At 46.0% G+C, this 144,179-nt stretch overlaps 2 long non-coding RNA genes across 2 annotated transcripts; both read left to right on the top strand.

Annotated features, from left to right (window-relative positions):
- The first annotated feature begins 58,443 nt into the window (after positions 1-58,443).
- LOC134943732 (uncharacterized) lies at positions 58,444-136,405 on the top strand. Its single transcript, XR_010181711.1, has 5 exons — positions 58,444-58,502; positions 60,922-61,010; positions 82,509-82,653; positions 134,728-135,335; positions 136,319-136,405. It is a non-coding gene; the product is annotated as an uncharacterized LOC134943732 (long non-coding RNA).
- Positions 86,357-87,553, top strand: LOC134943731 (uncharacterized). Its single transcript, XR_010181710.1, has 3 exons — positions 86,357-86,604; positions 86,702-87,073; positions 87,155-87,553. It is a non-coding gene; the product is annotated as an uncharacterized LOC134943731 (long non-coding RNA).
- Positions 136,406-144,179: the final 7,774 nt, after the last annotated feature.

Raw genomic sequence — 144,179 nt, 5'->3', positions numbered from 1 at the left:
TTTAGTTGTGCCCAGTCTCCTGCGGAGCCGCTAATCCCCCATGGTCCTTACGGAGTCCCAGCATCCACTTAGGACGTTAGAGAAAGGGGGACTATGCCTGCCGTAATGTGTAAAAACAAAAGGGGACTCTGCCTGCCTAATGTGTAAAAAAAGGGGGACTCTACCTGCCGTTATGTGTAAAAAGGGGACTCTGCCTGCCGTTATATGTAAAAAGGGGGACTCTACCTGGCTTAATGTTTGATAGGGGCTCTACCTGGCATAATATGTGACAGGGGCTCTACCTGGCATAATGTGTAAAAGAGGCTTTACCTGGTGTAATGTGTGTAAGTGGCGCTACTGTGCAGCGTAATTTGAATTCTGTACAGCGTAATATGAATTGCTATTATTTTTTGGCCACTCCCCTTCCCCATGAAGCCACGCCCCTATATTTTTGTTGCGCACCGTAGGCACGTACTGGCCCTGTTTTGTATATGGGAGGGATGGGACGCCGATGCTGTTTCTTGCACACATCGCTAAAATGTCTAGTTACGGCACTGCATGTAATATACATATGTTTAGAAGTACTGAGTGCACTATTACTTCTGTCTAGAGATGAGCGGGTTCGGTTCCTCGGAATCCGAACCCGCCCGAACTTCAGGTTTTTTTACACGGGGCCGAGCGACTCGGATCTTCCCGCCTTGCTCGGTTAACCCGAGCGCGCCCGAACGTCATCATCCCGCTGTCGGATTCTCGCGAGGCTCGTATTCTATCGCGAGACTCGGATTCTATATAAGGAGCCGCGCGTCGCCGCCATTTTCACACGTGCATTGAGATTGATAGGGAGAGGACGTGGCTGGCGTCCTCTCCGTTTAGACTAGAGTACTAGAGAGAGACACAAATTTTGGGGAGCATATTATTAGGAGGAGTACTACTTGCTGCTGATAGTGTGACCAGTGACCACCAGTTTAATTAATCCGTTCTCTGCCTGAAAAAAAACGATACACAGTGTGACACAGTCACATACCATATCTGTGCTCAGCCCAGTGTGCTGCATCATATGTAATACTGTATATCATTATCTGACTGTGCTGAGTGCTCACACAGCTTAATTGTGGGGGAGACTGGGGAGCAGTTATAGCAGGAGTACATATTTTAAGTACAGTGCACACTTTTGCTGCCAGAGTGCCACTGCCAGTGTGACTGACCAGTGACCACTAGTATTGTGATTGTCTGCTGACCACCAGTATATTGTCATTGTCTGCCTGAAAAAGTTAAACACTCGTCGTGTGGTGTTTTTTTTATAAACGCATTCTGCAGACAGTGTCCAGCAGGTCCGTCATTACATAATATATACCTGTCCGGCTGCAGTACTAGTGTGATATATATATATTTTAATTTTATCTAATTATCATCCAGTCTATATTAGCAGCAGACACAGTACGGTAGTCCACGGCTGTAGCTACCTCTGTGTCGGCAGTCGCTCGTCCATCCATAATTGTATACCACCTACCCGTGGTTTTTTTTTTTTCTATCTTCTTGATACTAGTAGCTTACTTTAGGAGTCTGCAGTGCTGAGTCTGACAGACAGTGTCCAGCAGGTCCGTCATTACATAATATATACCTGTCCGGCTGCAGTACTAGTGTGATATATATATATATATTTTAATTTTATCTCATTATCATCCAGTCTATATTAGCAGCAGACACAGTACGGTAGTCCACGGCTGTAGCTACCTCTGTGTCGGCAGTCGCTCGTCCATCCATAATTGTATACCACCTACCCGTGGTTTTTTTTTTTTCTATCTTCTTGATACTATACTAGTAGCTTACTTTAGGAGTCTGCAGTGCTGACAGACAGTGTCCAGCAGGTCCGTCATTACATAATATATACCTGTCCGGCTGCAGTACTAGTGTGATATATATATATATTTTAATTTTATCTCATTATCATCCAGTCTATATTAGCAGCAGACACAGTACGGTAGTCCACGGCTGTAGCTACCTCTGTGTCGGCAGTCGCTCGTCCATCCATAATTGTATACCACCTACCCGTGGTTTTTTTTTTTTCTATCTTCTTGATACTAGTAGCTTACTTTAGGAGTCTGCAGTGCTGAGTCTGACAGACAGTGTCCAGCAGGTCCGTCATTACATAATATATACCTGTCCGGCTGCAGTACTAGTGTGATATATATATATATATATATATATATATATTTTAATTTTATCTCATTATCATCCAGTCTATATTAGCAGCAGACACAGTACGGTAGTCCACGGCTGTAGCTACCTCTGTGTCGGCAGTCGCTCGTCCATCCATAATTGTATACCACCTACCCATGTTTTTTTTTTTTATATCTTCTTGATACTAGTAGCTTACTTTAGGAGTCCGCAGTGCTGACAGACAGTGTCCAGCAGGTCCGTCATTACATAATATATACCTGTCCGGCTGCAGTACTAGTGTGATATATATATATATATATATATATATATATATTTTAATTTTATCTCATTATCATCCAGTCTATATTAGCAGCAGACACAGTACGGTAGTCCACGGCTGTAGCTACCTCTGTGTCGGCAGTCGCTCGTCATCCATAAGTATACTAGTATCCATCCATCTCCATTGTTTACCTGAGGTGCCTTTTAGTTGTGCCTATTAAAATATGGAGAACAAAAATGTTGAGGTTCCAAAAATAGGGAAAGATCAAGATCGACTTCCACCTCGTGCTGAAGCTGCTGCCACTAGTCATGGCCGAGACGATGAAATTCCAGCAACGTCGTCTGCCAAGGCCGATGCCCAATGTCATAGTACAGAGCATGTAAAATCCAAAACACCAAATATCAGTAAAAAAAGGACTCAAAAATCTAAAATAAAATTGTCGGAGGAGAAGCGTAAACTTGCCAATATGCCATTTACCACACGGAGTGGCAAGGAACGGCTGAGGCCCTAGCCTATGTTCATGGCTAGTGGTTCAGCTTCAGATGAGGATGGAAGCACTCAGCCTCTCGCTAGAAAAATGAAAAGACTCAAGCTGGCAAAAGCACAGCAAAGAACTGTGCGTTCTTCGAAATCCCAAATCCACAAGGAGAGTCCAATTGTGTCGGTTGCGATGCCTGACCTTCCCAACACTGGACGTGAAGAGCATGCGCCTTCCACCATTTGCACGCCCCCTGCAAGTGCTGGAAGGAGCACCCGCAGTCCAGTTCCTGATAGTCAGATTGAAGATGTCAGTGTTGAAGTACACCAGGATGAGGAGGATATGGGTGTTGCTGGCGCTGGGGAGGAAATTGACAAGGAGGATTCTGATGGTGAGGTGGTTTGTTTAAGTCAGGCACCCGGGGAGACACCTGTTGTCCGTGGGAGGAATATGGCCATTGACATGCCTGGTGAAAATACCAAAAAAATCAGCTCTTCGGTGTGGAAGTATTTCAACAGAAATGCGGACAACATTTGTCAAGCCGTGTGTTGCCTTTGTCAAGCTGTAATAAGTAGGGGTAAGGACGTTAACCACCTCGGAACATCCTCCCTTATACGTCACCTGCAGCGCATTCATAATAAGTCAGTGACAAGTTCAAAAACTTTGGGCGACAGCGGAAGCAGTCCACTGACCAGTAAATCCCTTCCTCTTGTAACCAAGCTCACGCAAACCACCCCACCAACTCCCTCAGTGTCAATTTCCTCCTTCCCCAGGAATGCCAATAGTCCTGCAGGCCATGTCACTGGCAATTCTGACGAGTCCTCTCCTGCCTGGGATTCCTCCGATGCATCCTTGCGTGTAACGCCTACTGCTGCTGGCGCTGCTGTTGTTGCTGCTGGGAGTCGATGGTCATCCCAGAGGGGAAGTTGTAAGCCCACTTTTACTACTTCCACCAAGCAATTGACTGTCCAACAGTCCTTTGCGAGGAAGATGAAATATCACAGCAGTCATCCTGTTGCAAAGCGGATAACTGAGGCCTTGACAACTATGTTGGTGTTAGACGTGCGTCCGGTATCCGCCGTTAGTTCACAGGGAACTAGACAATTTCTTGAGGTAGTGTGCCCCCGTTACCAAATACCATCTAGGTTCCACTTCTCTAAGCAGGCGATACCGAGAATGTACACGGACGTCAGAAAAAGACTCACCAGTGTCCTAAAAAATGCAGTTTTACCCAATGTCCACTTAACCACGGACATGTGGACAAGTGGAGCAGGGCAGGGTCAGGACTATATGACTGTGACAGCCCACTGGGTAGATGTATGGACTCCCGCCGCAAGAACAGCAGCGGCGGCACCAGTAGCAGCATCTCGCAAACGCCAACTCTTTCCTAGGCAGGCTACGCTTTGTATCACCGGTTTCCAGAATACGCACACAGCTGAAAACCTCTTACGGCAACTGAGGAAGATCATCGCGGAATGGCTTACCCCAATTGGACTCTCCTGTGGATTTGTGGCATCGGACAACGCCAGCAATATTGTGTGTGCATTAAATATGGGCAAATTCCAGCACGTCCCATGTTTTGCACATACCTTGAATTTGGTGGTGCAGAATTATTTAAAAAACGAGAGGGGCGTGCAAGAGATGCTGTCGGTGGCCAGAAGAATTGCGGGACACTTTCGGCGTACAGGCACCACGTACAGAAGACTGGAGCACCACCAAAAACGCCTGAACCTGCCCTGCCATCATCTGAAGCAAGAAGTGGTAACGAGGTGGAATTCAACCCTATATATGCTTCAGAGGTTGGAGGAGCAGCAAAAGGCCATTCAAGCCTATACAATTGAGCACGATATAGGAGGTGGAATGCACCTGTCTCAAGCGCAGTGGAGAATGATTTCAACGTTGTGCAAGGTTCTGCAACCTTTTGAACTTGCCACACGTGAAGTCAGTTCAGACACTGCCAGCCTGAGTCAGGTCATTCCCCTCATCAGGCTTTTGCAGAAGAAGCTGGAGACATTGAAGGAGGAGCTAACACAGAGCGATTCCGCTAGGCATGTGGGACTTGTGGATGGAGCCCTTAATTCGCTTAACAAGGATTCACGGGTGGTCAATCTGTTGAAATCAGAGCACTACATTTTGGCCACCGTGCTCGATCCTAGATTTAAAACCTACCTTGGATCTCTCTTTCCGACACACACAAGTCTGCTGGGGTTCAAAGACCTGCTGGTGAGAAAATTGTCAAGTCAAGCGGAACGCGACCTGTCAACATCTCCTCCTTCACATTCTCCCGCAACTGGGGGTGCGAGGAAAAGGCTCAGAATTCCGAGCCCACCCGCTGGCGGTGATGCAGGGCAGTCTGGAGCGACTGCTGATGCTGACATCTGGTCCGGACTGAAGGACCTGACAACGATTACGGACATGTCGTCTACTGTCACTGCATATGATTCTCTCCCCATTGAAAGAATGGTGGAGGATTATATGAGTGACCGCATCCAAGTAGGCACGTCAGACAGTCCGTACTTATACTGGCAGGAAAAAGAGGCAATTTGGAGGCCCTTGCACAAACTGGCTTTATTCTACCTAAGTTGCCCTCCCACAAGTGTGTACTCCGAAAGAGTGCCGCTCACCTTGTCAGCAATCGGCGTACGAGGTTACTTCCAGAAAATGTGGAGAAGATGATGTTCATTAAAATGAATTATAATCAATTCCTCTGTGGAGACATTGACCAGCAGCAATTGCCTCCACAAAGTACACAGGGAGCTGAGATGGTGGATTCCAGTGGGGACGAATTGATAATCTGTGAGGAGGGGGATGTACACGGTGATATATCGGAGGATGATGATGAGGTGGACATCTTGCCTCTGTAGAGCCAGTTTGTGCAAGGAGAGATTAATTGCTTCTTTTTTGGTGGGGGTCCAAACCAACCCGTCATTTCAGTCACAGTCGTGTGGCAGACCCTGTCACTGAAATGATGGGTTGGTTAAAGTGTGCATGTCCTGTTTATACAACATAAGGGTGGGTGGGAGGGCCCAAGGACAATTCCATCTTGCACCTCTTTTTTCTTTCATTTTTCTTTGCGTCATGTGCTGTTTGGGGAGTATTTTTTTTGAAGGGCCATCCTGCGTGACACTGCAGTGCCACTCCTAGATGGGCCAGGTGTTTGTGTCGGCCACTAGGGTCGCTTATCTTACTCACACAGCTACCTCATTGCGCCTCTTTTTTTCTTTGCGTCATGTGCTGTTTGGGGAGTGTTTTTTGGAAGGGCCATCCTGCGTGACACTGCAGTGCCACTCCTAGATGGGCCAGGTGTTTGTGTCGGCCACTAGGGTCGCTTATCTTACTCACACAGCTACCTCATTGCGCCTCTTTTTTTCTTTGCGTCATGTGCTGTTTGGGGAGTGTTTTTTGGAAGGGCCATCCTGCGTGACACTGCAGTGCCACTCCTAGATGGGCCAGGTGTTTGTGTCGGCCACTAGGGTCGCTTATCTTACTCACACAGCTACCTCATTGCGCCTCTTTTTTTCTTTGCGTCATGTGCTGTTTGGGGAGTGTTTTTTGGAAGGGCCATCCTGCGTGACACTGCAGTGCCACTCCTAGATGGGCCAGGTGTTTGTGTCGGCCACTAGGGTCGCTTAGCTTACTCACACAGCTACCTCATTGCGCCTCTTTTTTTCTTTGCGTCATGTGCTGTTTGGGGAGTGTTTTTTGGAAGGGCCATCCTGCGTGACACTGCAGTGCCACTCCTAGATGGGCCAGGTGTTTGTGTCGGCCACTAGGGTCGCTTAGCTTAGTCATCCAGCGACCTCGGTGCAAATTTTAGGACTAAAAATAATATTGTGAGGTGTGAGGTGTTCAGAATAGACTGAAAATGAGTGGAAATTATGATTTTGAGGTTAATAATACTTTGGGATCAAAATGACCCCCAAATTCTATGATTTAAGCTGTTTTTTAGTGTTTTTTGAAAAAAACACCCGAATCCAAAACACACCCGAATCCAACAAAAAAAATTCGGTGAGGTTTTGCCAAAACGCGGTCGAACCCAAAACACGGCCGCGGAACCGAACCCAAAACCAAAACCCGAAAAAATTTCAAGTGCACATCTCTACTTCTGTCCTCTGTTTATTTGTAACAGTGAGTTTTTAAATATTATGGAAGTCATTGCAAGCTTTATTGTGGTGTTTGCTTTCTGCATGATTTCACAGAGCAGCATATGAGTCCAATTGTATAACAGAGAAAACTATTGACATCATTGCCGCTGATTCTGAGTCACGCGGATGCAGACAGTGAGTTTTTGCATGCAGCGCATGGGTAGATAGATAGATAGATAGATAGATAGATAGATAGATAGATAGATAGATAGATGGAGCATTGCCAACTTCAATTTAGAGAGAGGTGTAATTCCCCATGAGGAATTAATGCTTTAAACAAGTACTTTTTATTTTGGACTGGAGGAAAATGGAGTTAAGGTGGGGGATGTATTTTATGGAGCTGTAAACTTATACACCTACTAGCGTTTGCCCGTGACTTCACTCGTAGTGCCAGCTAATATTGTGATGTATATTTTCTATTGTACACAGTGATCACAAAAAATTCTTTGCAAACTCTGGGGCTGATGTATTAATCAGCTCCAACGTGCAAATTAACAGTTAGGAGCTGACTGGCTCGTGCGTTTATCACCTTGCACTTATCACTGCTTTATCACTTCCTTATGCCATCTCCAGGCTTAATACATCTGCCCCAATATTTGCAGTATTTCCTTCAGGGATTAACACAAAAAGATGCGTTTGGCTACTAACTCATGAGCAAGCCACATAGAGCTGCCCCTGGGAGAAGCAGCTGGTACTAAGATCTACTCCTGCAGCCCCTGCGACTTGTTGATTTCATAGTGAAGCAGACGCCTACAGGAAACTGCAGGCACTTGAATTGAAATGGAAAATTGTTGGTAATAAGGGGTATACTGTATGTGGTATAAAGACAGTCTCACCTGCGCCACATCCCTTTAGAATCTCTGCAACAGTTAGGTTCCTCTGCAGAGCAGTCACTTTAAGTCAGGTTCCGCTGCATAACTTGGGCGGAGTCAAATTCCACAGAAGCATGATTGAAACACCAACTCTCAGTGCGCCAAGTGTCTGGTTCTTCCTTTATTGCTCCTCTCCCTGATGTCACATCGAGATCATACATCCCTCAGTTTCTTTCTAGGTCATTAAGTTATACAATAGTGAAAACACAATCCCAAGTCATGCAGTAGTTTTTATATGATGCCTGAATGAACAGACGGACTGACAAAAATTATGATTTTTTTTTTGTCTCCATAGTTCACAAACAGTCCCTAAAAGTATATTTCTCAAAAACAAATTGCTATGTACAGACACAATCTTTACAGTTTTATTATATGAATAGATATACAACCAAAAAATTATGTTTTCAATATTAGTCGGCCTGTCGCTTTGTGGTGCTGTTGCTATGTGGTCGAATACCTTAATTTTTCAATACTAAATAAATGCAAGATTTTGCAGCTTCACCTCAAGAGACGTGGAAGATATTCACGTGCAAACAAACAAACAAACAAACAAACAAACCGATTATATATGTATACACTGCTCAAAAAAAATTAGATTTTAAACCTACCGGTTAATCTTTTTCTCCTAGTCCGTAGAGGATGCTGGGGACTCCGTAAGGACCATTGGGATAGACGGGCTCCGCAGGAAACATGGGCACTAAGAAAGAACTTTAGGTATGGGTGTGCACTGGCTCCTCCCTCTATGCCCCTCCTCCAGACCTCAGTTAGAGAAACTGTGCCCAGAGGAGACGGACAGTACGAGGAAAGGATTTTAGTTAATCTAAGGGCAAGATTCATACCAGCCCACACCATCCACACCATATAACTTGGGATATACGAACCAGTTAACAGTATGAAACAACACAGCAGCAGTCCGAGACTGATCTTAACTGTAACACAACCCTTATGTAAGCAAAAACTATATACAAGTCTTGCAGAAGTAGTCAGCACTTGGGACGGGCGCCCAGCATCCTCTACGGACTAGGAGAAAAAGATTTACCGGTAGGTTTAAAATCTTATTTTCTCTTACGTCCTAGAGGATGCTGGGGACTCAGTAAGGACCATGGGGTTTATACCAAAGCTCCCAAATGGGCGGGAGAGTGCGGATGACTCTGCAGCACCGATTGAGCAAACATGAGGTCCTCCTCAGCCAGGGTATCAAACTTGTAGAACTTTGCAAAAGTGTTTGAACCCGACCAAGTAGCAGCTCAGCACAGCTGTAATGCCGAGACCCCTCGGGCAGCCGCCCAAGAAGAGACCACTTTCCTGGTGGAACGGGCCTTTATTGATTTTGGTAACGGCAATCCAGCCGTAGAATGAGCCTACTGAATCGTGTTACAGATCCAGCGAGCAATAGTCTGCTTGGAAGCAGGAGCGCCAACCTTGTTGGCTGCATACAGGATAAACAGTGCTTCTGTTTTCCTGACCCAAGCCGTTCTGGCCACGTAAATTTTCAAAGCCCTCACCACATCAAGGGACTCGGAATCATCCAAGTCTCGCGTAGCCACAGGCACCACAATAGGTTGGTTCATATAAAAAGACGAAACCACCTTAGGCAAGAATTGAGGACGGGTCCGCAATTCCGCTCTATCCATATGGAAAACTAAATAGGGGCTTTTATGAGACAAAGCCGCCAACTCCAACACTCGCCTAGCCGAAGCCAAGGCTAACAACATGACCACTTCCAAGTGAGATATTTTAACTCCACCGTTTTAAGTGGTTCAAACTAGTGATGAGCGGGTTCGGTTCCTCGGAAACCGAACCCCCCCGAACTTCACCCATTTTACACGGGTCCGAGGCATACTAGGATTCTCCCGTATGGCTCGGTTAACCCGAGCGCGCCCGAACGTCATCATCCCGCTGTCAGATTCTCACGATATTCGGATTCTATATAAGCAGCCGCGCGTCGCCGCCATTTTCACTCGTGCATTGGAAATGTTAGGGAGAGGACGTGGCTGGCGTCCTCCTCTCCGTTTATTAATCTTGAATTCTTGATGCAAAAATATTTGTGCTTATTGCTTAATTGTGGGGACTGGGGAGCAGCTGTATTATATAGGAGGAGTACAGTGCAGAGTTTTGCTGACAGTGACCACCAGTATACAGTACGTTGTCTGCCTGAAAAACACTCCATATCTGTGCTCAGTGTGCTGCATATATCTGTGCTCACACTGCTTAATTGTGGGGACTGGGGAGCAGCTGTATTATATAGGAGGAGTACAGTGCAGAGTTTTGCTGACAGTGACCACCAGTATACGTTGTCTGCCTGAAAAACACTCCATATCTGTGCTCAGTGTGCTGCATATATCTGTGCTCACACTGCTTAATTGTGGGGACTACCAGTATATTATATAGGAGGAGTACAGTGCAGAGTTTTGCTGACAGTGACCACCAGTATACGTTGTCTGCCTGAAAAACACTCCATATCTGTGCTCAGTGTGCTGCATATATCTGTGCTCACACTGCTTTATTGTGGGGACTGGGGACCACCAGTATATTATATAGGAGGAGTACAGTGCAGAGTTATGCTGACAGTGACCACCAGTATACGTTGTCTGCCTGAAAAACGCTCCATATCTGTGCTCAGTGTGCTGCATATATCTGTGCTCACACTGCTTTATTGTGGGGACTGGGGACCAGCAGTGTTATATAGGAGGAGTCAGGGCCAGATTATCAATGGGGCGGATGGAGCTGCAGCTCCAGGCCCCCCATCAAAATAGGCCCACAGGATCTATTGCGCTGCTGCTGCTACAGCAGCAGCCTGCAATGATCACTCGAGGCCCCCCCTTCCCTCCGACAAAAGGCTGTAACCCCCCTTCCCTCCCTGTACCATCAGCAGCACAAATGCCTCCGCACAACAACTTCATGGCCTTACACATTGCGGCGCAGTGGAAGGCTTCACTAGCCCTCCCTGCGCTGCACACGCAATGACGCGGCGCCTCCTCTAAGCCGCCTGATGTCGCAAATGTGCTGCCCCGCACCGGGAAGCACTGGTGGGTTTGACGATAAAACGCTCCGTGAAGGCGGCCGGGACCTGGCAGGCTGACTGATTCTCTTGAGGGGAGATGTCAGCCCTGCTGACTGCTGCACAGCTTTTGTAATAACGGAGGCACTGACAAACCATATATGTATATATACCATATATGTATATACATGTATGTATATATATATATATAATGTGTGTGTATATATATATATATATATATACACACACATATATGTACAGTGTGTATATATATATATATATATGTATATATATACATACACACACACAAACACACACATACACACACACGCGCGCACACACACACTGGTCGAAGTGGGCCGGTATGTAGTGTGCAGGCCATAGGTGTGCGCACAGGCATCCCCGCCAATTAATGTCCCTTCCTGCTGCCAATTAATGTCATCCCCCCTAAAGGCGCCCTGTCAGGTCTCGTTCTTGAGAAGACGGAGGAGCAGGACACGGCAGGAGCTCTAGTCACACTTGCTCCCGCTATCTGTCTTAGCGCCGCGGCTCCTGTGTGAGGCTGCTGCCACCGTCCGCGGAGGGAGCGACAGCGGCTGGGAATTATGGGGAGCAGTGTCCACGAATGGAATGACAGCGGCCGGGACCCGGGAGCTACGGGGAGCAGGTGACATTCTTGTTTAACTTAGCGAGCAAGAGCGAGTACCTTTCACTACCATCCTGCCTCCCCCCCTGTCCGCACCACTGCTCCTATCCTGTTTCGCACCACTGCTCCTATCCTGTTTCGCACCACTGCTCCCATCCTGCCCCGCACCACTCCTCCCATCCTGCCCCCCTGCTCCGCACCACTGCTCCCATCCTGCCCCCACCACTCCTCCCATCCTGCCCCCCTGCTCCGCACCACTGCTCCCATCCTGCCCCGCACCACTGTTCCTATCCTGCCCCCTCTGCTCCGCACCTCCTTGCACCCCCGCTGCCCTCTGCCTCTGCTACACCGCCACCACCCTCAGCCGCCCCGACACCACCCTCAGTCCTCTGCACCTCCGCCCATGCCAACCGCAGCCTCCTCATCCACCGCACAGCAGACCACAGCATCCTCAGCACCGGCGCTGTTAAATAGGTAATCTTACCCTGCTGCCTTTCTTTCTCCCTAGTCCCTACTGTATATCCTTGCTGTCCCTCTCTCTGTCACTCTTCCTATCCCTATGTCCCTGCTGTCACTTTCCCTGTCTCTCGGTCTCACTCCCTGTCCCTACGTCCCTGCTGTCACTTTCCCTGTCTCTCTGTCACTCTCCCTGTCCCTGCTGTCACTTTCCCTGTCACTCTCCCTGTCCCTATGTCCCTACTGTCACTCTCCCTGTCCCTATGTCCCTGCTGTCACTCTCCCTGAATTGTGTCTCATTCCATGCGGCATAATGTGAATTTTGGCTCATAATGTGTACTATAATGTGAATTTTGGTTCATACCATGTACTATAATGTGAATTTTGGCTCATACCGTGTGCTATAATGTGAATGTCAGCTCATACCGTGTGCTGTAATGTGATTTTCGGCTCTTTCTATGTCTATAATGTAGATTTCTGCTCATTCCGTGGGCTGTAATGTGAATTTTGGCTCATTCTGTATGCTATAATGTCAATTTCGGCTCATACCGTGTGCTATAATGTGAATTTCGGCTCATTCTGTGTGCTATAATGTGAGTATCGGCTTATACCGTGTGGTATAATGTGAATTTCGGCTCATACTGTGTGGTATAATTGTGAAAGGGGCATTAGTACTAGATAGTATAAGGGGTCCTACTATTGTGGTGCATAATATGTATAAGGGGTATATGGTGTGGTACATTACACTTAAGAACACGCCCCCTTGAAGATCAAGTGTCTGAGTGTTTTGTCAAATATGCAGTGCCGATGTTTAAAGTCACTGCATGGGGCATTGAAATGGCACGGCAACTTAGGACTTCCAAACATGTGATTTTAAGATCTCGATGTTTCGGTGTACTAGAGCCCTGTCTTCAGTACATACTGTACATGTGTGTGTATATATACAGTATGTGTGTGTGTATGTATGTGTATGTATGTTTGTATATATATATATATATATATATATATATATTGTAAATGAGTAAATCTGTGCGCTTGTCCAAATTATGCGAAGTACCTTACTGTAAAAGTACAATCTAAAGACACAAGTAAATTTGGTCAAATGACCAGTCCAATAAATGAGTTCTTCCAAAACTCGTGTTAGGTTTAATTGCCAAACAGTCCACACTTTCCCCGTTTTAACGGGTGGCTGCTCAGTTCTTCAAAAAGTGCCACTAGGTATGCGTAGCCCAAAAGGGAATCTGAAAACAGAGGAAGAAACAACAGAGCGCCTATAGTGTAGTATCCTTTAAAACAGTTTGTCACACGCTAGAATAATATTGCGTACCGGATTACGGCTTGACACAATGCCTATCGATCCCCTGGTCTTTTAGTCCACGTCTCTGTCGGAATCTCCCTGGATCTGCTGTCTAAGTGGACAACAGGTTCTGGCTGTCCTTTAACAATTCCATGATGACATCAATTGTGGCAAAGACAGTAGTAATTGAATGCCCAGAAAGCATTAGGTGTGGGTTCAGCACTCACATCCATAAAGTATTCCAGAACCTGTTGTCCACTTAGACAGCAGATCCAGGGAGATTCCGACAGAGACGTGGACTAAAAGACCAGGGGATCAATAGGCATTGTGTCAAGCCGTAATCCGGTACGCAATATTATTCTTGCGTGTGACAAACTGTTTTAAAGGATACTATACTATAGGCGCTCTGTTGTTTCTTCCTCTATTTTCATATATATATATATATATATATATATTATACACACACACACACACACACACGCACACGCACACATACACACACACACACACACACACTCCATTCAGTGTCCCACGGCCGCCGCTGCAGCATCCTGGGACTGCAGGGAAGGGACCCGGCAGATGAAACTCAGTGCAGCAGGTAATGGCATCCCCAATTTGCCGCAGCTCATGCTGGCTTATCGGGGCTAATAGGACACCCCCAGGCAATATCATTACCCATGATAATGTGCCGCAGGTGATTGAATTTCTCCCATAGTGAGGGGCTTCCAATTGTTTCTTGCATGCCCATAAGTAATGGCAGCCCAACAGAGCTATTCAATTGTAATGCATATGGAAATGAGTTCTGCGGTTGCCTATTGCTTATCACGCCCAAAAGCACTGGGTTTAACGGCGTAAAGTATCTAAACCTGTCTAAACTATTGGGCATGCTGCCGAAACAACAGTTTGGACGCTCCAACAATTGTTTGCAGATTTCTGCTCGCCACCTCAAAATGCTGCAGTCACCTCAGAAATCATGCAGTCATGGCAAGAAAATTTAATAATTCCATTGGGCGCCTATTACTTTTACTTTTTTCTCTCTCTCTCTCTCTCTCGCTAGATAGATAGATAGATAGATAGATTTTTCTATTTTTCCAACACACACACACACACACACACACACACACACACACACACACACACACACACACACACACACACACACACACACACGTATGTAAATACAGCACTGGTCACGCACCCATATCAGCAACCATCACAACCCCATACCCCCTGCTGAAGCACACAATAGGCCCTTCAAAAATTTCAGCTCCAGGCCCATGAGGACCTTAATCTGGCACTGGGAGGAGTACAGTGCAGAGTTTTGCTGACAGTGACCACCAGTATACGTTGTCTGCCTGAAAAACACTCCATATCTGTGCTCAGTGTGCTGCATATATCTGTGCTCACACTGCTTTATTGTGGGGACTGGGGACCACCAGTATATTATATAGGAGGAGTACAGTGCAGAGTTTTGCTGACCAGTGACCACCAGTATACGTTGTCTGCCTGAAAAACACTCCATATCTGTGCTCAGTGTGCTGCATATATCTGTGCTCACACTGCTTTATTGTGGTGACTGGGGACCAGCAGTATTATATAGGAGGAGTACAGTGCAGAGTTTTGCTGACAGAGACCACCAGTATATATAGCAGTACGGTACGGAAGGCCACTGCTCTACCTACTTCTGTGTCGTCAAGTATACTATCCATCTAGATTCTATACCTGTGGTGCATTTTAGTTTTGCAGTTTGCTGACAGTGACCACCAGTATATATAGCAGTACGGTACGGAAGGCCACTGCTCTACCTACCTCTGTGTCGTCAAGTATACTATCCATCTAGATTCTATACCTGTGGTGCATTTAGTTTTGCAGTTTGCTGACAGTGACCACCAGTATATATAGCAGTACGGTACGGAAGGCCACTGCTCTACCTACCTCTGTGTCGTCAAGTATACTATCCATCCATACCTGTGGTGCATTTCAGTTGTGCGCAGTATATATAGTAGTAGGCCATTGCTATTGATACTGGCATATAATTCCACACATTAAAAAATGGAGAACAAAAATGTGGAGGTTAAAATAGGTAAAGATCAAGATCCACTTCCACCTCGTGCTGAAGCTGCTGCCACTAGTCATGGCCGAGACGATGAAATGCCATCAACGTCGTCTGCCAAGGCCGATGCCCAATGTCATAGTAGAGAGCATGTAAAATCCAAAAAACAAAAGTTCAGTAAAATGACCCAAAAATCAAAATTATAAGTGTCTGATGAGAAGCGTAAACTTGCCAATATGCCATTTACGACACGGAGTGGCAAGGAACGGCTGAGGCCCTGGCCTATGTTCATGGCTAGTGGTTCAGCTTCACATGAGGATGGAAGCACTCATCCTCTCGCTAGAAAAATAAAAAGACTTAAGCTGGCAAAAGCACAGCAAAGAACTGTGCGTTCTTCTAAATCACAAATCCCCAAGGAGAGTCCAATTGTGTCGGTTGCGATGCCTGACCTTCCCAACACTGGACGGGAAGAGCTTGCGCCTTCCACCATTTGCACGCCCCCTGCAAGTGCTGGAAGGAGCACCCGCAGTCCAGTTCCTGATAGTCAAATTGAAGATGTCACTGTTGAAGTACACCAGGATGAGGATATGGGTGTTGCTGGCGCTGGGGAGGAAATTGACAAGGAGGATTCTGATGGTGAGGTGGTTTGTTTAAGTCAGGCACCCGGGGAGACACCTGTTGTCCATGGGACGAATATGGCCATTGACATGCCTGGTCAAAATACAAAAAAAATCACCTCTTCGGTGTGGAATTATTTCAACACAAATGCGGACAACAGGTGTCAAGCCGTGTGTTGCCTTTGTCAAGCTGTAATAAGTAGGGGTAAGGACGTTAACCACCTAGGAACATCCTCCCTTATACGTCACCTGGTCCGCATTCATCAGAAGTCAGTGACAAGTTCAAAAACTTTGGATGACAGCGGAAGCAGTCCACTGACCACTAAATCCCTTCCTCTTGTAACCAAGCTCCTGCAAACCACACCACCAACTCCCTCAGTGTCAATTTCCACCTTACACAGGAAAGCCAATAGTCCTGCAGGCCATGTCACTGGCAAGTCTGATGAGTCCTCTCCTGCCTGGGATTCCTCCGATGCATCCTTGAGTGTAACGCCTACTGCTGCTGGCGCTGCTGTTGTTGCTGCTGGGAGTCGATCGTCATCCCAGAAGGGAAGTCGGAAGACCACTTGTACTACTTCCAGTAAGCAATTGACTGTCCAACAGTCCTTTGCGAGGAAGATGAAATATCACAGCAGTCATCCTGCTGCAAAGCGGATAACTGAGGTCTTGTCAGCCTGGGTGGTGAGAAACGTGGTTCCGGTATCCACCGTTAATTCACAGGCAACTAGAGACTTGTTTGAGGTACTGTGTCCCCGGTACCAAATACCATCTAGGTTCCATTTCTCTAGGCAGGCGATACCGAAAATGTACACAGACCTCAGAAAAAGACTCACCAGTGTCCTAAAAAATGCAGTTTTACCCAATGTCCACTTAACCACGGACATGTGGACAAGTGGAGCAGGGCAGACTCAGGACTATATGACTGTGACAGCCCACTGGGTAGATGTATTGCCTCCCGCAGCAAGAACAGCGGCGGCGGCACCAGTAGCAGCATCTCGCAAACGCCAACTAGTTCCTAGGCAGGCTACGCTTTGTATCACTGCTTTCCTTAAGAGGCACACAGCTGACAACCTCTTACGGAAACTTAGGAACATCATCGCAGAATGGCTTACCCCAATTGGACTCTCCTGGGGATTTGTAAAACAGAGCGATTCCGCAAGGCATGTGGGACTTGTGGATGGAGCCCTTAATTCGCTTGACCAGGATTCACGGGTGGTCAATCATTTTAGCCACCGTGCTCGATCCTAGATTTAAAACCTACGTTGTATCTCTCTTTCCGGCAGACACAAGTCTGCAGAGGTTCAAAGACCTGCTGGTGATAAAATTGTCAAGTCAAGCGGAACGTGACCCGTCAACAGCTCCTCCTTCACATTCTCCCGCAACTGGGGGTGCAAGGAAAAGGCTAAGAATTCCGAGCCCACCCGCTGGCGGTGATGCAGGGCAGTCTGGAGTGAGAGCTGACATCTGGTCCAGACTGAAGGACCTGCCAACGATTACTGACATGTCGTCTACTGTCACTGCATATGATTCTGTCACCATTGAAAGAATGGTGAAGGATTATATGAGTGACCACATCCAAGTAGGCACGTCAGACAGTCCGTACGTATACTGGCAGGAAAAAGAGGCAATTTGGAGGCCCTTGCACAAACTGGCTTTATTCTACCTAAGTTGCCCTCCCTCCAGTGTGTACTCCGAAAGAGTGTTTAGTGCAGCCGCTCACCTTGTCAGCAATCGGCGTACGAGGTTACTTCCAGAAACTGTGGAGAAGATGATGTTCATCAAAATGAATTATAATCAATTCCTCTGTGGAAAGATTCACCAGCAATTGCCTCCAGAAAGTACACAGGGACCTGAGATGGTGGATTCCAGTGGGGACGAATTAATAATCTGTGAGGAGGGGGATGTACACAGTGAAAGGGGTGAGGAATCGGAGGATGATGATGAGGTGGACATCTTGCCTCTGTAGAGCCAGTTTGTGCAAGGAGAGATTGATTGCTTCTTTTTTGGTGGGGGCCCAAACCAACCAGTCATTTCAGTCACAGTCGTGTGGCAGACCCTGTCGCTGAAATTATGGGTTCGTTAAAGTGTGCATGTCCTGTTTATACAACATAAGGGTGGGTGGGAGGGCCCAAGGACAATTCCATCTTGCACCTCTTTTTTCTTTCATTTTTCTTTGCATCATGTGCTGTTTGGGGACAATTTTTTTGAAGTGCCATCCTGCCTGACACTGCAGTGCCACTCCTAGATGGGCCAGGTGTTTGTGTCGGCCACTTGTGTCGCTTAGCTTAGTCACACAGCGACCTTGGTGCGCCTCTTTTTTTCTTTGCATCATGTGCTGTTTGGGGACAATTTTTTTGAAGTGCCATCCTGCCTGACACTGCAGTGCCACTCCTAGATGGGCCAGGTGTTTGTGTCGGCCACTTGTGTCGCTTAGCTAAGCCATCCAGCGACCTCGGTGCAAATTTTAGGACTAAAAATAATATTGTGAGGTGTGAGGTGTTCAGAATAGACTGAAAATGAGTGGAAATTATGGTTATTGAGGTTAATAAAACTATGGGATCAAAATGACCCCCAAATTCTATGATTTAAGCTGTTTTTGAGAGTTTTTTGTAAAAAATACCCGAAACCAAAACACACCCGAATCCGACAAAAAAATTTCAGGGAGGTTTTGCCAAAACGCGTCCGAATCCAAAACACGGCCGCGGAACCGAATCCAAAACCAAAAAACAAAACCCGAAAAATGTCCGGTGCACATCACTAGTTCAAACCAGTATGACTTAAGGAAACTCACCACGTTCAGGTCCCAAGTAGCCACTGGAGGTACAAAAGGAGGCTGAATATGCAGCACTCCCTTCACAAAAGTCTGTACTTCTGGGAGAGAATCCAATTCCTTCTGAAGGAAAATGGATAGGGCCGAAATCTGAACCTTAATGGAGCCTAATTTTAGGCCCAAATTCACTCCAGTTTGTAGGAAGTGAAGAAAACGGCCCAGATGGAATTCTTCCGTAGGAGCATTCCTGGCCTCACACCAAGAAACATACTTCCACCATATACGGTGATAATGTTTAGCTGTCACGTCCTTCCTAGCCTTTATCAGAGTAGGAATGACCTCATCCGGAATGCCCTTTTCCGCTAGGGGTTGGCGTTCAACCGCCATGCCGTCAAACGCAGCCGCGGTAAGTCTTGGAACAGACAGGGCCCCTGTTGTAACAGGTCCTGTCTTAGAGGAAGAGGCCACGGATCTCCTGTGAGCATTTCCTGCAGATCCGGATACCAGGCCCTTCGTGGCCAATCTGGAGCAATGAGAATTGTCTGTACTCCTCTTTTTCTAATTATTCTCCCCTTGGGGATGAGAGGAAGAGGAGGAAACACATAGACCGACTGAAACACCCACGGTGTCATGAGGGCGTCCACTGCCACCGCCTGAGGGTCTCTTGACCTGGCGCAATACCTCTGTATTTTTTTGTTGAGGCGGGACGCCATCATGTCTATCTGGGGCAGTCCCCACTGACTTGCAATCTGTGTGAAGACTTCCTGATGAAGTCCCCACTCTCCCGGATGTAAATCGTGTCTGCTGAGGAAGTCTGCTTCCCAGTTGTCCACTCCCGGAATGAACACTGCTGACAGTGCGCCTACATGATTTTCCGCCCAGCAAAGAATCCTGGCGGCTTCCGCCATTGCCACTCTGCTCCTTGTGCCACCTTGGCGGTTTACATGAGCCACTGCGGTGATGTTGTCTGACTGGATCAGATCCGGTAGGTCGTGAAGCAAAGTCTCCACTTGATGAAGGGCGTTGTATATGGCCCTCAGCTCCAGGACATTGATGTGAAGACAAGTCTCTTGACTTGACCAAAGACCTTGGAAGCTTCTTCCCTATGTGACTGCTCCCCAACCTCGGAGGCTCACGTCCGTGGTTACCAGAATCCGGTCCTGAATGGCGAACCTGCGACCCTCTAGAAGGTGAGCACTCTGTAGCCACCACAGGAGAGACACCCTGGCCCTGGGGGACAGGTTGATCAACTGATGAATCTGTAGATGTGACCCGGACCACTTGTCCAGTAGGTCCCATTGGAAAGTCCTCGCATGGAACCTGCCGAAGGGAATGGCCTCGTAAGATGCCACCATCTTTCCCTGGACTCGAGTGCAGTGATGCACTGACACCTGTTTTGGCTTCAATAGGTCCCTGACCAGAGTCATGAGTTCCTGGGCCTTTTCTATCGGAAGATAAACCTTTTTCTGGTCTGTATACAGAATCATGCCTAAGAAGGACAAACGAGTCGTAGGAACTAACTGTGACTTCGGGATATTGAGAATCCAGCCGTGTTGCTGTAACACCTTCAGTGAAAGTGACACGCTGTTCAACAACTGCTCCCGTGATCTCGCTTTTATGAGGAGATCGTCCAAGTACGGGATAATTGTGACACCCTGCTTGCGCAGAAGCACCATCATTTCCGCCATTACCTTGGTGAAAATCCTCGGGGCCGTAGAAAGCCCAAACGGCAACGTCTGAAATTGGTAATGACAATCCTGTACCGCAAATCTCAGGTACGCTGGATGAGGTGGATATATGGGAACATGAAGGTATGCATCCTTTATGTCCAGGGATACCATAAAATCCCCCCCTTCTAGGCTGGCGATGACCGCTCTGAGCGATTCCATCTTGAACTTGAACCTCTTCAAGTATAGGTTCAAGGATTTTAAATTTATACTGGGTCTGACCGAACCGTCCGGTTTCGGGACTACAAATATGGTGGAGTAATACCCCCTCCCTTGTTGAAGCAGGGGAACTTTGACCACCACCTGTTGAAGACACAATTTGTGAATTGCATTTAAAACTATCTCCCTTTCTGGGGGAGAGGCTGGTAGGGGCGATTTGAAAAACCGGCGAGGAGGCACCTCTTCGAATTCCAGCTTGTAACCCTGGGAAACAATTTCTATTGCCCAGGGATCCACCTGTGAGTGAACCCAGATGTGGCTGAAAAGTCAAAGACGTGCCCCAACTGGGGCGGACTCCCTCAGCGTAGCCCCAGCGTCATGCAGTGGATTTTGTAGAGGCCGGGGAGGACTTCTGCTCCTGGGAACTAGCTGTGGTTGGCAGCTTTTTCCCTCTGCCCTTACCTCTGGCAAAAACGGATGATCCTCGTACTCTCTTGTTTTTATTTGACCGAAAGGACTGCATTTGATAATGTGGCGCTTTCTTTGGCTGTGAGGAAATATAAGGCAAAAAATTTGATTCACCTGCCGTAGCAGTGGAGACCAGGTCCGAGAGACCTTCCCCAAACAATTCCTCACCCCTGTAAGGTAAAACCTCCATATGCCTCTTTGAGACGGCATCACCTGTCCATTGGCGGGTCCATAGGACTCGTCTAGCAGAAATCGAAATAGCGTTGACTCTAGAACCCAGTAGGCCAATGTCTCTTTGAGCATCCCTCATATATAAGACAGCATCTTTAATATGACCCAGGGTCAATAAAATGGTATCCTTATCCAGGGTATCCAATTCCGCCGATAAGGTATCTGTCCACGCTGCTACATCGCTACAAACCCAAGCCGACGCTATCGCCGGTCTGAGTAAGGTGCCAGAGTGTGTATAAATGGACCTTAAGGTAGCCTCCTGCTTGCGATCAGCAGGATCCCTGAAGGTAGCCGTATCTTGGGATGGCAGTGCTACCTTTTTGGATAAGCGTGTCAACGCTTTGTCTACCCTTGGGGAGGATTCCCACCGTATCCTGTCCTTAGACGGGAAAGGATACGCCATAAGAATCCTTTTGGGAATCTGCAGTTTCTTGTCTGGCGATTCCCAAGCCTTTTCAAATAACCCGTTCAGCTCATGAGAAGGGGTAAAGATTACCTAAGGTTTCTTTCTCTTATGTCCTAGAGGATGCTGGGAACTCCGTAAGGACCATGGGGATAGACGGGCTCCGCAGGAGACATGGGCACTTAAAGAAAGACTTTAGGTCTGGGTGTGCACTGGTTCCACCCTCTATGCCCCTCCTCCAGACCTCAGTTTACTACTGTGCCCAGAGGAGACTGGGTGCATTTCAGGGAGCTCTCCTGAGTTTCCTGACAGAAAGTATATTTGTTAGGTTTTTATTTTCAGGGAGCCTGCTGGCAACAGACTCCCTGCATTGAGGGACTGAGGGGAGAGAAGCAGACCTACTTCTGTGAGTTGAAAGGCTCTGCTTCTTAGGCTACTGGACACCATTAGCTCCAGAGGGATCGGTACGCAGGTCTCACCCTCGCCGTCCGTCCCAGAGCCGCGCCGCCGTCCTCCTCGCAGAGCCGGAAGATAGAAGCTGGGTGAGTATGAGAAGAAAAGACTTCAGAGGCGGCAGAAGACTTCATGATCTTCACTGAGGTAACACACAGCAGTAACGCTGTGCGCCATTGCTCCCATACACCTCACACACGGCAGTCACTGTAAGGGTGCAGGGCGCAGGGGGGGCGCCCTGGGCAGCATATGAACCTCTCTTTGGCAAAAATATATATGTATACAGCTGGCCACGCCACTGTCTATATATATAAGAGCCCCCGCCAATTTTTAGTGTATTTGAGCGGGACAGAAGCCCGCCGCCGAGGGGGCGGGGCTTCTCCCTCAGCACTCACCAGCGCCATTTTCTCCACAGCACAGCTGAGAGGAAGCTCCCCGGACTCTCCCCTGCTTATACCACAGTGAAAGAGGGTTTTAAAGAAGAGAGGGGGCACATATTTAGGCGCATATATACATATATACACAGCGCTACTGGGTAAACATATATTTATTGTGTTTTTCCTGGGTCATATAGCGCTGGGGTGTGTGCTGGCATACTCTCTCTCTCTGTCTCTCCAAAGGGCCTTGTGGGGAAACTGTCTTCAGATTAGAGGATTCCCTGAGTATGTGGTGTGTCGGTACGCGTGTGTCGACATGTCTGAGGTAGAAGGCTCTCCTAGAGATGACGGGGAGCAAATGAATGTGGTGTCTCCGTCGACAACGCCGACACCTGCCTGGATGGATATGTGGAATGTTTTAAGTGCTAATGTAAATTTATTGCACAAAAGATTAGAGGTACAGCCAGGGAGTCAACCCATGTCTGTCCCTATGTCGCAGGGACCTTTGGGGTCTCAAAAGCGCCCACTATCCCAAATAATAGACACAGATACCGACACGGATTCTGACTCCAGTGTCGATTACGATGATGCAAAATTACAGCCAAAATTGGCTAAATGTATTCGATATATGATTATTGCAATAAAAGATGTTTTGCATATCACAGAGGAACCCCCTGTCCCTGACACGGGGGTACACATGTATAAGGGAAAGAAACCTGAGGTAACCTTTCCCCCTCACATGAGTTGAACGAATTATGTGAAGAAGCTTGGGAATCTCCAGACAAAAAACTGCAGATTCCCAAAAGGATTCTTATGGCGTAATCTTTCCCGCCAACGGACAGGATACGGTGGGAATCCTCCCCTAGGGTGGACAAAGCATTGACACGCTTATCCAAAAAGGTAGCGCTGCCATCCCAAGATACGGCTACCCTCAGGGATCCTGCTGACTGCAAGCAGGAGGTTACCTTGAAGTCAATTTACACACATTCTGTTACCTTACTCAGACCGGCAATTGCGTCGGCCTGAGTTTGTAGCGCTGTAGCAGCATGGACAGATACCTTATCAGCGGAAATTGAGACCCTAGATAAGGATACCATTTTATTGACCCTAGGGCATATAAAAGATGCTGTCTTATATATAAGAGATGCTCAAAGACGCTATGTCAATTTCTGTTAGACGAGTCCTATGGACCCGGCAATGGACAGGTGATGCCGACTCAAAGAGGCATATGGAGGTTTTACCTTACAGGGGTGAGGAATTGTTTGGGGAAGGTCTCTCGGACCTGGTCTCCACAGCTACAGCTGGTAAATCTAATTTTTTGCCTTATATTCCCTCACAGCCTAAGAAAGCACCACATTACCAAATGCAGTCCTTTCGATCACAAAGAAACAAGAAAGTATGAGGTGCGTCCTTTCTTGCCAGAGGTAAGGGCAGAGGGAAAAAGCTGCACAACACAGCTAGTTCCCAGGAACAGAAGTCCTCCCCGATCTCTGCAAAATCCACCGCATGACGCTGGGGCTCCGTTAAAGGAGTCCGCCCCAGTGGGGGCACGTCTTCGAATTTTCAGCCACATCTGGGTTCACTCGCAGGTGGATCCCTGGGCAATAAAAATTGTTTCTCAGGGTTACAAGCTGGAATTCAAAGAGGTGCCTCTTCGCCGGTTTTTCAAATCGGCCCTGCCAGCTTCTCCCCAGGAAGGGGAGATAGTGTTAAATGCAATTCACAAATTGTATCTTCACCAGGTGGTGGTCAAGGTTCCCCTGCTTTAACAAGGAAGGGGATATTACTCAACATTGTTTGTAGTCCCGAAACCGGACGGTTCGGTCAGACCCATATTAAATTTAAAATCCCTGAACCTATAATTGAAAAGGTTCAAGTTCAAGATGGAATCGCTAAGAGCGGTCATCGCCAGCCTGGAAGGGGGGGTATTTTATGGTATCTCTGGACATAAAGGATGCATACCTTCATGTTCCCATTTATCCACCTCATCAGGCGTACCTGTGATTTGCGGTACAGGATTGTCATTACCAATTTCAGACGTTGCCGTTTGGGCTTTCCACGGCCCCGAGGATTTTCACCAAGGTAATGGCGGAAATGATGGTGCTCCTGCGCAAGCAAGGTGTCACAATGATCCCGTACTTGGACGATCTCCTCATAAAAGCGAGATCAAGAGAGCAGTTACTGAACAGCGTATCACTTTCACTGAAGGTGTTATAGCAACACGGCTGGATTCTCAATATCCCGAAGTCGCAATTGGTTCCTACGACTCGTCTGACTTTCTTGGGCATGATTCTGGATACAGACCAGAAAAGGGTTTATCTTCCGATAGAAAAAGCTCAGGAACTCATGACTCTAGTCAGGAACCTATTGAAACCAAAACAGGTGTCAGTGCATCACTGCACTCGAGTCCTGGGAAAGATGGTGGCATCATATGAGGCCATTCCCTTCGGCAGACTCCATGCGAGGACTTTCCAGTGGGACCTACTGGACAAGTGGTCCGGGTCACATCTACAGATTCATCAGATTATCTCCCTGTTCCCCAGGGCCAGGGTATCTCTCCTGTGGTGGCTGCAGAGTGCTCATCTTCTAAAAGGCCGCAGGTTCGGCATTCAGGACTGGATCCTGGTGACCACGGACGCGAGCCTCCGAGGTTGGGGAGCAGTCACACAGGGAAGAAACTTCCAAGGTCTTTGGTCAAGTCAAGAGACTTGTCTTCACATCAACATCCTGGAACTGAGGGCCATATACAACGCCCTACGTCAAGCGGAGACCTTACTGCGCGACCAACCAGTTCTGATCCAGTCAGACAACATTACCGCAGTGGCTCATGTAAACCGCCAAGGCGGCACAAGGAGCAGAGTGGCAATGGCGGAAGCCACCAGAATTCTTTGCTGGGCGGAAATTCATGTAAGCCCACTGGCAGCAGTGTTCATTCCGGGAGTGGACAACTGGGAAGCAGACTTCCTCAGCAGACACGACCTGCATCCAGGAGAGTGGGGACTTCATCCGGAAGTCTTCGCACAGATTGCAAGTCAGTGGGGACTACCCCAGATAGACATGATGGCGTCCCGCCTCAACAAAAAGCTACAGAGGTATTGCGCAAGATCAAAAGATCCTCAGGCGATAGCTGTAGATGCCCTAGTGACACCATGGGTGTTCCAGTCGGTCTATGTATTTCCTCCTCTTCTTCTCATACCCAGTGTGTTTAAAAATAATAAGAAAGAGAGGAGTGAGAACAATTCTCATTGTTCCAGATTGGCCACGAAGGACTTGGTATCCGGATCTGCAGGAAATGCTCACAGAAGATCCGTGGCCTCTTCCTCTAAGACAGGACCTGTTGCAACAGGGGCCCTGTCGGTTCCAAGACTTACCGTGGCTGCGTTTGACGGCATGGCGGTTGAACGTCGGATCCTAGCGGAAAAAGGCATTCCGGATGAGGTAATTCCTACACTGATAAAGGTTAGGAAGGACTTGACTACTAAACATTGGCCCTCATTCCGAGTTGATCGGTCGCAAGGCGAATTTAGCAGAGTTACACACGCTAAGCCGCCGCCTACTGGGAGTGAATCTTAGCTTCTTAAAATTGCGACCGATGTATTCGCAATATTGCGATTACTAACTACTTAGCAGTTTCTGAGTAGCTTCAGACTTACTCTGCCTGTGCGATCAGTTCAGTGCTTGTCGTTCCTGTTTGACGTCACAAACACACCCAGCGTTCGCCCAGGCACTCCCACCGTTTCTCCGGCCACTCCTGCGTTTTTTCCGGAAACGGTAGCGTTTTCAGCCACACGCCCCTGAAACGCCGTGTTTCCGCCCAGTAACACCCATTTCCTGTCAATCACATTATGATCGCCGGAGCGATGAAAAAGCCGTGAGTAAAATTACTTTCTACATAGCAAAGTTACTTGGCGCAGTCGCAGTGCGAACATTGCGCATGCGTACTAAGCGGATTTTCATTGCGATGCGATGAAAAATACCGAGCGAACAACTCGGAATGAGGGCCATTATCACCGTATATGGGCCCTCATTCCGAGTTGTTCGCTCGGTATTTTTCATCGCATCGCAATGAAAATCCGCTTAGTACGCATGCGCAATGTTCGCACTGCGACTGCGCCAAGTAACTTTGCTATGTAGAAAGTAATTTTACTCACGGCTTTTTCATCGCTCCGGCGATCGTAATGTGATTGACAGGAAATGGGTGTTACTGGGCGGAAACACGGCGTTTCAGGGGCGTGTGGCTGAAAACGCTACCGTTTCCGGAAAAAACGCAGGAGTGGCCGGAGAAACGGTGGGAGTGCCTGGGCGAACGCTGGGTGTGTTTGTGACGTCAAACAGGAACGACAAGCACTGAACTGATCGCACAGGCAGAGTAAGTCTGAAGCTACTCAGAAACTGCTAAGTAGTTAGTAATCGCAATATTGCGAATACATCGGTCGCAATTTTAAGAAGCTAAGATTCACTCCCAGTAGGCGGCGGCTTAGCGTGTGTAACTCTGCTAAATTCGCCTTGCGACCGATCAACTCGGAATGAGGGCCATGGCGAAAATATGTTTCTTGGTGTGAGGCCAGGAATGCTCCTACGGAAGAATTCCATCGGGGCCGTTTACTTCACTTCCTACAAACTGGAGTGAATTTGGGCCTAAAATTAGGCTCCATTAAGGTTCAAATTTCGGCCTTATCCATTTTCTTTCAAAAAGAATTGGCTTCTCTCCCAGAAGTACAGACTTTTGTGAAGGGAGTGCTGCATATTCAGCCTCCTTTTGTACCTCCGGAGGCGCCTTGGGACCTTAATGTGGTGTTGAGTTTCCTTAAGTCGCATTGGTTTGAACCACTTAAAACGGTGGAGTTAAAATATCTCACTTGGAAGGTGGTCATGTTATTAGTGTCACGATCCGGGTATCTGGACGCCATTACTTGCCGTTTAGGTGTTTTCTGAGACTGGCCCAGCGTTCCAAATCCGGATCTCATCTGTGTCAACACTCTGCACATCCCTCCTGTCATTCTGAGACACTACCACAGCGTCGCCATGTTTGAATCCAACATGGCGTCTCCCGTCCTCCGCGGCCTCCGCCGCCGTTACTGTGTTATTGCTGCAGGTTCTCAGAATCATGTATCATGCCTGCCGTGGCCTCTGCTGCCCTCCAAGTGTCTCAGCATATAACTGTCATCTGGCGTCTCCTGTCCTCCGCGGCCGGCGCCGCCATTATCATTATGTTTGCACATTTCATTTCAAACCAGTTTTCCCTCCAGGTTCCAGCATGGGCGCAGCCATGTTGGATTTGATCACATGCTCCAATTCCTCCAATCCACCGTCTCTGGAATCTGCATAATTGCCCAGCCAATGCCTGCATAGCAGCAGGTATAAGTATCCTGTGTCTGGGCCAGATAGAGGTCAGTGCTTTGAATGTCATACCTTGTTCCAGTCTCTCTCTCCTGTGGCTTGTTTCTCCAGGTTCCAGTTCCTGTCTCCAGCATCCACAAAGAGACCCGCACCTGCTTTCCATCTTGCAGTGCAGCCTGACTCTACAGCCTTCCGTGGCTGTCCAGTTTCCAGCTATCTACTATCTGCTTTCAAGCAGCCAGCTTTCTACTGATTCCAGCTTCTACCAAACACCGGTGCTGATCCAGCGGATCCTATCTTACCAGCAGTATCCACTACCACCGGTAACCATCTTTCAGCTATTCTGTTTCTACGCTCCCTAGCATCTCACATCATTCACTCTGTGTTTTATCACCTGGCTGATTCCATTCAGCATCCACTCTGCATTTCATCACCTGGCTGATTCCACTCAGTATCCACTCCGTGTCTTACCACCTGGCTGGTTCCATCCAGCTGATACAGCAGCATACTCAAGTTACAGATTCACCTGCTACAACTACTGGCATGTTCCTCGGCTATTTCTACAACTACAACCAGGCCTGGTAAGGTGATTCCATCAAAGGACTTTTACATCTGTTCTAAACCTACCAGTGCTCTGAGAAACCTTCTATGGTTATGTATTCCAGGAACTGTGTTATTTGCCACTGTCTTTGCTAAACTTGAATACTGCTTGTTATCACACGGAGTCTGTTAATAAACTTTTATTTTGAATTTTAAACTGGTTGTCATGGTCACACCTTCGGGTAATCATTCTGCACTTACATGTCCAGGGGTCTGATTAAACCTCCCAGGTTTAATTTCAACTCAGCCCCTACAACTGAGGCTTCCTCCCGTCAGCCTAAACCCTCAGTTGTGACAGTAAGCACTGACCATATGAATCCAGCCGGAGACCAGGATCAAGCGGCTAAACCTATGCAAGAACTGGCAGCCAGACTCGAACATCAGGAGGCTGCACAAGGTCACATCATCCGCTGTCTCCAGGATCTCTCTACTCGGCTGGATGGGATTCAGACGACCCTCCGTGGACCTGGCACGTCTGGTGCGTCCACCACAGTGACTCCAGCTATAACCCCACCCACCTTGCCCATTTCCATACCACGTCTTCATCTTCCAACGCCAGCAAAATTTGACGGATCTCCAAGGTTCTGCAGGGGATTTCTCAACCAATGCGAAATCCATTTTGAGCTTCAATCTGGCAACTTCCCCAGTGACCGTACCAAAGTTGCTTATATTATTTCTCTCCTCAGTGGCTCAGCCCTTGATTGGGCATCACCGTTATGGGAGAAGTCTGATCCCCTGCTGTCCTCCTATACTGACTTTGTAGCATCATTCAGGCGCATCTTCGACGAGCCGGGCCAGGTTTCCTCTGCTTCATCTGAGATTCTCCGTCTACGCCAGGGAACACGTACTGTGGGACAGTATCTTATACAGTTCAAAATCCTGGCATCTGAACTGGCCTGGAACGACGAGGCCCTGTATGCTGCATTCTGGCATGGCTTGTCAGAATGCATTAAAGAGGAGTTAGCTACCAGAGACTTGCCTTCTAAGTTGGATGAGCTAATTTCACTATGCACGAAGGTTGATCTACGGTTCAGAGAGAGAGCAACCGAGCGAGGAAGATCATCCGTTCCTAAATCTTCTGCTCCTCCTCCTCGTCAACCATCTCCATCCAAGGATGAGCCTATGCAAATTGGTCGTTCCCGTCTATCTCCCGCTGAGCGCCGAAGACGCCTCTCCGAGTCTCTATGTCTCTACTGTGCAGCTCCGTCGCACACTATCAACGCCTGTCCCAAACGTTCGGGACTCCAGATCCTAGCTCGCCAAGGAGAGGGCCGGCTAGGAGTAAAGATTTCCTCTCCATCTCCTCATGATTGTAACCTCCCAGTGTCGCTCCAAATTGCTCAACGTTACAGGAACGTCATTGCCCTCCTTGATTCCGGAGCAGCTGGGAATTTCATAACCGAAGCTTATGTTAAACGGTGGTCCCTACCCACCGAGAGACTGTCCTCGTCCATCTCTTTGACTGCCGTGGATGGCAGCAAGATTTTTGACGCAGTCATTTCCTTAAGGACTCTTCCAGTTCGTCTGAGAGTGGGAGTTCTTCATTCTGAGTATATTTCTTTTCTAGTGATTCCAAGAGCCACACATCCAGTGGTTTTAGGCCTTCCATGGCTCCGTCTCCACAACCCATCAATTGACTGGACGACTATGCAAATACTGGCATGGGGTCCCTCCTGTGCTGAGACTTGTTTAGCCAAAGTTCTTCCTGTTTGTTCTTCCTTCCCCAGGTCATCTGATGTTCCACCTCCTCCATATCAAGACTACACGGACGTGTTCAGTAAAGCCTCTGCTGATATCCTTCCTCCTCATAGAGAATGGGATTGCCCAATCGACCTCATTCCAGGGAAGGTTCCACCGCGAGGCCGAACTTATCCGTTGTCTCTGCCTGAGACACATTCCATGGAAGAGTACATCAAAGAGAACCTGGCAAAGGTTTTCATCCGACCATCTTCTTCTCCAGCCGGCGCAGGCTTCTTCTTCGTTAAGAAGAAAGACGGTGGTCTGCGTCCGTGTATCGACTACAGAGGTCTGAACGACATTACCGTTAAGAACCGATACCCTTTACCCCTGATTACAGAACTCTTCGATAGAGTTAGTGGTGCAACCATTTTTACAAAGCTGGACTTGAGGGGTGCCTACAATCTCATCCGGATCCGTGAGGGTGACGAGTGGAAGACCGCCTTTAACACCCGTGACGGACATTATGAGTACCTCGTCATGCCCTTCGGATTGAGCAACGCTCCAGCAGTCTTCCAGCACTTCGTGAATGAGATCTTCAGGGACATCTTATACCGCCATGTCGTGGTTTATCTAGATGACATCCTCATCTTTGCTAATAATCTAGAAGATCATCGTTTCTGGGTAAAGGAGGTTCTTTCCCATCTCCGTGTCAACCACCTCTATTGTAAATTGGAGAAGTGTATGTTTGAAGTTAAAACCATTCCGTTTCTAGGTTACATTGTGTCCGGTTCCGGACTAGAGATGGATCCTGAGAAACTCCAAGCAATCCAGAATTGGCCTATACCCTTAACCCTCAAAGGGATCCAGAGGTTCTTAGGGTTCGCCAATTATTATAGAAAGTTTATACGAGACTTTTCCACCATTGTGGCGCCTATCACTGCATTAACCAAGAAAGGTGCTAATCCGTCCAAGTGGTCCGAAGAAGCTACGCAGGCCTTTCACCTTCTGAAGGAACGGTTCATCTCTGCACCAGTTCTGAAACAGCCTGACACCGACTCTCCTTTTATCTTAGAGGTAGATGCCTCCTCCGTTGGAGTAGGAGCGGTGTTAACCCAGAGGGCCAAAGATGGACATCTACATCCTTGCAGTTTCTTCTCCCGGAAGTTCTCCCCAGCTGAGCGCAACTATGCCATTGGCGATCAGGAGTTGCTAGCCATCAAGTTCGCTCTGGAGGAGTGGAGATACCTGTTGGAGGGAGCTTCTCATTCAATCACCATACTTACCGACCACAAAAATCTTTTATATCTCAAAGGCGCACAATGTCTGAACCCTCGTCAGGCCAGATGGGCACTTTTCTTCTCTAGGTTTGACTTTAAACTCCAGTTCTGTCCGGATTCTCAGAATCGTAAGGCCGATGCCCTTTCCCGCTCATGGGAGCAAGAAAATGAGTCCGAGTCTGCAGACAAGCATCCTATTATTAATCCGTTGGCATTCTCCACGGTAGGGATGGACTCTACGCCCCCGCCAGGGAAAAGTTTTGTTAAGCCAGTTCTAAGGAAGAAGCTCATGCATTGGGCCCACGCTTCCCGCTTTGCTGGACATACAGGCATTCAGAAAACCCTGGAGTTTATCTCTAGGTCCTACTGGTGGCCAACTCTGAAGAAGGACGTTATGGAATTTATTGCCTCCTGCCCAAAGTGTGCCCAACACAAAGTCTCCCGCCAGTCGCCTGCGGGGCAACTGGTTCCCTTATCTGTTCCCCGTCAACCATGGACCCATTTGTCGATGGACTTTGTTACCGATCTACCTATCTGCAACAAGTTTAATACCATCTGGGTGGTAGTTGACCGGTTCACCAAGATGGCACATTTTATCCCTCTCACCGGTCTTCCGTCAGCTTCCAAGTTGGCTCAAGTGTTTATACAAGAGATCTTCTGACTTCACGGTCTTCCTGAAGAGATTATCTCGGATCGTGGAGTACAATTTGTAGCCAAATTTTGGCGAAGTTTGTGTCAAGTCCTCCAAGTCAAGTTAAAGTTTTCCACAGCTTACCATCCTCAGACCAATGGTCAAACCGAGAGGGTGAATCAGGACTTCCTCCGTATATATGTGTCTTCCTCTCAAGATGACTGGGTTCAACTCCTTCCTTGGGCCGAGTTCAGCCACAACAATCAATACCATTCCTCATCTTCTTCGACACCATTCTCCATTAATTATGGATTCCACCCTAAAGTCCCAGAATTTCATCCGCTTCCCGCAACTTCTGTTCCAGCAGTGGATGTTACCTTGCGTCAGTTTTCAAATAACTGGAAGAACGTCCGCGCAGCCCTGCTTAAAGCCTCATCCAGGTATAAGAAGTTTGCCGATAGGAAGCGTAGAGCGGTTCCTGCTCTCAAGGTGGGTGATCGTGTGTGGTTGTCCACGAAGAATTTGAGGTTGAGAGTTCCCAGCATGAAATTTGCACCTCGCTACATCGGTCCCTTCAAGATTGAACAAGTCATCAATCCTGTTGCCTACAGATTACAGTTACCACCCTTCTTGAAAATACCCAGGACATTTCATGTTTCCTTGTTGAAACCGCTGATCCTGAATCGGTTTCATTCCGCACTTCCTCCAGCTCCCAAAGTTCAGACTCAACGGGGAGTCGAGTACGAGGTGGCCAAGATTTTGGACTCACGTTTCCGTTACGGTCAGTTACAGTATCTCATTGACTGGAAGGGCTATGGTCCTGAAAAACGCTCTTGGACCAATGCCTCAGACGTCAATGCTCCTGCCTTGGTCCGAAATTTCCACTCAAAGTTTCCTTTAAAGCCTAAGAAGTGTCCTGGGGCCACTCCTAAAGGGGGGGTGCTGTCACGATCCGGGTATCTGGACGCCATTACTTGCCGTTTAGGTGTCTTCTGAGACTGGCCCAGCGTTCCAAATCTGGATCTCATCTGTGTCAACACTCTGCACATCCCTCCTGTCATTCTGAGACACTACCACAGCGGCGCCATGTTTGAATCCAACATGGCGTCTCGCGGCCTCCGCTACTGTGTTATTGCTGCAGGTTCTCAGAATCATGTATCATGCCTGCCGCGGCCTCTGCTGCCCTCCAAGTGTCTCAGCATATAACTGTCATCTGGCGTCTCCTGTCCTCCGCGGCCGGCGCCGCCATTATCATTATGTTTGCACATTTCATTTCAAACCAGTTTTCCCTCCAGGTTCCAGCATGGGCGCAGCCATGTTGGATTTGATCACATGCTCCAATTCCTCCAATCCACCGTCTCTGGAATCTGCATAATTGCCCAGCCAATGCCTGCATAGCAGCAGGTATAAGTATCCTGTGTCTGGGCCAGATAGAGGTCAGTGCTTTGAATGTCATACCTTGTTCCAGTCTCTCTCTCCTGTGGCTTGTTTCTCCAGGTTCCAGTTCCTGTCTCCAGCATCCACAAAGAGACCCGCACCTGCTTTCCATCTTGCAGTGCAGCCTGACTCTACAGCCTTCCGTGGCTGTCCAGTTTCCAGCTATCTACTATCTGCTTCCAAGCAGCCAGCTTTCTACTGATTCCAGCTTCTACCAAACACCGGTGCTGATCCAGCGGATCCTATCTTACCAGCAGTATCCACTACCACCGGTAACCATCTTTCAGCTATTCTGTTTCTACGCTCCCTAGTATCTCACATCATTCACTCTGTGTTTTATCACCTGGCTGATTCCATTCAGCATCCACTCTGCATTTCATCACCTGGCTGATTCCACTCAGCATCCACTCCGTGTCTTACCACCTGGCTGGTTTCATCCAGCTGATACAGCAGCATACTCAAGTTACAGATTCACCTGCTACAACTACTGGCATGTTCCTCGGCTATTTCTACAACTACAACCAGGCCTGGTAAGGTGATTCCATCAAAGGACTTTTACATCTGTTCTAAACCTACCAGTGCTCTGAGAAACCTTCTATGGTTATGTATTCCAGGAACTGTGTTATTTGCCACTGTCTTTGCTAAACTTGAATACTGCTTGTTATCAAACGGAGTGTGTTAATAAACTTTTATTTTGAATTTTAAACTGGTTGTCATGGTCACACCTTCGGGTAATCATTCTGCACTTACATGTCCAGGGGTCTGATTAAACCTCCCAGGTTTAATTTCAACTCAGCCCCTACAACTGAGGCTTCCTCCCGTCAGCCTAAACCCTCAGTTGTGACAATTAGCCTTGGCTTCGGCTAGGCGAGTGTCGGAATTGGCGGCTTTGTCTCATAAAAGCCCCTATCTGGTTTTCCATATGGATAGAGCGGAATTGCGGACTCGTCCTCAATTCTTGCCTAAGGTGGTGTCATCTTTTCATATGAACCAACCTATTGTGGTGCCTGACGCTACACTTGACTTGGAGGTCCCTTGATGTGGTCAGGGCTTTGAAAATTTACGTGGCCAGAACGGCTAGAGTCAGAAAAACAGAAGCACTGTTTTGTTTTGTATGCAGCCAACAAGGTTGGTGCCCTGCTTCAAAGCAGACTATTGCTCACTGGATCTGTAACACGATTCAGCAGGCACATTCTACGGCAGGATTGCCGTTACCAATATCGGTCAAGGCCCATTCCACTAGGAAGGTGGTCTCGTCTTGGGCGGCTGCCCAAGGGGTCTCGGCACTACAGCTGTGCCGAGCTGCTACTTGGTCGGGTTCAACACCTTTGCAAAGTTCTATAAGTTTGAGACCCTGGCTGAGGAGGACCTCCTGTTTTCTCAGTCGGTGCTGCAGAGTCATCCGCACTCTCCCGCCCGTTTGGGAGCTTTGGTATAATCCCCATGGTCCTTACGGAGTTCTCAGCATCCTCTAGGACGTAAGAGAAAATAAGATTTTAAACCTACCGGTAAATCTTTTTCTCGTAGTCCGTAGAGGATGCTCGGCGCCCGTCCCAAGTGCGGACTAATTCTGCAAGACTTGTATATAGTTTTGCTTACATAAGGGTTATGTTCTAGTTTTCATCGGTCTTGGACTGATGCTATGTTGTTTTCATACTGTTAACTGGTTAGTATATCACAAGTTATACGGTGTGATTGGTGTGGCTGGTACGAATCTTGCCCTTGGATTAACAAAAATCCTTTCCTCGTACTGTCCGCCTCCTCTGGGCACAGTTTCTCTAACTGAGGTCTGGAGGAGCGGCATAGAGGGAGGAGCCAGTGCACACCCAGACCTAAAGTCTTTCTTAAAGTGCCCATGTCTCCTGCGGAGCCCGTCTATCCCCATGGTCCTTACGGAGTTCCCAGCATCCTCTACGGACTACGAGAAAAAGATTTACCGGTAGGTTTAAAATCTTATTTTTCCTTATACATGTGTACCCTCGTGTCAGGGACAGGGGGTTCCTCTGTGAAATGCAAAACATCCTTTATTGCAATAATCATATATTGAATACTTTTAGCCAATTTTGGCTGTAACTTTGCATCATCGTAGTCGACACTGGAGTCAGAATCCGTGTCGGTATTAGTGTCTACTATTTGGGATAGTGGGCGCTTTTGAGACCCCGAGACTCTGCATAATTCCTGGACTCAGCTTTGTCCAACCTTTTGTGCAATAAATTCACATTAGCACTTAAAACATTCCACATATCCACCCAGTCAGGTGTCGGTGTTGCCGACGAAGACACCACATTCATTTGCTCCACCTCCTCGCTAGGAAAGCCTTCTACCTCAGACATGCTGACACACGCGTACCGACACACCACACACTCAGGGAAACCTCTTATCTGAAGACAGTTCCCCCACAAGGTCCTTTGGAGAGACAGAGAGAGTATGCCAGCACACACCCAGCGCCAATGACCCAGGAAAAAACACAAAATGTTTACCCAGATAGCGTTGTTTTATCTATTTTGCGCCAAATTATGTGCCCCCCCCCTTCTTAAAAACCCTCTTTCACCGTGGTAAGCAGGAGAGAGTCCGGGGAGCTTCCTCTCAGCAGTGTGCTGTGGAGAAAATGGCGCTGGTGAGTGCTGAGGAACAAGCTCCGCCCCCTCAGCGGCGGGCTTTGGTCCCGCTGAAAATTTTCAAAAACTGGCGGGGGGGTCTCATATATGCAGTGCAGAGCCTTTATAATACTCTTATAGCCAGATTTGGAGGTCCTTATTGCTGCCCAGGGTGCCCCCCCTGCGCCCTGCACCCTTACAGTGACTGCCGTGTGTGTGCTGTGTGGGAGCAATGGCACACAGCATTACCGCTTTGCGTTACCTTTCTGAAGAGCTGAAGTCTTCTGCCGCCTCTGAAGTCTTCTTTCTTCACATACTCACCCGGCTTCTTTCTTCCGACTCTGAAAGGAGGACGGCGGCGCGGCTCTGGGACGAACGTCGAGGGTGAGACCTGCGTTCCATTCCCTCTGGAGCTAATGGTGTCCAGTAGCCTAAGAAACAGAGCCTAACATTAAAGTAGGTCTGGTTCTCTCCCCTCAGTCCCTCGATGCAGGGAGTCTGTTGCCAGCAGGCTCCCTGAAAATAAAAAACCTAACAAAATACTTTATTTTCAGGAAACTCAGGAGAGCTCCCTGTAATGCACCCAGTCTCCTCTGGGCACAGTAATAAACTGAGGTCTGGAGGAGGGGCATAGAGGGAGGAGCCAGTGCACACCCATACCTAAAGTTCTTTCTTAGTGCCCATGTCTCCTGTGGAGCCCGTCTATCCCGATGGTCCTTACGGAGTTCCCAACATCCTCTAGGACGTAAGAGAAATAAGGGGAACACTTAAACAACACAATGTAACTCCAAGTCAATCACACTTCTGTGAAATCAAACTGTCCACTTAGGAAGCAACACTGATTGACAATCAATTACACATGCTGTTGTGCAAATGGTATAGACAACAGGTTGAAATTATAGGCAATTAGCAAGAAACCCCCAATAAAGGAGTTGTTCTGCAGGTGGTAACCACAGACCACTTCTCAGCTCCTATGCTTTCTGGCTGATGTTTTGGTCACTTTTGAAAGCTGGCGGTGCTTTCACTCTAGTGGTAGCATGAGACGGAGTCTACAACCCACACAAGTGGCTCAGGTAGTGCAGCTCATCCAGGATGGCACATCAATGCGAACTGTGGCAAGAAGGTTTGCTGTGTCTGTCAGCGTAGTGTCCAGAGCATGGCGGCGCCACCAGGAGACAGGCCAGTACATCAGAAGATGTGGAGGAGGCCGTAGGAGGGCAACAACCCAGCAGCAGGACCGCTACCTCCGCCTTTGTGCAAGGAGGAACAGGAGGAGCACTGCCGGAGCCCTGCAAAATGACCTCCAGCAAGCCACAAATGTGCATGTGTCTACTCAAACGATCAGAAAAAGACTCCATGAGGGTGGTATGAGGGCCCGACGTCCACAGGTGGGGGTTGTGCTTACAGCCCAACACCATGCAGGACGTTTGGCATTTGCCAGAGAACACCAAGATTGGCAAATTCTCCATTGGCGCCCTGTGCTCTTCACAGATGAAAGCAGGTTCTCACTGAGCACGTGACAGACGTGACAGAGTCTGGAGACGCCAAGGAGAACGTTCTGCTGCCTGCAACATCCTCCAGCATGACCGGTTTGGCAGTGGGTCAGTAATGGTGTGGGGTGGCATTTATTTGGGGGGGGCCGCACAGCCCTCCATGTGCTCGCAAGAGGTAGCCTGACTGCCATTAGGTACCGAGATGAGATCCTCAGACCCCTTGTGAGACCATATGCTGGTGCGGTTGGCCCTGGATTCCTCCTAATGCAAGACAATGCTAGACCTCATGTGGCTGGAGTGTGTCAGCAGTTCCTGCAAGACAAAGGCATTGATGCAATGGACTGGCCCGCCCGTTCCCCAGACCAGAATCCAATTGAGCACATCTGGGACATCATGTCTTGCTCCATCCACCAACGCCACATTGCACCAGAGACTGTCCAGGAGTTGGCGGATGCTTTAGTCCAGGTCTGGGAGGAGATCCCTCAGGAGACCATCCGCCACCTCATCAAGAGCATGCCCAGGCGTTGTAGGGAGGTCATACAGGCACGTGGAGGCCACACACACTACTGAGCCTAATAATCAATCATAAAACGACTATACTACCACGCACAGCTACTGGTACCCCACTACAGACGAATACTCAATGAAATGATATAGGTCACAATTAAAGAAAACTATTTAAATTAAGCTGCTCATTTAGGCCCATGGGGGCAATAGTGTTCAGTTTATGAATCCAAGTGGATTCCAATTGAAGTAACTTGCGTTCCCTGTCACCGCCTCTGATGTTGATGGGAACCTGAGGCTGGCACTCAATCTCCGGTGTTTGTATGTGCCCGGGTGCCCTCCTGAAAACGCCTTGCAGCGAATTATCAATAGCTTGTGGATGGCGGCACTCCAAGGACTTCAAAGTTGCAGTAAGTATAGGTGACACACACCATGAGTAGCTGTTAACGTTTCAGTTTATTAACTAAACTTTCGTCAGAACAATAAGCAAAAGGAACAGATCTTACCTTTATAGAATAACACCCTGTGTATCTAGCGATGTGCGTCTCGTGAAGGGCGCCCAGCCGGTGACGTCACAGTCCTGCGACATGCGCCTTACAGCGCTATGTCCGGTCAGGCTGTAACTATAACTACATTATAAACAAGTGAGAAATCTATCACCAAGAGAAAGAGTCCTGGAATGTGCACAAACACCGGAGATTGAGTGCCAGCCTCATTGCGTTTATCTACAGTACAGGGAAGAGCATTGGGATTTTGGTTTCCCTTTATCCCTGCACAGCAAGGCACCTATACATTTAACTTTCATCTTGTGAACTACTGGTGTGGAGTTTACACGTTTTTCACCTGCACGGTGATTTTCACTTCTTCACAACATTGAACTTGTCCTGGCACGCTATGACACAGGATCCCACTGGCTATCGGAATATTGCTCTCCCGGCTGGAGAGATACTCAGTTTCTCAGATGCAGAGGCTCAGGACATTTATTTTAAAGAAAATCTACAGTCATCACTTGGTGAGGATTCATGTGAACAGCTTTACTATACCATCCTCAAACTGAAAAAGAAAGAACTGGATTTTTTCATGCATGGAGTCACCCTAACAGATTATCATCGCAATAAACTTATACCCAGGGGATTTAGAATTAAAAATATCCCCACCATTGGGAAATGTAATCAGGACTTCTGCAGGAGATGGGTGGCCATCCTCAATAAATGTAGTTTCGATTTGATATTACTAGTTATTGAGGAAGCTACCAGGGAACTTAACTTGATTAAGAATAATATTGCCACCTTTGAAGCCACACATCTTGAGACCCTTAAAACCGATAAGGACACTGACTGGATTTCCAAGCTCTCTGAACAAGTTGATTCACACTGCAGAGCGCTGGTGAAGTACAAAAAGGATAAGTTATCCACTGTACAACGTGACTATCAGGAGGGTCGAGTTTATTCCTGGGTACAAAATCCAGCTGGCCCCAGGAACACCAGATTCAGGGAAAGACAGAGAAATAGACGCCTGTTTGAAACGGATACTTCCAGTGGAGAGGGTACTTCCTCGTATGAAACGGATGTATTTGCCCCACCAATACAGGCAAACCCCCTTTAGGCGTTCTCACCCGCGCTCAGCGCGGGCCCCCGAAAGCAGCCGCACGAGGCGCGGCGGCCAGTGGAGGAGGGACTTCCAAAAAAACATCAAAATAAAAAAAATAGATACAGTTTTTAATCTCTCTGACCGGACCCTCACCTGTAGTGAATTTCCTGTTTTGAATAAAGGACTTTCCTTTGTGCCCACGGGCCACTTTAATGAAATGCAGTGGAAAGTAGATTCTTATCGATTTGCACGTAGGCTACGCATTAAAGAACATTTTGATAAAGCTTCTTCCCCCATACCAGCCCCTACTTCAGAAGCCCTGCTTAAGATCAAACCTAAATCTAGATTTGATCCATTTTCCAATAATATTTCCATCAAATGTTTTACCAAAACCCTGGATCAGACAACGTTGACACATGCAAGGAATTCTCCACGTACTCGACAGAATATCAGATTGGAAGAGAAACAAGCAATCAAGAACTTATGTACATATACCGATATAGTGATCATACCGGCGGATAAGGGGGGTGGTGTAGCAGTACTCAACCTTCAGGACTACAAATCTGAAATTTACTCACAACTGGCAGACGAATTGGTTTATCGTAACCTACCTTCAGACCCCACTGCGCAATATAAACTAGAGCTGGATAACATCTTGTTAAGCGCTTGCCAGAATAACATAATCTCAGATACAACCCTCGACTGCTTACAGCAATCACATCCTGTACCCCCGATACTATACACCATCCCCAAATTACACAAAAGTGTCACTCAACCTCCAGGCAGGCCCATCATTGCGGCCAGAAATTCACTGTATTACAAAATATCACAATACCTTGATATATATCTTCAACCTATTGTACAAAAGCAACAAATGTATCTTAAGGATACCACCACGTTCTTGCAAAAACTTAAACAGTTTACTTCATTACCTCCAGATTGCATTTTATGTACCTTAGATGTAATCTCGCGATATACCAACATTCCTCATGATGAGGGTCTCCTAGCCACAAGGAACCTCTTACTTAATGATCCTGAATATGCTGGTCCCGAAATATCATTTTTCATCACACTTTTGGAGTTAACCTTGAAACAAAATGATTTCCTTTTTGATGGAAAATGGTTCCTGCAGCTACGGGGGTGTGCGATGGGGTCCTGTGTGGCCCCCACCTTCGCTAATACCTTCATGTTCATGAAAGAACAACAACTTTTACTCACAGAGGGCTCCTTTTCTCAAGGGATCATTTGGATCACTAGGTACATAGATGATCTGTTTCTCTTTTGGCGTGGATCAGCAGAAGCCCTTTCACAAGCAATTCAGCAGGTCAACTCAAGGGACGATCACATTAAATTCACCTTTACGATCAGTTCTGAATGCGTCAACTATTTAGATGTTCAGATTACGCTCAAAGATGGAGTTCTTCGGACCAATTTGTACCAAAAACCTACAGACCGAAATACTTACCTACACGCATCCAGTCAACATCCGCCGGCACGCATCAGAGGATTGCCATTCTCACAATTCCTCCGTGCCTGTCGTATTTCTGACACTCACTCCAAAGCTGTTGAGGCCATTGATGACATGATTTTACTCTTTTTAGAAAGAGGTTATAGACTTACAGATCTTTTGAATTCCAAACGCAAGGCACTGGCCATCCCCAGAGACTTGAATTGCTCAATTCAGTTGCCAACAGAAAGGACATTAAAGATAAAGTACCTTTTGTGCAACAATATCATCCCCACAGTCAGCACAACATGCGCATGGCCAAACAACTATGGCCAATAGTCACCTTGGACCCTGATCTTAAAGGGTTCAAAGATCTGAAAATTATGCCCAGTTACACCAGGGGGAGAAGCCTGAAAAACGTTCTGGTGAAAAACGATATTACTGGACGAACCACTACTACTAAGACTCATTTCTTAACAAAAAAACCCGGCTGTTACCGATGCACTGGCTGCATTACATGCAGCTATCTTGAAACCGGACCATTCTTTACACACCCTCAGTCTGGCAAGCGGATTCCCATCAGATATGTGCTGACTTGTTCCAGTCAGTATGTGGTTTATTACATACGCTGCCCTTGTGGCCTATTCTACATAGGTAAGACCATCTGCACCTTCAAAGAACGAATGGCGAATCACAGACTATCTATACGTCAAGCACTGGAGGGCACGGACTCTGAGCAGCCGGTGGCTAGACATTTCAAACTTCAAAACCACAGTTTAGCGACTTTGCACTACAAAATTATTGATCAGGTTCCCATCAACATCAGAGGCGGTGACAGGGGACGCAAGTTACTTCAATTGGAATCCACTTGGATTCATAAACTGAACATTATTGCCCCCATGGGCCTAAATGAGCAGCTTAATTTAAATTGTTTTCTTTAATTGTGACCTATATCATTTCATTGAGTATTCGTCTGTAGTGGCGTACCAGTAGCTGTGCGTGGTAGTATAGTCGTTTTATGATTGAATATTACATACTGCGCTTCCGCTCATGCATTTTGTGTGTAGCCGACACAGTGCCACTGCTTAAGTGCTGGTGGTCTGTATGTTTTATTTTCAGTGACATACAGTTTGGTTTCCTGACTTTCCTCACCATCTGCACTAACCCTGTGGCGCTGTCTAGGCCTATCTATTATTCTACAGTGTTAGATTTGTGCATATTCCAGGACTCTTTCTCTTGGTGATGGATTTCTCACTTGTTTATAATGTAGTTATAGTTACAGCCTGACCGGACATAGCGCTGTAAGGCGCACGTCGCAGGACTGTGACGTCACCGGCTGGGCGCCCTGCACGAGACGCACATCGCTAGACACACAGGGTGTTATTCTATAAAGGTAAGATCTGTTCCTTTTGCTTATTGTTCTGACGAAAGTTTAGTTAATAAACTGAAACGTTAACAGCTACTCATGGTGTGTGTCACCTATACTTACTGCAACTTTGAAGTCCTTGGAGTGCCGCCATCCACAAGCTATTGATAATTCCCTGCAAGGCGTTTTCAGGAGGGCACCCGGGCACATACAAACACCGGAGATTGAGTGCCAGCCTCATTGCGTTTATATATATATATATATATATATATATATAAAAAATAGGTTGGTTTGTTTGTTTGTATATATATATATATATATATATATATATATATATATATATAAATAAATACTTGTTATGAATGATGGGGCTAATTCAGGTTGGATCGCACAAGTGATAATCGGGAAACTAAGTATGCGCAGGACCCATTCTGCACATATGCAGAACAGCTCCCGCCATCGCATCTCAGTAATGTGAAAGTCTCCCCTTGATTAACAGGCAGAGGCGTTGTCAAGGAAAAAAAAGAGGGGGCGGGGGTGGCTAGCATTGCTAAAAATAAGAATTTACTTACCGATAATTCTATTTCTCGTAGTCCGTAGTGGATGCTGGGGACTCCGTCAGGACCATGCTGGGGACTCCGTCAGGACCATGGGGAATAGCGGCTCCGCAGGAGACAGGGCACAAAAAGTAAGCTTTTAGGATCACATGGTGTGTACTGGCTCCTCCCCCTATGACCCTCCTCCAAGCCTCAGTTAGGTACTGTGCCCGGACGAGCGTACACAATAAGGAAGGATTTTGAACCCCGGGTAAGACTCATACCAGCCACACCAATCACACCGTATAACTTGTGATCTGAACCCAGTTAACAGTATGACAAACGTAGGAGCCTCTGAACAGACGGCTCACAACAAATAACAACCCGATTTTTTTGTAACAATAACTATGTACAAGTATTGCAGACAATCCGCACTTGGGATGGGCGCCCAGCATCCACTACGGACTACGAGAAATAGAATTATCGGTAAGTAAATTCTTATTTTCTCTAACGTCCTAAGTGGATGCTGGGGACTCCGTCAGGACCATGGGGATTATACCAAAGCTCCCAAACGGGCGGGAGAGTGCGGATGACTCTGCAGCACCGAATGAGAGAACTCAAGGTCCTCCTCAGCCAGGGTATCAAATTTGTAGAATTTTGCAAACGTGTTTGCCCCTGACCAAGTAGCAGCTCGGCAGAGTTGTAATGCCGAGACTCCCCGGGCAGCCGCCCAGGATGAGCCCACTTTCCTTGTGGAATGGGCCTTGACAGATTTAGGTTGTGGCAAGCCTGCCACAGAATGTGCAAGTTGAATTGTGCTACAAATCCAACGAGCAATCGTCTGCTTAGAAGCAGGAGCACCCATCTTGTTGGGTGCATACAATATAAGCAGTGAGTCAGACTTTCTGACTCCAGCCGTTCTTGAAATATATATTTTCAATGCCCGGACCACGTCCAACAACTTGGAATCCTCCAACTCGTTAGTAGCCGCAGGCACCACAATAGGCTGGTTCAGGTGAAACGCTGACACCACCTTAGGCAGAAAATGAGGACGCGTCCGCAGTTCTGCCCTGTCCGTATGGAAAATCAGATATGGGCTCTTATATGATAGAGCCGCCAATTCTGATACTCTCCTGGCTGAAGCCAGGGCCAGTAGCATGGTTACTTTCCATGTAAGATACTTCATCTCCACCGATTTGAGCGGCTCAAACCAATGGGATTTTAGAAAATCCAAGACTACATTAAGATCCCACGGTGCCACTGGGGGCACAACCGGGGGCTGTATATGTAGTACTCCTTTTACAAAAGTCTGGACTTCAGGAACTGAAGCCAATTCTTTCTGGAAGAAAATCGACAGGGCCGAAATTTGAACCTTAATGGACCCCAATTTGAGGCCCATAGACAATCCTGTTTGCAGGAAATGTAGGAATCGACCCAGTTGAAATTCCTCCGTGGGGGCCTTCCTGGCCTCACACCACGCAACATATTTCCTCCAAATGCGGTGATAATGTTGTGCAGTCACCTCCTTCCTGGCCTTTACCAGTGTAGGAATGACCTCTTCCGGAATGCCTTTTTCCTTTAGAATTCGGCGTTCAACCGCCATGCCGTCAAACGCAGCCGCGGTAAGTCTTGGAATAGACACGGTCCCTGCTGTAGCAGGTCCCGTCTTAGAGGTAGAGGCCACGGATCCTCCGTGAGCATCTCTTGAAGTTCCGGGTACCAAGTTCTTCTTGGCCAATCCGGAGCCACTAGTATCGTTCTTACTCCCTTTTGCCGTATAATTCTCAGTACTTTTGGTATGAGAGGCAGAGGAGGGAACACATACACTGACTGGAACACCCACGGTGTTACCAGAGCGTCCACAGCTATTGCCTGAGGATCTCTTGACCTGGCGCAATACCTGTCCAGTTTTTTGTTGAGGCGGGACGCCATCATATCCACCATTGGTTTTTCCCAACGGTTCACAATCATGTGGAAGACTTCTGGATGAAGTCCCCACTCTCCCGGGTGTAGATCGTGTCTGCTGAGGAAGTCTGCTTCCCAGTTGTCCACTCCCGGAATGAATACTGCTGACAGTGCTATCACATGATCTTCCGCCCAGCGAAGAATCCTTGCAGCTTCTGCCATTGCTGTCCTGCTTCTTGTGCCGCCCTGTCTGTTTACGTGGGCGACTGCCGTGATGTTGTCCGACTGGATCAACACCGGCTGACCCTGAAGCAGGGGTTTTGCCAGACTTAGAGCATTGTAAATCGCTCTTAGCTCCAGTATATTTATGTGAAGAGACATCTCCAGGCTTGACCATACTCCCTGGAAGTTTCTTCCTTGTGTGACCGCTCCCCAGCCTCTCAGACTGGCATCCGTGGTCACCAGGACCCAGTCCTGTATGCCGAATCTGCGGCCCTCTAACAGATGAGCACTCTGCAACCACCACAGAAGAGACACCCTTGTCCGTGGCGATAAGGTTATCCGCTGATGCATCTGCAGATGCGATCCGGACCATTTGTCCAGCAGATCCCACTGAAAAGTTCGTGCGTGGAATCTGCCGAATGGAATCGCTTCGTAAGAAGCCACCATCTTTCCCAGGACTCTTGTGCATTGATGCACAGACACTGTCCCTGGTTTTAGGAGGTTCCTGACAAGTTCGGATAACTCCCTGGCTTTCTCCTCCGGAAGAAACACCTTTTTCTGAACCGTGTCCAGAATCATTCCCAGGAACAGCAGACGTGTCGTCGGGGTCAACTGAGATTTTGGAAAATTCAGAATCCACCCGTGTTGTTGCAGCACTAGTTGGGTTAGTGCTACTCTGTCTTCCAGCTGTTCTCTGGATCTTGCCCTTATCAGGAGATCGTCCAAGTAAGGGATAATTAATACGCCTCTTCTTCGTAGAAGGATCATCATTTCGGCCATTACCTTGGTAAAGACCCGAGGTGCCGTGGACAATCCAAACGGCAGCGTCTGAAACTGATAATGACAGTTTTGCACCACGAACCTGAGGTACCCTTGATGTGAAGGGCAAATTGGGACATGCAGGTAAGCGTCCTTTATGTCCAGGGACACCATAAAGTCCCCTTCTTCCAGATTCGCTATCACTGCTCTGAGTGACTCCATCTTGAACTTGAATTTTTGTATGTACAGGTTCAAAGATTTGAGATTTAGAATAGGTCTTACCGAGCCGTCCGGCTTCGGTACCACAAATAGCGTGGAGTAATACCCCTTTCCCTGTTGTAGGAGGGGTACCTTGACTATCACCTGCTGAGCAAACAGCTTGTGAATGGCTTCCAACCATCGCCCTGTCCGAGGGAGACGTTGGCAAAGCAGACTTTAGGAACCGGCGAGGGGGAGACTTCTCGAATTCCAACCTGTAACCCTGAGATACTACCTGTAGAATCCAGGGGTCCACCTGTGAGCAAGCCCACTGTGCGCTGAAATTCTTGAGTCGACCCCCCACCGTTCCTGAGTCCGCTTGTAAGGCCCCAGCGTCATGCTGAGGGCTTTGCAGAACCCTGGGAGGGCTTCTGTTCCTGGGCAGGGGCTGCTTGCTGCCCTCTCTTACCCCTTCCTCTGCCCCGAGGCAGATATGACTGTCCTTTTGTCCGCTTGTTCTTATAGGAACGAAAGGACTGCGGCTGAAAAGACGGTGTCTTTTTCTGTTGGGAGGGGGTCTAAGGTAAAAAAGTGGATTTTCCGGCAGTTGCCGTAGCCACCAGATCCGATAGACCGACGCCAAATAATTCCTCCCCTTTATACGGCAATACTTCCATATGTCGTTTGGAATCCGCATCACCTGACCACTGTCGCGTCCATAAACTCCTTCTGGCAGATATGGACATCGCATTTACTCTCGATGCCAGAGTGCAAATATCTCTCTGCGCATCTCGCATATAAAGGAAAGCATCCTTTAATTGCTCTATAGTCAATAAAATACTGTCCCTATCCAGGGTATCAATATTTTCAGTCAGGGAATCCAACCAGACGACCCCAGCACTGCACATCCAGGCTGAGGCGATGGCTGGTCGCAGTATAACACCAGTATGAGTGTATATAATTTTCAGGGTAGTTTCCAGCCTCCTATCAGCTGGATCCTTGAGGGCGGCCGTATCAGGAGACGGTAACGCCACTTGTTTCGATAAGCGTGTGAGCGCCTTATCCACCCTAGGGGGTGTTTCCCAGCGCGCCCTAACCTCTGGCAGGAAAGGGTATAATGCTAATAACTTTTTTGAAATTAGCATTTTTCTATCTGGGTTAACCCACGCTTCATCACATACATCATTTAATTCCTCTGATTCAGGAAAAACTACAGGTAGTTTTTTCACCCCCCACATAATACCCCTTTTTGTGGTACTTGTAGTATCAGAGATATGCAAAGCCTCCTTCATTGCCGTGATCATATAACGTGTGGCCCTACTTGAAAATACGTTTGTTTCATCACCGTCGACACTAGATTCAGTGTCTGTGTCTGGGTCTGTGTCGACCGACTGAGGTAAAGGGCGCTTTACAGCCCCTGACGGTGTCTGAGACGCCTGGGCAGGTACTAACTGGTTTGCCGGCCGTCTCATGTCGTCAACTGATTTTTGTAATGTGCTGACATTATCACGTAATTCCATAAACAAAGCCATCCATTCCGGTGTCGACTCCCTGGGGGGTGACATCACCATTATCGGCAATTGCTCTGCCTCCACGCCAACATCGTCCTCATACATGTCGACACACACGTACCGACACACAGCAGACACACAGGGAATGCTCTTATCGAAGACAGGACCCCACTAGCCCTTTGGGGAGACAGAGGGAGAGTTTGCCAGCACACACCCAAGCGCTATAATATATATGGGAACAACCCTATATAAGTGTTGTTCCTTATAGCCGCTTAAATATATAAAAATATCGCCAAAATATGCCCCCCCTCTCTGTTTTACCCTGTTTCTGTAGTGCAGTGCAGGGGAGAGTCCTGGGAGCCTTCCTCACAGCGGAGCTGAGCAGGAAAATGGCGGTGTGCTGAGGAGAATAAGCCCCGCCCCCTATTCCGGCGGGCTTTTCTCCCGGAGTTTTAGACATTTGGCATGGGTTAAATACATACATATAGCCTTAATGGCTATATGTGATGTATTCTTTTGCCATAAAAGGTATTATATATTGCTGCCCAGGGCGCCCCCAGCAGCGCCCTGCACCCTCCGTGACCGTCTGGTGTGAAGTGTGTGACAACAATGGCGCACAGCTGCAGTGCTGTGCGCTACCTTCATGAAGACTGAAGAGCCTTCTGCCGCCTGTTTCCGGACCTTCAATCTTCAGCATCTGTAAGGGGGGTCGGAGGCGCGGCTCCAGGACGAACCCCAGGGTGAGACCTGTGTTCCGACTCCCTCTGGAGCTAATGGTGTCCAGTAGCCTAAGAATCCAATCCATCCTGCACGCAGGTGAGTTGAAATTCTCTCCCCTAAGTCCCTCGATGCAGTGAGCCTGTTGCCAGCAGGACTCACTGAAAATAAAAAACCTAAAAAACTTTTTCTAAGCAGCTCTTTAGGAGAGCCACCTAGATTGCACCCTGATCGGACGGGCACAAAAACCTAACTGAGGCTTGGAGGAGGGTCATAGGGGGAGGAGCCAGTACACACCATGTGATCCTAAAAGCTTACTTTTTGTGCCCTGTCTCCTGCGGAGCCGCTATTCCCCATGGTCCTGACGGAGTCCCCAGCATGGTCCTGACGGAGTCCCCAGCATCCACTTAGGACGTTAGAGAAAACGGGGGAGTGTTGCCCCCATTTTCCAGGAATGGCGAGACCAAGGACTGCGTCATGTACACAGTTTCCTTGGCAGCCGTCCTGTGACAAGTAGTGTGAGATAAGCTCAGGCTTACTCAGTTTTCTGTCGCAGATGATGTTCATTCTGGACTAGGATTGCATCGCAATATTGCAATGCATGAAGTTTAGCACCTCCTACTGCATTTGCATTGGCAAGGAATGCATTTTAAAAGCTGCTGCGAGCAATAGCAATACATGCTGAAGTAGGCCCGATGAGTTCAGTTCGAATTACCGGCTGCGGGATGCCGGCCGGCAGTATACCAACAGCTAGGCATACTGGCCACCAGTATGGCGGCAGCGGGGCGAGCACTAGAAAGCCCCTTGCAGGCTCGCTGCGGTTGACAGGTTATATTCTCCCGCTATGAGTTTCGTGGACACCCACAGAGGGAGAATAGCCTGTGGTGCTGGTATTGCGGCAGCGACATTTCACTGCTAGTCAGGATTCCGTTGTCGGCATTGTGACCGCCCGGATCCCAACCAACGGTATTTTAACCGCTTCCCGGCCCGATATATTAAGATAGTGTTTTTTTATTAAACAAACCCCCCCCCCCCCCCCCCCCATCCTGCTTTGTAAAGATGGAGGCTTTTTTCCCAACTTTTGACATCCACTACAGTATATGACATATAGGGGGCAATGTAGAAGCCTGGACTTGTAAGCATTGACGATATATCGGCAAGCCTGTTCGATATTTTAAAGTGGCAATTGTTTAAAAGGCAAAACCAACCTGGTTTTATCTTTTACATAACTGCCACATTAAAACATTGGGCAGACTCATCAGGATGTCAACGATACCCGGAAGTCACAGGCTTTTACATTTCCTCAGAATTGTAAGTAAACAACTGGACCTCTTCACTTAGCCAGACCCTGAGAGTGTTCTATGTACAGTAACACTGGATGTTAATCAGGACATGTATTTATTATTTATTTATTACCAGCTATTTATATAGTGCACACATATTCAGCAAAGCTTTACCGAGAGAATACTTGGCCATTCACATCAGTCTCTGTCCCAGTGGAGCTTACAATCTATTTTCCCTACCACATGTACACACACACACGCATTCACGCTAGAATTAATTTTTGTTGGGAGCCAATTAACCTAACAGTATATTTTTGGAGGAAACCCACGCTAGCAGAGGGAGAATATACAAACTCCACACAGTTAGGGCCTTTATGTGCATCGAACCCATGACCTTAGTGCTGTTGAGACAGTAATGCTAACCATTACACCATCCATGCTGCCCACGTACATGACTTAAGTGCCTGGCTGGCTCCTTGAGTAGTTTCCTTAGTGTTCCTGTTTCTTGGCTTAGCTTTGTACAACCGATCATCTATTAATCTTGCTTAGCCCCCATATAAATATATATGTTGCTAACTGTATTTAGTCTGAAAGTTACCCTCCAGCCTTTTTTACCTCTTTTTCCTTGTTAAACTGGGTACACATTAGAAGATTTTTTAAATGGTTTACCCGATTCCTTCGGATCAGAACAACAAACTGTTGAAATCGTCCAATGTTTACCCAATATGTAGCTGACGATGTGTGCTCCCCCGGGTCATCAGCGACATCGCCCGTCGGACCTGCATGCAGCTCAATCTAGCAATATTGCTAATCACCCGCCCTCGCTCCATCGTTGCTGATTCCCCCGCCGGGTCCCGTCGTCCACGATGTCGTGCTTGGTACACATTGTCTAATGTGTACATAGCTTTACACTCTGCTACTATGTCCCCCCTTCATTCATTCTATCTCTCCCACCTTGTTTGTCCTTTTCTATGTTCTGCAAATATATACTGTAGTCTACTTATATTTACAATAGCTCACCAGTTTTCCCTGGTTCTGTTGTATTCCGTTCCCTTGTCCTATGTATTTAAAGCTTTTCTATATCTTTTCAAACCCATTCATGTACTGTAACCCCCACTCCCTCCCCCCCCATGCCCCTTATAACATGCTTGTCCTCTACTTGTCCATGTTAGTCCTCTCATCCTTTATTTTATATTCCACTTATACCTGCTTTTCTCTGCTTGCTTTTCCTTTACTCCAACTGATACCTCTTAGAGTGTTTCTTACTTTATTTTATTTATTAACATTCATTTATAAAGCGCCAGCATACTCCGCAGTGCTTTCCAATTGGGAACAAAAGCAGTAATAAAATAAGACTGATGGGTACTGGAGATTTACTAAAGCTTCTAAAACAGACAAATTAAGGTGTTGTCCATAGCAACCTATCAGGTTCTAGCCATTGGCGTTTCTATAATGGGTTCAGTGTGTGCGGGGTGGGCCCCCCCCCGGACCTGGGGGCCCGTTTACCTCGCACACACTGTGCCTCGCCTTGCTTAATACTTACCTCTCTGAAGTCCCCCGTTGAAGCCATCCCTTTTCGGCAGCGCAATAGAGTTTGAACACTAAGGGGAACAAACTCTACTGCGCCTGCTGAAAACCCTAGATTGGCACGGTGGCCATTTTTCTGGAGTTTCACGCATGCGCATTAGCAAAATCTTTGTGAAAATGGCCGCCGCGCCATGTTCCCGGAGGTTTGCGCATGCGCAATAGAGTCTGGTCTCAGACTCTATTGCCGCTGCCGCGGAGAAGGATGGCACCACTGGGGTACTCCGGAGAGGTAAGTATTAAATGCTGTGCATCAGTCAGAGAGGAGGGGGCCCCTGAAGCAGAAGGCTGCACACGGGCCTCCTCCTCTCTTAAAACGCCCCTGGTTCTAGCTATCGCTTTCCTGTTTTAGAAACTTTAGTAAAACTACCCTTGAATATACGAAGGTCCTGCGCACATTCTAGAAGCTTTCTTTGTCTTAAACTTTCCTTGGGCGAAAGGTGTAATGATGCACTATGTCAGCGGTGTCACAAGGGGTGCAGGCTGCACCTGGGTGTCACCAAAGTGCCAACTCCTGCTCAGGGACATGAGCTGGGTGTAATATTACATTCAGCACCTGTCTCATGTCACTGCACACAGACTGGCCGCCAGGGGAAGCCGCATCTCCAGGACCCCCGCAGTGATGAAAACAGGGGCCATGCCCTATACCCACGAGGCCATGCCCTATACCCACGAGGCCACGCCCTTTTTTGCTAGTGCACAAACAGCATGTCTACCTTAGGTAGGGACTCCGCTGCTCTGTGGCTCAAGATGTTGCCTTCATTCTCCTTGGTCTTGTGACTGCCTGGCTCTGTCCACTCAGTCAGCTGTAAAACTGCTCTCATCTCCAACTGAATATGTTACTTAAGAAGAACATACACAAATAGCAACTCAAATGTCAATCCTTCAGGGTGCTTCAGTAATCAGAGGTGCAGCGATGATCGAATGATATAGAGACTTAGGGGTCCATTTACTAAGCTTCGGAGATAGAAAAAGTGAACAGAGATAAAGTACCAACAAATCATCTACTAACTACCACGTTAAGTGCTATCATTATGCCCATTATGTTACGTGCACTTATAGCACTTCTCCCCCATAAATTAAAGAGAAGTGTATTAAACGCAGAGCCGGCCCTAACCAATATGATGCCATAGGCAAGATTTTGGCTGGTGCCCCCTAGCACTGCCGCTAGTTTCACCTCCGACCCTGCACCCTTTTCCCAGCATCATCACCCCTCACCCACAATAGTCCTCATTTTGGTGTTCTTACCCCCTATATTTTAAAAAGGAACAGTGCGCACATTCGGCGCACAGTCCAAAAAGGGATGTGTTCTTGCTGGGAAGGGGCATGGCCACACAATAGTACCCCCAATTCAAATTACGTCACACAGTAGTGCAACTTTATTCACATTTTATCATGCGATAGTGTACCTAATTCACTTTACATCACACAATACTACCACTTTACCTTATAAACGTTACTTCTGACAGTAGTGCCTCTTATTCACATTACATCACACTGAATTGCTCCTTATTAACATTACACAACACCATATTGCTCTTTATTCACATTAGACCACACAGTAGTGCCCTTTTTATACGTTACGCCACACAGTAGAGCACCTTATACACATAATGCCACACATTAGTAATGCATTTATACACATAATACCACACAGTAATGCCCCTTACACATATGACACACATTGTTAATGTCCTTATAAACATAATGCACCTTACACATTACGCCAACCTTTATTGATACCCTTATACACATAATGTCCCTTACACATATGCCGCACATTATTAATGCCCTTATACACATAATGACACACATAATGTCCCTTTCACATATGCTACATATTATTAGTGCACTTTTACACATAATTACACATAATGCCCCTTACACATATGCCGAACACTACTGCACAACCAACCCACCCACACACAGCACTCACATGGCCACTAGCATTGTGACCTCTGCCACTGCTTGAATACAGATGTTTCCTCATGCATCTTCCCTCAATACGCAATGCAGCAGGAGATGCTTGGCATGAGTCGCTGGCAGCTCTGTTAATGTTGGGCGTCTTTTTTATGAAAATGCGTCTTATTTGCATTACTATGTGGCTAGGATGCACAAGCAGCTTTGCTGCTTAAAATTATATGCGGCATGCCTATATTCTGTGTGTGACTGTGACTATATCTGCATATGAAATGCTACATTACAGTAATTTCCAGGAATACATTGTAACGTAGCATTTTGTATGCAGATACAGCCGCAGTCACGCACAGAATATATGCATGCCGCATATCATTTTAATCAGCAGAAAACTGCTTGTGTCCCTATGAATGCCAAATGCTGTGGCATTTGCCTAATTTGCCTATGCCTAAGGCCGGCTCTGGTCAAACGACATTGGCGCTATGCACCCCTATCATTATCGGTGCTGCTATCTTTAAGATGTGTGCGGCAATGTATGACCAGTGAGTGGCACTGACCATTCCTACACCTGCAGCAATCGATTTTTACAGCTGCAGTTGTTATTACCCATTCACCACAGCAGTGACAGCACCAGTGGCGTCACCGGGTGTGGGGACACCCGGTGCGCGCTCATGGCGAAAAGGGGGCGTGGTCGACAACAAAGGGGTGTGGCCCCACGGGGTCATCACTCTGGGGGCGTGCCCAGCATCTCCGGAGATGTTGGGCTGTACTGAGCTGCCCCCGGAGACTGTCTACCAGCACTGTCGGCTCCTCTTCTATGACAGGAGCCAGGTGCTGTAGCAGACTTTCACACTGCAGCGCTCGGCTCCTGTTATTGCGGAGGAGCCCACAGTGTAATGTCACCCCTTCTAGGCGTCACACCCAGGTGCGGGCTGCACCCCCTGCACCCGGCTTGTGATGCCACTGGACAGCACTGTCCCTGGCTGCAGCGGCTGCCTGCTCTGGGCGGCACTTGCGATCTCCTGAGACTTGCAAGATCTCACACATGCCCAGTGAGCTGGCCGGGAGGAGAGACACAGAGCATCAGTACTAGGCTGTTGCGCTTTAGGGGGGCCCAGCAGGGATTGTCGAAAGAGGGAGTTGTCACTCTTCCACTTCGGCAAATGAGATGTTCATACATCTCGTAGCTACTGCTTCCTGCTTCGCTTCTTTACCGAGCCCCTCCAAGACTTAGTACATAGACCCCTTAATACAGTGGTTCTGTTAAATGTTTTCTAAAGACCAATGGGCCAAGGAAGCCATGAGGCAGAATTGGAATGACTGCAGTTAGTGTAGAAAGTTTATTGCTCCCCTCACCCCTTCACTGCATGGTACAAATAGGGGTGTCTCTTCCATGTTGCAATTTGGGAAGGGGCACCCTGGGCCCCACCACAGTTTGCTGATGAGATGTTGATGTTTAGTGAAGACAACATATTAGGCGAAACCTTGCTCACTCCCATGTACTTTAATAGAAGCATTGTACTAAGGTGTACTTGAGAGGGTAAAATGATGATGATGATTGATTTTGTGAACTCACAGTGTGATCACCTGGTCCCCAATGACCCTGTGGAAGAGTTAGCCCAACCTTCTACACAGAGATGGCAGGTGCTATAACAGAGAGCTACAAAGTGGACTACAAGCAAACATATCTAAAATAGCATAATGGGCACATACTGTCTATGACCGTTGTACAACTAGCTTAACTGCCTATGGGGCAGATGGGGTGGTATTCAGGATGCCGGCTTTTGGGATCCCGGCGCTCTGTATAGACAGCTAGGAGCTAATTGGCTGGTTCTTTATCACTCTCCAAGGCTTAGTACATATGCCCCATGTCTGTCCATATTTGGTCCAAATCATTTTACCCATTTACTAATAGTACCAATATACTCTTTAGTGCTGCATACAATAGCAAGAAAAATGAAACAAGTTTAAAATGCTATTCATAAGAGCTTACAATCTAAAAGATAAAAGAACAGCCTAGTTGCAGCCTATCCCATTTTTTTCCCTACAAACTAGAAATGTATTTTCCCAAATAACCTTTTAAGACAAACAGATAAGTACAAGGCTTGTAATGTGTTTTTGTGAGTAATGCATGATAAAAAAAAGCTTATTTTCCACTAAATTCGCAGCAGCCTGACATTTTGTAACCTCGCAGAACTATGTTCCAGCTCTCTTGGAGACCTTGTAGCATCACCATACCTTTATTTATGACAGCGAAATGATTGCCATGGCAACACACTATGTAGCTGCTAGATTATAAATTCCCAGCAATAGAACGCATTCAGCATGGGCAGACTGCACATCAAGTAAAACCTTCTGGCAAATTTAGAACACAGGAATAATAAAAGCTAAGCATTATTACACAGACTGACTAATCAATAAATGCATGATGACCCAGGAGCATCTGACTTCAATACTGTTGCACTGCCCGCAGCAAAATATTTAAATTGTCTAAGATACAGTACATGCAGGCTAATTTACATATTTGTTTTATAATTATACTTTGAGCTTCATAATACGATTTTTCATTTACTAGAATTTTGTAGATCATCCGTAATTATAATCAGCGACAGCTCCTACCTACTTGTAGGAGGGGGGCTGTCGCTACCCCTATGTCCCGAAAGGAAAGACAAGGAAACAGCCAGGTCCCGGCAACCTGCGCAATGGATCTGGCAGGTGCTGGGACCAGCACATGCGCACAAGCTGTAGTGCGACTGTGTAAAACACTGGCTTCTATGGACTGCATTGGTTGCAGCCCATAGAAGCCAGCTACGGCTGCACGAAAGGTAGGGAGTGGCTTTCTACTTGAAGAATACTGTCTGCTAATCACAGCCCGATCTGGCAATCCCAGAGGGAGAAAACACCTCCCAATGGTACTGCCTGTAGTGTCTGTTACTGAAAGGTAGAACCAGTGCTGGATTAAAGGAGGGGCGATAGAGGCGGTCGTCCCCGGGGCCCTCACACAATAGGGTCCCCCAAACTCCGAATCGGACCCGGGATCCAATTGCTTTGCTGCCCGCTGCTGGCACTATTAAAAACCTCTCCCTATTTGGTTGCGGTGCTGAGGCGCGCACAAATCAGTCTCGCGGGAAGTCAAATTCCGCAAGTCACTCACTTCACTGAGCCACCCGCAGCCAGCTGTGTGGTCACAGTATACCAGCGGTATGCAGACGGAGCTGCTGAATCAGGCGCCGGTTCTGTGGTGGCGGCTTGGTGTTTCCGGGTTCTCCAATCTCTCCTGTGAGTAGACTGCCCTTTAGTCAGTCATTAGGTGGTGAGTGAGTTGCTAACGGATTTGCAGCTGTCCGCTGACTGAGGGACATTTCCGCACGGCGTACACATGCGATCGCACACTTGCACGGGGCAAATTTACACTCCCCTTGGGCGGCGACTATCTGAACACAGGACAACAAAATTAGCAGCACAGCGATCAGGTCTGAATCGGGCCCTAAGTCTGCAGTGCTAGCCACTAAATAAATGAAGACAGCATATGGATATAACAGTTTAATGCTAAAAGAACCCACTGGCATTTCACATGGGGTGTAAACAGGGCTATTTTAATGTATAGGCACACTGGGCAGATACCCAGGGTCACACGATTCTAGGAACCTTTGTGCAGGGGCAGCCTGAGCCAGAGAGCATCTGCCTCCCTAGCTGGTGCCTCCGGAGCTTCTTGGGAGGCAGGTAGAGAATGCTGCCTAGCCAGCATTCTAAATCTCCCTACATATGTTACATCTGCCCCACCTGCAGTGCTACATGGTTTGCTAAGAAACCTGAATAAGGCACTCTGAGTGAAGCAGTCTCCCCTGCCTGCAGGGGAATTAGCGATTGCACTGATCATGCTCTCCACCCTGGATCTGTCCCTGGGTGAAAGATGCACGGTGCCCCCCTGTGCGGATCAGCATCGCTCAGCAGCGCATATACAATACATTTTTCATGTTTCTTTACAGGGGGATTGGCCACCCCTTTGTGATTAGGCCACACCCCCTGTATTACCAGGGCCGGACAGCCCTGCCCACCAATATTTATCTGGTCTGCAGTCATGTCTGTGCATACCCTTTTTGAGTCATATGGTGGAATTAATGTGAGCACCCCCATTAATGATGATGATGTCAGTAGCCAGCACTAGCAAAGTACTCTTGTGATTGGCTGTTTCCTGGTGTAATGACTAACTCCTAACTAGCAATATACCTCTGCAGTAGCTCACTAGGAATAGAATAGTAACCGGATGCTAGGTCGACATGGATAAGGTCAACAGTCAGGAGGTCGACAACTAAAGGTCGACACAGGAAAAGGTCGACATTACTTTTTTTAAAGTGTTTAATTTTTTTTAAAGTTTTCATACTTTACGAACCACGTGGGCTACGATTGGGAATAGTAACCTGTGCCGAGCGCATCGGTAGCGTAGTGAGGCACATTGCCCGAAGCTTACGGAGTAAATAAAACAAAAAACCCTAAAAATCTCATGTCGCCCTTTTCCTGTGTTGACCTTTTCCATTCGACTTTTTGCCACGTTGACTTTTTTGGGTGTCGATCTTGTGCCTGTGTAACAGGTAAGTACTGTGGGAATGTGGTTGTAGGGGCAGGAGTCGGTGGACGTACCTGGATTCTTCACCCAGAATCACCTCCTGAACCGGATCTCACTGCTGGAACCCTAGGCAGAGGGATAAGGAACCCCCACCCGAGATGACCCAACACAATAGTCACCACACGTCAGGACGGTGACAGAAAGATTTATTACTCAGGATCAGAATGATCACCGCTGTGCAATTAATTAGTTAAGAGGCAAAGCAATTCAAGTAATACAAACTTGAACATACAGTAGTATTGCAAATATCAGTATGAAATTTCCTTGCATAGGTGTAAGACCACAATATACTGTTCACTTTTACACTAAAATATTAATCACGTGAAGTGACTCTAAACATCCTATGGGTAGCAGTTTAACCCTTCTCAAGATGCAAGTTACTCTAACCAATGCCTATACATAGATAAAAGTTCAAGTTCAGAAGCAGTAGGACTTAAAGTTCAGAAGCGTAAAAGATATATTAATTGCAGGCTCAACGTTAGCATTTCAAGTTAGTTGCTGGCAGTCAGTAACTGAGGCACAGTATGAAGAGTACTGTTCCATGCAAAGCGGATGGGGTATGCAAGTACTCAACTAAATTCAGTCAGTACGTGATAACGTATCCAAACAGACAGGTTAGTGAGTTGGTTGCATGCAGCAAGCATAGGACTCTGGCAAGTCACAGTGGGAGCTGGCTAACAAATTCATGCAGTCTCCAACTTTAAAGCAGGTAGGTGTGAAACATGCAGGCACTCAGGTGATTGCAGATGAGTAGGTCAGAGGACCGATAACATACAGGCAGCAGCAGGGTTCAATGAGAATGCAATTAAAGATCAGTTTTCAGTCAAAGCCGTAAAAATGTAAGCACAGCTGGCAGTTGCAGGCTATATTAGTAGCTGAGGCTCTGAATAGCTAGAGTGTGTTCTCAATACAGTTCAGCGTCACATGAAAAGTGCAGATAGATTGCAGGCAAGGTATAATAAAGATGGCTGATACAAGCTGTGGAGTGCCTAAAATACACAAGGGGTCCGCTCTTTCCTGTCACCCCGTTCACTAAGGCAGTTTAAAGTTTCTTTTGCTACCTGGCGCCTGCCTTTCCTGAGGTAAATTATATCCAAAAAGGGCTGTGCTGGTCATTAACTGGACTCCCCTGTTGAAAGATACACTATTTAATACTGTCCAGTACTCTTAATAGCTGTGTCTGTCAAGTAAAAGGAAGAGCCTCTCTCCCTCTCTCTCACCTGATCCCTATTCAGCTGTATATGCGGAGCTGGGTGACTCTGGGTTTCTAACTGATGGCATTAGCTGGAGTGTCTGTGCATCAGAGGTAGGTACCTGCTATCAGTGGCCTCACCCACTCCCCTCTATCACCTGAGACCTTTCCCGGCAGCTTCTCTCAGTACTGGGCAGGCTGGTGTCACTGCAGCGGCTGGCGGCTCTCACAGCGGTCTCCTGAGCGGCAGCTCCGCTCTCCACAGCGTGTCTCCTCATAGCAGTCTCCTCAGCGGCAGCTCCACTCTCCACATCGTGTCTCCTCTCACACACTGGTGCAAACCCCGCCTCCTCTTTTTCCCGCTCTTCCACAAAACTCCATCAGCCTTCTCACTCCCTCCTCCATTATAAGTAAGTCCAAGGGTCCTAGTGCCCGTCTGCTCACTGGTCCTGCTGGTGTCTCCCAGGCAACAGCAGAAGGGAGTGTTAACCCCTTCACTATTAACAGGATGAGTAGTAATAGAAGCTCAGCAAGGTGAAAATTAGGGGACCTTACTCATGTCTTATCCAGTCCGACAGTTGCCTGCAATGCATACCCTTTGTAGTACAAATTAAGGGGGTCCAGTTCAGAGTGTCACACCTGTCGACCTTTTAGGGTCGACCTAGTCACTGTCGACCATTACCAGGGCGACTTAGACAGCCATACCCGAATAGAATATAGAGGTAAAATCAGAACACTAGAAAGAAAGCCAAACAACTACTAAACACAGTATGGATGTATAATAAAAGGTATATACCAGTGGTTCACAAACTGTGCACGATGGCACCCTGGGGTGCCTCGGATCACTTGCAGGAGTGCCTTGGACTGGTGGTCCAGGACCAATTCAAATCCTTTATAATTAATGTAATAGGCAAAACCAGTGCTGGTGGCTGCCAATCATAAACTATGTGGACAACAGAAGCAAATTTTGCATGTCATCACATAACTGAACCTAAGGATGACATATAAACACAATTTGCCTCATTTAATATTTCTTTCTAAATTTCTCAATAAGAAACCTTTGGCCCAGGGGTGCGGTGAAAAAAAATATGACTCTCTAGGGCACCGTGATTCAAAAAAGTTTGGGAACCACTGGTCTATACAATACATTTCTTTTACTTGGTGCACTTTATCATAAAGCATATTTTACTGTATTGATTAAACTTCACTCAATGCACTGTTTACTAAGCCTGCACATTCAATGGCCATACCATTAATCGATTTAAAAGTAGGGTGGGGGAAATGAAGCTGAATGGGAAAACACCTGAGTATTAGGATCTTGTCAAAGTGATTCATCATCTGACTTTTACCACAATAGTCACAGAAAATGTGTCAAGGTTTTCATAGAAATCTAACGCTGCGAATGCGGTCTCTTTTATGTGGTTTGTTTGTAGACAGACCTTTACAATACTACTTTATTTTTTAAACAAACAGATACATCCTGTTTTGCTTACCTTTAAGGACATTCACATCTCTGTATAATGGTTTGTACAGAGACGCACTGGGGAAAATTAACTATGTTGGGATAAGCTTATTTTATACAGGCAAGAACACTTTCTAGGATTGTCCTAAGAAAATGGACAATGGGGCACCAATTAGTTAGCGGCCCCTAGACAAAATCTATACAATGGCTACCCTAACACTACTTACCTTCAGTATCAGAGAAGCCTCGATATTGGCGTGAAGGCTTACCATATATTTGCAAATATATGTAATTAAGATTTCTGAATTATCTACTACAGTACCATGTAGTTTTTTTTAAATCTTATTGCTAATGCCCCTTGGTGTGCTGGGTAAAGTCTGTTTTCTGTATCTTTCTAGTTCAGAATAACCCCTCCCTTTCAGCACCTGAGGGGTACTATTAATTTGATTGAGCAGCTTTCATTTTTTACTTCAGTTTAGAGAGGTATACTGTAGATGGGAACTGCTTTTGGAGAGGATGCTGGTTCCTGTATTGCCATTTTGAGGACCTAGGGGTGACTCCTGGTAAGCTCGCTCTCAGTTTTTAGATATATTTTTGTATATGCTTTTATCATGTAGCCTTACAGTAGAAAATTATATGGCCTAGAGTGTCTGATGTTTAAATATATGACTCAAGATAAATATTAGATGTTCAGAAAAAGCAGCACAGTTTCTAGGATCTGTAGTCCCTAAGGGGAATGTTGAAGAAAAAAAAGCAATTTAATTTATAAATTACTACCAGCATTTAATTCATTTGATCTTATACTGTATAGAAATGGGTTTCTGAACCCAATATTTTGGTAACAAATTCTTCGTCACCCTGCTTATGTTATAAAATGGCACAAATGATCTACTGTAGTCTGTCACCCACAGCTACCAATCAGATAGAAATCTAACCTGCATCGGACTGGTCAAAGTGACAATCTTTACTACTGTAAAAGTAACAGTGCTTTTTACACAAGCAACCATAACCCTTATCATTGACATCTTTTAAAAATATATTTTATACCCATTTTTCAAATCTTCTTCTTATACGTAACCGGACAATAAATATATACATACACAATAACAAATGCCTAGCCACTCCATTGATTAGAAGTCCTTAATGAGAACCAGACTGTCTGTTACTTCCCCCCGTTACTATTATGTGGTGCCACGGATGTAACTAGGGGGGTTATTCAGATTTGATCACTGCTTTGCGTTTTTGCACAGCAGGCGATCAGATCCGATCCGCGCATGCATATGCACCGCAATGCGCAGGCGTGATGGGCGGCTGCAAAATGGATCGCTGGTCATCGACGGGTTTGTGCGAAGGATCCATTCGCAAGGAGATTGACAGAAAGAGGGCGTTTGTGGGTAGCAAGTGACTGTTTTCAGAGAGTGTCTGGAAAAACCAGGCGTGTCCAAGCGTTTGAAGGGAGGGTGTCTTATGTCAAATCCGGCCACTCCGAACAGGCTGATGTGATCGCAGCGGTCGAGTAAGTCCTGGGCTGCGCAGAGACTGCATAAAATCAGTTTGTGCAGCTCTGCTACACATGCGTTCGCACACTTGCATAGCAAAAATACACTCCCCCTGTAGGCGGGGACTATCTGAATGCAGGGCTGCAAAAATCGCTTGCTAGCGATCAGATATGAATTACCCCTTAAGTGTGCAGTCCCCTTAGCAAAATTTGTAAAAGTCCCACAATGCTTTTAGAAAGAAGGAAAGATGTCCTTACCTGGCATCTTCAGTTATATAGCTATTATAGCGTCATACACGGTCTTGTCTCCGTTCACCCACGCTACTTCTGATTGGCAAACATCAGTCTTTGTGAGGGGGAAAAGGCACAGTTGGGGATGCGCTGGTTGCACAGTAAGAGATGGATAGGGTGGCTCAGACACACACATGGGGAGGGTGAGCAGAAGCAAGGATACATGGTTGGTGGCTCAGTGGCAAACATAGAGAAGGAGGTTGGTTTAGGGGAAAACATGGGAAGGTTTGTTCAGAAGAGCACATGGGCAGTGGAGTCAATGGTACACATTGGGCGGGATGCATCAAGTATAGCATTTTTGCATGCGATGCATCCCGATCCCACCACTCATCATAAGCACAGCAGCATTTAGTAATGTTGTATGCTTAAAAAATCTCAAAGGACAGCTCTCCTGATAAGAGTTGTCCTATGCGATAACAAGGATTCCCGGGCTTATGACACCGTAGTCCTTCTGTGCATGGTTTGGATGACGTGCGCACCAAAGGGGGCACTGGGAGGCATCTGATTGGCTCTCCCACAGTGCACATTGTGAAAAGAAGCCTATAGGCTTCTATTAAGCCATAGGTTCTCAAACTCTGTCCTCAAGATGCCACACAGTGCATGTTTTACAGGTCTCCTCACAGAATCACAAGTAAAATAATGAGTATCACCTGTGGATCTTTTAAAATGTGTCAAAGAGTAATGACTACACCTGTGCTCCTGCTAGGTGACCTGGAAAATGAGAACTGTGTGGGGTCCTGAGGACCGAGTTTGAGAACCACTGTATTAGGCAATGCCATCTACAGATGGCATTACTTACTGGGTCCAAGCTCTGGAATGTATCGCATGCTAGAGCTTGGTACATATGAGAAATGCAACCAAACCTCTGAAGATGGCATTTTTGGATGTTTGACCGCATTTTTACTTTTGATTCATGGAGAGGTGGGTTTAGAGGCTCACTTGAGGAGCGGTGTCAGCAGCACACATGTGGAGGTTGGTGCAGTTTCACACATGGATAGCAATTCTTCAGCACATATGGGTAGGTGGGTCAGAGGCATAGTTTGGTGGTGGTGGTGGGCAGGTCAGAGGCACACATGGGAAGGTTCGGTGTGCCTCTATTACTGTGCAAGCAGGGGGAGTAGGAGAATAAAGGAAGACAGTATGGGCTAAGGACACGTGTGAATAGAATAAGTCCAGCAGTAGAGGTGGAAAGTTATGCCTCCTATGAGAGGGGGGCCAGGGGAAAATAACTTCCATGCCCCCATATGGTATATATAAAATGGTTCTGTAGGCTCTACTAAACACTGTGACAGTATCAATGTGTTAGTCAGGGGGTCTGCAGCGCTGATAGTCCCAGCAGCAAATTGCTTCTTAGTCACAGGCAGACATCTGCCTGTGACTAAGGGGGAGATTTCTCAAAGCTTGAAGAGAGATAAAGTGGAGAAGTTGCTTATTGCTACTAATCAGTTTCTAATTGCTATTTTACAGACTGCTAGAAAAAGGACATGCGCTTATTGGTTGCTACTGAACAACTTGTCCACTTTATCTGTCTCCAAGTTTTGTAAATCTCCTTCATTGACGTATGTGATTATCTGTAGTCCTGATCACTCCTCCCATATCTCAAACTCCTCAGTCCTCCAGTCCACACATGGACGGTGTTGCACTGTTGATAGTACTGCGTTTGGTGCCCCCCAAGCCATGGCATCCTAAGCTGCAGCCTGGGCCTGGTGACTCTGATCCATCTGCCATCTAGGCCTCCACTTTGTACTTATGAACCTAAAAGCCCAAGTTTGGTTTCACTGCAAATATGAAACCTCAGATGAACAGAACTGGATTCTCCAAAGAGGATGGACCAACATCACTGGGCTTCAATCCTCAAATGTTGATGCGGGGATCACTATTTATTGCCAGCTGTGATGACTGTTTCACACAATGCACCCTGACTATAATACACTGCTTTGTAGAGTTCTAGACAGACCATCTGTAGATGAAATTGTCTGCTTGAAACTTGTGCAGCTGGTTGATCTTCAACTGCTTGCATACATTGCCTTGCATGGTTATCGTTATCCTGGAGTATGTGCTTCCATCCATTGTTGTGGTTGCTGATGATGTTTTTCCTTCATTGTCCTATGCTGTCATCACTTTACACACCGTCGCTCACAGAACATTAGCAGGTTGAGATGCTTTAGGGCCTAATTCAGCACACATCTCTCCGTCCGCTCAGCACAGCGCGATGTGTGCTGAGTGTGTGTGTGTGTGTGTGTGTGGGGGGGGGGGGGGCGCGGGGGATGCTTGGACTTTAAGAACGGATCTCTCCGTGTGTACCACCCTTTGGATTTGGGTGGGTTATTTTGTTTCTGTGCAGGGTAAACACTGTCTGCTTTATTTTTACACTGCAATTTAGATTTCAGTTTGAACACACCCCACCCAAATCTAACACTCTCTGCACATGTTATACCCCCCCCCCCTCCCCCGTGCAGCGCACATGGTTTTGCCCATTTGCTAACAAATTTGCTGCTGTGATCACATCTGAATTATGCCCATAGGAGGGTCATTCTGAGTTGATCGCACGCTGCAACTTTTTGCAGCCTGTGCGATCAGATAGACGCCGCCTATGGGGGAGTGTATTTTAGCTTAGCAAGTGTGCGAAAGCATGTGCAGGGGAGCTGGGCAAAAAAAAATTGTGTAGTTTCTGAGTAGTTCTCAACTTACTCAGCCACTGTGATCACTTCAGCCTGTCAGGTCCCGGAATTGACGTCAGCGACCCGTCCTGCAAACGCCTGAACACGCCTACGTTTTCCTCACAACTCCCAGAAAATGGTCAGTTGCCACCCAGGAACGCCTTCCTGATGTCAATCTTCTTGTGTTTGCCACTTCGAACACTTTTCTTGTTGATCTCGTCGCTCCCTGGTGACGCCCATCACCAGGCAACAACGCACCTGTGCATTGGCGCCCGCACGCATGCGCAGTTCAGACCCGTTCGCATGGCTGCGAAAAAAAGTCCCCATAGTTACTTAGAAATGCTCCCACCCTCCGCACCCAATCACCATTGCACTAAACACTCCTCTTGTAGTCATACAAGCCATATTTATGGGCACCCAGGACAGTCCAGCAATGTTATATAGGCTCCTGCCAGGCCTATGTAGAAGCCCTGGCTTTCAGTATGCTTGGTATCCCCCAATTACACAGATGTTTCTATTTGTTTGTCCACTGCCTGTACACACTATTTAACCAGCTGGAGTAAGTATAGTATAAGTGAAAGTAATATTTTTTATAAACTCCTTTAAATGATACCTGTAGAAACAGCTGAGTTCTGGTGTCATCACTTCAGATTTCATTACGAAAACTTGTTTAGTATAAGGGGGTCAATTTACTAAGGTGGGAGTTATTTAGAACTGGTGCTGGTGCTCATCGCAACCAATCATATTCTACTTAACATTTATCTAGCTGCTTCTAGAAGATAATAGATATAATCTGATTAGTTGCAGGGGGCAGCATCACCAGTTGTAAAAAAACTTCCACCTTAGTAAATTTGCCCCTAAGTCTTAACCTTATTAGGCATATTGAAAGTCACCTTGGAGATATGTGACCTGCCAACTCCTTTTCATGACAACAGAAATTGTTTTAATATTTAGGTGATAGTTTCCCTAAAGAAATAATAGAATTGTCTTTGTTTTAAAGAAGAATAGCCTTATTTTCTCTATCGTCCTAAGTGGATGCTGGGGTTCCTGAAAGGACCATGGGGAATAGCGGCTCCGCAGGAGACAGGGCACAAAAAAGTAAAGCTTTACTAGGTCAGGTGGTGTGCACTGGCTCCTCCCCCTATGACCCTCCTCCAGACTCCAGTTAGATTTTGTGCCCGAACGAGAAGGGTGCAATCTAGGTGGCTCTCCTAAAGAGCTGCTTAGAGAAAGTTTAGTTTAGGTTTTTTTCTTTACAGTGAGTCCTGCTGGCAACAGGATCACTGCAACGTGGGACTTAGGGGGAAAGTAGTAAACTCACCTGCATGCAGAGTGGATTTGCTGCTTGGCTACTGGACACCATTAGCTCCAGAGGGATCGAACACAGGCCCAGCCGTGGAGTCCGGTCCCGGAGCCGCGCCGCCGACCCCCTTGCAGATGCTGAAGCGTGAAGAGGTCCGGAAACCGGCGGCTGAAGACTCCTCAGTCTTCATAAGGTAGCGCACAGCACTGCAGCTGTGCGCCATTTTCCTCTCAGCACACTTCACTGGGCAGTCACTGAGGGTGCAGAGCGCTGGGGGGGGGCGCTCTGAGAGGCAAATATAAACCTTATACAAGGCTAAAAATACCTCACATATAGCCCATAGGGGCTATATGGAGATATTTAACCCCTGCCTGACTGGAAAAATAGCGGGAGAAGAACCCGCCGAAAAAGGGGCGGGGCCTATCTCCTCAGCACACGGCGCCATTTTCTGTCACAGCTCCGCTGGTCAGAACGGCTCCCAGGTCTCTCCCCTGCACTGCACTACAGAAACAGGGTAAAACAGAGAGGGGGGGCACATTAATGGCTATATATATATATATTAAAGCAGCTATAAGGGAGCACTTAATATAAGGATATCCCTTGTATATATAGCGCTTTGTGGTGTGTGCTGGCAGACTCTCCCTCTGTCTCCCCAAAAGGGCTAGTGGGTCCTGTCTTCATTAGAGCATTCCCTGTGAGTTTGCGGTGTGTGTCGGTACGTGGTGTCGACATGTATGAGGACGATATTGGTGTGGAGGCGGAGCAATTGCCAAATATGCAGATGTCACCCCCCAGGGGGTCGACACCAGAATGGATGCCTTTATTTGTGGAATTACGTGATGGTTTATCTTCCCTTAAACAGTCAGTTGAGGACATGAGGCGGCCGGACAATCAATTAATGCCTGTCCAGGCGCCTCAAACACCGTCAGGGGCTGTAAAACGCCCTTTGCCTCAGTCGGTCGACACAGACCCAGACACGGGCACTGATTCCAGTGACGACGGTAGAAATTCAAACGTATTTTCCAGTAGGGCCACACGTTATATGATTTTGGCAATGAAGGAGACGTTACATTTAGCTGATACTACAGATACCGTAAAACAGGGTATTATGTATGGTGTGAAAAAACTACAAACAGTTTTTCCTGAATCAGAAGAATTAAATGACGTGTGTGATGAAGCGTGGGTTGCTCCTGATAAAAAGTTGATAATTTCAAAAAAGTTATTGGCATTATACCCTTTCCCGCCAGAGGTTAGGGCGCGCTGGGAAACACCCCCTAAGGTGGACAAGGCGCTCACACGCTTATCCAAACAAGTGGCGTTACCCTCTCCTGAGACGGCCGCACTTAAGGATCCATCAGATAGAAAGATGGAAGTTATTCAAAAGAATATATACACACATGCAGGTGTTATACTACGACCAGCTATAGCAACTGCCTGGATGTGCAGTGCTGGAGTAGTTTGGTCAGAATCCCTGATTGAAAATATTGATACCCTAGATAGGGACAATGTTTTACTGTCGTTAGAACAAATAAAGGATGCATTTATCTATATGCGTGATGCACAGAGGGATATTTGCACACTGGCATCTCGGGTGAGTGCTATGTCCATTTCAGCCAGAAGAGCCTTATGGACACGACAGTGGACAGGCGATGCGGATTCAAAACGTCACATGGAGGTTTTGCCGTATAAAGGGGAGGAGTTATTTGGAGTTGGTCTATCAGACTTGGTGGCCACGGCTACTGCCGGGAAATCCACTTTTTTACCTCAAGTCACTCCCCAACAGAGAAAGGCACCGACCTTTCAACCGCAGCCTTTTCGCTCCTACAAAAATAAGAGAGCAAAGGGCTTGTCGTACCTGCCACGAGGCAGAGGAAGAGGGAAGAGACACCAACAGGCAGCTCCTTCCCAGGAACAGAAGCCCTCCCCGGCTCCTGCAAAAACCTCAGCATGACGCTGGGGCCTCTCAAGCGGACTCGGGGACAGTGGGGGGCCGTCTCAAAAATTACAGCGCGCAGTGGGCTCACTCGCAGGTAGACCCCTGGATCCTGCAGATAATATCTCAGGGGTACAGGTTGGAATTAGAGACGGATCCTCCTCATCGTTTCCTGAAGTCTGCCTTACCAACCGTCTCTTCCGAAAGGGAGAGGGTGTTGGAAGCCATTCACAAGCTGTACGCTCAGCAGGTGATAGTCAAAGTACCCCTATTACAACAAGGAAAGGGGTATTATTCCACTCTATTTGTGGTACCGAAGCCGGATGGCTCGGTAAGGCCTATTCTAAATCTGAAGTCCTTGAACCTCTACATAAAAAAGTTCAAGTTCAAGATGGAGTCACTCAGAGCAGTGATAGCGAACCTGGAAGAAGGGGACTTTATGGTATCCTTGGACATCAAGGATGCGTATCTACACGTTCCGATTTACCCCGCACACCAGGGGTACCTCAGGTTCATTGTTCAAAACTGTCACTATCAGTTTCAGACGCTGCCGTTCGGATTGTCCACGGCGCCTCGGGTCTTTACCAAGGTAATGGCCGAGATGATGATTCTTCTTCGAAGAAAAGGCGTATTAGTTATCCCATACTTGGACGATCTCCTAATAAGGGCAAGGTCCAGAGAACAGCTGGAGACAGCTTTAGCACTATCTCAAGAGGTGCTAAGACAACACGGGTGGATTCTGAATATTCCAAAATCCCATTTAATCCCGACAACTCGTCTGCTGTTCCTAGGAATGATTCTGGACACGGTTCAGAAAAAGGTTTTCCTTCCAGAGGAAAAAGCCAAGGAGTTATCCGATCTGGTCAGGAACCTCCTAAAACCAGGAAAAGTGTCAGTACATCAATGCACAAGAGTCCTGGGAAAAATGGTGGCTTCTTACGAAGCAATTCCATTCGGCAGATTCCATGCAAGAATATTCCAAAGGGATCTGTTGGACAAATGGTCAGGGTCGCATCTGCAGATGCACCTGCGAATAACCCTGTCACCAAAGACAAGGGTGTCACTTCTGTGGTGGTTGCAGAAGGCTCACCTATTAGAAGGCCGCAGATTCGGCATTCAGGATTGGATCCTGGTGACCACGGACGCCAGCCTGAGAGGCTGGGGAGCAGTCACACAAGGAAGAAACTTCCAGGGAGTATGGACGAGTCTGGAAAAGTCTCTTCACATAAACATTCTGGAACTAAGAGCAATCTACAATGCTCTAAGCCAGGCGGAACTTCTCCTGCAAGGAAAGCCGGTGTTGATTCAGTCGGACAACATCACGGCGGTCGCCCATGTAAACAGGCAGGGCGGCACAAGAAGCAGGAGTGCAATAGCAGAAGCTGCCAAGATTCTTCGCTGGGCGGAGAATCACGTGATAGCACTGTCAGCAGTGTTCATCCCGGGCGTGGACAACTGGGAAGCAGACTTCCTCAGCAGACACGATCTTCATCCGGGAGAGTGGGGTCTACATCCAGAAGTCTTCAACATGTTAATAGACCGTTGGGAAAGACCAATTGTAGACATGATGGCGTCTCGCCTCAACAAGAAACTGGACAAATATTGCGCCAGGTCAAGAGATCCACAGGCAATAGCTGTGGACGCACTGGTAACTCCTTGGGTGTACCAGTCAGTGTATGTGTTTCCTCCTCTGCCGCTCATACCAAAGGTATTGAAGATCATACGGCAAAGAAGAGTAAGAACAATACTAGTGGTTCCGGATTGGCCGAGAAGGACTTGGTATCCGGAACTTCAAGAGATGCTCACGGACGAACCGTGGCCTCTACCTCTGAGAAGGGACCTGCTACAGCAGGGTCCCTGTCTTTTTCAAGACTTACCGCGGCTGCGTTTGACGGCATGGCGGTTGAACGCCAGATCCTAAAAGGGAAAGGCATTCCAGAAGAAGTCATTCCTACCTTGATTAAGGCACGGAAGGAAGTCACCGTGAAACATTATCACCGCATTTGGCGAAAATATGTAGCGTGGTGCGAGGATCGGAGGGTTCCGACGGAGGAATTCCAACTGGGTCGTTTCCTACATTTCCTGCAATCAGGATTATCTATGGGTCTCAAATTGGGATCCATTAAGGTTCAAATTTCGGCCCTGTCAATATTCTTCCAAAAAGAATTGGCCTCTGTCCCTGAGGTCCAGACTTTTGTCAAGGGAGTACTGCATATACAGCCTCCTGTGGTGCCTCCGGTGGCACCGTGGGATCTAAATGTAGTTTTAGATTTCCTCAAATCCCATTGGTTTGAACCATTGAAAAAGGTGGATTTGAAATATCTCACATTGAAAGTGACTATGTTACTAGCCCTGGCCTCTGCCAGGAGAGTATCTGAATTGGCGGCTTTATCTTATAAAAGTCCTTATCTAATCTTCCATTCGGATAGGGCAGAACTGCGGACTCGTCCGCATTTTCTCCCTAAAGTGGTATCATCATTTCATCTGAACCAACCTATTGTGGTGCCTGCGGCCACTAGCGACTTGGAGGACTCCAAGTTGTTGGACGTTGTCAGAGCCTTAAAAATATACATTGCAAGGACGGCTGGAGTCAGAAAATCTGACTCGCTGTTTATATTGTATGCACCCAACAAGTTGGGCGCACCTGCTTCTAAGCAGTCGATTGCTCGTTGGATTTGTAACACAATTCAACTTGCACATTCTGTGGCAGGCCTGCCACAGCCTAAAACTGTAAAAGCCCACTCCACAAGGAAGGTGGGCTCATCTTGGGCGGCTGCCCGAGGGGTCTCGGCATTACAACTCTGCCGAGCAGCTACGTGGTCGGGGGAGAACACGTTTGTAAATTTTACAAATTTGATACCCTGGCAAAGGAGGACCTGGAGTTCTCTCATTCGGTGCTGCAGAGTCATCCGCACTCTCCCGCCCGTTTGGGAGCTTTGGTATAATCCCCATGGTCCTTTCAGGAACCCCAGCATCCACTTAGGACGATAGAGAAAATAAGAATTTACTTACCGATAATTCTATTTCTCGGAGTCCGTAGTGGATGCTGGGCGCCCATCCCAAGTGCGGATTATCTGCAATACTTGTACATAGTTATTGTTAACTAATTCGGGTTATTGTTAAGGAGCCATCTTTAAGAGGCCCTTTCTGTTGTCATACTGTTAACTGGGTTTAGATCACAAGTTGTACGGTGTGATTGGTGTGGCTGGTATGAGTCTTACCCGGGATTCAAAATGCCTCCCTTATTGTGTGTGCTCGTCCGGGCACAGTACCTAACTGGAGTCTGGAGGAGGGTCATAGGGGGAGGAGCCAGTGCACACCACCTGACCTAGTAAAGCTTTACTTTTTTGTGCCCTGTCTCCTGCGGAGCCGCTATTCCCCATGGTCCTTTCAGGAACCCCAGCATCCACTACGGACTCCGAGAAATAGAATTATCGGTAAGTAAATTCTTATTTTGTATAACTGCTGCAGTTACATTAAGTCTTCTCTGCATTCCAAGCAAACGCGTTGGAAGTAATTTCAGTGTTTTGATTTCATCATCTCAACATTTCCTTCCTATATTAAGCATCAATGATTTTGTCTTGTTAGATTTCTGAAGAATTGTAAGCATTCGTCTTTCTGAGGCCATTCAATATTATTGTAACACACCTGCTTTTATTGTGTCATTATATATGCTATGTTTGCAGATACAAGGAAACCAGGAGAGTAGTGATTGATTTGTGTCAAAATGTAACATCATTATCTCTCACTGTTCGGAGACAAACCCCTTTCAAGGCTTTTTTTTTTTTCTTGTTCTATTTTGTGATGTTTCCTTACCACGTTTCTCTGGAAACACACTTCCTATTATTTTACAGCAGCCTGTGAGATCTACGGGATCCAGTCTTTAGGTCGACTGCACTTAGGTCGACACTCATTAGGTCAACCACTATTGGTCGACAGTCTATAGGTCGACATGGTCACTCGGTCGACATGGACAGGGTCGGATGGAAAAAGGTTGACATTAGTTTTTCATATCTTTTCATTTTTTAAAACTTTTTCATACTTTACTATCCACGTGGACTACGATTGGGTATAGTAGCCTGTGCCAAGCGCAGTGAGTCACCTTGCCCAAAGCATGGCGAACGAAGTGAGCCATGCAAGGGGATACGGTGCACTAATTGGGGTCCCGGTCACTTTACGAAGAAAACAGCGCCAAAATAAATGTAAAAAACTCAAGTTGACCCTTTTCCATGTCGACCTTGTTCACGTCAACCTAATGATTGTGCCGACCTATTTCAGGTGTCGACCTACTCACTGTTGACCAATAGTGGTCGATCTAATGACTGTCGACCTAGTTACTGTCAACCCTATCATCAACACCCGAGATCTACAGTACTTCTTAGGTGATTGTGATATGTAAGAAAATAAAACAGAAGTGGAACCACATAATACACTGAACTGAGGATTTGGCTATGAAAACCCCTGCAGATCACTGACGTGATAGGAGATCTTATTCTCTATAGCTGTTTGGGGGGTTCCATCTTCACTAAGAATGAAACGTAAATCCCCAAGCTATCTAGCTTAGGACCCCATTATACAATATTTGGTGTTAGAATTGAGGGACAGTTTCTTTTAGGATGTTTTGTTTATTATTATGCAGTGGAACAATGTTTATATTTAAAAACAAAAACAAAGGAATTTGACCCATTTAGTAACTTTTTGTACTACTTTCTACGGAAAAATAAACTTATATTAAAAATATTTCTAACCTATCTACTTTTGGTCTGAACCTTTTGGCTTTCAAGAGGGTATGCAAGCACTTTTGCTAATATAATAATATACATTCTTTGTATGTTATTATTGATTCTTTTAACTGTAGTTGTGTTCTAAGCCCCCAGTTCTCATTTTCTAATATAGCGTTTAGGTGTAAAATTTGCATCGAGCCATAGCAACCAATTAGATGTTTGCTTTGCTTGTCTAACATCAACTATACAGATAAAGCTAATTGCTGATTGGTTGCTGAGGTTCAGTGGAATTTTGCACATAAATGGGATTTTAGTAAATGAGTCCTTTCATTACACTAATTACAAGCTGCTTTAAAATAGACTGCAGAGGAGCAATATATAAAGCAAATAAAGATTAGGTCATGTAAAATGATTCTTGCCTGAACTGTTTCTTAGCTAGTCTTTAACTACTATCAGAGAAGTATAGCGGAAGTGAGGACAATCAGAGTAGTATAGCGGAAGAGAGGACAGTCAGAGTAGTATAGCGTAAGAGAGGACAATCAGAGTAGTATAGCAGAAGAGAGGACAGTCAGAGTAGATAGCGGAAGAGAGGACAGTCAGAGTAGTATAGCGGAAGAGAGGACAGTCAGAGTAGTATAACGGAAAAGAGGACAGCCAGAGTAGTATAGCAGAAGAGAGGACAGTCAGAGTAGTAGAACGGAAGAGAGGACAGCCAGAGTAGTATAGAGGACAGTCAGAATAGTATAGCGGAAGAGAGGACAGTCAGAGTAGTATAGCGGAAGAGAGTACAGTCAAAGTAGTATACAGGAAGAGAGGACAGCCAGAGTAGTATAGCGGAATAGAGGACAGCCAGAGTAGTATAGCGGAATAGAGGACAGTCAGAATAGTATAGTGGAAGAGAGGACAGTCAGAGTAGACAGTGGAAGAGAGGACAGTCAGAGTAGATAGCGGAAGAGAGGACAATCAGAGTAGATAGCGGAAGAGAGGACAGTCAGAGTAGTATAGTGAAAGAGAGGACAGTCAGAGTAGTATAGCGGAAGAGAGGACAGTCAGAGTAGTATAGCGGAAGAGAGGGCAGTCAGAGTAGTATAACGGAAGAGAGGACAGCCAGAGTAGTATAGCGGAATAGAGGACAGTCAGAATAGTATAGCGGAAGAGAGGACAGTCAGAGTAGTATAACGGAAGAGAGGACAGCCATAGTAGTATAGCGGAAGAGAGGACAGTCAGAGTAGTATAACGGTAGAGAGGACAGCCAGAGTAGTATAGAGGACAGTCAGAATAGTATAGCGGAAGAGAGGACAGTCAGAGTAGTATAGCGGAAGAGAGGACAGTCAGAGTAGTATAACGGAAGAGAGGACAGCCAGAGTAGTATAGGGGAAGAGAGGACAGTCAGAGTAGTATAGCGGACAGTCAGAATAGTATAGCGGAAGAGAGGACAGTCAGAGTAGTATAGCGGAAGAGAGGACAGTCAGAGTAGTATAGTGGAAGAGAGGACAGCCAGAGTAGTATAGCGGAAGAGAGGACAGCCAGAGTAGTATAGCGGAAGAGAGGACAGTCAGAGTAGTATAACGGAAAAGAGGACAGCCAGAGTAGTATAGCAGAAGAGAGGACAGTCAGAGTAGTAGAACGGAAGAGAGGACAGCCAGAGTAGTATAACGGTAGAGAGGACAGCCAGAGTAGTATAGAGGACAGTCAGAATAGTATAGCGGCAGAGAGGACAGTCAGAGTAGTATAGCGGAAGAGAGGACAGTCAGAGTAGTATAGCGGAAGAGAGGACAGTCAGAGTAGTATAGCGGAAGAGAGGACAGTCAGAGTAGATAGCGGAAGAGAGGACAATCAGAGTAGGTTAGTGGCAGAGAGGACAGTCAGAGTAGTATAGCGGAAGAGAGGACAGTCATAATAGTATAGGGAAATAGAGGACAGTCAGAGTAGTATAGCAGAAGAGAGGACAGTCAGAGTAGATATCGGAAGAGAGGGCAGTCAGAGTAGTATAGCGGAATAGAGGACAGTCAGAGTAGATAGCGGAAGAGAAGACAGTCAGAGTAGATAGCGGAATAGAGGACAGTCAGAGTAGATAGCGGATGAGAGGACAGTCAGAGTAGATAGCGGAAGAGAGGACAATCAGAGTAGGTTAGTGGCAGAGAGGAAAGTCAGAGTAGTATAGCGGAAGAGAGGACAGTCATAATAGTATAGGAAAATAGATGACAGTCAGAGAAGTATAGCAGAAGAGAGGACAGTCAGAGTAGATAGCGGAAGAGAGGACAATCAGAGTAGTATAGCGGAAGAGAGGACAATCAGAGTAGTATAGCGGAAGAGAGGACAATCAGAGTAGTATAGCGGAAGAGAGGATAGTTAAAGTAATATAGCAGAAGAGAGGACAGTCAGAGTAGATAGCAGAAGAGAGGACAATCGGAGTAGTATAGCAGAAGAGAGGACAGTCAGAGTAGTATAGCGGAAGAGAGGACAGTCAGAGTAGTATAACGGAAGAGTGGACAGCCAGAGTAGTATAGCGGAATAGAGGACAATCAGAGTAGTATAGCGGAAGAGAGGACAGTCAGAGTAGTATAGTGTAAGAGAGGAAAGTCAGAGTAGTATAGCGGAATAGAGGACAATCAGAGTAGTATAGCGGAAGAGAAGACAGTCAGAGTAGACAGTGGAAGAGAGGACAGTCAGAGTAGATAGCGGAAGAGTGGACAATAAGAGTAGATAGCGGAAGAGAGGACAGTCAGAGAAGTATAGTGTAAGAGAGGAAAGTCAGAGTAGTATAGCGGAAGAGAGGACAGTCAGAGTAGTATAGCGGAAGAGAGGGCAGTCAGAGTAGTATAGCGGAATAGAGGACAGTCAGAGTAGATAGCGGAAGAGAAGACAGTCAGGGTAGATAGCGGAAGAGAGGACAGTAAGAGTAGATAGCGGAAGAGAGTACAGTAAGAGTAGTATAGCGGAAGAGAGGGCAGTCAGAGTAGTAAAGCGGAAGAGAGGACAGTCAGAGTAGTATAGCGGAAGAGAGGACAGTCAGAGTAGTATAACGGAAAAGAGGACAGCCAGAGTAGTATAGCGGAAGAGAGGAAAGTCAGAGTAGTAGAACGGAAGAGAGGACAGCCAGAGTAGTATAGAGGACAGTCAGAATAGTATAGCGGAAGAGAGGACAGTCAGAGTAGTACAGAGGACAGTCAGAATAGTATAGCGGAAGAGAGGACAGTCAGAGTAGTATAGCGGAAGAGAGGACAGTCAGAGTAGTATAACGGTAGAGAGGACAGCCAGAGTAGTATAGAGGACAGTCAGAATAGTATAGCGGCAGAGAGGACAGTCAGAGTAGTATAGCGGAAGAGAGTACAGTCAAAGTAGTATACAGGAAGAGAGGACAGCCAGAGTAGTATAGCGGAATAGAGGACAGCCAGAGTAGTATAGCGGAATAGAGGACAGTCAGAATAGTCTAGTGGAAGAGAGGACAGTCAGAGTAGACAGTGGAAGAGAGGACAGTCAGAGTAGATAGCGGAAGAGAGGACAATCAGAGTAGATAGCGGAAGAGAGGACAGTCAGAGTAGTATAGTGAAAGAGAGGACAGTCAGAGTAGTATAACGGAAGAGAGGACAGCCAGAGTAGTATAGCGGAATAGAGGACAGTCAGAATAGTATAGCGGAAGAGAGGACAGTCAGAGTAGTATAACGGAAGAGAGGACAGCCATAGTAGTATAGCGGAAGAGAGGACAGTCAGAGTAGTATAACGGTAGAGAGGACAGCCAGAGTAGTATAGAGGACAGTCAGAATAGTATAGCGGAAGAGAGGACAGTCAGAGTAGTATAGCGGAAGAGAGGACAGTCAGAGTAGTATAACGGAAGAGAGGACAGCCAGAGTAGTATAGGGGAAGAGAGGACAGTCAGAGTAGTATAGAGGACAGTCAGAGTAGTATAGCGGAAGAGAGGACAGTCAGAGTAGTATAGCGGAAGAGAGGACAGTCAGAGTAGTATAGTGGAAGAGAGGACAGCCAGAGTAGTATAGCGGAAGAGAGGACAGTCAGAGTAGTATAGCGGAAGAGAGGACAGTCAGAGTAGTATAGCGGAAGAGAGGACAGTCAGAGTAGATAGCGGAAGAGAGGACAATCATAGTAGGTTAGTGGCAGAGAGGACAGTCAGAGTAGTATAGCGGAAGAGAGGACAGTCATAATAGTATATGGAAATAGAGGACAGTCAGAGTAGTATAGCAGAAGAGAGGACAGTCAGAGTAGATAGCGGAAGAGAGGGCAGTCAGAGTAGTATAGCGGAATAGAGGACAGTCAGAGTAGATAGCGGAAGAGAAGACAGTCAGAGTAGATAGCGGAATAGAGGACAGTCAGAGTAGATAGCGGATGAGAGGACAGTCAGAGTAGATAGCGGAAGAGAGGACAATCAGAGTAGGTTAGTGGCAGAGAGGAAAGTCAGAGTAGTATAGCGGAAGAGAGGATAGTCATAATAGTATAGGAAAATAGAGGACAGTCAGAGAAGTATAGCAGAAGAGAGGACAGTCAGAGTAGATAGCGGAAGAGAGGACAATCAGAGTAGTATAGCGGAAGAGAGGACAATCAGAGTAGTATAGCGGAAGAGAGGACAGTTAGAGTAATATAGCAGAAGAGAGGACAGTCAGAGTAGATAGTGGAAGAGAGGACAATCGGAGTAGTATAGCGGAAGAGAGGACAGTCAGAGTAGTACAGCGGAAGAGAGGACAGTCAGAGTAGTATAGCGGAAGAGAGGACAGTCAGAGTAGTATAACGGAAGAGTGGACAGCCAGAGTAGTATAGCAGAATAGAGGACAATCAGAGTAGTATAGCGGAAGAGAGGACAGTCAGAGTAGTATAGCGGAAGAGAGGACCATCAGAGTAGTATAGCGGAAGAGAGGACAATCAGAGTAGTATAGCGGAATAGAAGACAGTCAGAGTAGTATAGCGGAAGAGAGGACAGTCAGAGTAGACAGTGGAAGAGAGGACAGTCAGAGTAGATAGCGGAAGAGAGGACAATAAGAGTAGATAGCGGAAGAGAGGACAGTCAGAGTAGTATAGTGTAAGAGAGGAAAGTCAGAGTAGTATAGCGGAATAGAGGACAATCAGAGTAGTATAGCGGAAGAGAAGACAGTCAGAGTAGTATAGCGGAAGAGAGGACAGTCAGAGTAGACAGTGGAAGAGAGGACAGTCAGAGTAGATAGCGGAAGAGTGGACAATAAGAGTAGATAGCGGAAGAGAGGACAGTCAGAGTAGTATAGTGTAAGAGAGGAAAGTCAGAGTAGTATAACGGAAGAGAGGACAGTCAGAGTAGTATAGTGTAAGAGAGGAAAGTCAGAGTAGTATAGCGGAATAGAGGACAATCAGAGTAGTATAGCGGAAGAGAGGACAGTCAGAGTAGTATAGCGGAAGAGAGGACAATCAGAGTAGTATAGCGGAAGAGAGGACAATCAGAGTAGTATAGCGGAAGAGAAGACAGTCAGAGTAGTATAGCGGAAGAGAGGACAATAAGAGTAGATAGCGGAAGAGAGGACAGTCAGAGTAGTATAGTGTAAGAGAGGAAAGTCAGAGTAGTATAGCGGAATAGAGGACAATCAGAGTAGTATAGCGGAAGAGAAGACAGTCAGAGTAGTATAGCGGAAGAGAGGACAGTCAGAGTAGACAGTGGAAGAGAGGACAGTCAGAGTAGATAGCGGAAGAGAGGACAATAAGAGTAGATAGCGGAAGAGAGGACAGTCAGAGTAGTATAGTGTAAGAGAGGAAAGTCAGAGTAGTATAGCGGAAGAGAGGACAGTCAGAGTAGTATAGCGGAAGAGAGGGCAGTCAGAGTAGTATAGCGGAATAGAGGACAGTCAGAGTAGATAGCGGAAGAGAAGACAGTCAGGGTAGATAGCGGAAGAGAGGACAGTAAGAGTAGATAGCGGAAGAGAGTACAGTCAGAGTAGTATAGCGGAAGAGAGGGCAGTCAGAGTAGTATAGCGGAAGAGAGGACAGTCAGAGTAGTATAGCGGAAGAGAAGACAGTCAGAGTAGTATAGCGGAAGAGAGGACAGTAAGAGTAGATAGCGGAAGAGAGTACAGTCAGAGTAGTATAGCGGAAGAGAGGACAGCCAGAGTAGTATAGCGGAAGAGATGACAGTCAGAGTAGTATAGCGGAAGAGAGGACAGTCAGAGTAGTATAGCGGAAGAGATGACAGTCAGAGTAGTATAGCGGAAGAGAGGACAGCCAGAGTAGTATAGCGGAAGAGATGACAGTCAGAGTAGTATAGCGGAAGAGAGGGCAGTCAGAGTAGTATAGCGGAATAGAGGACAGTCAGAGTAGATAGCGGAAGAGAAGACAGTCAGGGTAGATAGCGGAAGAGAGGACAGTAGGAGTAGATAGCGGAAGAGAGTACAGTCAGAGTAGTATAGCGGAAGAGAGGGCAGTCAGAGTAGTATAGCGGAAGAGAGGACAGTCAGAGTAGTATAGCGGAAGAGAAGACAGTCAGAGTAGTATAGCGGAAGAGAGGACAGTAAGAGTAGATAGCGGAAGAGAGTACAGTCAGAGTAGTATAGCGGAAGAGAGTACAGTCAGAGTAGTATAGCGGAAGAGATGACAGTCAGAGTAGTATAGCGGAAGAGAGGACAGTCAGAGTAGTATAGCGGAACAGATGACAGTCAGAGTCCTCTTCTTCAAAGAGCTAAAAAGTAAAATTTCTGTAAACAGTGAATCCATATCTGGGTTGAAGCTATCTGCTTTCTCCTGCAGGAAATTTGAGGTCTAGCCCCATTAATCTGACTGGTCATCACCAACAGTAGGTATTCCTTACAAACTGTTTCTTAAGAGAAATTTTTCTCTTTAACTGTTTCATCTGTTTACATCCATGTAATTTACATATTAGGTAAGTTTTCCTTTATGCCCCTTTATGGGAACACTGCCATGAGAATGACAATGTTTTCAACCAAATTCTCAGAGATAGATTTGCTAAAAGACATTCTTTGTATGATCAATATTTTTAGCAATATTTTTGTGAGTTTTTTTAATCTGCATGATTAATTGATGTGTTATCCAAAAAACTGACGAGTGCTGTTATTAATTGTGTTATAGTCACAAAAACAATATGAGTATTAATACAAATGCCTATACCACAACTTTAATATTAAAAAAACAGTATTAAAGGAATAATATCTCAAGTAAAAACCACAGGAAAATTGTCGTTTACAAAGCACCACATTCCAGTACAATCACATTTAAAACTCTTTGTATGGTAAATATAATTAAGTGCAGTTTGAAAAACCGCCAGAAATATGACGTAGCTATGGTGGCATGATTACTAAAACCGCATGTGGCTTGAGCTACAGGATACATTTATCCTCAATATGCCATAAGATGCCTGGCAGGACTGAGGTGCAAGGTCCTGCGTAAATCTGCTAGCGTCAGGCATCTTTCTTTTTTTTTTTTTGCCAAAAATGCAGTTTAATTGCAACGCAACGAGACTAGGATGCACCAGGAGACTGTGTTCATTTGATATGCGACACTTGCATACTATATCTGTGTACAACTGAGTCTGCATACGAAGCACAGTGGAACTTGGCATGGAAAAAAGACATAGCGGTACAAATAAGATGCATTTTTGGTAAAAAAGACGCCTGGCACTAGCAGAGTCTCAAAGGACCTGGCTGCCAAGGGGGGCTGTTTGGCACAACTGCAGCAATGATACATCCATTCACAACGTAAGAAAAGTCACAATACACTTACTAATTAACAGGGCAATCATTATTTATTAAGTGGGCAAGATAAATTAATAATTATCATATGGGGCAAAATTATTTGAAAAATATAGTAGGAGGGTCAAATTAGTGCATAATTATAATATGAGGACAATACAATTTATAAATAATATTTAAGGGGATAATGTTATTTAACAATTATCTTATGGAGCAATGTATTCTGGATTGTGATTGGGAGCAATATAAATGTATTAACAATGTGGGCCAACTCTTACTTTTTTATGGGCAGCATGGTGGCGCTTGCTTTGCTGCCACACAGCACTGAGGTTGTGAGTTTGAGTCCAACCAGAGACATACTGCATTGTATCTACAGTATATGGTGTTTGCTAATTCTTCCATGTTTAGGTGTCTTTACTCTGCGTGCTCTAGTATCTTCCCACAATCCAAAAACTTACTGGTAGTAGAATGTATTAAAAAAAATATATATATATTAAAGTACTTAGATTAAATGAACATGAAGTAGGTATGATATAATATAACAATTACTAGTTCATATATAACATTGTGATAACAATGAACAAATAGTTAGCTATCATGAATCAAATAAAGTGACATATAGTTCAGAATATCTCATATTGGTAAAGGCAGCATAAATCAGAGTCGTTAATATGTAACAAATGACAGAGTGATAGTTCCAGATTTGATTTTTAAATATGACTCCCTTTAAGGAATACTGTCAGGTGGTAATACTTATATATGAATTCTCATATGTTGGAATAACAATAATTTCATTACTAGAAATGTTTCTGATCTCCCAGATCAGCAATAACTAGGTATTAGTACCTGAAATTGAGATGTGCATTACAAGCCTTGAGGCTAAATCCAGAACACCTTGTGTACCTATAGGGTCAATTCCTCACGTATGTCAGAGAAAGACTTGGAGTCATGAGGCAATTCCATGGGCAAAGTAACAAAGGTTGATTTAGGGCTCATGGCACTCCTAGGCACAACAGTAATTGCCTCCCCCCTCTACATGGGCAGTCTGGGCATCTCCTATCCATATTATACTTCACTCAAGATGGCATATGTAGTTACTGGTAGATTTCAAACTGATAGTACTAAAACAAGCATTCAAGTGCTGTCCATCAACACATGCTTAGTGGGAAATTCACCACTGCAAAGAATCCCCCTAGCCCTCCCAGCAGAACCTTATCACAACACTTCCACAAATTCCTAACTCTATTCCCCCTCCCTTCCACAGCCTAACCCTAGGCCAACTGGCGGAACCTAATCCTAACACTTTTCCCTAACGCCTTAACCTAACCCCCCCGCCTTCTCACAGCCTAACCATAGCCACCCAACAAAGCCTAACCCTCCCATTTGCAGCCTAACCCTCCAAGTAGCTCCTAACCATCGGCATCAAGTAACTGTCAGCATTTCACACAGCGACATTTCAAATGTAGACATTGTGGTGTTGACCTTTTGAACATCAACATGGTTACTGTCAGCCATTCTTCTCAATGTGGGCATAACAGGATGCAGTCTCAGTGAGGGTCATTGAAGCAAAAGCTGCACTGAAGGAATAGAACACTAACACCATGTTGTGAGGCATCTGCAGATATGAGAACTGGGAGGTGAACATTAACATATTGGAGTTTTACAGAAGAGCATAGACTTGCGATGAGACAGAGCAGTATCATGGCAATTCAGACAACACCAACCACTCAGTGCCATTATTGTATGTAGGAGCTGTCAGAATGGGCCATTGACCTCCCTGTATTCTGGATTTTTTTTTTGAGAAGTAATCGGTCATACCGGAAAAATGCTACAGACCCAAATTGTCCATGGGGGTAGGCATTTGAGGGACAACCAGCATCTTGGTAGGGTCTGGCTCAACACCCTGGTAGGTGACCAACCATTCACTCTGAAATGGCACTTGTCAATTTAATGTTAATCTCATGAATTATTTGCAGGACTTTATTGAAGCGCATATCGTGTTCATCTCTGGTGTGGCCCCAAATCAGGATATCATCTACAATGAGATCAGGGTATCCCTCAAGGAGATGCTCCAAGCAACACTGGAATACCTTACTGCCAGTACATATACCTTATGGAATTGTAAGTAAAGCATATCTACCCACAGGTGTCATGAATGATTCCTTATCCAGGATAATCTGCCAGAATCCACATTTGACATCCAGAGTTGGGCATTTTTTTGCATTGGGCATATCACCACTGGTGTAATAACTCCTAATGGAATCATGCTAGCTACAGTAGCTCCACTATCCCAATATCCACCATGGCAAGTGTCATGGAGTGCTGGGCACATCCACAGAATGATGAAAATGCAGTCGGCCCGTGAGCCCCGCCCCTTCCAGTGAGGCCACAATCTCTTTTCAGGTTGCATGCCGGGTCACTGCACCAGGTGTTAGGAACTCCAGTGACGCCTCTGTCTAGGAACACACACTGTGGAGAAGCAGATTCATCCAGACGTATGTGATAGGTGTCCAGTAGTTCCCAATACTTTACATACAAATCTGCAAAGTTCCTTTAATTTGGAACGTCATTTTGAATGACATGCACTTTAACACTTGATTCCTATTAAATGAACTATGTGAGAATGCTTGATAAGTGTCTTTGGGGTTGATGTGACAGAGAATGTGCTGTGACATGAGGTTACTTTTGGTGTCAGTGTAATTTTTTATTTTGATGGTATTATTGGGCTCCTTGACTGTTATGGTTGTAGAAATGTCACCCTTTTCCATGCTAAGGTCAATACTTTTCACTGTGAAAACTGGAGTCTGGCATAGCTTCCATGATATTAACCCTGTGCAGTGGACTGCTGGAGCGTGTAGTATGAGGCTGCCTGTCTTAGGCATGGACAGGCTTCAGCATGCAAAGTGACTCACTTTGACTCAAACGTTGCAGAGTTTATTGAGTACAGGACATTTGTGACACTCATAGGAACGGTGGCCACCACAATTCATACAGTAGTGCCGAGATGGGGGAAGCGTGTACTGCTTACCTGGGGATAGGCTTGTTGGAGGTCAGTTACTGATGGGTACAATGCCCCGCTCTGTAGTGCCAGAATATGGTCTTAATGGGCCTGGAGCTGAAATTTTTGAAGGGCCTATTGTGTGCTTCCGAGTGGGGTGTGTGTGGGGCTATGGATATGGGTGCGTGACCAGTGCTGTGTATATATACATATGCGTGTGTGTATGCGTGTTTTAAAAATAGAAAATCTATCTATATATCTATCTCTCTGCATTTATCTTTCTATCTAGCAAGATAGAGAGAAAGGAGAGGGTAACTGAGGGGAATTTTTGGGTGCCCATAAGCAATGGGTGCTTGGCAGAACTATTCAATTGTATTGCCATGACTGCATGATTTCTGTGAAAATTTGGCTGTTGGAGCGCCCAAACTGCTGTTTTGGCAGCATGCCCAATAGTTTAAACTGGATTAACCTCTTTACGCAGTTAAACCAACTGCTTTTGAGTGATAAGCAATAGGCGCACGCATAACTCACTGCCATTTGCATTACAATTGAATAGTTCTGTCGATCTGCCATTACTTATGGGCATGCAAGAAGCAATTGGATTCCCCTTACTATGTCAAAGGACACAGTATGCCTCATCCAAAATATATATGTAAGTGTGTGTGTGTGTATATATATATATATATATATATATATACAGTGGGGATTGAAAGTTTGGGCACCCCAGGCAAAAATCTGTTTAATGTGCAAAAAGAAGCCAAGGAAAGATGGAAAAATCTCCAAAAGGCATCAAATTACAGATTAGACATTCTTATAACATGTCAAAAAAAGTTTGATTTTATTTCCATCATTTACACTTTCAAAAGATCAGAAAACAAAAAATGGCATCTGCAAAAGTTTGGGCACCCTGCAGAGTTAATACCTTGTACTGCCCCCTTTGGACAGCTGAGACCTGGCAGTTTCATGGATTGTTCTCAATCATTGGGGTAAATTTACTAAGATTCATATTGTTACCGATTTGGAGAGAATCATCACGAATGACATCGAAAGTGTAAAACTGCAACTTTTTGAATTGATTACGCCTAATTTACTAAGCTGTCGTAATTGTATTTTTAGTGTTGTCCGATGTCGATGTCATTCGTGTTTTTTTGATGTGTAATGCGGCCGATTTTGTTGTTTTGCGGCTGTGTTCTTAGTGTTTTTTTTACGACTGCGTCACATGTCTGTTACGGCAGTGTTTTTCCGTTTCCGGCCGCGTTTTTTTGCTAAGTTTCGTTTTTGTCACTCGTCCGTGATTGGTTGTATTCGTGATGGAGGAGTGTTTGTGCACATTACTATAAAAACGCCCCAAACCGTCCGCACCTCGTGGGTTTAGCTAGTGGAGAGGAGAGAGGAAGGTGTATTAGGAGTTGGTGAGTTTGGAGGAGTTTTTGGTGGATTTGGAGCGGAGTTTTGCGATTGTTGAGTGCTGTACTGTGTGTGTAAGTAGTCTTGTCATACTTGTTGTGTAGTTTTTTCGAAGTTTGTCTACTTTTTTGTCATTGTTTTTTTTTTTCAAGTCTATTGTCATTGTTTGTGAGTGAGTGTGTGTGTGTTGTGTGTGTGGTGTGTAGTGGTAGTGGAGGAGTGTGTTTTCTGTTTTTTTTTCTCAGTGTTTTGTGTAGTTTGTGGGGATTATTTGGTATATGCAATTGCGGTCGAATTCCAGAAAAAGTCGAATTCCGGAACGAATTCGCCTCAAAAAAACAATTCGCCTATGCAGTACAGTACTTTATCGCAAAAAAACGGACATTCAAAATTCGACTTTTGGCAATTCGACTTTTTTCGCATTCGACTTTTCTGCAATGGTATAGATGCTGCAATTCGCCCAAAGCATATTCAATTCAAGTTTGTAAATTCGCCTGCAGTGCTTTTCGACCGCAAATTCGCCTATTTTAGTCCGCCTCAGTTGACTGGCGGGATCTAAAAAAAATTTTTTAGTACATGTTTTTTTTGGATATTTGAGGATTGCTAGTAGCATATCTATTTATATTTGAAAGGATTATCTACTTGGTTTGTCTTTTTTTGCTTCACAAGTATTATTTAATTGATTTTTTAAAGGAATATTTTTTTCTTCAATCTCCTGAGGGAAATTTACCCATGATTCCACAGTTTTTCCCAGGATACACTTCTGCAAAGCCCCTCCTATCTCCTCACTCCCAGGTTTGAGACTACAGGGAGAAGGAGCCATTTTACAGTCAGCTCTGTGGAATCGTTTTTTTAGGAAAATTCCTGCGTTTTAAAACACATTCCTATTTTTGTACTGACTACAATGATGGAGCCTTTTTCTGACCAGATTGTGATGTTCATGCTGGCTGCAAGCATGATGGAGGAAGAAAGTGCTGATGAACATCAGGATCCAGGTCAGCAAATGTCTGCATTGGGTGAGCCAGTATTGCGGGTTTCATTTCCACGTCCACGCCAGTATCGCACTAGGCGTGAACTGGAGGATCTCAGCGAGTTCGAGGTGATACAAAATTATCGCTTATCGACTCGCGACATATATTCGCTGTACGCTCTGTTGGAGGCCGACTTGGAACCTCGGGCACGGACAAATCGTGCAATCAGCGGTTTTCAGAAACTGCTGGGGACGTTACATTTTTTGGCGTCAGGCACATTCCAGCCTACACTGTCTCAAACATGCGGTTTTTCACAGTCGACACTGTCGCGCTGTATAACCCAGGTCATTAGGGCTTTCCGCAAATTGACGATCCAGTACATCACATTTCCAGAGACGGACAGCGAATGTCGTGAGATCAAATTAGGCTTTTTCAACAAATACAAATTTCCCAATGTGCTGGGCGCGATTGACTGTACCCACGTGCAGATCAGACCGCCACGGAATTCAGAGGAATGTTTTCGGAACCGAAAACAGTTCCATTCCCTGAACGTGCAGGCGGTCTGTGATGTAAACATGAGATTTTTGAACATTTTTGTGGGATTTCCTGGATCATCTCACGACTCCTTCATCCTAAGCCAGTCATCGCTGTTTGACAAGTTTGAAACAGGAAACATGCCTGGTGGCTGGCTGTTAGGTATGTATTTTCATTTTTTTATTTTTTTATTATTTTATTATTATTTTTTTTTATTATTTTTTACAAGTACCTAACATTTTTTTTATATTTTCTATAGGCGATGCGGGTTATCCAAACAAACCGTGGCTGTTGACCCCATTGTCTAATCCTGTTGGTAGAGCAGAAAAACGTTACCAAGAGACACACATTGCATCGAGGGGAGTAATTGAGCGTGCCTTCGGTGTACTTAAAAGCCGGTTTCGATGTTTAGACACTTCCGGCGGTGCTCTTTTGTACTCACCGTCGAAGGTTTGCGGCATGGTAAATGCATGTTGTATTTTACACAACATATGTGTCGCAAACCGTTTGCCGGTGACTCTTCGTCGCAGTGCTTTCCGACGCGGGAACCGGTCTTCTGCTCTACCGGTGGGTATGGACGAAGGAGAGGATTCCCGGCGGACATTGATCCAAAATTATTTTGCAGTTGCCTGTGAGTATACTGACATTTGTATTATCGTGTAAACTGACATTGGAATATTTTTAAAAAAACCTCTTCATTTATGTATTTCAGAGTTTTACATCCTGTTGATGTATATCCCCAGGCCATGGCCCTCATTCCGAGTTGTTCGCTCGGTATTTTTCATCGCATCGCAGTGAAAATCCGCTTAGTACGCATGCGCAATGTTCGCACTGCGACTGCGCCAAGTAACTTTACTATGATGAAAGTATTTTTACTCACGGCTTTATCTTCGCTCCGGCGATCGTAATGTGATTGACAGGAAATGGGTGTTACTGGGCGGAAACACGGCGTTTCAGGGGCGTGTGGCTGAAAACGCTACCGTTTCCGGAAAAAACGCAGGAGTGGCCGGGGAAACGGTGGGAGTGCCTGGGCGAACGCTGGGTGTGTTTGTGACGTTAACCAGGAACGACAAGCACTGAAATGATCGCACAGGCAGAGTAAGTCTGGAGCTACTCTGAAACTGCTAAGTAGTTAGTAATCGCAATATTGCGAATACATCGGTCGCAATTTTAAGAAGCTAAGATTCACTCCCAGTAGGCGGCGGCTTAGCGTGTGTAACTCTGCTAAAATCGCCTTGCGACCGATCAACTCGGAATGAGGGCCCATGTTTGTACAGTTCGTTACCCCGTTTTATCCTGTTGTTGGGTTCCCGCAAATATTTGATCCTTTTATCCAACTCTACCATGGGTGAATCTACTGGTGATGTGGACCTGACCCTCCGCCATGTAGCAGACAACCCCCCCTCAGGTGAGATGTATTGCCCAAAACTCCCTTGTCCAAAATCACCCCGGCATGTCCAAAGTGCAGCCCTCCGGCATTTGCAAGACTGCACATCCAAGCATTCCCTGAAACAGCAATGCTAGGGAATGTTTGGATGTGTAGTGATGCAAGTGCAGGAGGGTTGCATTTGGGCCGCTGCAACCCGCTTGTGTTGTGTGGACTGTTGTATGTACCTCTTTTTCCAGCCCCAGGGTGACACTATCACCCATATCTGGATGCTCAAACTTTTCTCTTCCACAGGTCCTGCGATGTATCTTCCCAAGTGGCGTGGATGTGAGGAGACACGACATTTCACCTGATGTTCCATGGGTGACCCTACTGGTGATGTGGACCTGACCCTCCGCCATGTAGCAGACAACCCCCCCTCGGGTGAGATGTATTGCCCAAAACTCCCTTGTCCAAAATCACCCCGGCATGTCCAAAGTGCAGCCCTCCGGCATTTGCAAGACTGCACATCCAAGCATTCCCTGAAACAGCAATGCTAGGGAATGTTTGGATGTGTAGTGATGCAAGTGCAGGAGGGTTGCATTTGGGCCGCTGCAACCCGCTTGTGTTGTGTGGACTGTTGTATGGACCTCTTTTTCCAGCCCCAGGGTGACACTATCACCCATATCTGGATGCTCAAACTTTTCTCTTCCACAGGTCCTGCGATGTATCTTCCCAAGTGGCGTGGATGTGAGGAGACACGACATTTCACCTGATGTTCCATGGGTGACCCTACTGGTGATGTGGACCTGACCCTCCGCCATGTAGCAGACAACCCCCCCTCAGGTGAGATGTATTGCCCAAAACTCCCTTATCCAAAATCACCCCGGCATGTCCAAAGTGCAGCCCTCCGGCATTTGCAAGACTGCACATCCAAGCATTCCCTGAAACAGCAATGCTAGGGAATGTTTGGATGTGTAGTGATGCAAGTGCAGGAGGGTTGCATTTGGGCCGCTGCAACCCGCTTGTGTTGTGTGGACTGTTGTATGTACCTCTTTTTCCAGCCCCAGGGTGACACTATCACCCATATCTGGAAGCTCATACTTTTCTCTTCCACAGGTCTTCCGGTGTATCCTTCCTAAGTGGTGTGGATGTGAAGAGACAGTTCCCTTGATGTTCCCTGGGCAATCTACTTACGTACAATTCAAATGCATTACAAATTTTAATAAAAACCACAGGAAACTTCTATTTTTAAAAGTTTATTGAAGAAAAATTTTTAATAAAGTTTGAAAGTTAATTAAAACAAAAAAGTAGTTTGTTCTTCTTTACATTCTTTTCTTGTGTATATAGATATCTGTGGGGAAAAGAAAAAAAAGTATATTAAAGTAAAGATACACTAAACTCATGTTCATTTATTTTCACTAAAAATTGGTGGAACAACACAGCCCAGCATGACCCATTGCTGGACTGTGTGGTTCTACAGAGGCATGCGGTTCAAAGTGAAAGAGTGGCGTCAGTGGTCAGCACTTTGACACGCTAACATTTGTGGAACAACACAGCCCAGCATGACCCATTGCTGGACTGTGTGGTTCTACAGAGGCATGCGGTTCAAAGTGAAAGAGTGGCGTCAGTGGTCAGCACTTTGACACGCTAACATTTGTGGAACAACACAGCCCAGCATGACCCATTGCTGGACTGTGTGGTTCTACAGAGGCATGCGGTTCAAAGTGAAAGAGTGGCGTCAGTGGTCAGCACTTTGACACGCTAACATTTGTGGAACAACACAGCCCAGCATGACCCATTGCTGGACTGTGTGGTTCTACAGAGGCATGCGGTTCAAAGTGAAAGAGTGGCGTCAGTGGTCAGCACTTTGACACGCTAACATTTGTGGAACAACACAGCCCAGCATGACCCATTGCTGGACTGTGTGGTTCTACAGAGGCATGCGGTTCAAATTTTCTTGAATGAAACATGGTTCTACTCACCTTGGTACACACAACACAAACTTATGCCGTCCACTTCATTTTTCCCCACCAATCCTATGAAGAAGACAAAAACACAGACTAGTGAATAGTAAATTCACACAATTAAAGCCTACTGTACACCATTACAAAAAGGATTTTTGGAAGAAAAAAGTGGTATCAGAATAGCTCTTTGGCCCATCATACACGTAGCCACAAGGAGCTTTCATCCGTTACCACACGCGCCCGCATACATGCCCGCGCATGTATGCCTACACAAAGCTCCTTGGTAGTACCCGGTCACGGGTGGGGAAGCCCAACACAGAAAACAATAGTAAGAAAAAAAACAAACTAATGGGGGGGGAAGAAAGGGATACACGAAAAACATTTGTAAATAAATAAAACAATACGACCGGGTTTATGGTGGAAGTCTGTCCGGATCCTCTTCTTCCCCCTGATAGGGCGTGGATGTCCTGGGAGGCTGGGGAGTATGTTGACTGGTCCTCTGTGCCCATGCTGCTGAAGATTGTGTGGCCGGTGGTGGAGGCATCTGGGGGGTGGGGTACATCCCTGTATATCCCTGGTACATCTGTGACTGTCTGTACTGGGATGGGACTTGAGGAAGGGTACGAGGCGTCCTTATGGCTTGCGACGGCGGATATGGTGGATCACCAGCGTGTTGATTAGCTGTTCCTGGGAGCTTATCATAGATCATCTGCAGTGTGGTTGCGATGACCTGTTGGCTGGATGAGGAGTGTCGATGACTCTCCGACATGTTTTGATTGCTTGCTACCAGACATGCAGTGTTGTCCACGAGCCGGGTCATGGATTCGGCCAGAATGTTAAGTACGGTCATACTCTCCCTATGATCTTGCATTCTGACCTGTAGTATTGTGGCCGTGCTGTCGGAAAGAGTCTTTTGCAGTTCAAGCAGACTGTTTGCCATTTTCTCCATTGTCCTCTCAATGTTGTCCAGTCTGCTTCCCACGACATTTGTGTATGTATCCTGGCGTGTCCCAATCTCTGATGCCAGGGTGTGAACCCTCTGAACAGTTGAGGGATTCTGCCCTTCCTGGATGTCTGCCACAACTTGGATTTGGGCAGCTGAAAAGAAAATTAGACAATATTATACACATTCATCATACATTTTTTTGAAGGCTCACAATTCAATTTACTCACGCAGGGATGTAGTAACTGGAGCCTCCTGCACTTCCACCTCGTCATCCTCTGACGACTCCTGTAGGAGGAGATCCGGCCTGAAGTAGGAACCAATCCCCGAAGCTAGTCCGCTGCTGGTCCGTGGCACCACTGTTTGCAAAATAATTTTTTGGGGAAAGTTAATAAAATTTACACAACTGCTGCCCCCCCCCCTCCCACAAAATAAATACAAACCTTCTCCATCCTGTGATGCCGCTGCTCCAGGAGCTCCACTTGTCCTCGTTTCGGAAGACTTTTCAAGGGTCTGGCTGGATACGTCTGCACGGCTGTCCTCAAACCCAAGAAAAGTTTCGTCTGTTAACCCTGTAGACTCAAACAGATCGGGTGATGGGTCCACAAGGGTTGTGTCTTGAGGCTCTTCAGTCACAGTCCCAGAGCTCCTGGAGAGACGACGATCTGGTGATGGCCTGCGCGCAGGAGCTGTTGTTTGGCGCCCATCTTGTGGTGTGGTCGCCGACGGTGTCTGGCGCACAGGTGAAGTTCTGTGCGCTGATGTTTGGCGCACAGGTGATAGTCTGTGCGCTGACGTCGTCTGGTGCACAGGTGACAAACTGCGCGATGACGAACTGTGGCGCACAGGTGACGATCTGCGCGCTCCCGATGCTTGCGGCGCAGGTGATGGTCCGCGCGCTGCTGCCGATGCCTGCTGCACAGGTGATGGTCCGTGCGCTGGCGATGTCCTGCGCGCAGGTGATGTCCTCTGGGCAGGCCTGTCTGAAAAAAAAAAAACAACTCACATTAGCACATACAAAAATTTTAAAGGGAAGTACAGTTCATGTGAATGTATTCTTACCATCAGACCTCCTTTTGGACGGCTTATCTCCCGCCTTCTTCCGTCTTCTGGGCGGTTCTTCCTCCTCGGGAAAGCCAGCAGGACGGCTAGAGTCCACACCTCCGCGAACTCCTTCGACCATGGCAGGGTTCATGCGCCTTCTAATAACATCCTCCCAGGGTAGCCACTTCAGGTTGAGAGCCGGGCCACCTCCCGTAGCTGTCTCATGTCGGCGCTGAATCCCCATCTTCTTCTTGGTCTGTCTGCGGCAATCACTGTACCGCTTCAAGCAATTTCTGGTGCTCCGGCGGTTTCCAGATATTGCAGTGACTTGACTCGCAATGGATTCCCAGATGCTTCGCTTTGTCCTAGCTGCTGTTGTCTGTGCCCTTGGTCCATACAAAACGTCGTAGGACCTGTCGACGCAATCCACTAGGGTACAGTTTTCCGCCTCAGTATATCTGGGTCCACGCGGCTTTTTCGGTCCTGCATCTTCACCAGAGGCTTCCTCCTCCGACTGCTCCTCTGGCTGGCTTCTTGCCTTTAGGGATTAAAAAAAATAAAAAAAAATAATAATAAGATCGGTATGTACCTGTGAGTGTCAGTATCCCTGGCATTGCGCACATATTCCAGTAGGTGTGCATGGCATTGCGCAAACTACAGTAAAGAAAGTTTGATGCTATTTGTGTCTGCAGGTGTGGTTAGTACCTTTCTACTAGGCTTTTTCTTGGACTTCTCATGGGCCCTTGACGACCGCGGCTGGTCACTACATGCCTGGCCGGTCGTATCCGCCTCCTGGGTTGGCTCCCACTCCTCGTTGCTATGAAGGGATAGATCCGAGGGGGTGGGGGAAGGGGCGGATCGGGTCTGCTTGTCCTTTGACATCTCTGTTATAAAATAAAATAAAATAAAAATACATACATACATACATACATGTATAAATGGCTGACCCACACAAAATGGCTGACCCACACAAAATGGCTGACCCACACAAAATGGCTGACCCACACAAAATGGCTGACCCACACTGTCGACTAAACTTGCTCCAAATCACCCCAAAATGGCCAGAAAGCATCCCAGCACACTCAGGAGGAACACCACAGCAAAATTAGGCGGGAAAACACATGTTTGTCAAACTGCCGACAGCACAGGTCGACCAGGCTGTCGACTAAACTTGCTCCAAATCACCCCAAAATGGCCAGAAAGCATCCCAGCACACTCAGGAGGAACACCACAGCAAAATTAGGCGGGAAAACACATGTTTGTCAAACTGCCGACAGCACAGGTCGACCAGGCTGTCGACTAAACTTGCTCCAAATCACCCCAAAATGGCCAGAAAGCATCCCAGCACACTCAGGAGGAACACCACAGCAAAATTAGGCGGGAAAACACATGTTTGCCAAACTGCCGACAGCACAGGTCGACCAGGCTGTCGACTAAACTTGCTCCAAATCACCCCAAAATGGCCAGAAAGCATCCCAGCACACTCAGGAGGAACACCACAGCAAAATTAGGTGGGAAAACACATGTTTGTCAAACTGCCGACAGCACAGGTCGACCAGGCTGTCGACTAAACTTGCTCCAAATCACCCCAAAATGGCCAGAAAGCATCCCAGCACACTCAGGAGGAACACCACAGCAAAATTAGGCGGGAAAACACATGTTTGCCAAACTGCCGACAGCACAGGTCGACCAGGCTGTCGACTAAACTTGCTCCAAATCACCCCAAAATGGCCAGAAAGCATCCCAACACACTCAGGAGGTACACCACAGCAAAATTAGGCGGGAAAACACATGTTTGCCAAACAGTCTACAGCACAGGTCGACCAGGCTGTCGACTAAACTTGCTCCAAATCACCCCAAAATGGCCAGAAAGCATCCCAACACACTCAAGAGGTACACCAATGCTAATAGAAGACCCAAAAAAGTCAATTTAAGAATAAAAAAAAAACGTGAAAAACTACCCCAAAACACGTCTCCCCCAAAAAATGCAGCAACACAAGCAAGGGGCTATACACATACCTGCACACATACACAAACACCCCATGTACACCTCATGGCAACCCCCACTACACAAACACATACATGCAACACCAGACACACATGTGGTACTTACCTACAAATGTAGTAAAAGCTCCTAAAATGGCTCTCCTCCGGGTAACAGGAATCCTCCTGACTGTCCTGGAATAAAGCCTGCTGGGGTGTCCAAACGATATCCACAGCAAACAACCAAATTGCTAGCTCTGCACCTCCTCACACCTCTCTGCAGGTTCACAAAATGGCTGCAGAGCACGCAGCAAACAAGCCCTAATAAAGGGCTGCTTTCGGCGGGAAGGCGAATTCAGTACTCCCACTACTCGCCGATTGGCCGTAATCCGCCTGGGGGTGGGTCGAATCAGTTATACATTGAATATGGTGAATTCAGGGTCCCGGCGACAGGGCTGCGGCTGGCGATAGCGGGCGAATTATACAGGGGCGGATTAAATGACGCGATTCGCCCGCTATTGCATATACCCCTATGTCTCAGTCAGAGGTCAGTGTGGTGGAGGAGGTTAGTGAGAGGGAGGAGGTGAGTGAGGTGGAGGAGGTTAGTGAGAGGGAGGAGGTGAGTGAGGTGGAGGAGGTTAGTGAGAGGGAGAAGGTTAGTGAGGAGGAGGAGGAGGGGGTGCCTGTTGAAGCGTTCTCCAGTGATAGTGATGGTGCTGTGGCTCCTCAGCCACGCACCACTACCAAGACTGGGCGCAATGTGAAGTTCAGCTATGCTGAAAACATGGCTTTGGTGCGGGAGCTGATGAGGCATCATCGCCAATTGTTTGGGCGGATGCTGCCAAGGTGTCCTCACGTAGGAAGTCGGTCCTGTGGGGAAAAGTTATTGCTGCAGTCAATAGTGAGGGTGTGGTGAGGCGGACTGAGGACACGTGTAGAAAAAGGTTTTATGACATCAAGCGCCGTGTCAAGGCCAAGATGGCCAAGGAGGCCAAATCAGCCCGCCAAACCGGGGGTGGACACCCTTTCCGTGCCACTTTTCGTGATTGGGAGGAGCCTGTGCGGTCACTTATTCCTGCAGAAGTGGTGACAGCGACTCATGTCCGGGATTCGGACCGTCCAAGGCAGGATGGTGAGTTGTATTTTAATTTTTTTTGGCTCTTGTTATTTTTAAAATGATAATGCTGCTAATTGTTACGGTGTTTGTAAATATGCAAACATTGTGTTGGTAATGTCGTGCAGGCCTGTGCAACCTGTAGCTGTAAATGTCTTTCAAAACTACAAGGCCCATCATGCATTGCCAGAGTTTTGCTATTAGTGAATGTGAAATCTGTTGCATTGCATGCTGGTATGTGTAGTTATAATACATAATCATAGATTTTGCTTGTCCCTAACTGTTTTTTCCAATGGCCTTTTATTTTTTTAACTTATTCAATAAATTTTTTTTTTTTTATTATGGTTTTTATGTTGTTTGTGAGAAATTTTATATTAAAATTATCTGCAATATATTGTGTCGAATTAAGCTATGTTTCTGGATTATTTAGTGCAACATCATCTTAATTTAAGAATACACACCCAATTAATTAATCCAGAATAGCTTAAACATAAAATAGTTAACTTAACATTAGGTGCGAGATGTTTACATTACAATAATGATTTTCAGATTACAATGAGTTTTAAAAGTATGGTCATAATGTTTTGTGCAATTTTTCAACAGTACGCCAGAGACGCGCCACAGACAGGCCACAGCCAACTGATGAAGCTGCAGGGAATGCAGGTAAGAAATCAGTGTAGTCACATATTCTGCAAACACATAGAACCACAAAATATTAATGTTGCTATTTTCACATAGGTTCTTCTTCTGCAAGCCGCCCTCCTCTAAGGCGGCCATCACAGGGCTCTGTGACTTTAACTAGGAGGCCCACTAAGACGCGGCGTGTGGAGTCGGAATCTGCGCCTCCTTCTTCACCACCCAGGCGGCGCATCTCGGCAGTCTTGCCCCAGCCACCTGACAATGTTAAATTCCTTTGTCGTATAAACAATCCTTAATGAAGTCTAAGAACACAGTACGCTGTTTACTTAAGAAGTACCGTAAGGGCACGCTAGTTGCGTAACGATCGCTTAGCCGTAGGCGAGACGCTCAAGCGTCACGTTCGCTCACGGCCCAGTGATCACAGGACAGCAAGTTATTGGTGATGACTAGAGTAATGATTCGCTATGGCGTAGCGGACGCTCGAGACCACGAGGAGATCACCAGCGGCGCAGACGCTCACAACGCTATACCTTTATGTCTAAACCTTTTATCAATGAAATACACAGAATACCTTAATGTGAATACAGGGTGTAAGTGCAACCTTGTGTAACCTGACTAACTACAAAGCTGCTTGAGCGTCACCGACGCTCAAGTGAACACTTAAAACTATAGGAAATACACAGATACTGGTTTAGGGTCCAAAGCCTATTATCTGTATTATAACTATTATACTTGCAAAAAGAATCACAGTACAAATGATACACTACAATATAACAGAGACTTCCTAACCGAATAACTATACAAGAAATACAATACAATACTATGCTGACCTAATACAATACAATACTAGTCAATGGGAGATACGAGAGAAAGAGAAGGGAGAGAGAGAGAGAGAGAGATTGGCTCACGGTAAGACAATATGGTTACGGAGAAAAACTTACGCACAAAGGGTATGATCGCATGCGCCTCTGGACATCCAGCTTCCCGATTATCAGCAATGAGAACCGTTTGATGAGAAGTGAAAGCTGGATGCCACAGGCCCGTCTTTTATGCTACTCACACAATGCAATCTAATGGTCCCTACAACCTCATTGTCCATTGGACGCAGGAATTCGGCTTCGCACTATAACAAAAGGTCATAGGGTGATTCATACAGGTGGGCTGTGACGATTTCAAACGGCTCAGGTGGGTGGGAAACTAGGTTTCCCGCCGCATACCTGAGTATGCGTAAATAATAGAAATGGACATAAACTTCTTATGTCCATAACTATCCGCACGAGCGATTAATACGCTCCAAACCAACACCGGAATATTGCTATTTAAATACTCTTCCGATGGGTACCAAACACTGCTGTATGATTCCTGTTAGACCCTTAGCACAATACAAAGAGGGATTCCTCCGTTCAGGGACATTCCATATTAACCAAACTTTCAGAATCTATCAAAGGGACCATGGTCTACAAACTACATTAATTGTGAAAATATGTAACGATTGGGTCGCACGCTACGACTACATACTCTTTACCGTAAATACGCATACCGATGCGAGCGGGTGCACGCATCAGCGGGTATGCGCTATCACGGGAAAGCGCACGCATGCGCAGCGCGGACCAGCGTGAGGTGCAAATATGGCAGCGTGTATAGGGATATTTTTCTGACTTTGACAGTCCACCCTTTGGCAGTCAATAATAACTGCCACCTTCAAAACAAAAAAAAAAAGGAGAAAAATATAAGTCAGGGGTTAATTCATTTCCATGGTTGGGTAAGGAAGAAGAGAGGAGTAGGTGTGAAGAGGGTATGACCTAGTGAGAAAGCAGAAGCATGTGTGTATGAGTCCATGTTTGGAGGGTCATGTATCATCGTGCCGTACGTGTGGTAAATCAAGCTTCGAGGTATTGCGAAGTATACATTTGAATTCCTTCTTATCCCGTGGTACAGGTCTGTGGATGGGCTGTCAAACTTTACCGAGCTCTTTTCGGCTTTTGAACAAAATGGGGAGCACATTTTAGTTGATGATACATGAATGGGGGAATATGTGATTGCTGATATTTGTGCCTGTACTCCCTATACTATGTGTGTTATTACCTGAGGGTTGTAGAGATGAGGATGAAGAACACTTATGGAAAATGCAATGATATTCTATGTCAGGTAAATGTACATCTGTCGTTGAAGTTTTGTTCGGTATCTGTTGAGAGTCGTCTTCTTTGCGCTGTATTGCTCCTTGGGCATGAGCAAATAGCTTTGTCAGTGCCATCAGATTTACAAAAATGTTGGGCTAGCGTGAGTTTAAAAATACTAGGGAAACTGGGGATCCATGGCAAAGTTCATCAAATGTCCATTTCTCAAGTGGTCAAAACTTCATCTTTGGTGCTTGTCTGTTGTCTGTATAGCGTCTCGTCAACTTCCTCGTCCAAGGGGGTCTTTGTATCTTGGAAAAAAAGCAGAAAAACAGGTGAAAGAAACGGACCGTATAATCGCATTTTTCATCACATCCTGGTTTCTATCATTGGGTCATAAATCAAATCCAGGTTAATTACAGTTTCCTCACTCCTCAAGCTCATCACTCTTGTACTTTGTTTGCACCTCATTAAAGCCTGCCCGCATCTAAATATCAATCCAATAGATATAACAACACCCAAGATACATAGGAGAAACTTTCCAACATCCATTATGACTCCTTGAGCCCAGTCTCCTAAACCGGAGAACCAATTTCGCGGGTTCAACCATGACACCCAACTAGTCAGCTCATTACCTACAGCGGCAAGGGTGAGATTGTGTTTTCGGCGAAATTCCCATTTTAATTGGAGAATATCGTCCATCTTTTGGTCTATGACCTCTACCGGATCCTCGGTGCTATTTGTGATATACGTGCAACACTTTATGCCGTACTGTGTTGCCAATGTAACACAATATCCGCCTGTTACTGCTGTAAGATAATTAAGAACCATCCTATGCTGAACTAGTTCTGTTTTATAAGCTTGAAGTTCTCTTCCAGTGTATCTGAACGTGTCATCATACATTTCAGTGATATTATCTAACAAATTGGCGAGTGCGGAAATGTATCTATAATTCATCACTCCCCGAGCGGTGCGAGTGAAATCTAACGCTACCAGAACCTGAATCCCGGTGGATTCATGGATAAGATCAGAGGCCGGATGCTCTAACCTTTCTGACAGTTGTCTTTTAACTCGGTGCTCGTAATGAGTGTGAGTATAAGGAGCTTGGGCACCACGGTGTATGTCCTTCATTTTGTCATGTGTAACAGTCATCACTTCAGGCAATACTTTTCCAATATAACACAATCCTTCAGAGTTTGGGGCAAGCCACTTGTACGCCTTTCTCCCGCATATGAAATATGCATCATCGGGGAGAACATATGGGACGGAGAAGGACATTACCATATTACAAACCTTCCATGTGAAATCTCCTGACCCTAATTCTTCCATCTGCTTAATGCACGTATCAGACTGTACGATATGTGCACAGTATCCTGGTGATACTTCTCCAACTCTAGTAATTCTATTTCCTAGGGTGTATCTATACCGGAAAGATTTTCCTCTACTGGCTATGTGGCGTACAAGCTCTGTATCTGTAGGCATTCTATCTGCTCTGTGTGAGAAGGTCATGGTAAGGTTGCTCCATGACACTTCCCAATTTCCCGGCTTACGGGGATTGGAGATATTAAAACATAAGAGGGACCTATCCACATGGTATTGGTGGAGCTTCAAACTAGGAGGGCTGGAGATGTTAAACCTCCGGTCCACCGGTCTCCCACCACTTAGCTCAAGTACCTCCCCTAACGTTAAAGGAAATGGTACTAGCCCTGATTTGCTATGACCCTGAGGTACTTGAGAGCATACCCAACAATCTGTTTGGTTTAATACGTTACCCACTAAGGAGTGATAGTCACTCAATGGATGCCGGTCCATATGGATATTAAAACTGGATTGGCATTTCTTTATGCACCCATCCTCAATCAAATTGTCACAGAGCCTACAGATACAGTTTTCTTCAGCTAACAATCCATCACAATTTCTTCTATCGGATCGTTTTCTGATACTCGCCTTTGCTTGTTGGTTTGGTTGATCTTGGAAAACTACGCCTCCATCATCATAATCGGAATCCATTCCAGAACCTCTCTCGACCTCTATGGTACTCTCGCCGGAACAGACTGCTCTGGTCAACATCATGGTTAACATCAAAATCCGGATCACAGTCTCTTGGGGCAAGTCCATCTTTGAGGAGTAAATAGAGAAGAATGAGAAGGGGGAAAAAGAAATTTTAAGGGAGAGGGGATGGGAAGTGGAGAAAAACAATAAAAGGGGGAAGGGAGTCAACAACTGCTTTCGGTCTTCAAGGCTCAGGTGCCGCCTCAGTCCTCCTGGAACAGACACTCTAGTGATACAACCTCTACCGTCTGTTCCTTATCACGGGACCTCTCTGGATCAGCAACCTTTTTGCAGTGGGATGAATGGACCCAAGTCTCTCTCTCAGCAACCTTCAATGCTGTGGTGCTAGTCAATAAGACCTGGTATGGTCCTTCCCATCTATCAATAAGACAACCTGAACGTAGAAAATTTCGTATCATTACATAATCCCCAGGTTCAATGTCATGACAATTACTATCTGGTAAATCAGGAATCACCAACTTCAGATTATCATTTTGATTCCTCAACTGCTTACTCATGTTAATCAAGTATTTTACAGTTACTTCATTGTTACATTTCAAATCATCCTGAGGGTTAATCATGACATGCGGTTGTCGACCAAACAGAATTTCAAAAGGGGACAGGTTAAGAGGGGACCTGGGAGTGGTTCTGATGCTATACAAAACAATGGGTAAAGCTTCTGGCCACGTCAATCCTGTCTCTGCCATTACTTTACTCAATTTATTTTTAATAGTGCTGTTCACTCTTTCGACCTTCGCACTCGCCTGCGGACGGTACGGAGTGTGTAACTTGCTATCAATACCCATTAATTTACACATTCCTTGAAAGACATCACCGGTAAAATGGGTACCCCTATCACTTTCAATGATTCTAGGGATACCATATCTACATACAAATTCCTGCACAATTTTCTTAGCTGTAAACATAGCGGTATTTGTAGCTGCTGGAAATGCTTCGACCCAATTCGAGAAAACATCTATACAAACAAGTACATATTTCAAATTTCGACATGGGGGTAATTGAATGAAGTCAATTTGTATTACCTGGAAAGGGCCGCCGGCAGGTGGGATATGGGATGGTTCTGTAGGTATTGCTTTTCCAATATTCTTTCTCAGACAGGTAAGGCATGACATTGCTCTTTTACCCGCATGAGAGGAGAATCCTGGGGCGCACCAGTATGCTCTTACCAATTTGCACATTCCCTCCTTGCCTAGATGAGTCAACCCATGAGCTGCTTCAGCCAGACATGGAAGATATGCTCTGGGGGCCACTGGTTTACCATGTCCATCCGTCCTGAGCCCTGAGGACTCCTGGCCATATCCCTTTGCCTTCCAGACTGCTCTTTCCTGTGTGGAACACAAATTCTGCATCTCACACAACTTCTGTGTGTTGATGGTATTAAATACCATCAGTTGTGTGGTGTCTGTCTGTATGGGGGTAGCAGCTGCAAGCTTAGCTGCTTCGTCTGCTCGGCTGTTACCAAGTGACACTGGGTCTTGACTATATGTATGTGCTTTACATTTGATAACAGCCACTCTGTCGGGTTCCCGTATCGCTGTTAGAAGCCTTTTTATATAAGCTGCATGCGCTATCGGTGTACCAGCTGCCGTCATGAAATTTCTGAGGCGCCATAGGGCTCCGAAATCATGTACTACCCCGAAGGCGTATCTAGAATCGGTGTAGATATTGGCTGACTTACCCTTAGCCAATTCACATGCTCTGGTTAGGGCGACCAGTTCAGCAACCTGGGCTGAGTGAGGTGGACCTAGCGGTTCCGCTTCTATGGTGTCTTGGTCATCTACGACTGCGTATCCAGTACACAAGTCTCCCGAGTCTGACTGTCTATGACAACTACCGTCAGTGTAGAACGTGAGTTCTGCATCTTCCAGTGGATTGTCACTGATGTCAGGCCTTGCGGTAAAATTTTGGGTCAAATATTCCATACAATCATGTGCATCTTCCTTTGTATTAAATCCTCCTTCCCCATCACTCTCACCTTCCACCCTTTGTGTCTGACCAGGCACACCTGGGAGAAATGTCGCAGGATTTAATGCGCTGCATCTCCTTATGGTGATGTTTACTGGGGCCATTAATGCCAATTCCCATCTTGTAAACCTTGCTGATGAGACGTGTCTGGTTTGGGCAGAATTCAATAAGGCAGATACTGCATGTGGTGTATGGATTGTGAGGTTGTGGCCTAGCACGACATCTTCGCTTTTTGTCACTAGCAATGCTATCGCCGCAACGCTACGCAAGCATGTGGGGAGGGATCGCGCTACCGTGTCTAGCTGAGCGCTGTAGTATGCAACTGGCCTGCTGGCATCACCGTGTTTTTGGGTTAGTACACCTGCTGCGCAACCAGCACTTTCTGTTCCGTATAGTTCAAAGGGTTTCCCATAGTCTGGCATACCTAGTGCTGGTGCCTGCGTTAGGCACTGTTTGAGTCTCTCAAATGCTGTTTCGGATTCGTCTGTATGCGAGATCCTATCAGGTTTGTTTGAGGAGACCATTTCCTGCAAAGGTAACGCCAATATGGAAAACCCTGGGATCCAATTACGGCAATACCCACACATTCCTAAAAACGTCCTGATCTGTTGCTGGGTTTGTGGCAGTGTCATGTCTCTAATGGCTTGGATTCTATCAGCGGTCAGGTGTCTCAGTCCTTGTGTTAGACAGTGTCCCAAATATTTTACCTTAGGTTGGCATAATTGCAACTTGTCTTTGGAAACCTTATGTCCTGTGTCTGAAAGATGAAACAGGAGCTGTTTCGTATCCTTCAGGGAAGTTTCCAGCGAATCTGAACACAGTAGTAAATCATCTACATACTGTATCAATACTGATCCACCCTCCGGTTGGAAAGACTGTAAACAATCATGCAAAGCCTGAGAAAATATACTTGGACTGTCTATGAAACCTTGGGGTAACCGAGTCCACGTGTATTGGACTCCTCTGTATGTGAATGCAAACAAATATTGGCTGTCAGGGTGCAGAGGTACCGAAAAGAATGCGGAGCAGAGGTCAATAACAGTGAAAAATTTGGCAGTGGGAGGAATTTGCATTAGGATGACAGCTGGATTTGGCACTACGGGGAACTGACTCTCAACTATTTTGTTAATCCCCCTTAGATCCTGCACTAGCCTGTAACCCCTCCCCCCACTCTTTTTAACAGGGAAGATGGGACTATTTGCTGTGCTGGACGTTCTTACTAGAATGCCCTGTTGTAGCAAGCGCTCTATTACTGGGAAAACTCCTAACTCCACCTCTGGCTTCAGAGGATACTGTGGGATTTTTGGAGCTATCCTACCATCTTTTACTTGTACAACTACTGGAGCTACGTTTGCCATTAATCCAGTGTCCTGTCCATCTTTTGTCCAAAGTGACTCTGGTATCTGAGATGTCATCTCTTCTATTTGGGATGGATTCCTATTTGTCATAATGGGATGTGACATTAATTTTTGATGGGGAGTCTAACATGTCTCGTACTTCCTGAGCGTGATTCTCAGGAATGTCCAAGAATACACCCTCAGGAGTACAATAAATGACGCAACCCATTTTACATAGTAAGTCTCTTCCCAGGAGATTGGTTGGTGCCGATGCAGCTAGCAAAAATGAATGCTTGGTATGCAAAGGCCCTATTGTAATCTCGGCTGGTTTGCTAACAGGGTAGTGCTGGACTACTCCTGTTACTCCCATGGCTGGAACTGTCCTACCAGTGGTTCTCATGCCCACTGTCGAATTTATCACTGACTTGGCCGCCCCTGTGTCTACAAGAAAGTTTAAGGTTTTACCAGCTACATTGATTGCAATCTCTGGTTCACTTCCAAGACTGGCAATCAATTTCACTGGCTGCAGATTACAGGTATGGCCACACCCCTATTGGGTATGCTGACCTCCCTGAATCCCGTTGGCAGCAACTACTTGTGGGGGAGTTAGCTGGGAACTACCAGAGGCATGCCAATCTCTGTTCGGGGGGTATCTTTTTGTTTCCCCTGTATGTGGCTCAAAACTCCGCCTCTGTGGACCCTGCTCCCAATGTCGTGTGTCGTGTCGTTGTCTAGGGGGTTGAAAAGATCTTTGTACACTCTTTGTTCTACAGTCTCGTGCATAGTGTCCCTGTTTGTTACAAGAAAAACATGTTATTACACTTGACTTACCCACAGGATTCGGTGGTACATACGCAGGCTGCCTTGTGGTCAGCGCCTGTATACTTACTGCCATCAATTTATCACTTTGCGACTCCCTGTGTCTAGTGATGTTTCTGTCGTGATCAATAGCAGCCTCTCTCAATGTGGACACCGACAGACCTCGCCAACATGGTTGCGTGGTCTGAACCCTAGTCTTTAATGTTTCCTTTAAACCATCCATCAGTACAGATACTGCTACTTCTTGGTGGTTTGGGTTGGTCCTAATGTCTTCTATTCCAGTGTACTTTGCCATTTCTAATAGTGCCCGATGAAAATATTCTGTTGCCGTTTCGGACTCTTTTTGTCTAATGGAGAATATTTTGTTCCATTTAACAACGGCTGGGAAATACTCCTTTAGCTGTAAATTTATCCTTTTTACGTTATCTTTGTTGTACACATCTGAAAGTGGTACATCTTTATCTAGTCCACAATCAGCTAAGAATTGAACTGAGTCGACATTTGAAGGTAAACAAGCTCTTAGCAGTATCTGCCAATCCTTGTTGTTGGGTTCTACAGTGTTACCTAGATCCCTGATGTATTTTTGGCTAGCAACTAAGTCTTTCCTGGGGTCAGGAAATTCGGACACTATTGTCCTTAATTCCATTCGGGAAAATGGAGTGTACATGGCAATGTTCCTTATGGGAGTGGCTCCTGATACATCTGTTTTCCCATTGGGAACTGCTATTACTCTAACAGGGTTAACTCTAACAACCTCATTCTGTGTAGATTCTACAACTTGTGGTGAAATTGTTTCAGTATAATGCATGGTGCCGTACTTACCCGTTGACACGACCTCACCTATCCCTCCGCTAGGGGCCTTCGCTAATCTCGTGGGTGTTGCTGTGCCTACTGTGGTCTCTGCTATGGTGGCCGCTAGAGAGAGAGCTGAAATTGTTGCTGGATCGTCTTCTTGATCACACTCCTGAGGAAAGTTCAAAACAGGGTACAACTTGCACGGGTTAATACTTGCATGAGTTACTTGGTTAACATCATTAACATTTACAGGGTTACTAAGTGTTTGTGTTTTACAACCCAGTGCGTTTTTCTCCGTAACCAACTTCTCTCCTGCTATGTATGGTGGCGGTGGGGCTGTGGCTATCAGTTTCCTGGCTGCCCCAGATCCCGCCGCCAGAGCCAAACCTCTCTGTATCTCACCTTCCTGTTGCCACAACTGTAAATAATCATGATGCTGAATTCGTCTCTTTGTTGATTTTATGAGACATATCCTCCTCCTTAAATTTTGTAACACTTCTGGACTGAAGCTACCTATTCTTGGGAATTTCTCCCTGTCTTGTACAGTCATTCTCTCCCATTCATCACATAAAACCTCTGTGTGACTTCCGTATTTTTCACACATGATGTATCTTGCCGACCCGACTGGTCGGTTCTCTGAATCAACCCGAACCGAGGTTGATCGCCCCCTACCTGAACAATTGGCCCCCATAATCTGCAGGTGTTGCTTATTCCTCCTTGGATCTTTATATCAAGGTTTTCAGCGAACCCTTACAAACAAACCAAGATGTCCTGGGCAGGCTGGCGGTGGCGGTTTACCAAGTACCCCACTCACTTCTCGCCCACGTTGGCCAGTACTGCAATCACTGTATCCAGAGCTGCTGTACCCAACTCAGGGCCCCTGTGAACCTTTATTTACTGGAACATATGAGGGTTACCCGCAGGACACTTACTCTTTCCAGTAAAGGTGAGGTTGTTAGATAGTTCCTGAGTGACCAGCGAACTTCCCTTTAAAAATAAAAAATTACACAAATCACGTCAGAATGTACAAATAGCGTTTGTGACCACTTTACTCTAATGGTATTAGGTCAGATTACTAACTACTGCACACAATTACGTGCGGTACAATCGTTCAGTACATAAGCACTACCTGTTATGTACTGAGAGATCAATGGAATCGAAAATTGCGGCTGCGAATTCCTTCAGCCAGAGCTTCCAATGGCCTATATGGGTTTTAGCACCAACCCCCGGGGTTGTGCTTCTTGTACCTTTATAGCGGACCTTCTTGTACCTTATGACCTCCTGGTCTTGTTACCTTGTGACCTCCTGGCCTTGTTACCTTGTGATCCGCTATACTCTAATGCTCATATTTTATTTAACCAAGGATGCCTCCTTAGCCACCGTATATGTCACTTACACGTATGTCCTACCCGATTTCTTTTTGGTTCAACCTCTAAGTTATATAGCTTATGTAATAATAAAAACACACTCACTCACCACATGTACACTTTTGCTTCTATTTCTATTTCTGCGCAGAAATTTTCTTTAGCCCAGCTGTGTTACCAATTAGGAGCAGGATCTGTTAAACTAAATTTCAAATTTTCCAAAAATAGATTTGCGTTATTTACCGCGTCGCGTTATCTACCGCTGTGCGTTACTTATCGCCTTTGCGTTACTTGAGCTACGTGGGCGTAACCGGACGCTACGTTGCGTAATGAACGCTGCGTGCGTCGGCCTTTGGATTGCGTACGCTAGTCTTTGTTAGAGACACGTGTACGCAAAACAAAGATCCACCGTAACGCAATATACTTTTATCAATGTAAATGATCCCTGATCATCTACCGCGTACCCCACTGGCTTTGCCTTATCTCCCAGGCAAACCTGTGTGTTTGTCTACACTTTTAACTATTACCTCTATTATGAAATAACAGCAAATCTTTTTTTAGCACTTTCTATCAACTATAAAAATTGGCAAACAGGAATAGTGATATACGAAATTTAAAAAGAAATGCAGATATATATGTATGCGTGCGTGTATACGCAAGACAGAAGAGATAAACAGTTTTAAAAGACACAAGCGTTTTGTTCTTACTTCCGGTTCCCGGATTCCTTCAGCACTCTTTATCTAAGTGAAGCAGACGCTTATCCCGTCAGCACTGCGAGACAACCTCCCACCCTTTGCTGGGGGATAATGTCTGCTGATCTACCTAGTGTAGATATGAGAAGGACAGGACGAGTCCCCCAATTGACAATGTTAAATTCCTTTGTCGTATAAACAACCCTTAATGAAGTCTAAGAACACAGTACGCTGTTTACTTAAGAAGTACCGTAAGGGCACGCTAGTTGCGTAACGATCGCTTAGCCGTAGGCGAGACGCTCAAGCGTCACGTTCGCTCACGGCCCAGTGATCACAGGACAGCAAGTTATTGGTGATGACTAGAGTAATGATTCGCTATGGCGTAGCGGACGCTCGAGACCACGAGGAGATCACCAGCGGCGCAGACGCTCACAACGCTATACCTTTATGTCTAAACCTTTTATCAATGAAATACACAGAATACCTTAATGTGAATACAGGGTGTAAGTGCAACCTTGTGTAACCTGACTAACTACAAAGCTGCTTGAGCGTCACCGACGCTCAAGTGAACACTTAAAACTATAGGAAATACACAGATACTGGTTTAGGGTCCAAAGCCTATTATCTGTATTATAACTATTATACTTGCAAAAAGAATCACAGTACAAATGATACACTACAATATAACAGAGACTTCCTAACCGAATAACTATACAAGAAATACAATACAATACTATGCTGACCTAATACAATACAATACTAGTCAATGGGAGATACGAGAGAAAGAGAAGGGAGAGAGAGAGAGAGAGAGAGATTGGCTCACGGTAAGACAATATGGTTACGGAGAAAAACTTACGCACAAAGGGTATGATCGCATGCGCCTCTGGACATCCAGCTTCCCGATTATCAGCAATGAGAACCGTTTGATGAGAAGTGAAAGCTGGATGCCACAGGCCCGTCTTTTATGCTACTCACACAATGCAATCTAATGGTCCCTACAACCTCATTGTCCATTGGACGCAGGAATTCGGCTTCGCACTATAACAAAAGGTCATAGGGTGATTCATACAGGTGGGCTGTGACGATTTCAAACGGCTCAGGTGGGTGGGAAACTAGGTTTCCCGCCGCATACCTGAGTATGCGTAAATAATAGAAATGGACATAAACTTCTTATGTCCATAACTATCCGCACGAGCGATTAATACGCTCCAAACCAACACCGGAATATTGCTATTTAAATACTCTTCCGATGGGTACCAAACACTGCTGTATGATTCCTGTTAGACCCTTAGCACAATACAAAGAGGGATTCCTCCGTTCAGGGACATTCCATATTAACCAAACTTTCAGAATCTATCAAAGGGACCATGGTCTACAAACTACATTAATTGTGAAAATATGTAACGATTGGGTCGCACGCTACGACTACATACTCTTTACCGTAAATACGCATACCGATGCGAGCGGGTGCACGCATCAGCGGGTATGCGCTATCACGGGAAAGCGCACGCATGCGCAGCGCGGACCAGCGTGAGGTGCAAATATGGCAGCGTGTATAGGGATATTTTTCTGACTTTGACACACCACAGGCAATTTTGGCTAGTCCCCAAAGTGATGAGCCACGATCACCTCAGCTGTCTGGTGAGTAAAAACTTAAAATAAATACATTCAAACATTTCGACACAGTACATTTACTATGATGTGAGCTCAATGTGAGATGGCATGTTTCCCGTAGCAACCAATCAGATTCCAGGTATTATCTTCTTGAAGGTGCCAAATAAATGTGAATTAAAGTCTTATTGGTTGCTATGGGCCACATCACATTTTAAATAGAACACCCACCTTACTAAATTGAGACCACAGACGTGCACAGAAAATGAATAGCGGGTTTCTCACCGGACTTAACCCCCCCCCCCCCCCCCCCACCTTCCACAGCATTATAGTCTTCTCACACCTCCCCTGTCCGGGATGTAGACTGCTTACCTGATGCGCTCCTCTGGTCCGTCCAGGTGAGAAGTCTATATCCAGGACAGGGGAGGTGAGAGAACACTATAATGCTGTGGAGGGGGGGAAGTTCGGTGCGGAACCCGCCAATCAGTCTCTGCGCACGCCTGTTATGGCACATATGTTTTTGTAAAGGAAAGATTCCTAGTTTTTAAAAAAAACACCTCAAATTAAAAATTAAAATAAAAAAAAATAAGTATGGAATGTTTAGGACAAGCAAAGATATTTAATTATAACTAAACAGTGCCTGTTGGCCACCCCATACAGAACCAACCTTCATGGGAGACGATGACCAGCAGTAACCAGACCAACAGGCAACCTATACACTGCAACTTACGGCCGTTGATCCTACCCAGCCAAGCCAGCCGCAGGATATGCCCCAAGCCTCCTTAAGTCCACAATTGATACCAACTCCACCCCAGCAACAAATGTCCGCTGACTTTTGGTCCAGTTGGGCAACACAACAGGCCCAAAACACTGCCTGCCTGAACACACACACACAACACCTTGCCAGTCTGCCCCATCATCTTCCGCGCATTAGTCGGAACTCGGGCAGACTGATTGTTCAGGTAGGCAGAATTGCGACATCGATGGAGCAAATCAGGGCGGACAACACGCAAATGCTGGCAAATTTGACGCGCATCATCGATGAGCAACAGCGGCATCAACAAGCCCTGATACAAGTGATCCAACACAATCAGGTAGTAAATGAGACTTTGTCTCAGATTGTGGCAAGCCACATGCCAGTAATAATCAACTGAATGCCAGTATACATAACTTGAGCCAAAGCATCACTCTGATGTCAGCACAACATCTCAGCTCCAGCTCAGGAACGACTACCCCTAGCCAGACTCCAGTTACCCCCCCTGTTCGACGATCATCCAGAACACGGGCCACCGACCCTGCTCAAACCTCGGCAACCAGCACACAAAAGAAAAAAAAATGAATCTGACATGACATTTGTGTAACACAATAAAAATTTAAATATTGTCTTCACCAAAAATCCTGTGTCCGTGTCAAACATTGTAAAACACGCTATGTGTGTATGGTTTAATGGGGTAATGAGTGTCAATGTTTTAATACAAAATTAAAATACAAAATTACACAACAGTATAAAGAACAAACAATACTGTGTTCTAAGACCTACCAGACGCAACACTTAGACATAGACGTGTATGTATTTTTCAACACACCTGTTTCAAAAATTTAGAAAAGGTTGGCTGGGAAATAACAATGACGTCGCCTGTCACAGCCTGGAAGCTGCCAGTAGCCATAAAGTGCTACACAGCCAGGAGTTTGTGCAAGCCTGAGACAGAGCGTGAGCGTGCTGTCTCAGGATATAGTCCCAGTTTGACAAGGTCATACAGACGGCAAATGTTGGATGTTTTTAGGGGAAACATCTGTATGACCCTATCATCAGACAATGCGTTTAAGTTTAAACGTCCCCTAAACAAACGTGGCTGGCGCAGCCTCCGCGGAACCTGTTCAACCTGCTGACCATGTACACTTACCTGGCCCAGATTTCTTGAAGAGTCATGGAGCACTTTCAGGTATCCCCCAGCAAACAAAAAATCTGTTGCACACACCACAGCAGCCATTTCAGAGTGAGAGATATTCAAAATGTGCCTGGGACCCTTTTATAGGGCCAAACATTCAGGTGTGAGTAATGGATAATTGACTACACATGTAAACACGCTTCTCAAAAGCAGGTCTGTTTTTTTGTAGGACTTTTTTACGAAATGCATTTTTTCACGGCCGCAAATGCATTTTCACGGTAGACATTACAAATACGAATGGTTAGTAAATGACCGAGATTCATATCTAAACAGCCGCGTTTTGACCGATGGTGTATTCATTCGTATTTTTAAACTTGAACTTCCAAAAAAATACGAATGCACTCATCACTGCCGTGATTTTTGCTTAGTAAATTACCGAGATGACACTTTGAAGAAAAAACAGCATCTCGGTCAAAATCGGGAGCTTAGTAAATATACCCCATTGTCTGGAAAGACCAGGTGATGTCAATCTCAAAGGTTTTAAAAGCTCAGACTCATCTGACCTTGCTCCAACAATCAGCACCATGGGTTCCTCTAAGCAATTGTGTAGAACACTGAAACTGAGAATAGTTGACGCTCACAAAGCAGGAGAAGGCTATAAGAAGATAGCAAAGCGTGCAATTTTGTGTATTATGGGCATTACTAATGTGGGGCATATGTGTAAGGTGCATTACTGTGTGGAATTATGTGTATTATGGGCATTACTGTGGGGTATTATGCAGGGTTGAACTGGCCAATAGGGTACCCCCCCCCCGGTGGGCCCCATTGCCTGAGTGTTGCTGGTTCAAATGCAGAACTACCGGCGGTGCTAGGGGGCACCAACCAAAATTGGCTAGGGCCAGCTCTGGCTACAGCCCACTGCTGGATGGCGGGAGGACCTCGGGTGGCAATTGCAGGATGCTGTAGCAGGGAAAAAATGTTTCCTGTCTACAGCAGCAGCACAGTAGATGCTATGGGCCTATTTTGATGGGGGGCCTGGAGCTGCATCTCAATCCACCCCATTATTAATCCAGCCCTGTCCCTTGTAGTGTCGCAGAGGGGGTCAAATGTCCACCCTTAAAGTGTGCTGTTTGCAGCATGCTTAATTATTTACTTTTTTAGGAGGTGTGGCCATGTCCCTCAGCTTTGGCCACGCCCCCAGTACCCAGGCCTGTACCCTCATCAATTATTGGATGTGATTCTAGAAGTTGCACACATCTTTAAAATTCTTGGCCACTTTTGTTAGACTGACCATGCAGCATACAAATGTATATAGTAGTTTCCAGCAAGAAACCCTTCTCTTCATCATTGTAAATCCCACACACAATCCTTTTACTGACATGCTCACTTGTTAGTGCGCCATAATCACATTTTTTGCTAATAGCTTCAACCTGGCAGAATACAGTATCAATTAATATTCTCAGTGCTAAAAGTATGCCTATGATGATGTTTTTACTGGTAAGCATATTTCATGAAACTTTCTATTTACACCTTCTGAAGTGTGGCTTTTAAATTTTCATTGTATATGTATATTTATGTGTTTTAAAGTACTATGTTTAATCTTTCTAAAAATGAACACTGTTTATTAGAGATGCACACAGAGTCTCGTGTTTTGGTTTTGGTTCTAATTTTATCATTGTGTTTTTGTTTCGGTTCAGTTTTGATTTTGCAAAACCACCCTCAAGTGTTTTGGTTTGGAATTCAGATTTAAAATCTGAAACTTGGGTTTTGGATTTCTTGGAAATCCATTTAAAAAAAAATTAAAAAAAGCTAAAATCATGTCATTTTTGCAATCCAAAACCCGAAAATAGGATTTTAATACCTACCGGTAAAACCTTTTCTCTTAGTCCGTAGAGGATGCTGGGGTAACCATAAAAACCATGGGGTATAGACGGGATCCGCAGGAGTCATGGGCACTTTAAGACTTTGAATGGGTGTGAACTGGCTCCTCCCTCTATGCCCCTCCTCCAGACTCCAGTTATAGGAACTGTGCCCAGGGAGATGGACATTTCGAGGAAAGGAATTATTGTTAAACTAAGGTGAGATACATACCAGCTCACACCGCAAACACGCCACGCAACATGCATTCAACAGAACTCAAGCCAACGGCCTGAACAATGTCAGCAACAGGCTGACTATAACCATAACACAACCTGTGTGTAACCATAACCCAGTTGGCTGCGACTGAACCCGGATAAAACAGAGGTCCTTATGATACGACCGCAACATCAAAGGACAAGACTGCAGCATAGCCAACCAACTGGACTTACACTCGGGGATTCAGAATTACAGACCAGTGATCGTGTGCGGAATCTTGGCGTTGTCCTGGATGGTGGCTTGACACTTAAACATCAGATATCAGCCACAATCAAATCCTCATTCTTTCACCTGAGGAATATAGCCAGAATCAAGCACTTAATTCCCTCAGATGATATGCCAAAAGTCATACATGCATTTGTATCATCTCGTTTAGACTACTGTAATGCCCTCTACCTTGGTCTACCAGCAAAAGAATTGCAGCGCTTACAGCTGGTGCAAAACACAGCTGCCAGGCTATTAACCAACCAGCCCCGTTCTAGCCACATAACACCCATCCTCTACTCCCTTCACTGGCTGCCTGTACGATGGCGAATCATCTTCAAGATTGGCTTACTGAGTTTCAAAGCATTACATGACCAAGGCCCAAGGTACCTGAAACAGCTTCTGACCCCATACTACCCCACTCGATTTCTGCGATCTGTAGAAGAAGGACTTTTAGCAGTACCTAGAATCTACCGTAATTCATCTGGGGGTCGAGCTTTTAGTCATGCGGCTCCGACTCTATGGAACTCACTTCCCCGCACAGTGCGAGAGGCCCCAACTATAGAATCCTTCAAAAGTAGACTCAAGACTTTTCTGTTTACTCAAGCATTTCCATAATGTCCCTTTTAGTATCTTCATGCTTCTGTATTTTATGAAAATGTACTTCATTATTTTCTGTACTATATTATGCTATGTATCTGTTAAGCGCCTTGAGTCCTATTGGAGAAAGAGCGCTATATAAATAAAATTATTATTATTATTATAAATAATAACTGCAGATACAGTACGCACTGGGACGGGCGCCCAGCATCCTCTACGGACTAAGAGAAAAGGATTTACCGGTAGGTATTAAAATCCTATTTTCTCATACGTCCTAGAGGATGCTGGGGTAACCATAAGAACCATGGGGTTATACCAAAGCTCTAGAACGGGCGGGAGAGTGCGGATGACTCTGCAGCACCGATTGACCAAACATGAGGTCCTCCTCGGCCAGGGTATCAAACTTGTAAAACTTAGCAAAAGTGTTTGAACCCGACCAAGTAGCTGCTCGGCAAAGTTGTAACGCCGAGACCCCCCAGGCAGCCGCCCAGGACGCGCCCACCTTCCTGGTAGAATGGGCCTTCACCGATTTCGGTAACGGCAATCCAGCCGTAGAATGAGCCCGCTGAATCGTAGCACAAATCCAGCGTGCAATAGTCTGCTTGGAAGCAGGAGCCCCAATCTTGTTGGGATCATACAGGACAAACAGAGCCTCCGTTTTCCTAATCTGAGCCGTTCTCTGGCGACATAAATTTTTAAAGCTCTGACCACATCGAGAGACTTCGACTCCACTAAGACGTCAGTAGCCACTGGCACCACAATAGGTTGGTTCATGTGGAACGACGACACCACCTTCGGCAGAAATTGTTGACGAGTCCTCAACTCTGCTCTATCTTCATGGAAGATCAAATAAGGGCTCTTGTGACACAAGGCCGCTAACTCCGATACCCGCCTTGCGGATGCCAAGGCCAACAGCATGACCACTTTCCAAGTGACAAATTTCAACTCTACCTTCTGTAAAGGTTCAAACCAATGTGATTGAAGGAACTGCAACACCACGTTAAGATCCCATGGTGCCACTGGGAGCACAAATGGAGGTTGGATGTGCAACACGCCTTTCACGAAAGTCTAAACTTCTGGAAGGGAGGCCAATTGTTTTTGAAAGAAAACCGATAAGGCTGAAATCTGTACTTTAATTGAGCCCAACTTTAAGCCCTGGATGGAGATCGTGTCTGCTGAGGAAGTCTGCTTCCCAGTTGTCCACTCCTGGAATGAAGATTGCTGACAGAGCGCTTGTATGCTTTTCCGCCCAACGGAGAACTTTCGTGGCCTCTGCCATTGCTGCTCTGCTTTTTGTTCCACCCTGGCGGTTTATGTACGCTACTGCTGTTACATTGTCCGATTGAATCAGGACGGGCAGATTGCGCAGAAGATGTTCCGCTTGAAGAAGGCCGTTGTTAATGGCCCTTAACTCAAGAACGTTTATGTGTAGACAAGTTTCTTGGCTTGACCATCTTCCCTGGAAGTTTTCCCCCTGTGTGACTGCACCCCAGCCTCGGAGACTCGCATACGTGGTTACTAGGATCCAGTCCTGGATCCCGAACCTGCGCCCCTCTAGGAGGTGAGAGCTGTTCAGCCACCACAGGAGCGAGATTCTGGTCTTGGAAGACAGGATTATCCTTCGGTGCATGTGAAGGTGGGATCCGGACCACTTGTCCAACAGATCCCACTGAAACACATTGGCATGGAATCTGCCAAACTGAATGGCCTCGTAAGCCGCCACCATTTTCCCCAGCAACCGAGTGCATTGATGGATTGACACTCTTGCCGGTTTCAGAATTTGTTTGACCAGGTTCTGAATTTCCAGAGCCTTTTCCACTGGAAGAAAAACTATAATTCTGTGTCCAGAATCATTCCCAGAAAGGACAGCCGCATCATCGGCACCAACTGTGATTTCGGCAAGTTTAGGAGCCAACCATGTTGTTGCAGAACTGTCAGGGAGATCGTAATGTTCTGCAGTAACTGGTCCCTGGATCTCGCCTTTATCAGGAGATCGTCCATGTACAGGATAATTGTGATTCCTCGCTTGCGCAGGAGAACCATCATTTCCGCCATTACTTTGGTGAAAACCCTCGGAGCCGTGGACAGACCAAACGGCAACGTTTGAAACTGGTAATGACAATCCTGAACTGCAAACCTCAGGTAAGCCTGATGCGGAGGATAAATGGGAACATGCAAGTAGGCATCCTTTATATCCACCGACACCATAAAATCCCCTTCCTCCAGACTGGAGATCACTGCCCGGAGAGATTCCATCTTGAATTTGAATTTTCTTAGGTAGAAATTGAGGGATTTTAGATTCAGGATTGGTCTGACCGAGCCGTCCGGCTTCGGGACCACGAATAGGCTTGAATAAAATCATTCTCCCTGTTGTGACGGGGGAACCTTGATAATGACCTGATTTTCACACAACTTTTGTATTGCGTCGCATACCACCTCCCTGTCCGGAAGAGAAGCTGGTAAGGCCGATTTGAAAAATCGGCGAGGGGGAACGTCTTGAAACTCTAGTTTGTACCCCTGGGACACTATTTCCAAAACCCATGGGTCCAGGGCCGAAGGAACCCAGAACTGAATGAAGGGTTTGAGACGTGCCCCCACCGGTGCGGACTCCCGCAGAGGAGTCCCAGCGTCATGCGGTGGATTTGGCAGAAGCCGGGGAGGACTTCTGCTCCTGGGAACCTGCCACTGCTGGTGATCTTTTACCTTTTCCCCTTCCTCTAGTAGCAAGGAAGGAAGAACCTCTGCCTTTCTTGTATTTATTGGGCCGAAAGGACTGCATCTGATAGTGGTGTGTTTTCTTTTGTTGTGCAGGAGCATAAGGTAAAAAGGATGACTTACCCGCGGAAGCCATAGATACCAAATCAGCGAGGCCGTCACCAAACAAGACACCACCTTTATATGGTAGATACTCCATATTTCTCTTAGAATCAGCATCAGCATTCCACTGATGAATCCACAATACTCATCTAGCTGAGACTGCCATGGCATTGGCTTTCGAACCCAAAAAGCCGATATCCCTCGCAGCTTCTTTTAGGTAGGCTGCAGCGTCCCTGATATGACCTAGTGTCAAGAGAACGCTATCCCTATCCAGGGTATCTATTTCAGAAGACAAGCTATCAGCCCATTTTTCGATAGCACTACTCACTCAGGCAGATGCAATGGCTGGCCTGAGCAGCGTACCTGTGGTGACATAAATGGATTTCAATGTAGTTTCCTGCCTACGATCCGCAGGATCCTTAAGGGTTGCCGTGTCAGTGGACGGAAGAGCCACCTTTTTGGACAGCCGTGCTAGAGCCTTGTCCACAATGGGGGGTGACTCCCACTTTTCCCTATCCCCGAGGGAAACGGATACGCCACCTGAATCCTTTTGGGAATCTGAAACTTTTTGTCAGGATTTTCCCAAACCTTTTCAAATAGAGTGTTCAGTTCATGAGAGGGAGGAAACGTTACATCAGGTTTCTTTCCCTTATACATATAGACCCTTTTATCAGGAACAAGAGGGTCTTCCGAGATATGTAATACGTCTTTTATCGCCACAATCATGTACCGAATGCTCTTTGCCAATTTTGGATCTAATCTGGTATCACTGTAGTCGACACTGGAGTCAGAGTCCGTGTCGGTATCTGTGTCTGCCAACTGAGCAAACGATCGCTTTTGTAAACCCGAGGGTGTCTGGACTTGTATCAACACATCCTCCACAGATTTCTTGCATACCTGGTTCTGAAACTCAGATTTATCCAATTTCTTATTAATAAGAGCCACATTTGCATTCAAAGCATTCAACACATTTACCCAATCAGGAGTAGGCGGTGCCGACAGAGTCACTCCCACAGCCGTTTGTGTCCCTAATACAGTCTCCTCCAGGGAAGAGCACTCTGCCTCAGACATGCCGACACACGTGTATTCACCACTCACAAACACACTGGGCATATAGGGGACAGACCCACCTAAAGTCTGACAAAGAGACACAGATAGAGTTTGCCAGCTCACAACCCAGCGCTTCACCAATGGTTCTGACAACACTAAACAATGCCTCAGACCTGCAGCGCTTTTATAACACACATATATTGCACCAAATTTACTATGCCCCTCCCCCGTTTTTCACCGTGATACTTATGCAGCAGTGTGAGGAAGGAACAGCGTCTCTACAGCCTGTTGTAGAGAAAATTGCACTGTTGTGAGCTGTGAGGGCTAAGCCCCGCCCCCGTAATGGCACGCTTCAGTCCCGCTATTTTTAAATAAATATTTATACTGGCGGGGGTTAGGACAGTGCCCGGGCACTATGTCCCCTATAGCCAGTCTCCTTTGAGGTTTATATGCTGCCCAAGGCACCCCCCCCCCCCCCCCACGCCCTTTACTTTGTAGTGCCGCTGTGTAGTGGGAGCATGGCGCGCAGTGTGCGGTGCGATCGTTGTGTGGTACCTCAGAAGCCGTCACTGAAGTCTTCTTTGCTTCTTCTACTCACCTGTCTTCTGACTTCTGGCTCTGCAAGGGGGGTGACGGCCGGCTCTGGGAACGAGCATCTAGGCATACCTAGCGATCAGACCCTCAGGAGCTAATGGTGTCCTGTAGCCAAGAAGCAGATCCTTTAAACTCACTAGAAGTAGGTCTGACTTCTCTCCCCTAAGTCCCACGAAGCAGGGAGACTGTTGCCAGCAGTTCTCCCTGAAAATAAAAAACCTAACATAAGTCTTTTCAGAGAAACTCAGTAGAGCTCTTCAGAGTGCATCCAGTCTGCCTCGGCACAGATTCAAAACTGGAGTCTGGAGAAGGGGCATAGAGGGAGGAGCCAGTTCACACCCATTCAAAGTCTTAAAGTGCCCATGTCTCCTGCGGATCCCGTCTATACCCCATGGTTCTTATGTTTACCCCAGCATCCTCTAGTACATATGAGAAATTCAGATTTCAAATCCGCATTTCGAACTGCAGGAAAATCCGAACTAGGACTCGTTTTGATTTGGATCTATTTGGGAGGTCCAAACCAAGATTCTCTACTTTTTATAAATAAGAATACATATTTTAGCACTTGAGCTTTGTTTGCACTATATAAAGTTAGATTAATGCAGTTTGTGCAAAATTTTTAGGAACTTCTAGGCGCTTTGATCCATACATTATATCAAACAAAGTTGTCTGGTCAACAGCTTCTGCACCTGCAAAGTTCTACAGTGTGTTTGTATCTACCTTTTTGGATTTGTCAGAGAGCCCAATATAGCAGTACAAAAGGCCATTCCTTTTTAAGCTTCAGCCATGGGTCTGCAATGATGTCATTGAAAAGCAGTAGTTTTATATGTTGGAGACCTTAAATAATCACTGCCAAACAAGAAGAGCAAAGCACAACTACAGTAAGACACCTAAGACCAAAGCACATCAGGTTGCCAGACACTGGAGAAAATACTCTTTTCTAGCCAGAGACATAACCAACATGGCCGCCGGGGCACTTCCTGAACAACAAGTGGCTGTGATCCAACTTTCACCAACCACAATACAGCATACTGGCTTCTGACACAATTAACCCATGTTTCTACATGTGATCAGGAATAAGAATTGTAAGCTCCAATGGAGCAGGAATTTGCTTTGTAAACCATTGTGTAATATATTTGTGCTATGTAAATAACTGATAATAAAAGAAATACATTTATGGCTCTATAAATGCTGCCCATATCATGAAATAAGTACGCTTTTATTGCTCTAGCAGCTTTGATAAACCTATTTCTACGCATGAAGAAGTTCTAGTTCAAGAACAAAATGCAAGAAGTAATGTAAATCAATAAGAATTATGCTGGGTACACATTGAGCGATATGTCTTCCAATCTGGTGGATCGGACCGACATACAGTATCACTCACAATAGTGTGTATTAGTGATGTGCACCGGAAATTTTTCGGGTTTTGTGTTTTGGATTCGGGTCCGCGGCCGTGTTTTGGATTCGGACGCGTTTTGGCAAAACCTCCCTGAAAATTTTTTGTCGGATTCGGGTGTGTTTTGGATTCGGGTGTTTTTTTACAAAAAACCCTCAAAAACAGCTTAAATCATAGAATTTGGGGGTCATTTTGATCCCATAGTATTATTAACCTCAATAACCATAATTTCCACTCATTTTCAGTCTATTCTGAACACCTCACACCTCACAATATTATTTTTAGTCCTAAAATTTGCACCAAGGTCGCTGGATGGCTAGGCTAAGCGACACAAGTGGCCGATACAAACACCTGGCCCATCTAGGAGTGGCACTGCAGTGTCAGGCAGGATGGCACTTCAAAAAAATTGTCCCCAAACAGCACATGATGCAAAGAAAAAAAGAGGCGCACCAAGGTCGCTGTGTGACTAAGCTAAGCGACACAAGTGGCCGACACAAACACCGGGCCCATCTAGGAGTGGCACTGCAGTGTCAGGCAGGATGGCACTTCAAAAAATTGTCCCCAAACAGCACAAGATGCAAAGAAAAAAAGAGGCGCACCAAGGTCGCTGTGTGACTAAGCTAAGCGACACAAGTGGCCGACACAAACACCTGGCCCATCTAGGAGTGGCACTGCAGTGTCAGGCAGGATGGCACTTCAAAAAAATTGTCCCCAAACAGCACATGATGCAAAGAAAAATGAAAGAAAAAAGAGGTGCAAGATGGAATTGTCCTTGGGCCCTCCCACCCACCCTTATGTTGTATAAACAGGACATGCACACTTTAACAAACCCATCATTTCAGCGACAGGGTCTGCCACACGACTGTGACTGAAATGACTGGTTGGTTTGGGCCCCCACCAAAAAAGAAGCAATCAATCTCTCCTTGTACAAACTGGCTCTACAGAGGCTAGATTATTTATTCGTCCCCACTGGAATCCACCATCTCAGGTCCCTGTGTACTTTCTGGAGGCAATTGCTGGTGAATGTCTCCACGGAGGGATTGATTATAATTCATTTTGATGAACATCATCTTCTCCACATTTTCTGGAAGTAACCTCGTACACCGATTGCTGACAAGGTGAGCGGCTGCACTAAACACTCTTTCGGAGTACACACTGGAGGGGGGGCAACTTAGGTAAAATAAAGCCAGTTTCTGCAAGGGCCTCCAAATTGCCTCTTTTTCCTGCCAGTATACGTACGGACTGTCTGACGTGCCTACTTGGATGCGGTCACTCATATAATCCTCCACCATTCTATCAATGGTGACAGAATCATATGCAGTGACAGTAGACGACATGTCAGTAATCGTTGGCAGGTCCTTCAGTCCGGACCAGATGTCAGCACTCGCTCCAGACTGCCCTGCATCACCGCCAGCGGGTAGGCTCGGAATTCTTAGCCTTTTCCTCGCACCCCCAGTTGCGGGAGAATGTGAAGGAGGAGCTGTTGACGGGTCACGTTCCGCTTGACTTGACAATTTTCTCACCAGCATGTCTTTGAACCTCTGCAGACTTGTGTCTGCCGGAAAGAGAGATACAACGTAGGTTTTAAATCTAGGATCAAGCGCGGTGGCCAAAATGTAGTGCTCTGATTTCAACAGATTGACCACCCGTGAATACTGGTTAAGCGAATTAAGGGCTCCATCCACAAGTCCCACATGCCTAGCGGAATCTCTCTGTTTTAGCTCCTCCTTCAATGTCTCCAGCTTCTTCTGCAAAAGCCTGATGAGGGGAATGACCTGACTCAGGCTGGCAGTGTCTGAACTGACTTCACGTGTGGCAAGTTCAAAGGGTTGCAGAACCTTGCACAACGTTGAAATCATTCTCCACTGCGCTTGAGTCAGGTGCATTCCCCCTCCTTTGCCTATATCGTGGGCAGATGTATAGGCTTGAATGGCCTTTTGCTGCTCCTCCATCCTCTGAAGCATATAGAGGGTTGAATTCCACCTCGTTACCACCTCTTGCTTCAGATGATGGCAGGGCAGGTTCAGGAGTGTTTGGTGGTGCTCCTGTCTTCGGCACGCGGTGGCTGAATGCCGAAAGTGGCCCGCAATTCTTCGGGGCACCGACAGCATCTCTTGCACGCCCCTGTCGTTTTTTAAATAATTCTGCACCACCAAATTCAATGTATGTGCAAAACATGGGACGTGCTGGAATTTGCCCAGATGTAATGCGCGCACAATATTGCTGGCGTTGTCCGATGTCACAAATCCCCAGGAGAGTCCAATTGGGGTAAGCCATTCTGCGATGATGTTCCTCAGTTTCCGTAAGAGGTTGTCAGCTGTGTGCCTCTTATGGAAAGCGGTGATACAAAGCGTAGCCTGCCTACGAACGAGTTGGCGTTTGCGAGATGCTGCTACTGGTGCCGCTGCTGCTGTTCTTGCTGCGGGAGGCAATACATCTACCCAGTGGGCTGTCACAGTCATATAGTCCTGAGTCTGCCCTGCTCCACTTGTCCACATGTCCGTGGTTAAGTGGACATTGGGTACAACTGCAGTTTTTAGGACACTGGTGACTCTTTTTCTGAGGTCTGTGTACATTTTTGGTATCGCCTGCCTAGAGAAATGGAACCTAGATGGTATTTGGTACTGGGGACACAGTACCTCAATCAAGTCTCTAGTTGCCTCTGAATTAACGGTGGATACCGGAACCACGTTTCTCACCACCCAGGCTGACAAGACCTGAGTTATCCGCTTTGGAGCAGGATGACTGCTGTGATATTTCATCTTCCTCGCAAAGGACTGTTGGACAGTCAATTGCTTACTGGAAGTAGTACAAGTGGTCTTCCACTTCCCCACTGGGATGCCGATTGACTCCCAGCAGCAACAACAGCAGCGCCAGCAGCAGTAGGCGTTACACTCAAGGATGCATCGGAGGAATCCCAGGCGGGAGAGGACTCGTTAGACTTGCCAGTGACATGGCCTGCAGGATTATTGGCTTTCCTGTGTAAGGTGGAAATTGACACTGAGGGAGTTGGTGATGTGGTTTGCAGGAGCTTGGTTACAAGAGGAAGGGATTTAGTGGTCAGTGGACTGCTTCCGCTGTCATCCACAGTTTTTGAACTTGTCACCGACTTCTGATGAATGCGGTCCAGGTGACGTATAAGGGAGGATGTTCCTAGGTGGTTAACGTCCTTACCCCTACTTATTACAGCTTGACAAAGGCCACACACGGCTTGACACCTGTTGTCCGCATTTGTGTTGAAATAATTCCACACCGAAGAGGTGATTTTTTTGTATTTTGACCAGGCATGTCAATGGCCATATTCGTCCCACGGACAACAGGTGTCTCCCCGGGTGCCTGACTTAAACAAACCACCTCACCATCAGAATCCTCCTTGTCAATTTCCTCCCCAGCGCCAGCAACACCCATATCCTCATCCTGGTGTACTTCAACAGTGACATCTTCAATTTGACTATCAGGAACAGGACTGCGGGTGCTCCTTCCAGCACTTGCAGGGGGCGTGCAAATGGTGGAAGGCGCAAGCTCTTCCCGTCCAGTGTTGGGAAGGTCAGGCATCGCAACCGACACAATTGGACTCTCCTTGGGGATTTGTGAGTTCTTTGCTGTGCTTTTGCCAGCTTAAGTCTTTTCATTTTTCTAGCGAGAGGATGAGTGCTTCCATCCTCATGTGAATCTGAACCACTAGCCATGAACATAGGCCAGGGCCTCAGCCGTTCCTTGCCACTCCGTGTCGTAAATGGCATATTGGCAAGTTTACGCTTCTCATCAGACGCTTTCAATTTTGATTTTTGGGTCATTTTAGTGAACTTTTGTTTTTTGGATTTTACATGCTCTCTACTATGACATTGGGCATCGGCCTTGGCAGACGACGTTGATGGCATTTCATCGTCTCGGCCATGACTAGTGGCAGCAGCTTCAGCACGAGGTGGAAGTGGATCTTGATCTTTCCCTATTTTAACCTCCACATTTTTGTTCTCCATTTTTTAATGTGTGGAATTATATGCCAGTATCTATCAATAGCAATGGCCTACTACTATATATACTGCGCACAACTGAAATGCACCACAGGTATGGATGGATAGTATACTTGACGACACAGAGGTAGGTAGAGCAGTGGCCTTCCGTACCGTACTGCTATATATACTGGTGGTCACTGTCAGCAAAACTCTGCACTGTACTCCTCCTATATAATATACTGGTGGTCCCCAGTACCCACAATAAAGCAGTGTGAGCACAGATATATGCAGCACACTGAGCACAGATATGGAGTGTTTTTCAGGCAGACAACGTATACTGGTGGTCACTGGTCAGCAAAACTCTGCACTGTACTCCTCCTATATAATACAGCTGCTCCCCAGTCCCCACAATTAAGCAGTGTGAGCACAGATATATGCAGCACACTGAGCACAGATATGGAGTGTTTTTCAGGCAGACAACGTATACTGGTGGTCACTGGTCAGCAAAACTCTGCACTGTACTCCTCCTATATAATACAGCTGCTCCCCAGTCCCCACAATTAAGCAGTGTGAGCACAGATATATGCAGCACACTGAGCACAGATATGGAGTGTTTTTCAGGCAGACAATGTATACTGGTGGTCACTGGTCAGCAAAACTCTGCACTGTACTCCTCCTATATAATACAGCTGCTCCCCCCTCCCCACAATTAAGCAGTGTGAGCACAGATATATGCAGCACACTGAGCACAGTTATGGAGTGTTTTTCAGGCAGACAACGTATACTGGTGGTCACTGGTCAGCAAAACTCTGCACTGTACTCCTCCTATATAGTACAGCTGCTCCCCAGTCCCCACAATTAAGCAATGTGAGCACAGATATATGCAGCACACTGAGCACAGATATGGAGTGTTTTTCAGGCAGACAACGTATACTGGTGGTCACTGGTCAGCAAAACTCTGCACTGTACTCCTCCTATATAATACAGCTGCTCCCCAGTCCCCACAATTAAGCAATAAGCAGCACAAATATTATTAATAAACGAAAAGGACGCCAGCCACGTCCTCTCCCTAACATTTCCAATGCACGAGTGAAAATGGCGGCGATGCGCGGCTGCTTATATAGAATCCGAATCTCGCGAGAATCCGACAGCGGGATGTTGACGTTCGGGCGCGCTCGGATTAACCGAGCCTTACGGGAGAATCCGAGTATGCCTCGGACCCGTGTAAAATGGGTGAAGTTCGGGGGGGTTCGGTTTCCGAGGAACCGAACCCGCTCATCACTAGTGTATATCGGGCAGTGTGTATTTCCGATATGGTTTGATGTGCTGCACATCAAACCTGACAACATCGCTAGCGTCCTGTAATATGTTGATGAAGGATAAAATATGACCGTTCAGTCCTACATTAACATTGCTCAATGTGTACCCAGGTTTCGATACGTCTGCCTTTCAGGTGACCCAACTATTGTATAATGGCCTTCATTAAAATACAAACATGTTATTTCACCACACAAGTTAAGAGTTTATCAGGTCCAAAGCTGCTTCAGTATTACAAACATTCCATTTTACAGGATGTTTTACAATCTTTAATTTCAATTCTCTAAAATGTTTTTATGATTATACTCATCCTTTAAGTAATGATGTTAGAAGTCAATTCTTCCTCTACAGGCAGCCTGACTTACTTGTGGCTGAGTACACGCATCAGTAAAACTGTGTAGTTAGCATGGGGAAATGTAGCCCTGGAGAGATTATATAAGGACACAAACCCACACTAATAGGTGTGTCAAGAAAACAAATTATAGAGCAAGATAAAACCTGTAAAGACAAACAAAAATGTTTCTTTAAACCGAAAAATATTATTACATGTTGATGTGACATCTCATTTCAGCAGAGGTTTAGGACTGACGCATAATTCATGTATGATGACTCTGAAATTTTACCCACTGCCAGCATTCAGAGGAGATAACCAGTGTTGGACTGGGAAGCGGTCAGGATGCCGGAGGTCACAGTGACGGCGCCTGAATTCCGACTAGCGCTGCAATCCCGCCGCCAGAATACCGGCGCGACAGGCTATTCTCCCTCTGTGGGTATCCACAACACCCATAGAGGGAGAATATAACCTGTGGCAAGCGCAGCAAGCCACCATGCCTGCAGCGCGGCGAGTGCAGAAAGCCCGCAAGGGCCTTTCTAGCGCTCACCCTGCTGCCGGATTACTGATGCGGTTGCCGGGATACTGCTGTCGATATACTGACGGTCAGCATCTCGGCCACCGGTATTTCCTACTGAACCCGTTGGACTGGCGCATGAAGGACCCGCTGGAAGAATGCAATGGTAGGGCTTCATCAGTCTCACTAATAGGGTACGGCCAGTCACCAGGGTTGTGTCCAGCAGAGCTTTTATAAAGTTGCAGTCTGACACTAATTTCTGTCTATTATACAGGAGTATGTGAAGATTCTGTTTTATTTCTGATGTTCATTTTTAGGTCTGTAATATAAATTTTACATGTTAATAGATTAAAATAATCATTGACAATGAAATGTAGGGTGAGGACAAAACCCATTTTTAGTCCTGTTACATTAAAGTGCCTGTGCCTACTGCATGCAGGCTACTCTGTCTCAAGTGTCAAAGGTCTGTACTACTCTACCTCACTCACAACAGCGCATTGTAGGGACTGCTATACAATACAGAGAGCTTCCCAGTGACTGCTATCCTATATAGAGTGCATAGAATTGACTGCCATTCTATACAGAGACCATCTCAGTGACTGTCATACTATACAGAGAGCATTGCAGTGACTGTCATGATATACAGAGAGCATAGCAGTGACTGACATACTATACAGAGAACACACCAGTTACTTCCATCCTATACAAACAGTATTGTAGTGACTGCAATCCTATACAGAGAGCATAGCAGTTACTGCCATACCACATATAGAGCATCACAGTGACTGCCATAGTATAGAGAACACTGCAGTGAATGCCATCCTATACAAAGAGCATTGTAGTGACTGCAATCCTATACAGAGAGCATAGCAGTAACTGCCATCCACTACAAAGAGCATCGCAGTGACTGCCATACTATACAGAGAGTACTGCAGTGACTGCTATATAATGCAGAGTATAAGTGACTGGCATATAATACAAATGCAGAGAACATCAGCAAGTGACTGCCACATAATACAGGGAACATTACAGTGACCACCAGATAATGCAGAGAACATCAATGACTGCCATATAATACAGAGAGCATCACAATACAGGTAATTTTAATTCCTGTATTATAATGCAGGTACCATTAATACGCCATCCACAGACAATATTATTATAACCCACTGCACACACAAAACATTAATACTGTACACCTGCCCACGCCCATCCACAGACAATTTTAATACATCCTCACTTATACACAACACAATACACCATCCACAGGCAATTTGAATACTGACGCCTCCCTACACAAAACACATACACCCCTATAACATAAATACACCACACCCCTACATAACATTAAAACATCCTTGCACCTCCACTGTGGTATAGAGATGGGTGAGGACTTCGGATGAGGGTGCTGATTCTCAGCCAGGGATCGGAAGTAGAGGAATAAGAAGACAGGATAGAGGAGTGGATTGGTAGTGAACACAGGGGAAAGGAGGATGGGTCAGGGTCTCAGGCAGGGGTGAAGATGGATTAACAACTGCGCAGCCAAAACAGTCAGCCACTGTGGGAGCCTATAGCTGTAGACATAGTTATATCCCCAGCAATGGTGGCACTGTATCAAATATGAAATATGGGGCACTATAGTGTGTTTAATACTTGTGTACTGAGAGTATTTACGCATTATACTGTTTAATAACATCGCCAGAATATCATATTGACAATTTTATTTGTAGTGGCCAGAGCCGGCCACAGGCATAGGCAAACTTGGCAATTTCCTAGGGCATTTGATATGCCTAGGGGCATCAGCAGCTTCTGCTGATTAAAATGATATGCAGCATGCCTATATTCCGTGTGTAGCATTTCATATGCAGATACAGCCACAGTCTCACACAGTATATAGGCATGCTACATATCATTTTAATCAGCAGAATCTGCTTGTGCATCCTAGCCACATAGCAATGCAAATAAGCTGCATTTTCATTAAAAAAAGGTGCCCGACGTTAGCATTGAGGCAAGATTTATGAGGACACATCTGTATCCAAGCAGAGGCAGAGGTCATAGTGTTAGTGGCAGTGTGAGTGCTATGTGCATGTGAGTGGGTTGGTTGTGCAGTAGTGTTCGGAATATGTGTAAGGAGCATTGTGTGTGTCATGTAAAAATGCATTAATAATGTGCAACATATGTGTAAGGGGCACTATGTGTGTCATTATGTGTATAAAGGCATTAATAATGTGCGGCATATGTCTAACAGGGTACTACTGTATGTGTGTCATTATGTGTATAGGGGCACTAATAATGTGCAGCAACTGTGTAGGGGGCACTATGTGTGTCATTATGTGTATAAGGGCATTAATAATGTGCGGCATATATGTAAGGGACATTATGTGTAAAAGGGCATTAATAAAGGTTGTCATAATGTGTAAGGTGCATTATGTTTATAAGGACATTAATAATGTGGCTCATATGTGTAAGGGGCATTACTCTGTGGCATTATGTGTATAAGGTGCTCTACTATGTGGCGTTGCATATAGAAAGGGCACTACTGTGTCATCTAATGTGAATAAAGAGAAATAGGGTGTGGTGTAATGTGAATAAGGAGCAATTCAGTGTGATGTAATGTGAATAAGGGGCTCTACTGTGAGGAATAACGTTTATAAGGTAAAGTGATACTACTGTGGGATGTAATATGAATTATGGACACTATCGCATGATCAAATATGAATAAAGTTGCAGTACTGTGTGGCGTAATTGGAATTGGGTCAACTATTGTGTGGCCATGCCCCTTGCCAGCAAAAACACACCCCTTTTTGGGCTGAGCACCAAATGTGCGAACTGTTCCTATTTAAAATATAGGGGGTACAAACACCAAAATAAGGACTGCTATGGGTGCGGGGTGATGGTGCTGGGAAAGATGTGCAAGGTCAGAGACGGAACCACCGGTGGTGCTAGGGGGCACCAGCCAAAATCTTGCCTAGGGCATCATATTGGTTAGGGCCGGCTCTGGTAGTGGCCCCCACAAACCTTAATCTGGTCCTGGGCAGGGGTGAGGAAGTACATAGTACATAAGTCATCATCACCGCAGCACAGGAACTTTCAGCTAGTTTTGGAGTAGGAATCTATCACCACTTATCAAATCACAAAACGCTACAGTTTCCCGCTGGCAACACTCATTTTCCATCACACAAAGTTCCAAGCCTGCCCCCCACAGCCATGCCCTGTTTACATTGCTGTAGTGCTAGTGGTCTGATTCTCACCTTACACCTGCCTTTACCCAGAGCAGTAAAAACCCACAGAAATGCAGGGAGAACATAGAGATTCCTCACAGATATGAACCCAGTATCATGAGACGACAATGGGCCTAACTCAGGGCCTAATTCAGACCTGATCATAGATGTGCTAAATTTAGCACATCTACGATCAGTCACACAGACACGAGGGGGGATGCCCAGCACAGGACTAGTCCGCCACACATATAAGGCCCGACACCCCACCGCACAAGTACAAAAGCTTTGTACTGGAAGAGTAGCTCCCTGCCAGCGCAGCTCTTGCGCGCTGGCAGGAGCTACTCGTCGCTGTGAGGGTCGCAGTGGCTGCGTGTGACGTCACGCAGCCGCCGCTGCCCGCCCCCCTCACAGTCTGGGTACTTCTGTGTTGCCCAGACTGCGCCGCCTAAACGGTGGCCAAGCGCTGCCGGCCCGTCCCCTACCGCCCAGCCACCGCCTCTGCCTGTCAATCAGGCAGAGGCAATCGCAAGGCTGAGACAGCTTAGACCTGATCGCTGCTGTGTGATAAAGCACAGCAGCGATCAGGTCTGAATTAGCGCCTCAGATCTGATCGTAGCAGCAAATTTGTTAGCAGATGGGCAAAACCATGTGCACTGCATGAAGGGGGGGGGGGGGGGGGGGCAGATCTAACATGTGAGGAGAAAGTTAGATTTGGAAGTGGTGTGTTCAAACTGAAATCTAAATTGCAGTGTAAAAATAAAGGAGCCAGTATTTACCCTGCACAGAAACAAAATAACCCACCCAAATCTAACTCTCTCTGCACATGTTATATCTGCCCTCCCCCTCCCCCTGCAGTGCACATGGTTTTGCCCATCTGCTAACCAATTTGCTGCTACGATCAGGTCTGAATTAGGGGGGTCATTCCGAGTTGTTCGCTCGGTAAATTTCTTCGCATCGCAGCGATTTTCCGCTTATTGCGCATGCGCAATGTTCGCACTGCGACTGCGCCAAGTAAATTTGCTATGCAGTTAGGAAATTTACTCACGGCATTACGAGGTTTTTTCTTCGTTCTGGTGATCGTAATGTGATTGACAGGAAGTGGGTGTTTCTGGGCGGAAACTGGCCGTTTTATGGGAGTGTGTGAAAAAACGCTACCGTTTCTGGGAAAAACGCGGGAGTGGCTGGAGAAACGGAGGAGTGTCTGGGCGAACGCTGGGTGTGTTTGTGACGTCAAACCAGGAACGACAAGCACTGAACTGATCGCACTGGAAGAGTAAGTCTCGAGCTACTCAGAAACTGCACAGAGAAGTCTTTTCGCAATATTGCGAATCTTTCGTTCGCAATTTTGAAAAGCCAAGATTCACTCCCAGTAGGCGGCGGCTTAGCGTGTGCAAAGCTGTTAAAAGCAGCTTGCGAGCGAACAACTCGGAATGACCCCCTAGGCCCAATGTCCTCACTGTCAATTCATGGCATGTACAGTGTATACTAGGGATGAGCGGGTTCGGTTCCCTGAGAACCGAACACTACCGAATATCACGTCCCGAGCCCGGATCCGAGTCTGGCTCGGGTTTTTCCCGCCAGACTCAGAAACCAGAAAGAGGCAAAACATCATCATCCCACTGTCGGATTCTCGCGGGCTTTGGATCCCATATAAACAGCCGCGCGTTGCCACCATTTATACTCCGTACTTGGAGAGTGAGGGAGAAAGACCTCTGTCTCTCTGTGGGTGGTGGCGTGAGGTTAGTGTGTGCTCTGTTGAGGGGCTGCTGCAGTCACTGTGGTGTATCTGTGCTGTGTTAAAGGTTCTGTCTTGGCTGTCCCTGCAGCCCTGGCTGTCACTAGTGTTAATGCCGGGTGCTGCAGCTGTAGATGTGTGTTGCTGTCCTGACTGTCACTGTGTTGTACAAGGGGCAAGGGTACTGTGAAATATAGGGGTGCTGAAGTCTTAATAACATTACACTGGCCCTATACACACTTACCGATATTCTGGCTGCTCTCTGCGGGAGAGAGCAGCCAGGTCGGCTCAGCGGGCGGGCAGGGGAGGCTGTGCTGTAAAGGAGGGGGTGGCCGGAGGCGGGACAGGGGTGGAGCAAGGGTGGGATGGGGCGGAGCAAGGGCGGGGTCACTGTGACACCTCCTTTAAGCCACGCCCCCGCTCTGTAATGCCGCGATCACCGGCATTACACTGCAGGGGGCATGGCTATGATGACGCGATTCAGCAAGAATCGCGTCATCGACTGCCCGGACCGCCCACTTTACACACTAAGTGGGCGGACGGGCAAGGGGGACCCCGCAAATCGGGAGACTTGCCTGCTCTTCCGGGGGGCCGGGAGGGTCACCCGATTTTCGGGAGCCTCCCGGCCATTCCGGGAGAGTAGGCAAGTATGGCCCTATACAGAGAAGGGGGATTTAGGAACTGCACTACTCCTACACACAACCCCTTCTAGACGGTTGCTGCTGTGTAACACTGTGTGTGTATACTATAGAACACCTGGCTAGAGAATGATATCGCTTAACAATAATAAGAATATTCACAATAAGGCAGAAATCTTATTTAAAATTTCAATTTATTGATATAAATAAATAAATAAATAAAACTATGTACATAAAATGTGTTTAAGTTCATGAATATATAAATAAATAAATAAATAAGAATAATCTATGTGTGGTTGTAGTTCCTATGCAATCTCTCTAGTACCGGTACACAGACATGGACATTACACACATAAAAACACACAGACAAACATATAAGTAGCCTGTGGGCACACTAAAAAGCGTTTTACCCCACTGGCAATGTACACTTGGAGATATCTTTATAATGGCTGTATAACCAGTCTCTATCCCAAATATGCTGCTTTATGCTCTTTCCCTTAATGGCTTAAATGCAGTGTAGGGTTATGTCCACTTCAGATGTAGTCTCCATAAACTAATGCCCGATGTATCACCGTATGCAAAAGTCTCAACAGCAATGCACAATGCAGGTGAAGTGTCCCTGTATAGAGAATGACTCCTTCCCGGTTATGCTGCTTACAATATTGATATGCAGGCTGTCTGAGGTTTAACCTCTGCCTACCTCAGTTCCTGCTACTTCAGTCTGGGGATCCTTATGGTGTAGTGGAAAGTACCTAAATTTTTCAGTCTGCCAGCAGACCTTCCGCCGCTCCGTGTCTTCGTCCGTGCGGTCACTGGAGCGGGATCGATTACTCCGCAATCAACGCGTTTCGCATGGTAACAGGCTTCGTCAGGATGGCTGCGTAGTCGATCTGGAGTACTCCACTGCCTTTATTTGCTGCGGCTGTGTGCATTCACTTCCGCCCATTCTTAAGATGGTTCAGTTCGCTTCCTTGCCCTTACAGTGTAACACTTCTTTATATATCTTTTCTAAACAATGCAATGTTTTACATATATCACTTTAGGCAACAAAGAGACAAACATGGACTACTTCAAACACTTTTGATTGTATGCCTGCACTTCTGTATTGATATTGTGGAAAGAGAATGCTACTAAGAACAGGCTTAGGAATGTCCTAAAACCCAGACCTGATTATACTCTATTTTGCTGATAGTGGTTATTTTTATATATTTATATATTTAATCATGTTGTTATATATTCCATTATTTTATATAGTTGAAGTAGTGAAAATAGTCAATATTTTGTAATGGGAGTTAATTTCAATATTCCCCCATCCCCCTTTTTTTTTTAAATGAAATGAGCCTTGCTAAGTGATATCAGAAATATGTACCAAAAAAAAAAGGGGGATGGGCGAACATTTTCTTGCACTATTATATCTGTATTTATATAAAACTCCATTGTTCCCCAGAGTAATTTTTATATCTTTTGTGTCCTTCTCCCAACAAAGTAGACTTTCAGTGCAGGACACAGAAGGAAGCACTGAGCACCAACATGGATTGTCAAGTATGAGCAGAGGTGACTTTCAGCATTGCCTCAGACGTGCTGCAAGTCACCTCTGACATCAGACAGGCATTAGGTTGTTTAGTGAAACCAACTGAAATCCCCAAAGATTTCAGATGACAGTGACAGCGGGGTCTATGGCCCTCATTCCGAGTTGTTCGCTCGCTAGCTACTTTTAGCAGAAATGCAAACAGTAAGCTGCATAGCATAGCAGAATTGCTAACGAAAGATTAGCAATTCTGCTAATATTGGCCCTCATTCCGAGTTGATCGCAGCAGTTCACCGCATCGCAAAACGGCGAAAATCCGCCAACAGCGCATGCGTTACAGCTGTACTGCGCGTGCGCAAAGGGAGCGATACGACGCTTGAGCAAAATTACTAACTGAAAATCTGCTCGTACTACACCACCGAAAACAGGGAGTGACGGAGGCGTGACTGAGGCACGGCTTCGCTATCTAATGAAATGTGCGTGAAAGTGGGCGGCTAGTGTGGGAGCATGCAACCAGCAGTAGGCATGTTTTGAGCAGAAATGTGTATACGATAGTAAATGTACACAACAAATGTTCGCTATCCTGTCGCAGCCGAGGAGTAAGTCTGCAGTTACTCTGCACTTGCGAAGTACTGTTACAAGTGTGACTGCCCTAATTAGCAATTATTATGCCAATGAATTCACCTGTTGTCCAATTACTTAGCAAACACTGCTCAGCCAAAATACTACAAACAGCAATTGTCTGGACACATAACATTTTTATTGTTAGCACCTACACATCTGACATGCTCCCAAATAATCTTGTTTTTATTTTTATTTGCAAAATAAACATTGATGTTAAATGCATGTTGTAATTATTTATTTAATAGTAGCAAATGCAATCAAGTGTGAATAAACCAACTTATAAACTACATCAGCTAAATCTTATCGACATAGACATATTCCTTTGTACATACCAAATAACATGAACCACATAATGCAGGCTACACTTAACGTTACTTAATAAAATTAATTTTAAATTTGTTGGGAATATGTGTCCATATCTAATATTATGTAATGTTGCCCCTAGTAACCCCAGGTCCTATTTTTAAATTTTTAATTATATGCCCAGTTAAGTGTTGTGCAAGGCATACCTGTTTAAATTTATAATATGCAATGTTTGTCTAAATATTCTGATTGTTCCCTTGTTCCACAAATGTATATATGCCATGCATCTGTTTACATTACAAATGACACAACATATGATCCTAAATGTCAAAAACTTTGTGACTTTGTGCAGCTGATTGTTATTGACAAATGTGGTGAGTACACAGATTGTAACAATTACTTTTCTATAAGTGTGTGTGTATGTGAGTGTGTGTGTGTGTGTGTGTGATCGATCGTGAGTGTGTGTTTGTGTGTGTGTATGTGAGTGAGTGAGTGTGTGTGTGTGTGTGTGTGTGAGTGTGATTGTGAGTGTGTGTTTGTGTATGTGTATGTGAGTGTGTGTGAGTGATTGTGAGTGAGTGATTTTGAGTGAGTGTTTGTGTGTGTGTATGTGAGTGTGTGTGAGTGTAATTGTGAGTGTATGTATTGGTTTTCTTGTTCTTCCGCGGCTGCGAATTTCCGCTATTGCGAACTGTACCCACTGTCTTTCACAGCAATGCACACATCAATAAAGTTTATTAGATGACACCATAAATTTACAACCAATCACATGCCACCACACACTATAAATATAAGCCCATATATGGAAAACGCAATTGGCACCATGCGCGCAGCTGCATTTACCCACCGTGAGCTGCGCGTGTTGGTTGCGGTAATGGACCACCGCGTAGGCCGCGCATGGCCCTTTATCCCCAATAGGATAAAGCGCGAGGACTACGCGGAGGTCCGCCGCATACTCCGCACCCGGACCTCACGCACAATTATTCAACTGGAAAGGCGCTGGAGCGACCTCCGCCATCGCACACCGGACCTGTTGGCGGAACTCTGCCAACAAATCCGCAATAGACGTAGGCGCAGTAAGTTTCATATTACATTAAATAACACTGAGATTATTAGCAGAAACTTTTAATGCAAAACTTGAATATTTTCATTAAGTTATATAGTGTGAAAATTAGCACACTGACAATGTACTATTGTAGAACAAACATGACAGTGTGTGTGGTTATGGCAAGCAGTACTGACTGTGTAGCAAAGTGCTTCTGAAAAAGTGAATGTTGGTGTACTGAGTTGCTACACAGGCTGTCAACTGAACCCAATAACTTGCTCTGTGGGGTAAATTTACTAAGGTGGGAGCTTTTTAGAACTGGTGATGTTGCCTATAGCAACCAATCAGATTCAATCTATTATCTTCTAGAAGCAGCTTAATAAATGTTACGTAGAATCAGATTGGTTGCTATGGGCAACATCACCAGTTTAAAAAAAAAACAAACTTAGTAATTTTACCCCTGTGTCTTTAACATGGGACAGAACAGTGTAATAGAAAAATGCTGTTGTTATAGTTTTTAAAGCCACAACCTAAATATTACATATGTCATTCTAGGGCAAGCACAACGGCAAGCTGCTGCTGGAAGCCCGGACCAATCCCCTTCTCAGTCCCCCTCCCCTTCTGTGGCCCAACCCCCTCTCCTTCCCAATCCCCTTCTCAGCCCCCCTCCCCTTCTGTGGCCCAATACCCCTCTCCTTCCCAATCCCCTTCTCAGCCCCCCTCCCCTTCTGTGGCCCAATCCCCCTCTCCTTCCCAATCCCCTTCTCAGCCCCCCTCCCCTTCTGTGGCCCAATCCCCCTCTCCTTCCCAATACCCTTCTCTGCCCCCCTCCCCCTCTCTTTACCAATACCCATCTCTGTCCCCCTTCCCCTCTGTAGGCCAAACCACCACTCCGCCCACCCACCCCTCTCTTTCCCATTCCCCCTCTCTGGCCCCCTCCCCCTCTGTGACCCAAACACCCTCTCTGCCCCCCACCCCCTCTCAATCAGACCCACCCTCTGTAAACAGCTCCCCATTCCATCCTCCTTCCTCAATCCCTCCTCCTTCCCCAATCCATCCTCCTTCCCAGCCTCCTTCCCCCATCCAGCCTCCTTCCCCACCCAGTGAATGGGCAGAAGAAGCCCCTGCGGATCTTCAGGGTACTGCACATGTGGCAGATGAGAGTAAGTTTTTACACATTTAAAATGTATTTGTTACCTACTTAAACTTCAAATTCCAATACATGCAGTGTTGTACTGTGGCCAATCATGGCACAAGGAAAAATGTTTGTGTTCTTCATCATGGTATGGATGTTGCATTTACATTTGTGTGAGTATCATTAGATGTACAGTGTCTATGTCTGCAATGTTTAGGGTGTCCACTCTAGATCGACACTCATTAGGTCGACAGGGTTGCCAGGACAACAGGGTTTATATGTGCTAGGTTGTCAGTGAAACAGTTTGACCTGAGTGGAGTTTAGTATGTTGTTGGTCTTTTACACTTGTGCCTGGGTATTCCTAATATTTGCACATTCAACTCGCATGCTTCACTTTATTAGCCAGGCTAAGGACACAATGATTTGTGTTATAAAAGTTACACTCAAAAAAATGATTATTTAAAAAAAAAAAAAAAAAAACCTGTTTCACCTTATGTAGTAAGGCAGGCTTTCAGGAAGTGTGTGCATGCTAGGATATGTTGTCCTTCTGAAGATGTTGATATGCAGTGTGATGATGCAGGGCAAACACCAAAAAAGACAAGTCTGCTTCACTCCAGATGTGAATGAATCCCAGCATGGGGTTACATTTACTAAGATGGGAGTTTTATTCAAGATGGGATGTTGCCCATAGCAACCAATCAGATTCAACTTCTCATTTATTTAGCACCTTCTAGAAGATATGTGGAATCTGATTGGTTGCTATGGGCAACGTCCCATCTTAAATAGAGCTCCCATCTTAGTAAATGTACATCATGGTGTGGTACACTTTTTAAATTTTTAATTTAACAATAACAAACATTGCTGAGCATGCTTGTGTGTTGGTATGCTACTGTTTTAACATTCAAACATCCATGATGTAGTCCCTTTGCCATTAAAGTGTGCTTTGTGGCTTGCTTGTGTAATAGGTAATGTGAGTAAGTTTTTTATTTTTATTTTTGCTCTTCATTTCAGATGGTGCAGTTGGAGATCCCACATGCCTGCCTGGCATCCTTGCCAGCCTAAAGGCAAATTTGCAGGCCATGCTGGCCGATGTTGACCGGCTGCAACAATTTTTTTAATTTAAAACTATTTTTTATTTGTTACAAAAAAAAAAAATTATGTTCAAAAATAAAAAAAATTATTTGCAGTTAAGCGGTTGTTGTGTTTTTTAATGCAACAAAGGAACAGCATATTGCCTAGCAGAAATTGGTTACCTTACAAAAATCACACATCAAACTTACGTTTATTAATCTTATTATTTACAAACAAACAAAAAATTTATGTCAGTTAGGAGCTTATTGTTTAGAAAAACATGTAAACACATATATTCACACACTACACCTCCACACAAAAATATGCTATTTAACATTAGCCCAGGCACAGTTTACACATCTATTTCACTAATGCTGCTTTCACATCGCAAAACCTGCTTCTGAAACGGTTCTTTAAACGGTTCTTAAAACGGGTCTGAGCAGTTAAACCCCCTTCACATCGCATGTTGTAACCAGTATATTACCATTTCATTACCGTTTTGGTACCTTTCACACTGAACCCGTTTCACCCATACAAAACAGTGGTTGTCATTTTAAATGTTTATTTCCTGCTTCTGCCTGGTGAGATCACACATGGAGACAGCCTATCACCTTCTGGGGCTTGCAAATACCGTTTCAGACCCTTTCACACTGCACAATTAAACGGGTCTGAAACGGGTAGGACCCTGCTTTTTTACAGTTTCAAAATGCCGGTATTTTGTAAACGGTAAATTGAAGGTGACCCTTTCACATCGCAGCTCGAAACGTTTAGGAAGCCAGTAAAAACAGGAAATTACCGGGTACAACCTGCGGTGTGAAAGGGGTATTATTTATAAACAAACATGGTAATGGCCAATTATGCCTACAAAGTGTTCTGTAGGTATTCTTTGAAGACTTAATTGGTCATGACCACAATCATTCATTACACTAATTGGATTCGTAATTGAGGAAGGCTTGTTGAGTTTGAATTGAAAGGTGTAATTTAACTTGAAAAAACCCCCATTGCTGTGCGTTTTTCAGCAAAAGCGTGTGCAATGTTAAGAAGAATGTGTAAATCTACGAGAAGTTTGTATTTTTACGATGCGGTTTGGGGTAATGCGATGGGTTCGCATTAGTGCGATGGCATTTAGCATACGCCTACTTTGTGTAATACTGTGTTGGACGTAGCAAAAATACGTTGGAGGCGGATATTCGCTATTATGCAACATGTTCGCAATTTTGCGAATACCTTGTGCGAACGAAAAAATTAGCGATCAACTCGGAATGACCACCATTAGCAGAATTGCTAATGAAAGCAATTTCCTTGCAGTTTATGAGTAGCTCCAGACCTACTCCTAGATTGCGATCACCTCAGTCCGTTTAGTTCCTGGATTGACGTCACAAACACGCCCAGCGTCCGACCAGCCACTTTTCCGTTTCTCCAGCCACTCCTGTGTTTTTACCTGGCACGCCTGCGTTTTTTAGCACACTCCCTGAAAATGGCCAGTTTCCGCCCAGAAACACCCACTTCCTGTCAATTAGCAGAGCGACTGAAAAGCTTTGTTCGCCTGTGAGTAAAATAGCACAGTTTTGTGTAAATTTGCTTAGCGCGTGCGCCCTGCTGTGCATACGCATGCGCAGAACTGCCGGATTTTAACCTATTAGCAATTCGGCTAAAATTAGCAGCGAGCGAACAACTCGGAATGAGGGCCTATGTACTAAGCCTTGGAGAGAGATAAAGTGGACAGAAATAATGTACCAAACTATCAGCTCTTCACTGTCATTTTTAAAACATAGCCTGTAACATGGCAGTTAGACGCTGGTTGGCTGTTACTTTATCTCAGTCAACTTTATCTCTCTCCAAGGCGTAGTACATAGACTCCAGTGTTCCTGTCACAGACAGCAGAAGATGTTATGGATCCACTTAACTGCTAAAGGTTGAGGCTGGATTGCCAGGCGATAGGGATGGCTATCGGCCATCGATGATTTGCATTGATGCTGTACTTTCTAAAGCAGCACTCAATGTTGAGAAAGTATTGACTTAGCTGGTTTGATGACCGAGGGATGTGCATACACAGCACTCAGCCATCGATGGCTAAATAATCAGTTGTTTTCTATCGAAGCTTTAAATCCATCGACCATCGATGGAACGGCCTTTGATGACCATCACTACTAGGAGAGTGGAATCTAACGGGTAACTGGTCTTGAATGGTGAACTTACTGACATCCTCATGTTGCAGACTGCTTGTTTCGCCACTAGATGGCAGTTGAGTTAGGACAGACTGAGTATTATACACATAATGTACATGTTCAGAGAGGGATCCAAGGGCAGGGGAGGCAGCACAGATAACAAGAAAAAGGTCAGGGTTTTAGAGAGATGGAGAGAATCCCAGACAGTCTAGATACTTATTGAAAAAAACAGGTTACATTAGAGATAAAAGAAACAAGCCATGGCAGAAATAGTATGGTCACAGATCTGAGGAGTGCTTTATAAAAAGTGATGCCTTTGCATTGAACTCGCCTTTTGATATCAGCAGGTGTGGCCAAATATGCAGACACACTTAAGTTAACAGAGGAGGCAGGTATACATGCCTAGACAGACAAGGGTTAGTTGAGATGTGGGCTGTGATGCTATCGCTGCCGCCCCCAAATGGCATCAGACTGTCAATCACTGACTGTCCAATGTCGCATGGTTTCCTTCATCACAGGACTCGTTAGTGCATGTTCAGAACGGGTCCTGCACATGCTCAAGGTACTGAACATCGGTACTTTGCGGTGTGGGGTGCAGATCCTTTGGGTCCTTTGAGCAGTGGTGTGTTATATTTAATTATATGTGACATTCACTTTAGAACAACTCTTTAGCATCAGCCCCACCACCTTCAGTTTTAATATGAGGGATTTTCTTCCCTGGACGCCACCTAGTCTCCGCCTTGTAACTAAATAATCACCACCAAACAACACTAAAGTAATTAACAAAAAGAGAATAGAAATTGGAGTTCTGGAGGATCACTTTACTTCTTGCTGTGTTGCACTGCCTCTGTTGTATGTACGTGGGTGTATGGGCAAGTAGACGTCACTGGGTTGGTAAAAAGAATTCTGCGGTAAGTCCCCTACAGGCTACAGTGGCTCACTACATCTGAAGATGTCATTAGCTACTGGGGCCAAAGTCCAGAATGCTTTGCATTTTATCGCTTGGTAAATTTGGTATTGAAACAGCCCCCATAGAAATCTGTGGGGCTGCTTTTGCAAACAGATTTGGGGATCGCAACACATATCTCTGATAGCTACTGCTGTCCACCATAGCTATCTAACATGTGGCATTGTTTTTCAGGGTTTATCTGCACATTGGACGTAATAAATTGCCCCCTTGAGGACTAAGTTGATCTGTAACTACAGAATGGGTATTTACAGTCTCTCACGCACTCTATTGTCTGTACCACTAGACTTACCTCTTTGTGTCTCAGTCTCAGACTCTGGAGCACTTTGTCCCTACCTTGTCGCATCACTTATATCCCTTTCACACTAAAGCCCTGACTCTGACGCGTGTCCAACCTGGGATACTAAACACGGTCGGAGTGGCTGCTTCAGCTATACTTACCCCTTTTACACCGTGGCCAAGACCTGGGTCATCACCGTTCACACAGGATGCTTGAAGATGACATCATCTCCAAGCGCTCCTGAGGCAGCCTTTTTGGCATGACCCTGGTCATCCAAGACCTAGGTTGACTCATTCACACAGAACCTGGACCCGGGTTGAGCTGGCTTTTCCCCCACAAGAACCCGGGTTCTCGGATCTGTGTGAAAAAGCTATTAGAGATTTCGCTATGGAACGTCTGACTAGTTCCTCTTGGTGCTGAACATAACTCTCTGCTGCATAACTAGTCTTCACTCCTTCCTCTCTATCATGACACACTCTTATGCCACAAGAAATGTGGAACTTTACTACACAAATGATTTGCCTTGATGATATATCTTTTAGCAGCCACTGTTCTGCCTCATACAGAATGTACATGCTGAACAGTATCTGCCAAATGTTTTATTTTTTTATTATTTGGATGATAATCTAATATTATCTGTTGGTAAATATTTGTAATTTTCTATTTTTTATATATATATTTTTTTAATTGATAGACAACATTCACATCTGGTTTTTACTGCCTGACATTAGTGTTGCCGGGAACCTGTTTTAACAATTGATGTGCCGTTACTGCTTGTCTTTATCTCTGTGGTTTCCTGTCCTATCATGAGGCATACAAAATGACTGGTGGTCTATGTGGAATCTTGAAATCTTGATCTCACACACAGTGATATCTGTAATTGCAGTTATTTCCTAATTATCTGGCGGAGGCCTGACCGCTGTCACTCTTGGCTCAGTGATGATAGGGAATTTATTGATTTTTTGGTATTTAATAATAATTTATGGATTTTAGAAGCTTTATTATAATTTGGTGATGTGTATTTATATGTTGGCTTTATATAAATTTGGGTTTCCATTTCATGTGAATGGTTGTTATTAATTTATACTTACTGGCCATTTATTACTTTTCTAGTGTTTTTAAAGTGTGACTTTAAATTATGACCAATCTACTGGCTTTTGGCTATGTGGTAGTCAGTATATCATACTGCATAGATGAACCAATACAAAATTATATCATCCATCCTGTAACAATTCAACTATTCAGTCAGATTTGGAATTATATATTCTGTGCCAAAACATACACCTGTCCCCACCATCGATAATGGTCTCAAACCTAAGAACACTTGTATAAAATGTTAAATGACATATATGTGTCAATGGTGGACTTTTTGTAATCTTTATATAAAAGTGAAAATATGTATATATGTATGTACAGTATGTTTGTTCTTCATATGTTCCTACATGGCTTGATTTATTTGGACCAAACTTTGTACACATACCCTTCATTATCCAACTTAAAATACTTTTGGGGTTTAAACTAAAAAATCCACCCCTTTCAGAACCAGGGCCATATATCTGGTATGTTTTCTTGTTTGTCTGATTAAGCATTCGGACGCCACTGGGCCAATTAGAATAAAACAAATGTGAGATGGTCCAGTGGGATCCTGGCCAGGTTTTAGGGGGGGTTAGGGCTGGTTGGACCTCACGGCGGAATGCGCCAGGCAGAACTTTAACCTGGAGAGCCTGTTCTGGGCCTTTCACTGGATGGATTTTAAGGAAAACTTCACAGTGTGGCAACATTGGATCACAGAAGACATACTAGGGTGTTGGGGTCCCAGTCGGATCTCCCATTGGTGTAAGCTGGGCAGAACTTTGACACAGGGAGCCTGTTCTAGGCCTTCCACTGGATGGATTTGGATGAAAACTTTATACATTGTAATAACTGACAGAAACAAACAACCATAATTTAATGACCTGAAATAACTGACTGAAATAACCATAAATCAATGCCCTAAAATAACTGATAGAAATGGAGGTGGGAAGACAAAAAATATTTTGTACACAAAAGCCTTGGCATAGTAACATTGGGGGTAATTCCAAGTTGATCGCAGCAGGAAACTTTTTAGCAGTTGGGCAAAACCATGTGCACTGCAGGGGAGGCAGATATAATAACATGTGCAGAAAGAGTTAGATTTGGGTGGGTTATTTTATTTCTGTGCAGGGTAAGTACTGGCTGCTTTATTTTTACACTGCAAATTAGATTGCAGATTGAACACACCACACCCAAATCTAACTCTCTCTGCACATGTTAAATCTGCCTCCCCTGCAGTGCACATGGGTGGTCATTCCGAGTTGTTCGCTCGCAAGCTGTTTTTAGCAGATTTACTCACGCTAAGACGCCGCCTACTGGGAGTGAATCTTAGCATCTTAAAATTGCGAACGAAGTATTCGCAATATTGCGATTACACCTCTCTTAGCAGTTTCTGAGTAGCTCCAGACTTACTCGGCATCTGCGATCAGTTCTGTGCTTGTCGTTCCTGGTTTGACGTCACAAACACACCCAGCGTTCGCCCAGACAGTCCTCCGTTTCTCCAGCCACTCCCGCGTTTTTCCCAGAAACGGTAGCGTTTTTTCACACACACACATAAAACGGCCAGTTTCCGCCCAGAAACACCCACTTCCTGTCAATCACATTACGATCACCAGAACGATGAAAAAGCCGTGAGTAAAATTCCTAACTGCATAGCAAATTTACTTGGCGCAGTCGCAGTGCGAACATTGCGCATGCGCACTAAGCGGAAAAACGCTGCGATGCGAAGAAATTTACCGAGCGAACAACTCGGAATGAGGGCCATGGTTTTGGCCAACTGCTAACAAAATTCCTGCTGCGATCAACTTGGAATTACCCCCATTGATAACAGAAGCAAAACTTTAAACCCATCTTGCAATGGAATAGTGATTATAAAACTGAACAGAAACAAAAGTTGGGAATCAGTTCTACTGCCGACACCCCAAAAATCACACTGCACAGCCACCTCATGGGTATATTGGAAGAGCTACTAAGCTACTACTTATTTTTGATGATGATAGCTACATCCGACTCATTGGTAACTTAATAACTAGAAAATATACACCCGGGCAACAGCGGGCACGTCAGTAAGTGTGTGTATATTAGAGATGAGCGCCGGAAATTTTTCGGGTTTTGTGTTTTGGTTTTGGGTTCGGTTCCGCGGCCGTGTTTTGGGTTCGACCGCGTTTTGGCAAAACCTCACCGAATTTTTTTTGTCGGATTCGGGTGTGTTTTGGATTCGGGTGTTTTTTTAAAAAAACCCTAAAAAACAGCTTAAATCATAGAATTTGGGGGTAATTTTGATCCCAAAGTATTATTAACCTCAAAAAACATAATTTACACTCATTTTCAGCCTATTCTGAACACATCACACCTCACAATATTATTTTTAGTCCTAAAATTTGCACCGAGGTCGCTGTGTGAGTAAGATAAGCGACCCTAGTGGCCGACACAAACACCGGGCCCATCTAGGAGTGGCACTGCAGTGTCACGCAGGATGGCCCTTCCAAAAAACCCTCCCCAAACAGCACATGACGCAAAGAAAAAAAGAGGCGCAATGAGGTAGCTGACTGTGTGAGTAAGATTAGCGACCCTAGTGGCCGACACAAACACCGGGCACATCTAGGAGTGGCACTGCAGTGTCACGCAGGATGTCCCTTCCAAAAAACCCTCCCCAAACAGCACATGACGCAAAGAAAAAAAGAGGCGCAATGAGGTAGCTGTGTGAGTAAGATTAGCGACCCTAGTGGCCGACACAAACACCGGGCCCATCTAGGAGTGGCACTGCAGTGTCACGCAGGATGTCCCTTCCAAAAAACCCTCCCCAATCAGCACATGATGCAAAGAAAAAGAAAAGAAAAAAGAGGTGCAAGATGGAATTATCCTTGGGCCCTCCCACCCACCCTTATGTTGTATAAACAAAACAGGACATGCACACTTTAACCAACCCATCATTTCAGTGACAGGGTCTGCCACACGACTGTGACTGATATGACGGGTTGGTTTGGACCCCCCCCAAAAAAGAAGCAATTAATCTCTCCTTGCACAAACTGGCTCTACAGAGGCAAGATGTCCACCTCATCTTCACCCTCCGATATATCACCGTGTACATCCCCCTCCTCACAGATTATCAATTCGTCCCCACTGGAATCCACCATCTCAGCTCCCTGTGTACTTTGTGGAGGCAATTGCTGCTGGTCAATGTCTCCGCGGAGGAATTGATTATAATTCATTTTAATGAACATCATCTTCTCCACATTTTCTGGATGTAACCTCGTACGCCGATTGCTGACAAGGTGAGCGGCGGCACTAAACACTCTTTCGGAGTACACACTT

Source organism: Pseudophryne corroboree, chromosome 7 (genome assembly GCF_028390025.1).
Source record: "Pseudophryne corroboree isolate aPseCor3 chromosome 7, aPseCor3.hap2, whole genome shotgun sequence".
NCBI classification, from domain to species: Eukaryota; Metazoa; Chordata; class Amphibia; order Anura; family Myobatrachidae; genus Pseudophryne; species Pseudophryne corroboree.
The sequence above is the reverse complement of the archived record's forward strand: the minus strand, read 5'-3'. Positions and strand labels throughout refer to the sequence as shown.